At 34.8% G+C, this 128,699-nt stretch overlaps 2 protein-coding genes, 1 long non-coding RNA gene and 1 pseudogene across 4 annotated transcripts; 2 read left to right on the top strand and 2 right to left on the bottom strand.

Moving 5' to 3' along the window:
* Nucleotides 1-549: 549 nt before the first annotated feature.
* On the bottom strand, nt 550-60,354 carry LOC120598089 (uncharacterized). Of its 2 annotated transcripts, XR_005651497.1 has the most exons (4): nt 60,247-60,354; nt 5,592-5,643; nt 4,641-4,803; nt 550-3,925 (listed from the first exon to the last, which is right to left on the bottom strand). It is a non-coding gene; the product is annotated as an uncharacterized LOC120598089 (long non-coding RNA). The 2 variants fall into 2 exon arrangements; XR_005651496.1 differs by lacking the exon at nt 5,592-5,643.
* Nucleotides 21,203-51,782, top strand: TRAT1 (T cell receptor associated transmembrane adaptor 1). The gene is made up of 6 exons (XM_039856844.1): nt 21,203-21,463; nt 30,466-30,576; nt 38,995-39,031; nt 44,408-44,469; nt 46,526-46,614; nt 50,890-51,782. The coding sequence occupies exons 1-6, from the start codon at nt 21,457-21,459 to the stop codon at nt 51,145-51,147; spliced, it is 564 nt and encodes a 187-aa protein (XP_039712778.1). The 5' UTR covers nt 21,203-21,456; the 3' UTR covers nt 51,148-51,782.
* On the top strand, nt 28,546-28,664 carry LOC120598244 (uncharacterized; annotated as a pseudogene).
* Nucleotides 60,355-83,126: 22,772 nt separating the features above from the next.
* On the bottom strand, nt 83,127-112,372 carry GUCA1C (guanylate cyclase activator 1C). Its single transcript, XM_039856862.1, has 4 exons — nt 112,169-112,372; nt 94,574-94,723; nt 90,409-90,536; nt 83,127-83,439 (listed from the first exon to the last, which is right to left on the bottom strand). The coding sequence occupies exons 1-4, from the start codon at nt 112,370-112,372 to the stop codon at nt 83,361-83,363; spliced, it is 561 nt and encodes a 186-aa protein (XP_039712796.1). The 3' UTR covers nt 83,127-83,360.
* Nucleotides 112,373-128,699: the final 16,327 nt, after the last annotated feature.

The following is a 128,699-nucleotide window of genomic DNA, read 5'->3' on the forward strand; positions in this document are numbered from 1 at the left end:
AATGTAATTCTCTCTATAGTGAGAACAGGCCAAAGTTGAAGGGTTTGTACCAATGTATGCAAAGCACCTCAATAAGACTAAACAAATATCAACTATATAGATAACAATTATATGCTCTTCTCTTTTCCCCTAGAAATATATATGCTTAAAAATAATCACTTTTATAATCATCATTATTTGTTAACGCTACAGAGCTTCCTTGGAAGTGATGTCTATTAAGACACAGTGGTGGGAGGAGAAGGGTTAGGGGTTTCCATCTTGCAGCTTGTAGTAAAACTGACTTCAAAGGTAGGTTAATGGGATTATAGTTTGCTAATCATCCTGAAATCTATCATTTGCCATTTCCAAACAAGATGGCAATTACCAAGCACCTTTATCTTGTAACACTAAACATCTTTAGGTCTATCTTTTAATATTGCTATTGACAATTTATCTATATATACAGTGAACAAAAAGTTTCAGAAACTAATTATATTAACCAGCTGTGGGTTTAGTAGTATGAAACACCAACTTTATTCTACTAAAAAAAAAAAAAAAAGCCAGTGTTTTTGTTGCATTTATTGCAGATGAAATCATAGGGAAAACCCCTTCTCTCAAAGTATACTTGCTCTTCAATTCAGCAAGTATTTAAGAGACTACTATGTGAAAGTTTCTGAGTTGAGCAGTTTAAGAACTACAAAGATAAGTAAGGTAAGATTCTGTAAGCCATGACCATGACCAAAAAGGAGAAATTAAATAATTTTGTCACATACACAAGGAAATTATCACATATGCAAGGTAGGGAAATTGTGTTCTTGCTCTTTTCTTCCCTATCCTTAGCTGTCAGATGACATTTTATCTAAGTCCATAAGTACCCAGGGACCACATTATCCAAAGCCCTCTATTGGAGAGCCACACCCACGCCCAATATCACTGAGCTCCAAAAAAAGTCCTCTATCCTAAACTGCTACTTCCTCTTCATAGCTGACCAGACTCACTAGAAGAAAACCCAGTTACTTTCTCCCTGCTTATAAAGTGCTATCTAAACATGCTTAGTTCCATAGAGCAGTTTCCACTGGAGCTTGTAAGACAAATACTGACTATTCTAGTCCTGGAGTTAACAGTAAAATCCTTGCCAAGTCTTTGAGGTAGTAGTTCTGGGTGAGTAGAATAAGTAAGATAGTAGGTTGGGAAAATCTCAGTCAAAATCTTTGACTTTTGAAATCTCTTAGTTACATTTAGACAATGATAGTCACATTTCTGTCCAATGGACAAACTTACTATATCATGTCTTGCTCCATGCTTCACATAGATGGTAGTTATTAAATATTCGTTAATGTATAAATGCACAAATAAATGAATACAAAGAGCAACTTGACTACCTCTGCAATTACAATGTTTATTGTTATTCTCTCACACACTCTAGGCTGTTTTGAAGGGAGAGAAAGAGCACTGTTTTTCCTGTGGGGAATTTATATTGGATGTGAAATAAATGATTGATTATCATTTAGGAAAATTGTTCAGAATAGCTATTTCATTAAATCAACAAATATTTCTTAGCATGTACTATGTTCAGTCACTTTCTAGGTATTGGGGAAGTGATGCTGGAGAAGATTGACACAGGACCTGACTTCTTGGGGCTCAGAGTCTTGTGGAGGAAAGTAGTCCATAAACAAAAACATAAGCAAAATAACTTCTACTTTAATGTGTTATACAGGAAACAGGATATGTGCTCCTGGGGAGATGGGTGCCCTACTTTACTTAGAGTTACAAAGGAAAACTGTCCTAAATACTTAAGTTTGAGCTGAGTCATTGAGGAGAAGATGGAATAAGCTTCGTAAAAAACATTTTACCCTCTCCAAGCAGAGGAGAAGGTAAGTTTAAAGGCTAGAGGTAAAGTGTCATCTTGATCGAGGGGGAAAAGTAAGCTAGTGAGATGCTAAAGGAGTGATTGGCAAATTGTCTAATAGTAAATATTTTAGGCTTTTGGAGCTATATGTCTCTGTTGAACACAAAAACAGCCACAGATTTACAGAAAAAAAAATAAGTATGGCTGTGTTCCAATAAAACTTTATTTGTAAAAACTTATGATGGAGTGGATTTGGTCTATGGGCTGTGTAGTTTACCCTGGGGTAGACCACAGAGCAAAAGGAAGTCTTATATGTTGAAACTGGAAAACTGTGCAGTAACCAAGCCATGTGAGGCATGAGGGAGGACAAAGTAAGGAGTTGGAATTTTATTCTTAATGCAATGTTAAGACATTGAGAGTGCCCATTAGGCAAGGGAGTGACCTAGTCTACTTTAGTTTTTAAAATATTATTCTGGATGCTTTGTGGGGAAGAGATCATGAAAGCCATCAGTATAGGAGTAGAGAGGCTCTTTGCAGTGGTCTAGGCAAGAGATCATGATGCTTAGCCTACAAAGGGCAGCAGAGAAATACAGTCTTCTGAAGTCAGGGCATGAAAATGGGTTGGATGTGAGGGTGAGAGACACGCCAAGGCAGCAAGGATGAGTTCCAGGTTTCTGGCTTGAATTAGGTTTCTGGGTAATGACGATGCTGTTATCAAAATGTGAAAGATGGAGAAGGAATCAAAAGTTCAATTTCAGAAAGTTTTAGTTTGCATGTCTGTGAGACATTCCTAGTCATCTTTCAGAAGACTACCTGAATAAATAACTACAAGGAAAAATGGACCATTTTTGAAGTAGGTCAAAGAGAAAAGGAAGGCTAGTATCCAGTCATTCACACTAGAATGACTTTAGAGGGAGTGCAGCAAATTCCCTCTTTGTAGATAATGATAGATAGATAGATAGATAGATAGAGAGATAGATAGATAGATAGATAGATAGATAGATAGATAGATAGATAGAGATAGATAATAGGCGATAGATAGATAGATAGATAGATAGATAGATAGATAGATAGAGATAGATAATAGGCCATGAAGCTATGTGAGCAAATGCAACTCAAGACTTTGTTAAAGTGGCCATGACCATTACTTTCTGTGCCAAAATAGACGGAGTCCTCCTTCAGCATAGAAAACTGCATGCATCTACCTCACCTCTCTGTTTCTGCACTGTCGATAAGCAAGCCCACGCAGTAGTAAAAGGGGGCTGATTGCAGACAGATAAAAATAACTACCGTAGAGAGACACAGGATGTTAATTGTGACCAGCAAACAAAGTTTGCAGGTTAGTTGTGATCTGAAAATGTGCTGTTACACATGTTTCTCTGTTGTGCTTAGACCACATCCTAAAACACATCAATTTCTCACAGCTACTTTGCTTGCTTCAGTAATCTGGAGTAACGAGGCTTCACCATTTTTGCTTAATTCAACTTAAACTGGACGCTCCTAGGAATACTGCTGCAGAAAATAATTATAGAAACAGGGAATAAGTTAATGAATCATGGATCAGAACACATGCTAAATAATATTTCCCAATCTTTTCTACATTAGTGAGTGAAGTGTTAATAGGTATTTTTTGTCAAATATGTTTAAGAAGCTAAACTTTGTTGAAATAGGTTTATTTATGGCAGAACATCTTAAAGCTACTAACCAATATCATTTATGATAATATGCAGTATGAAATCCCAGAAGAAAGATATAGTTTTTTGTGTTTTCAAATTTATTGAAAACACTACAATTTAGTAAACCCACTCACACATACAAACATTACATGTATCAACTATATATTTTCAATAGAGTCATCATTTTATTTTATAACTTGGCTCATTTTGAATTATGCTTTGCTGCCAGTGACAAACTATCTAATTTTAGCTACTCAAACAATTAGGGGTTATTTTTCTTAAAGAGCAAGAAACCCAGAAGTAATATTGTGGCTTTAGTCAGCGGCTCACAAATGTCAGACCAAGCTCATAACAATTCTCTTGATCTTTTCCTCTTGGTTGCAAAATAACTTCTGCAGCTACAAGTACCATGGTACCATGGCTGTGTATGAAAAAAGAAAGAGGGAATTAGGAAGATGTAAGAGGGTATCAGCTTCATCTGTTCTTTATAACAACAACAACAACAACAACAACAACAACAACAAATACACGTATTTTTCAGAATTCCTGTAGCAGACATTTCCTTAGGTCTCATTATCTTATCATTGGGCTACTTAACCACATTCAACTGCTACAGAGGGCAGGAGGGCAGGTAGAGGCTTTAGGAAGCAGAGAACAGGATTCTCAAAACTGATTTAGATACTCATGTTACTTCACCTGGCCGGGGCACATCACTGCTTCAAATAAATTAGACTACCTAGAGAAGTTGGATCTTGGCCAGGCAACTAATAGTGTCTGCTATGCAGACTATATTACAAGACAAACTTACTGTAACTCATTTGCCACTTTCAAATTGTGATAAACACTGTAATGTACTGCCCACATCTCCCTTCAGGAATAAAGTCCTGATTACTCAGCTGCTGAGAGGAGCGCTACTCCAAGGAAGATAGGCCTCAAGGCATCAGCTCCTTCAGATATCACCTCGACTGAAGACATGTTCTTTTCCCAGGGCCAACCACATGCTCCCTTCCCAGGGCCAACGTCATCAATGTGGGCCTGCAAAGGCCCTACCCCTTCCTCTTCCCTTTTACTCCATTCTTCCTCGCCCCCACCAGAACAGCTCTGAAAGGTCACCCATCTTTGGAGATGGGGGTTACCTGAAGCTTCTGTTGAGACTGCATTACAACTTTACTTTTCCCCTTTGCTCAATCCTGCGTGCATTGCTTGTCTTCCACAGGGGAACTGGATTCCAACTGCCCTCTAATAAACCTCCTGCATGCTAGGAGTCCGTCTCTGAGTCTTCTTGGAGAACCCAACTTGCTATGAAAGTAGAATAGAAAATTAAATGTACTCGAAAGTGTTCCTTCCACTATTTTAGTTTCAAAGCTTATTTGGAATTTTGAAATAACTTAAAAAATAATTATTAAAGTTAAAATGTAATTTTTAAGACTGCCACATGACAATAAATTATTTGTCTTCTCAACATTGGCAAGTATGAAAATATTTACCATCTGCACCAACTATTCATTTCCCCAATTAAGCAAATATCTGATTTCATTTATAAAAATTTATTATTTTTAGAAATAGCTTTATTTTTCTGCATATAAAATTAATTATATATAGTGCTCATTGCAAAATTGCAAAACAGGTGAAAGTTTAAATAAGAAAGAAGTAATATTACCTGTAATCTTAAGACATAACATTAATCTTCGAGTGATATCTGTCTAGACTTTTAAAAAGAGTTAACAGCTGTTTCTTTGACCATTTTTTTAGTTTCAGGAAAGTCTGAGGATTTGTTCAAGCCTCCTTGCAAAATTAACTAAAAGAACTTTTAGGAATTTAGCTAGAGAAAATCCATATTAAAAGAGAATCTGGCCAAGGACTAGGCACAGGACCAAACCATACCTCCCTCATTATTGAGCCTGAGTAGTGGATAACTGGTATTTAGGAGATGCAGCTGTGCCAGAGAATTGATGCTAGTTGCATACAACTCAGAGAGCAGTGTAACTAACTTGGAAAAAAAGCTTAAGGAAATTTGTACAGCACAGGCAATGTAGTCAATAATATCATCATAACTTTGTATGGTGACAGATGGTTACTAGACTTACCGTGGTGATCAGATTGTAAGGTGTATAAATGTTGAATCACTATGTTGTATACCTGAAATTAATATAATATTGTATATCACCTATAATTTAAAGAAAGTTTAAAATTAAAACATAAAATTTTTTCAGTTAAAAAGAAGGAAATTGAGTCACTACTGATTAAAAAAAAAAAAAAAGCTTAAGGGACCATAGAGCCGATAGTTCTCTGAGCTATGATAGTCTACACATTTTCACATTTTCAGCTTCATTCCTTATGACTATGAATATTCTAGAAGCAACATGACAGGGACATTGTAAGCTGTGCCTTGGAGACTCAAGACCATGGCTATGTTGTTGTATGTGCTGGACTATTTTCTGTTTGCATCCTTAAAACTAAATGAACCCGGTGCTGGATGAAGGCTGATGTATCCTATGAATTTAATTTTTAAGCTGAACTCTAAATAATTATAGCTAGCATAAACAGACATCTTTATTATCACACAAATAATTCAGCACTATCTTCTCATTGTAAAAGATTTAAATAATGCAGAATTTCATAGAGTCTCCTTCTCTGCGATCTCCCTCTTCTCTTATTTTTAGTTACTAATTTAATTTCCTTATTTTGCAAAGGTCATTCAAGTTTTCTGTTACTTTTCAAGTCAGTTTTGGTAATTTGCATCTTTCTAGGAATTTATCCATTTTATTCGTGTTAAATTTGTAGGCATATGAAGTTGTTCATCTTTTCTTATAATTCTTGTAATTCCTATAAGGTCTGTACTTATGTTTACCAATTTTATTCATCGTTACAGGGAACCAGCTTTTGGTTTCATTGATATTTTCTATTGTTTTTATGTGTTTATTCCACTGATTCCTGCTTTGGTCTTTATTTTTTATTCTTTCTACTTTAAGTTTACCTTTGTTTTTGTTTGTCAAGGTAGAAAATAAGATTATCGATTTAGACCTTTCTTCTTTAAATATGTAAGTATTTTACAATCTATATTTCCTTCTAAATATCGCGTCAGCTGTATCCCATAATTCTGAAGTGCTTTTGTTTTCATTCAGTTTAAAGTATTTTGCAATTTCCCTTGCGGGTCTTCTTGACCATCAGTTATTTAGAAGCCTGTTGTTTATTTTCCAAAAATTTGAGAATTTCCGAAAAACCTTTCTATTGTTGATTTCTAATTTAATTCCATTATCATAAAAGTACTTGGTGTAATTTCAATCCCTTTAATTTTTGTGAGACTGGCCTTATGAAATAGCATATACTAGTCTATCTTAAAAATTGTTTCATGTGTGCTTAAAAATAATGTGCCTTTTGTTGTTGATATGTGGAGAGGCGTCTTTAAACGTCAATTAGGTCCTTTTGATGATGTTCAAGGCTTCCATATCCTTACTCATTTTCTCTCTGCTTCTATCACTGAGACAGGAGTAGCTAAATCTCCAACTGTGACTGTTGTATTTTCTATTTCTCCTTAACTTCTGTCAGTCTTTACTTCATTTGGGGGTTATGTTGTTATAAGCATATATATTTATATTATATGTTTCTGATGTATTAACTCTTTTATCATTATAAATCGTTGTCAACAAAATCATTGCTAGTAATAATCTTTGTCTCAAGGAATATTTTATCTCATATTAATATAGCCATTCTAACTCTATTATGGTTACTGTATGCATGCATTTTTTTTTCTCATTTTTTTACCCTCACCTATCTGTAGCTTCGAATTTTAGGTATTTCTTTTGTAGACAGAGAGTAAGATCTTGTTTTTTTTAACTCCATTCTACCTCTGCCTTTTGAATGGAGTATTATTGTCATATATATAAAACCTTTATATATATCACAAAACATAATAATGTAATAGAGTTATGGCTTTAAAAAATCTTCTGATTTTAAAGAAATTAAGACAGAAAAATTATACATAAATGTTATAGTCTTTTCATTTACTCATGTGTTTCTGATGACTTTCATTCCTTCCTGTGGATCTGAGTTACTATCTGTAATTTCCTTCAGCCTGTAGGATTTACCTTGTTTTTTCCTGTAAGTCAGATCTGCAGTGAAAATTCTATCAATATTTGTTCTATCAATTTTTGTTCATCTAGGAATATCTTTATTTTGCTTTTTTTAGAAAAGATAATTCCACTAGGCTATAGAATTCTTTTTCAACTGTTTTTTCTTTCAATACTTTGAATACATAATTCCTCTTTTTTGTGGCCTCCATTATTTCTTATGAGACATTAACCATCAATCACATTGTCATTTCCTTCTATGAAATGAGTTGTTTTCTCTCACTGCTTTCAAGATTTTCTCTTTCCTTTGGCTTTTATGAATTTGCATATAATGTGTCTAGTTGCATTTTTGTGCACGTTATATTTTCTTGGTGTTCATTGAACTTCTTGGGTCTGGAAATAAATGTTTCTCATCAAAATGAGAAGTTTTCAGCCATTATATTTTGAATAATTTTTTGCCTCTTTCTCTGCCCTCCTTTCATGACTCCCAGTAAATATATGCTGGAATGATTTACTTGTGCAGATCTCTGAAACTGTATTACTTTTTTTAAATTTCTTTTCTTTTTGTTCTTTGAATTAGATAATTTTTATTGATCTATTTTCTAATGCACTAAGGTTTCTACTATTTCACACCTGCTGTTGAGTTCACCTAGTGAATTTTTTATTTCAGTTATTATACTTTTCAACTCTAGAATTTCCATTTGATTCTTTCATGTGGGTTCTCAAGAGTCAATTTCTCTTGACTGCTTTTTTCCTCCTGTGTATGAGTTGCACTCTTCTGTGTCTTAGCATGTCTTATAATGGTTGTGTGAAAATAAAAACTTTGGATAACATATTGTAGCATCTGCGCATTCTGTTTTATTTTTCTAAGGCTCATTTGTATTGTGGGTTTTTGTTATTATTTTGTTGCTTTGTCATAGTAACTTCTTTAACTTAAACCACACTAGAGCCAATGATGTGTCTGCTCAGTTTTTTTTTTTTTTCCTTAGCATTCCTTTCTGGGGCTCTCCCTCTGCATAGTTAAGTGGTCAGCCAACAATTTGAGCAGATACCTTAATTCTCTAAGTCTTCCTCAGACATTGATGATTGAGATATGTGTGTGTTGAAGAATACCTTCAAAGTTGCAGCCAGTTCTGAAATCTACATTGGCTTTCATTTGTCCCAGGTACCTCTTAGGTCTCCCAGACACTTTGCATAGTTTAGCAGTTGGACAGGAATGAGCGAAGAGCTTATCTCAGTGCTGTTATGGATCTCACCGTTAAATTTGTGCCTGGCATGTCACTGGTTCTAATGCAAGGTCTGAAACCTTGGACTAACAAAATCGTGGTCTTTCTCCACTCATTCTGTAATGAGGCTGCCATTTTTAACCGGCAATATATGGGGTTTTCACACCCATCTTTCTCCTTGCTCTTCTTGACTCTCCTTTCCTCTCAAATCAAGTCGACCACCTCTGGTTTTAAAGCTATTGTTTTTTGCTGCTGTTTTCAAGCCTGTAACTAACCAAGCAACAAAGGGTCAAGGAGGAGAGGGAGATGAGAGCAGCTGAGGCCAGAAAATCATGAACTGCTGCCATTCATACCTAAAACTGTAGCAATTTCCCAAGAATAAGCATTTTTAAATTTTCAGATGGTGGTTTTAGGCATTTTCTCCCTTGCTTTGTACTTGTTTCTTTGCCAAGTAGAATTCTATAACCTCTTCACATTGCTGTTAGAAGATTTCCCTCCTTTTGACTTTTAAAACACACATTTGATTTTGATAAAAATATGATCAGATGATTCAATAACTATTAACATAATAATATACCTATATCTTTTTAAATGTCTATATTGGCTCTATAATTAAATCTATATCTAATTATATACCTTACCTCTATCTCAAGCCAAGTCAGCATAATGTTCAATATCAAAACACTACAAACATTCCCAATAGTAAAGAGTTGGCACTTTTTATGGGAGAATCCTTATTACTTTCTCAGTTCCTTGAGAATTTGCCTATTTGATGTCTGTTTTGAGGTCAGTTTTGGAAATTTATATTTTTCTAAGTAATCTTATTTTCAACTAAGTCTTCAAATATATTTTCCTGGAGTTAAACAAAATCCTCCTCATAATTTTGTCAATTTTCTCTTTATTATAAATTATTTTTCATATCTTTATTTTTTATTTTTTATTTGTACTTTCTCCATTTTAACTAGATTTGGATGGTTACTAATTTATCAATTTTAATATTAAAGTTTCAAAGAACTAGCTTTTAGATCCATTTATTAATTTCACTATTTTTTTATTTTCTAATTCATTAATTATTTCTTTTATTTTAACTGTATTCTACATTTTTTTTTTGGATTTATTTTATAGTTATATAACTAGCTTATTAAGTTGGATGTTTAATTTTTATTCCTTTTTATTAATAACTTAAAGTTATAATTTTTTTTCTGAGCTCTACTTAAACTTAGCCCGTAAGTTGATAGCATAAAGAAATATTGTATGCCATTTACTTAAATACACCAATTGTTAACATTTCCTACCTTTTGCTTTATATTTATCATTTGCTTGCTCTCTCTGCACATAGATTTATAAATTGCAGATATTATGCCTTTTTTAATCTAAATACCTTAGTGTGTATTTCCTAAAATCAAGGAATTTCTATTCCATGACCACTGTACTATTATCAAAAATCAATAAAATTAACATTGACATAATATCATTACCTAATTGGCAGTCCATATTCAAATTTTAACAATTATTCCAATAATGTTCTTTATACTTTTCCCCCAAATCCTAGGATCAAATAAAAAATCATGTGTTGCCTTTACTTGTCATGCCTCTTTAGTCTGCTGTAATCTAGAATAGTTAATCAGCATATTTTTGTCTTTGACCTTGATGTTTTTGAGGTCTATGAACCAGTTATTTTGTAGTATACTTCTCAGTTTTGGCTTGTTTGATATTCCTCATGATTGATTAAAGCTTTGCATTTATCATGAGAATTCTAGAAAAATATTACTCGGTGTACTATGGTAGGAGGTACATGATTTTAGTTTGTTCCATTATTCATAACCTTAACTTTGATACTTAGTTAAGGTTATTTCTGCTGGGTTTCTCTACCAAGAGATTTACATTTTTCCTTTTAAATTAATAAATAATATGAATTTTTTTTCAAGTTTGTAATTTTGAGGTAGGTAAATATCTCCTTTGCTTATTAATCATTCACCTACTAGTTTAACAACTATACAATTTTTTTCTGACTCGGTTATTAATTTGATAGTTTTAAAATGGTGGATTTTCTAACTCCATTTCTTCTACATTTATTAGTTTGCACTCTAAGGAACAATTTTCCCTTTTTATTTAGTCATTTATTTATTTATTTGTTTATTTATTAACATGGACACATGGATTCTTATTTTTTCTTTTTCCTATCTCCAAATTTTTAACATTAGATTTATCGAGATATATTTTATGTTCAGCAGAAACGAATCATTTTAAGTTTTTTCTCAAAAATGTTCCATCGTATCCTTTTGCAATCTCTTTCCTAACCTCTAGTCCCAAAACTTACTGATCTCATTTGTTCTGGTTTTAATTTTAATTTTTAATTTTTTGTTGCCAGTATAAAAAATACAAATAATTTTTATATATTAATATTATATTCTGAAACTCTGCAATACCTGCTAATTAGTTCTAGCTGTTTTTTTTGTAGATTCTATAGAATCATATCATCTGTGAGTAATGCAGTTTTACTTTCTTTTCAATCCAGATGTATTTAATTTATTTTTCTTATTATATTGCTTGAGCTAGAAGCTGCAGTACAATGTTGAAAAGTACTGAAATTCAATTGAATATATATATATCTTTTATTTATAAACGTATACTCTTCTTTTCCTTATACCTATATTAGGGGAAAACATTCAGTAATTGACAAGAATTATGTCTTTAATCATTGATTAAGGGTTATGTGAGTTGTAGGTTTTTTGTAAGTATTCTTATTATGTAGAGGAAGTTCCTTTCTATTCCTAGTTCCCTGAGAATTTTATTTTTTCAGTTTGGAATGCATGGTGGGACTTTGTCAAGTAGTTTTTCTGCCTTTATTGAAATGATCACATGGTTGTTTTTTGGTTTTGAGGTTTTTTTAGTCTGTTAATCTGATTACTTAGATTGATTGATTTTCTACTGTAATAGTGAATAAATCCCACTTATTCATGATATATTATCATTTTAATATATTGCTAGATTAAATTTGCTAAAATTTTGTTTAAAATTTTCCATCTAACTTTGTGAGGAACAATTTGCAAAAGAGATTGCAAAAGGATAATTTTATTGATTTTTGATTTTGTAGTTTTCTTATAATGTGTTTATCTAATTGTGTTATCCAATTAATTCTGACAGCATCAACATATAGTACTTATTGAGAATTTCATATGTAGCAGATACTGTGTTAAGTAATTTATATATATTTTTAAACCTTTATATTTGATACTATTTCAGACTTTACAAAACAATTGCAAGAATGGTACAAAGTATTCTCATATACCTTTAATTCTGATTCTTCAAATAATAACCATCTGCCACATTGCTTTTGCTCTCGCACTTGCTCGCTTGTTGTGTGTATGTGTGTGTGTGTGTTTATATGTGTCCAAGTTTTTTCACTTTAAAGATTTATATCTTGTGTAAACTCTGGAAAATTTTCAAATATAGTTTCTTCTATTATATCCTCTATTACATCATTTTAATACAATCTCTAGATAAATTTTATCTTTTGTTTTGTTTTATTATGGCAGAACCAGCTTAATATTATTTGGGACATTTCTGGTACTATGTTAGGGTCAAAAACTTTGCCCTGATGAATCTAGTTAAAAATCTCAAAATTAATTGTTCTTATTTACTCTTTTGTGGTCTGGGAATAAGTTTACTTATAAAATTATAAAGTCCATGTCTGACAGGACAGATAGTACTTTTTAAAATTAAGTTCATTCTCAGCACTCCTTACTCACATATTTATCACTCTAGATCCCCTGTCTGGTCTTCACCCCCTGTTGACCCACGGGAGGCTGACTTCTACGAACTGCATCAGGAGGGCTCCATTTCCCTCTGACTTCACTGGGCTTGGCCAATGAGGAAAATGGGCGGGAGAATGGAGGTTAGAGAACAAAATTGGGAATTTTTTCTACAACTCCCTCCTTGCTTAGTGATAACTGGCAATGACTGGGTTTTTTGTTTTTTGTTTCTTAAACTGAAGGCCATAGTTCCTGTCAGACAGTCCTTTCTTACAGCTATATATCTCATTGGGTTCTAGTAACTGATACTCCTCTAGTACTTTCAAGTCAAGGAGTTGTCATGGGTTCCCTCTGGTGTTAACATGGAAGTGCTTTATTATATCTTGTTCTTCCCATTAGTCCTGCCTGCATCTCTGGAAATAGTCCCTTCATTAAACGTATTCAATTACCTCTTTTGAATGATGTATCGGTTTCTAGCCAGGACCCTGACTGTTGCATCATTTTTCGGTGTCCCTTCTCCCACTCTATGTTCCTAGTCCCTAGGGTTCTCCAACTAGAGTTTGCCTTCTCCTAGTAATTTCCTAGCCCCAAATCTCTTAATTTGTTCAAAATTTAATCTACTGTGTAAATTATTTAATGGAGAATTCGTTAGAACTAGTATCACTGTATAAGCTATTCTGAGGATGCTAACTGTGTTACCTGTCCTGGGGCATTTGAATTTATGGGTTCATTCCTTTATAATCTCAAGCAAAATACTTCTCTAGAGATGGAAATTAATATGTAAGTGGTAAAGTTGATATTTTCTGTGCTGTTTCTCAAGTAAGCCAGGCTCCGTATATGGGAGGAGGCCAGAAGAAAAGAGCCAATTCAATAGGAACAAAAAGTTGCTCAATACAGTGTTTCCTAAACAAAAGTACTACCAAATCTGCCAAATTTATGAAAAAAATGAAGGTATGTTTCTCTTGGGTAATAATTTTTGAAAATATTGCCTACTCTTGAGAAGAGAAGTTACATATTAGCTCACTAAAGCCATGAAAAGTACTATAGTATATATATTGATTTTACTTTGTTTGAGCCAGTTATATTTCAAATACAATCACAATTTCTCAGAATGCTTTGACTTTGCTAATAGCACTCATTCGAGGACATCATATAGAAATCTATGCAATGAAGCAAATTGTTTTCTTCTAGAAAATTTAGATACTTAAGCCTTTCATATGTAGGAAAATAGACTGTACCTGCTTTTAGCCATTTCTCTCTTATTTCTGAATTTTTATTATCTACTCTATTAATTTAGTGTTTGCTTTTTTAAGAATTCTGATTCTGTAAGCCTATAATAAGTGTAATAAAAAGATCTAAGAATCTTATGTCAAATTCATATATTGTTCTATTGCTTTTAACTTATTTTTTCTTTTCCATCTGAATAATTATGTTTTCTGGAGGATCTTATAGTGTAAAGACAATAAAAATATGAATCATTAATATAGTCTAATCAGATGCAATTGTAACAACATAATTAACTTTGAATAATTCCACATTTTAAAATAGCATAATTGAAAGTACAGAGCCCTTCCTCTTCTGTCTTTCATAAAGTTGTTTATTTTGTACTAGCTTCAGTCTTACTAAAGAATGATTCACAAAAAAGAATCACAGATTTTTAAAAATAAAACAAAAGTATTATAAAGAGCTTTTAAAATAAGGAAACATCTTTTATTCCAACTATAAAAGTTGTGCATGTTATTGTAATTAATTTAAACAATAAATAAATATATAAAATGTAAAGTCAAAATCTCCGGAAATCCCTTGCTAACAACTACTCTTTACAGTTTGGAGCCCTTTGAATTAAATAAAAAAAAAAAGAAATAAAATGTATGTATGTGTGTATAATATATATATTTGTGTGTATATATATGTGTGTTTATGTACATTGAGAGATAAATACACTATAGTGATAAATATTAATTATAAAATAATAGATGACTGAAATACTCCCATTTGTGACAACATGGATGGAACTCGAGATAATCATGCTAAGTGAAATAAGATGATATCACTTATATGTGGGATATTAACCTAAAAGCAACAAATGAGCAGGACAAACAGAGACTCATGGACATGGACTATAGACTAGTAACCACCAGAGGACTATAGAGTAGTGGTTACTAGTAGGGTAGGGGAGGACGGGGGAAGTAGATGGGGTAAAGGGGATCAAATATAGAGGGGTAAGGAGAGGGTGAAGTGGGTAAAGGGGATCAAATATATGGTAACAAGGAAATTGGACTTTGGGTGGTAAACACACAATAGAATATACAGATGCCAAATGATAATGTACACCTGAAAATTATATGATTGTATTAACCAATGTTACCCCGATAAACTTAATTTAAAAAAATAAATAAATTGAGCTCAAAGAAAAAATAATAGATGACTGAGCTTCTAGTCAAAATGGCAAAGTATGTAAACACTATGCTTGCCGCCTCTCACAACCACATCAAAATTACAACTAAACTATGGAACAATCATTATTGGGAGTAGCCTGAAGTCTAGCTGAAAAGAAGTCCTACAACTGGAGACATACAGAAGAAGCCATTTTCAGACTGGTGGGAAGGGCAGAAATGCAGAATGGGTTGGTTTCGCACCCATCTATGGCAGTTGAGGATGGGGAGGGATATCTCGGCTGTGTAGGTCCCCCTGGAGGAGCAACAGGTCCCATCCATATTCCAGGTTCCCCAGCCCAGGGTTCCAGTGCCAGGAAGAGAAGTCTCCACAACTTCTGGCTGTGAAAACTAGCAGAGATTACTGCTGAGTGAGATAGAGGATGCCTGAAGTCGCAGACATTTCTTTAAAAGGGCCTGTGCTTGCTCACTGACAAACTCACTTTCTCTGAGCTCCAGCACTTGGGCAGCAGCTTGAAGGGCTCCAGGGACATACAGAGAGGAACTGAGTTGTCCAGCTTCTGAACAAGTCTTGGAGGGGCAGCTTTCTTCCAGAGAGAAGCCATTTTTCCTTTGTTGAGCTCTTCTCCGATCCAGCATGCAGACCCAGGTGGCTGCCATATTTGAGTCTCCATCAACTTGGCTAACACTGGTCACTCTGCCCTGGAGATTCCCTGAGACCTTGCCTCGTCCAACTTGCAGGCCCACTGAAGCTACCTCCAGTGGCTATTCCATACAAATAGCCTGATTTAGCCCATGCTGCAAACATTTCTAAAATCTCTCAAAGGTTTGCAATACCTAAACGAACAGCATTTGGCCTCCATGTGCCCATATATCTTGCTGAGCAGCCCCAAGTCCAGCACTAACAGCAGCCAGCCTCCATTTGTGACTCAGCATCTTGTGGCACTTCCAAGCCCAGCATAGATGGTGGCCATCTGCAGATTGCTTGGTGATTCTTGCCAGGTGGCCTTGGGCAGGGTACAGGTTACAGCTGAATTTGGCCTGTGGCTAGGACCCTCCCAGAAGGCCCAGGGACCAGCAACACCAAGTGACCAGCTCCAGACAAGCTGGAACACCACCAGGGCTGCATCCTAGGACGACACACCCAAAGGGCATATTTGTCAGGCACCAGAGCTCTGCTGAAGTGAATTGTGCTCCATAGGATCAGCTCCTCACAGGCCGGTACTCACAACCAATCAGTCCGAGGGTCAATCCCTCCAATTAATGTGCAAACAGTAACTAAAACTCAACTACAATAGGAGGGCACACACAACACATTCAAGGGACATACCTGGAGAACCCCACTCAGGTGACCAGGGAGAACTGCCACTGAACCCCACAGGACAGGACACCTGTATGTAGTAATAAAACCACTCTACTAAAACCAGGAGACATAGCAGCCCTCTCTAATATATAGAAACAAACACAGGGAGGCAACTAAAATGGGGTGGCAAAGAAACATGTCTGGAATGAAAAAGCAAAACAAAACTCCAGAAAAAGAACTAAACAAAATGGAGACAAGCAGCAGTCTTCCAGATGCAGAGTTCAAAACACTGATCATAAAGATGCTCAATGAACTTAGGAGATGAACTCAGTGATAACTTTAACAAAGGTATAGAAAACATAAAAATATAGGCAGAAAACATAAGAAGGAACCAGTCAGAAATTAAGAATACATTGGAGGGAATCAACGGTAGATAAGATAAAGCAGAAAACTGAATCAGTGATTTAGAAGGTAAGGTAGTAGAAAGCACCCAATCAGAACAGCAACAAGAAAAAAGAATTAAAAAAAAAAAAGTGAGGATAGTTTAAGGAGACTCTAGGACAACATCAAATATATCAACATTCACATCATAGGGGTGCCAGAAGGAGAAGAGAGAGAGCAAGAAATTGAAAACCTGTTTGCAGAAAGAATGATGGAAAATTTCTCTAACCTGGTGAAGGAAATAGTCATACAAGCCCAGGAAGTGCAGAGTCCCAAATAAGAGGAACTCAAAGAGGCCCACACCAAAGATTAAAGACAAAGGGAGAATGTCAAAAACAGCAAGAGAAAAACAGTTACCTAAAAGGGAGCTCCCATAAGACTGTCAGCTGATTTCTCGGTAGCAAATTTGCAGGGCAGAAGGGATTGACAGGTAATAGTCAAAGTGATGAAATGCAAGCACCTACAACCAAGACTGCTCTACCCAGCAAAGCTATCATTTAGAATCAAAAGACAGATAAAGAGCTTCCTAGACAAGAAAAAGTTAAAGGAGTTCATCAACATTAAGCCACTATACCAGAAATGTTAAAGGGACTTCTTTAAGAAGAAGAAAAAGAAAAAAGATTAAAAATACAACTAATAAAATGGTAATAACTATACATCTATCAACAACTACTTTAAGTATAAATTGATTAAATGTTCCAATCAAAAGATAGGGTGTTTAAATGGATACGAAAACAAGACTGCTACATAGCTGCCTACAAGAGACTCACTTCAGATCGAAAGATGCATAGACTGAAAGTAAAGGGATGGAAAAATATATATTATAAAAATGTTAACAAACAATCAAAAGCTAAGGAGCAATAATTATACTAGACAAAATAAACTAAAACAAAGGCTATAAAACAAGAGACAAAGAAGGACCCAGTAATCCAACTTCTAGATATTTATTCGAACAAACCCAAAACACTACTTAAAAGGGACATGTGAATTCATATGTTCATTGGAGCATTATTTACAATAACAAGATACAGAGGCAACCTGGGTGTCCATCAATAGATGAATGGATAAAGAAGAGGTAGTACATATATCAAATGGAATAGTTCTCAGTCATGAAAAAAAAGAATGAAATCTTGCCACCTTCAACAACATGGGTAGAGGGTATTGTGCTGAGAGGAGTATGTCAGACAGAGAAAGGCAAATGTCATCTCTATGGGGTCTAAAGAACAAAATAAAGAAAAGAGAAACAAACTCATAGCTACAGAGAATATTTTGATGGTTGCCAAATGGGAGAGAGGTTGAGGGATGGGTAAAAAGGAGGAAGGCATTGAGAAGTACAAATTTGTAGTTATAGAATAGCCATGGGGATATAAAGTATAACATGAGGAACATAATCAATAATATTGTAATAACTATGTATGATATCAGATGGATACTAGATTTATTGGGGTGTCCACATTGTAAATTATATAAATGTCTAATCACCATGTTGTACACTTGAAACTAATATAATATTATATGCCAACTGTAATTAAAAAAATTAAAAAATATTTTAAAAAGTAATAGAGTGAAGAAAATTGTGAAATAAATAAATAAATAAATAATAGATGACATTAAAAAGAAGGATTTGAAAACTGGGCCTCTTTTTGTACTCTATGACCCATTTTTCTGACTGTGAAAGCTCTGAATGGCCATTTTGATATGTTTTTCATTTTCTTTTTGGCAACAAGACCTTAATTTTGTTGGCCTTAAAATTCTCATTTCTTGACAGGTGCCCATCAAACTCACATACTTTCTCCTAAAGTTTCCTACATTTTTAACTGCTTCAAGTTTGTCAGGACAGTTCTGCTTAGTCTAGCTATCTTCTAAACTTCATTTGGATAACCCATCTCATTAAAAAAGTACTACAGAACCTCATGTTTATTTATCATTTGACCATGGTTCATGAAGCTATTATTTAAATCTCTGAATGTGCTTTCTAATGTATTTCATAACAAACTTGTAGGCTTTTTTATATTCTGATAATGTCTCCATGTGCTCATCCGTCTATATTTAATGAAAAGGAATCATTTTTTTTCCTAGCAAATTTCAAACATCTGTGGAGCTATCTAATGCACAAATATGGACTTTCTGGGTGACCTTGGAAATCTTGCTCTATCTCCTGAATATATAAATCTCTTGAACAGGGAACACTGTAATGTTGATCACTTTTCAAAAATATCATAATAATTGGAAATTGTGAAGTAGTTCGGATTTACCAGCCTAAGCTTTACTGTTTTGAAAACACCAAGCATCATGTTCATTAACTCTTTTATGCCATTAGATAATTACTCAACGTGTACCACAGCCTGTTTTATTGATCTGAAGAGGAAAGGTATGTTATTTCTCGGTCTCTGCATGTCTCCTATGCTCTTGCCTTCCCCAGATCTCTGCAGTCTTGTATGTATAAGGTTACAGACTTGAGGCAGGGAAACCCTTCAGGCACTTTCAACTGGTGGGTTTAGTTTGAGTCTCTCCTTTGTTGAGTTGTCTGGGGAGGTACACCTCCCTCCTGGGATAACCACAGAATTTCTGCATTTTTACCTGAATCATTCTTATTGCGTCTGAACTTCTCCATATCCAAAGCAAAATAATGAACACCCTTATTGTTTTTGGATTTGTGATTTATGGAACCACTGAATGGAGATATCCTTGTTCCTTCTATTTTTTTTTTCATCCTATGCGCTGTTCTTGTTCAAACAAGGGGATGCATACACCTAAATTTCCAATCCTGAGACCCCCTTCTTTCTCCCATGTCCTCTGTATGTCTCAGTGACATAAATAGGCATCTACTTTGCCCATGTTCCAAGGTTCTGCTTATCTAATCTATGTAGTTCACTTTTGAGCCTGAGGCTCCTAACCTCTTTGCCAGTTATCCTATTTCCAGACCAAAGCTCAACCCCTCAAGGCTGCTCCACAGCTGAACCCTCTCCTCTTGAACTGATTGATGTTCAAGCTTAGAAATAAATTTAGAAAATAAGTTTAGAAATAAACTCTGTTAAAATGATTTTTAGATTTATTTTTTGTAGGACTTACCTAAGCCTTTAATGTACTTGCATTCACAAAGATGAAAATAACAGTATTTCTAAATATATTTGTTGAAGGAACATTTGTTTTCCAATAGTTCCTTAAAGGCCCGGGGTTCTATAGAAGGTACTTTTTTTTAGAAGATTAGACTAGGAAATCTCCATGGTCCCTTTCAGTTTTACAGTTTCTGATTCAATGATTCACAAGAAATATTTTTGGGGAAAGTGAGTGAAGTAGAAAAATCTGTTAGTATTTAGGTAACTCTGTCAAGTGTAAGAAAGTACAGCATTTTGGTTACTAGGGAGCTGTTTCTGTAACGAAGCAAAGAGAAAGCAGACTAACTTTTTAAAATTTATTCAATCATTGTGAGAATATTTATTGAGATCTACAGTGTGCCAGGCATTTTTCTAGAGGTTGGAATTTTAATGATGGATAAGATCAATACTCTCCCTGCGATTAAGAATCTTAGAGAAATCAGCTAGAGTAAAATAGCCTGTAAGCCATCTAATATCTTTGTGCTGAGTCTGTGCATCAAAAGTCTCATTTTAAAGTTTCCCTTCAAGTTTAAGTTCTTAAAGTTTAATTACTACTTTTGTAATAGTCTGGATTCTATTTTTTCATCCTTCTAATTAAATTAAATTAATTAAGAAAATTGGTGGACTACAGAAGCAAATATGCATAGGCACACAATATGCAGTAGATATTTATACACAGAAATACATGTGAATCATAAATATAGATAGTACCAAGACTACCTTTACTTGACTAATATTAAAAATAAAAGACTACAATTGATATATATGTGTATATGTATACATATATGATTTTCTCACAGTGTTGTCCAGAAAAACTGTATTAAAATAACCAGGGCTCCACTCAAAATATCCTCATTCAGAAGGGCTTGGAAATATGTTAAATATTCAATTACTACCAAATAATGTACTTATGCACACTAACATCTTAAATCTTCTGATTATTGAGATTCTGGGGCCGGGGTGAGAGCTGGAGCTTGTTGCCAAGTAGGCCTAGATTGATCAGAGTTACTCACATTGGCCGAGGTGAGGGTTGCTAAGAAGGAAGGCAGGCACCCAATCTCTCAGTGGGATAATGTAAAGAAGGTAGCTGATACATAACGATGTTCAAAAAGTGTTAATTCCCTTTCTTCTGTCACACCTCAAAGAAAACAGTCAACAGCTGAGAACACCTGGGGTCTTCTCACTGTTTCCTCCCTGGTTTAGCATATTTTATTCTGTTTTCATATGAACTCACTTATGAAGAGATGCCTGGGTTCTCTCTAGAAAGATTGGAGAGCCCTCCTAGTCTGATACATACCTTGATTTCATGATTTATTTTTAAATTGATTCAGGTATTGAGAAAAATTCAAATACCCCAGTACAGAGGATTATGGGATTTTCCTTCTCACGTTACACAGAAATTTAAGAGCCTACTGGTTTCAGATCAAGACTCTAGAAGCCTCCATCACCACATTTCCTGTTTGTAACTGAACAAAGTACACACAAAAGATTTTAAGAAACAGAAGAGAGAAAAAAAACCGAAGTACAGATAAAGGCAAGTTTTACTGCCACACTGCTTCTAACATAACAGAACAACATTACTTAGAAACAGAAGTTTGTGAGAGTATTTTTAATCCATGTATTTGCTTTATGGCGACATAAGGATTTTTCTGAGAAAGCAAGCATGTCAGGTAAGTCACATTTTTAATTCTTTTGTTCCATTCCTATGTCTGAAATTTCACTTAACAATTTCTAAGTCTCTAACAAAAACACTTAAGATTTAGAAAAGTAAATTAGTTTACATACTATTTTTTAAAAGTGAGATAACCTTTAGTATAATTATAACAGATTTTGAAGTGCATTAACGAGTATAAATGATTATATTCTCTTAAAAGAAAAAAGTTGGAAAGTGTTTTATAATATAAAGCTAGTTGTAGCTGTTCAGTGTTTTTTGATGATTATGCCATTTAAAGTATTTGTTTTATTTAAGAAACTTTTGTTGACCACAAATATTCCTCTTTAGTTTACTTTAGTTATAAAACAGGTTAGGAATAACCACTTTCTAATTCTTCAGAGTTTAAAAACTATATTATCCTCCCAGAAATCAATCCAATTGTCAACATTTAGAGGTGACAATTTTGCAAAGGCCAGAGAAATGCCACCACTCGAGGAATGGATTGTGAAGGTCGAATACACATTGATTAGCCATGACTGTTCTACATTTATGGTTCATTCCTCTTTCATTCTATGTACTTTTATTTCTTTAATAAGCATCTTGTTGTGGTAAGAGAAAACATGCATTTTTATTAAGGAAGAGAACAGTGAAATATATATGAAAAAGAAAAAGATTTGTGTAGTTCCCATTGCCTTAGAAAACGCAAGATATTATGTTGTATTTCCTTCCATTTTTTATTTCTATACACTCTACATGGTTTGCTTTTCATAACTGAATAATAATGTATGTAAAATTATAATCCAACTCTTTTCACAAGCATTATAACATACGCATTTCCTTTTTATAATGATTTCTGCTTAAATATTTTAAGTAAAATAAAAATGACATCTATTGGGTTAATTATACTTTACCTAATTACTTGTTTATTGTTGGATATTTATGTTGGACATTCAGTTTTTTTATATTTTAAATGACAGAAAAGTGAAATTTATGTAGCTTTTCCTATATTAAGGGTTATTTTCTTAGATTTCTAGAATTGGAATTACTGAGTAAGAGTAATTTGTCTGATTACATCTTTTGCTTATTATTGCACTTATAGTACTTTTAATATCAATTTGTATGAGCCATTTATAAAGATATTATATATTATAATTCCTGTGAATTTGGTTCCCAGTGTTTTATTTGTTGGATTTTAAAACCAGTTGAATGGATTAATCACACAGGGAGCATAAGCTGACATATGGTTTCCATATCTCTCCATATCTTTTTCAGGATTCATAGATTAGCAAAGAACAAAAACTATTATTCCAGTTTTGTTAGTGTCCTGCAAGAAGTGGACATAGCAATACTATAAACAATTGCCATGAGCTGAGGGTGATGGGAAATTCAGGAAGGCTAAAGGCAGTGAATATGACATCCAACTATTTCCAGTATTAATTCTAATTTTATACGGAATATGGTAAAATTTCCTCTATAGCATTTTATAGTTTAGATTTTCCCTCCAGCTGTAATACAGGATTTCTGCCATTGACAATTAAGACCTTTTGCAATTCCACAGAAGTAATAAAAATGTATTTGCCATGAAAGCTCCACAAGTCTTAAAAAAAAAAAAAAAACTTAATGTGAAATAAGATGATAATATGTTTTACCTTTAGATGGGTAAAGTAAGAAAGAAAATATGTGAATAAAACAAAAAAGTGAAATTTGTCCTAGTTATTTAAAGCAATATGTGAAAAGGAAAACTCAAATCTTTCCTTTTCTCCTACTTACATGACTTATAGTCACTACGTCAATAAATGTGCTGGTATTATAATTTCTATTATGTTTCTGCATTTATGTAAAATTAATATTAACTGAATCAAGTGGTGAAAACAATTCATTTGGCTACCATTAATTTTTTTTTAACCAATGATTCTCAATAGTTACATGCTGTTTTTCTAAAAAAGAATTTTCATTGTCTTTTCTTTGTTTTCCCTTGAACCTCAGTCACCTTTTTGAGAACAATGAAAGCCTTCTTTTTTTTTTTTTTTTAGAAAGTAGGTAGGTAAGACTAATTTATGAATCATCTCTTAAACTCACATGTTCTTTAAATTAAAGATAGATTAGAAACAATGTTTCATTATTTAACTTAGATGATGTTTGGCTGTGATTTTAAGGAAAGTCAGTCCAGGAAAGATTGTCACTTAATGGTCATAGCTCAGAAATAAATGTCCACAAATTGTCAGTTAATAATAAATATTATTGATTACTTTTTTAGACATTTTTTATTTTATTTAGTTTTCTCAGCATTCCTGAATTAAAAAGAGAAAAAAATTAACAAGACTTCCTAAGACATTAAAGAAATATAGTGGTTAAAATATTTTGTTGGATGAAAATTTCTACATACTCATGCCATCTTCAGAGGGTTTTACCAAGATGTTTCTCCAATAGGAAACAATAATATATATAACGAAGTAGCTAAATACAGATGAAAAGAGATTCATCTACAGCAGAAATTTGGATATCACTTCAATCCCAATAGGATTTCTGAAGTTTACCACTTCCAATTAAAGTTTAATTGTAAAAGTGACATGGAGTCTAGTAATGGAGGAATCATAACATACTATCATGACATACCTTGCACCTCACTCCCAAATATACGCTTTCCTCAATTAAATTTAATAAATATTAATTAAGAGCAATCATGATGTACTAGAAAAAGAGAACCTAGATGTCACACAAATGGGTATCTGAACTCCAATTTTATAAGTGGCTTAAGTGAGTTTCAGTGATTTGCTCAAAGTCACACAGCTAGTGACACTCATTCTCTCTCTCCACAGTGTTTGAAACAGATATTCCGGTGAACCATATTGTTGTTGTCCCTCTCCTCATCTCGGCCCCTCCCAGACATACACCATTCATTTCTCAAATAATGCACTATTTATAATAGACACCCATTTAAGATTGACAGATTCAAATTTTGCATTAAAACAATATCTTATTTACTTGAAAGCCTGGGACTGGGTACGAGAATCACTTGCAGTATGCCTGTGACTCGAGTGCGTTCTAGGGATGGTGTAATAGAATGGATAGTTGTGGGAGAGCTGTGTGGACAGCAGCAACGTGCTACATTCCAAAAGTCAAGAATGTGCCTAGTTCGGCACCAAACTCTCACCACAGTGAGAGTAAGTCATGAGTAGAATCCATGGAGATTGATATACCAGAATTTTTTCTTTGAATTTTTTGGGTTGCCTAAAATAAATATACACATTCATGGAATGCAAAAGAGAGGTAGTCACTGCTCTGACAGAGTTTATAAGCCAAGGAAGAGAAACCATCAAGAAAAGCCATATCCTTTATACTATAAACTCATACACTTGTCTCAATTACAGACTCCTCGAAGGAGAAAGAATTAAAGCATTATATTTATTGCTTTTCTATTGTAAATTATTTAAGTCAGACTTCTGTAAGAATCAAACCTGCCAGCAGAAAGACATAGCATTTGCTTTGCTGGGTTTCCTTCCAGAGTACATATAATTGTGAATTTTAAATACAATGCCTGCCAAATACTGTTGGCTTTAAGGGAGTCAGAGGTCTTATAATTAAACCTACTACTATTAGCCCTTGGCAGTTGAAAACTAGATAGAAAAGGTTGAATTGTGATTTTCCTAGCTGTCTTTACCTCACTAATAACTTCTTAAAGCCTTTGGCTTTTTAACAGTGTAAATAGCTAAATTCAAATTGTGTGGGAGTTCTTTTTAAATTGATGAAAGCTATACAAATGAAAATAACTACAGTTAATGAATAATAATACTAAAGATTGCATTTTCTGGGCAAGAACTTTTGAGTACTTTGTGCATTCAATGTTACAAGAAGCACTTTATCTACTGAATAGATACCCACATGGATCTGGTGATATTAATATTGCATATGGAAAATAACTATGTGAGGAAGGTGTAAAGTGTGTGTGTGTGTGTGTGTGTGTGTGTGTGTGTGTGAACATTTATACAGATCTGCCATTCAAGCTGAAAATCTTCACCATTTATATACTCAATAATCTCATCTGTGTGCATTTTATTTTTCAAAGTGGGGATGTTTATTGTTGTCAATCAAAGGTTATGAATGATATCAGGAAAGTCATGAAATACTTCTAACATCAGAGGAAAACTAGAGACCATACTAAACCAACATCACATATTAGAATTTACCCTGTGTTTTAAAAGGTTATGTGAAGTGAATTTACTGTTACAGTAAATGACGACAGCCAGCCCTAGAGGAACGTACAGTGTGGTCCAAGTTTTTGTCTTAGTGTTGCTGACATATTTCATGACAAGTATTAGGTCTTTCCTTAAAGCTTTACATAAAATGTAGGCTTGTGATTTTGATTTAGCTGTTTCTTTGTAGCTGAGAGGAAAACTATCTTCTTTTAGCAATTAAAAGACTACTACAAATTTGCAATGCTTCCTTTAATTAAAAAGACGAAAGAGAAACTTCTAACTGAAACATAATTTTGTGCAAGTGATAGGATAATTTATAGCTAAAAATCAGTGTATTTTAAAAATGAGATAGGGCTTTCTACGTACTGTATTAAAGTATGCTTTCGAATACTGTGCTATATTTTATTTATCCAAACCACAACTATTTATTGAGTATATACTAAATACTAGATACTGTTATAAATGAAAAGGAAAAAATATTAAATAGGAAGGAGTATAATTTTATTAGTTCTCTCAAGAATGATAAATTCTAGAGATGTTATTATTTTCTATGTATTTACTTAATTTTTTACCCCTCCCTCAGAAAGAGAAGTATTAGAAATATACAGAACGATATAAAAGATAACCAAACAAATCAAAATAAAGGGAAAATAAGGACCAAGGGATACTATTAGTTCACAAAAATGAGTATCATATAATTCTAGAGATTTAAGTTAGATTGTGTGTCAAATAATGCACAAATATAGACAGATGACCAATGACAATATTCACATGGATTATAAGGCTAAAAATGTGCCAGTTCTTGAGGAGATCCCTAGCTTCTTATACTTGAGATCAAAATAATATATTAAACAATATCTTCTACTCCATAGCATCACTATAATTAATTAATTCAATGGCAAGTTATATACGGTTGGATTTTTTTTTTCTTAAAATGAGATTGATTTAGCCCTGATAATGAAGATAGAAAATAGAAGAGAACAAAAAGAGCAAAAAAGAATTTTAATTTTAATTTTCCAACTACAACTTGAAATTCAGTTTTCTGTTAGGATAGATCAACAGCTGAAATGGAAGCAAGTTTAATATTCTCTTAAGAAATCTTAGGAACATAACTAAGACATGTCCCAGTCATTGAAGCCCATTCTGCCTCTATTCGGGGATAGATCCAGGGAGAACCTATAGGCAGGGTCAAAATTTCCTTCTAAAATCAGTTTTGCATCCTTTCAGCATGTGTGTCTGTGAATGATCAAGGTCTCAAAGAATATATCATAGCAATTTGATGCAGTAGTTCTATCTAGATTTGACTATTTCTAAAGCAAAGTTACAAGTCACTCAATTTGGCCAAAGGTAAACTATTAATACATCAATTAAATGCTTAATGTTAACCAACTTTCTGGTCATCTATAGTAATAAATGAGCTGTGAAATGTGTTTTTGGGTAAGTTATATTGATTCAGAGGGGAAGGGATTAAGAAGTACAAATTGATAGTTACAAAATAGTCATGGGGATGTAAAGAAAAACATGAGGAGTATAGTTAATATTATTGTAATAACTATGTATGGACTAGCTTTATTGGGGTGATCACTTCATAAGTTATATAAATATCTAATCACTATGTTATACACCTGAAACTAATATAATATTGTATGGCAACTATAATTGAAAAATAAATATGTATGTATATATAGTTTTGGGGCAGAGAGAATTAGAATGTTGTTGATGAGTACTTTCACCAAAATCACAGTGGCCTAATGAGTTACCCTTCTCTCACAAGATCTATTTCTCAGCTCATGGAACGTAGGTCCTTTCTCACTACTACGAGAGACAAATGTAATAGAATCTTCAAACTGTTTTTCCTGAGTTGTGGGTATTTCTAGACCTTACACTTGATCGGAACATTTTTGTTGGCCCTGGTCATTCCATTATTCTCTTCACTCATTTTTTATTTATTTAGTCAGTTAACACATGTTTAGTGAGCACCTACTTTGTGCTAAATAGGTTGCAGAAATAATGTTAGGAGTCTTAGTAGTAGGAAGATAATAATAATAAGAAGAATAAGAATGGCTAATATGTATTGAGCTTTTTATTAGTGAGAGACATCATTCTATAAATCTTATTACAAGTCTTAATTCATTCAATCCCCATAACAATAGGTACAATGATGAAATGAGGCATGGAACAAATATAAATATAATGTTCTTTTTGTCCTTTGGGAAGCTGACAGTCTGTTGGGGAGAGATTTATATATATAAATGATTATGTCAATATTTGTTGAAATATAGAGTGAGATATAAGATGTCACTTGCTGGGGAGACAGGTACATTGAATGAATGTTTCAAAGAGAAGACAGTCTTGAAGGATGTCTAGGAATTCGTCAGATGGGTAAGGGGAAAGGCATTTCAGGCAAAGGGGCAAATATATAGAAACAAAAAGAAAAGAAATGGTAAGTATGATATCTACTAAAAATTACAAGTGCTTCAGAATGATTGGAGCATGGTGTACTACTGGGTGGGTATAGCAGATAAATTCTAAAAAAGGAAGAAAACCTAAAGTAACATTTTGGGAAATAGTTCATGGTAAGGAAAAAAGAGTGTGATGTCCTCTGTAGTCAGGACAGAAATAGGAACAGACACCTTTTCTTAAAAGACTATGTCACATGCACCAGAAAGAAGACAACAAGACAACTTTCTTCAGTAATCACAGAGTAAGGGAATATATGGGAACAATGTGTGGAAGGATAGCTAGATCATGAGTGGTAGAGTTGATGTAATGTGGATTAAGTGAAAGAGCCATAAATATAATGTCAAGGTCAATCAAACTAACAGGAAAGAGGCCAGACTGACCTGAGAAGGGTCTGCTTAATATTATGTTTTAAAACCTTGGCATCAAGATACCAATATCTATCTATGGCCATGCCACCCTGAACATGCCCGATCCCATCTGATCTCAGAAGCTAAGCAGGGTTGGGCCTGGTTAATACTTGGATGGGAAATCACCTAGGAAGACCAGGTGCTGTAGGTGTTAAAAAAAAAGAAAAAAAGAGAAAAAAAAAAGATACCAAGATCCTTTAAAATGTGTGTATCCTTCAATCCAGCAATTCATCTGCAAGATATTTTACCTAAAAAAAATTAAGATGGTATATAGTTTTAGCTAAAGATAGTCATCACAACATTGCTTATATAACTAAAAATTAAAACAACTTAAATATCTTACAATAAAGGATTTTAATAAACTATGGAAAACATATGCAATGGAATATAAGGCAGCTAAAAGAAATGGAAGCACATTTTGTTTATGGGAAAAGAAGCACCCCTAGTTATTGAGGGGAACATAGATAACAGTGTAGGCAATTTAATGGAATCCTATGTCTCCGTCTGTAACAATTTCTACACAGAATAATAACTGGAAGTATATTAACCAAGGTGTTCACAGTGATTGTCTCTTCATAATAGGATTGTGGTTGATTCTTATCTTTTTGTTTTTGTTTATTTAAGTTTACTGTTCTTTAACATTGAACATGGATGATGCGTATAATATGTCTGGCTTCTTTGTAGCACTTAAAGTTCATTTATTTAAATGTCGCCAAATACAGTGACTGTAGAGTCTACATTTGGCTGACTGAATAACTTGAAATGATTGTTGTGATATGCTTCAGTAGAAAATATAGTGTATGCCCTCAAATTGCTTTAAAATGTGGAAGGACTTAGAACTATACCTAGAATATGGGTCATTCAGTGACATACACAAAAAGAAAAGCCTTTAATAATAGAAATCATTAATTTAATAACAGTAATCAGAAATTAATAATGATACTGATTGAATACATAAATATACAGTATTGTAGAATCACAATTTACTTTCTTGGAGTCAGCATTCACATGAGTATATGTCTACTAAGATAATTAGCTTAATTATATATGTATGTATATATAATATGTATATTATAATATGCATTGCATAAGCTAATTATAATAATTAGGCTAGTATATATTGTATTCAAATATTTGTATATTATATATAAAATAAATTATTTTATATAAAATAAATTATTTAACTTATATATTATGTATGATATTATTATTTATAACACATTATACATTAATAAATATATTACATATATAAAATCAAGCTAATTATCATAGTAGTCTCACATATAGGTATAAAGACTGCCATAAAAATCATGAGCAACTGATAGGCAATAATATCCACAAAACCCCCTTTATGGCTCAGGAATGAAAAAAGAGGACTTCACAGAGAACAAGAAACATAATCAACTCTCCACTATCCATTCATGGGGCTCTAAATAGTATGAGAAAAGCTCCTTATGGCCAGTCTTAACAAAACTGAGTTACTATGATTCCGGAATTGTTTTATTCCAATGCACAGTATCCTATACTACTTGGATTAATAGAAAGAAAAAGTGATTTTCAGTAAATAATGAAAGCAAGTTTGATTATAGTCTGAGGATTAAAGAAAAGGGAAAATCACAGCAAATTATGATCCTGGATAATTTGGATAGCCTTGATTTTGGATAGCCAGCAGTTGTCAAATTTTAGTAGCTAGACTAAAACTGCCTTCCATGTCATTAACACTAAGAATGTGGAAAATTGCTTCCTTTGCTCGTGCTGAATGCAGGGACTTCACCAATACCCATCTAAAATCTGTTAAGAAGCCTTTGGCTTTCAATGTTAATCAATTTCTTGCAAAAGATTTGTCCTTCGTTGTGAATAAATACAGTGGTTTTAATTGTGAGAATACCTAGTTCAAAACAAATAGGTAAGCAGCTACTATATATTAAGAGTATGTGTGCTTTTGTTTGCAGGAAACTCTGAATGCCAGTTTTACGTCTGGGCAATTCTAGCCTTCTTGGTTTTAGCTTTGGCTCTATCCCTGATCTTCAATATTTCCCACTATGTGGAAAAAAAGCGACAAGGTAAGACATTTTGAGAAATAACCATATGGCACCTGCTTGAATGGAGGAGACTGAGTCACTGGAAAATCTACAGAAGAAGACAATTTTATAAAATGTTATCCAGCTGGATATTCTTATCTGTAGAAAATCTGTTTGCTATGTTTTTTCACCCTAAAGACTCTCTTAATTTAAGAATGCAGGTTACAGCTCTCCTGGCTAGAAACCTGCCTCTCCCTTTGGAGTGTACTATCTTGTCTTGTCTTGTCACCTCCTTAATTCCACAAAGCTGCAACCTTCCTTAGCGTGGCTCTCCTTCTAAAATGTACTTTCAGTAAATCTTATTTTTTTAAAAAATAAAAAATAAAAATAAATAAATAAATAATTAGTTAATTAAAAAAAGGAATGCAATCATATTAGCAATGTAAACAGACTCCCAATCTATTTCATCTCTGCCTTAAGGTGAAAAGTAGGAAGGGATTATCCTAGTAAAATGTATTTAACCTCCACCAATTGAATAACCTATGAAACTAGTCTATTCTGGAGCAGCCATAAAGGTTCTCTGTGATGCGTGATGAGAAAATCGAAGACTAGCTCTTTAAGGTTCCACTCAAGCCTATTCAAGCTTCTCAGTGTCCATCAGTGCAGTAGGCTCAGTAGGAATCAGAAGGGAACTTGATTCTCTTAGGAGTGTCTTCTTAAATTTGATGATACTAATGTAAAATATGAAGGAGAAGACACATCTATTAACAGCAAAATCGAAGATGAGTGTTCAGTTTCTCTAATTCTCTGACCAAAATGATTTCAACCAGCAGATGTTGCTTTTGCATTGTTGACCAAATGTCCTCAGCCAAAATTCAACACACTTTTAGAATCTCTATTAGATCATTTCTACACCTAAGACGAAATTGCAGGCAAGCAACACTTTTTCATTAGCAATGATTTCAGTAAATACTTTTAAAATCAAATATTTTTCAAAGTTTATGTCAGATGCACAAATGACCCATCAACATCTTCTAAAAAAAACTTCCTTTCTTTATAGAAAAATAAATTAAGACTAGCACTTTTCTTGATACAATAGCTTAAAGTAAATATATTTAAAATTTTTATTAAAATATTTTATGAATGCAGATAATATTTTCACCTAAAATAGAAAAGGTGAATTAAGAGCCATACAGGTGAATAACTGAAGGTACAATCCAGCACAAGAATAAGCATCTGAACTAGTACTCAACTCTTCCATTGATTCCGGTGGTAATCCTTTGGAGATGTGTATAGGTTTTCCAGCTGTCATTTTGGTAGTTCGTGCTTTGGAGTTTATGTACCCATTACATACCATTTTGCCACCATATAAACTCCTTTGGGGACTTGTTTGCTCATAATGGGTAGTTGATCATTGTTAAAAGATAGTAGCCTAACTAAAATAAGCAAGCTTTAAATTTTCTTAAAGATAGATTTTTTTGTTTGTTTTTCTTCTTTCAATTGTATTAACCCTTACTGCCTCAGGCATGTCAGAAATGACTCCTTGCCTAAAAGTAGTATAATTGGAAATAACATTTAAAAAAAATAGGAAAAAATAAATTGCATTTATTGATGTATTTTTGAAAATCAACTTCAGTTCCCTCATTTGTTTTTAACATCATGACTTTAGAAGCCAACTTGACATTGAATTAGAACTATGCTTTCAATATATACCTGGGAGATCTTATACAAGGAGTATTAGTTCTGATTTTTCAGTTTCCTTACCTACAAAATGTGAAAAATATCATCAAGACTTTAGGGTTCTTGTGAGAATTATATAGAAACAGTATTCCTCCTTATCCATAGGGAATGCATGCCAAGACCCTCAGTAAATACCTGAAACTATGGATAGGATCAAACCTTATAGATACTATATTTTTTTCCTATACATCCACACCTATGATCAACTTTAATTTATATATTAGGTATAGTAAAAGATTAACAACAAAAACTAATAATAAAATAGGACAAGAACAATAAAATAAGGGTTACTTGAATATAAGCACTGTGATACCACGACAGAGGATCTGATAACCGAGATGGCTGCTAAGTGACTAACCAAGGGGGTGGGGATTGTATACAGTGTGGATGTATTGAACAAAGATGATTCACATCCCAGGTGGGACATAGCAGGACAGCTCAAGATTTCATCACGCTACTTAGAATAGAGTGCAATTTAAAACTTATAAATTGTTTGTTTCTGTAATTTTCTATTTAATATTACTGAACCACAGTTGATTGTGGGTAACTGAAATCACGGAAAGCAAAACCGCGGATAAGGGGGACTACTGCACCTCAGCACAGTGCTAGGGACTTAGTAGGTTGTTCCTGGACAGGGTACAGCCCATGTCACCATTCTTGGTGGCCCTGGTGCTTCTTTTTTTTCATTCTACAAACACATTTTTAAAGACTTGCTGTGGCTACATGTTATCCGATTTAATTGTAATGTCATTTCAGTAAATGTTAGTTTACTAGCTTCTCCGCCGCTCCCACCGTCCCTGTACTCTCTAGGCCCTCTCTAGCTCCTATCTCACTTCCTGCCCCCATCTCTATATTATTTAACACATCCATACAATCATCTGAGTTTTAGCAATAACTGTTATGTTCATTTAAGTCACATACAGGCTCATTGTAGAGATTTCTGTGAGCTTTCATGGAATTGGTTCTAAATATTAGTCTATTGCAAATTATTTTATTCGAGTAGTAATGAGTCCTCTTTAGGTGGAGCACACAGCGCTGTGTCTTGTACTTTATTAGCATGCAAAACTGAGATTAGCCTTGGAGCAAGGTTTGTTGATGCCAATAGAATGCCTTTTGTTCTCATCCCACGTCCTCTTTTTTTTTTTTTTAATTTTTTTTGAGGGGGGTGACATTGGTTAATGAAATCCAGTAAGTTTCAGGTGTACAATTTAACACTAAGGCATATATATATATTGCATTGTGTGTTCCCCTCCCATAGTTAGATTTCTTTCTATCATCACATATTTGACCCCCTTACCACACTCCAATACACCAACCCAGGTTAAGATTCAGGCTTGTCTGCCACTTATCAGTTGTATCAACTTTTTTTTAAAATCATATGTGCATTTATTTATTTATTTATCTATTTATTTATTTATTTATTTATGTTTTTTATGGTGACATTGGTTAATGAAATCCAGTAAGTTTCGGATGTACAACTTGGCAGTAAGGTATATATATGTTGCAGTGTGTGTTCACCTCCCATAGTTAGATTTCTTTCTGTTACCACATATTTGACCCCTTTGACTCCATCTACCTTCCTCCTCCTAGTCTATTGTCCATGTCCATGAATCTCTGTTTGTTTTTCCTGTTCGTTTGTTGCCTTTAGGTTTATATCCCACATATAAGTGATATCATGTGATTTTCAACTGTTTCGGTCTGGCTTATTTCACTTAGCATGATTATCTCGAGGTCCATTCATTTTGTCACAAATGGCAGTATTTCATCCCTTCTTGTGGCTGAATAATATTCCATTGTATATATGTACCACAGCTTCTTTATCCAGTCATCTATCGTAGGACACTTTGGTTGTTTCTATGTCCTGGCCACCATGAATAATGCTGCTATGAACATCTGTGTGCAACTATCTTTTCGGATATGAGTTTTCAAGTCTTTGGGGTAAATACTCAGTAAGGGATTGCTGGATCATATGGTAGATCAATTATTAGTTTTGTGAGGAACCTCCATACTGTTTTCCATTTGTCTGTACAAATTTGCAGTCCCACCAGCAGTGTATGAGGGTTCTTTTTTCTCCGTATCCTCTACAACATTTGTTATTACTAGTCCTGTTGATAACAGCTATTCTAATAGGTGTGAGATGGTATCTCATTGTGGTTTTGATTTTCATTTCCCTAATAGCTAGCGATGTTGAGCTCCTTTTCATATGCTTGTTGGCCAATTTATGTCCTCTAGGGAGAAGTGTCTGTTCAGCTCCTCTGCCCATTTTTTGATTGGATTGTTTGTTTGTTTTTTGTTGAGTTGTATGAGTTCCTTGTATATTTTGGATATTAGGCACTTATTGGAGATGTTGCTTGCAAATATATTTTCCCATTCAGATGGTTGTCTCTTTATTTTGTTGACCGCTTCTTTTGCTCTGCAGACACTTTTTAGTTCAATATAGTCCCATTCATTTATTTTTTGCTTTTACTTTCCTTGCCTTTGAGGTCAAATTCATAAAATCCTCTTTAAATCCAAACCCACCTTCTCTTTTTATTTCTGCAGTTCTTTCCCAACCACTGCAACTTCTCCCAACATCTATGCCCAAGTATTAGTAATAACTGCCTTCCTTTCTATCACACATGAGCGAATAGCACTATCTTTCTCAACCAGAGATTCTGGGTGGTTTGGGATTAGTTTTGCAAACCGACTCCTTTCCAGTCTTCTTGAAAATTACTCCCTGCTTTATTTTTCCTAGACAGACAGACTAGAAGAGATTCCAATCATATTAGCTAGCGTTTTTGCCATTTGGTCTGAGAATGCAATGCCTGGTCTCGCGTAACTTTTTATTTTTGCATCTTTATTCTTTGTGGCTAAGAAACTTGCAAGATATGACTCCACCTTGGCAAATAGTCAGTGAGTAAGTTTTGTTGGTATATTAAATAGCATACAAAAGACAATCTCTATCCCAGCAACAATACAATATCTACACATTCAATCAGATAGACATGATAAGCCTCTCCTTGATGTTTTTTGTAGCCGTGCTAGGTAGAAGCTTTGAAATGGAGTTCTTCCTTCCCCAGGAAATAAATCTTTCATTTTTATGTGAATTGTTGTCCAAATATGTTCTCTAGGAGGATTATATTTATTTATTTTTTCTGATACGATTGCATTAGCTTTTTCCTCATTTAAAAAAAAAAAAAATCTTTATCCAGCCTTTCTTCTCTGTTTTGAGAAGGAAAAACAAGTATATGGTTTTCATACATCATAAGACTTTCGTACATCAAAGTCTTATCAGTTTATCTCCTATTCACTAGAATATGACGGTACATTTTTTCACATTTTCACATTAAAAATGTATCAATTTTTTTTTTTTTTATTATGGAGTTTCAGCCACCTGCTATTGTTTCTTGTTGTTATGCATTGGGCCTGGAAGGGTTAATATTATAAAGGAGAAAACACAAAAGCAAATGTTTGCTCACACCCTCTCAACCTTGAACCTGACCACAAGTGTTTGTATCTGAATCATAGAGGATTATGAAATCTCAGCTCTTCTTGCACAGAATCTTGCAAATGTAACTCCTTTACGGCAAAATAAAAACTGCTTTTTGTTTTGCTGAGTATCATTGAAATAACTAGGTAGCTTTTAAATCATTCCATTTATTTTTAAATAGACTTATAAGCTCTCACGGCAGAGCAAACTTTTTTCAGGAGCTTGAGTTTGCTGATCTTTCTCTTTAGTTGTAGCCTCTAAACGTTTTTAACTATTATTCCTCTTAGTAAGGTCATATCCTATATATTAAGAATAGGAGGTCATATTCTATCACACTTCTTATAGTAAGTATTGTAAAACTAAAACCACACAAGTACTGAGAGTCCATCTCCATATTACACATTTAAAGTGTAGGAGTAGCACGGAGTGTGGTGGTATCCTCGAACTTTTCTTTTAGTTTCCTTTCAGGATAATTCTTCAATATAGTTGATCTTGCCATATAATACTTTTTACCTGTTACTTATTTTCTTCTTCACATTGTTTTATTCCTCTTTCCTCCCACTCAATCATCACGTTATTATATAGTATCCCTTGTCTAATTGTTTCTACTTCCTTTTTCCCACAAAGATTTTTGGTCTAAAACTTTTTTTGCTTTTCTTTGGTGATAATACATCCAATTACATTTCCTTTCTATAGAGCTATCCTTTTACTCATTACATTAGTATACTTTCCAGGCAGAAACATTCATACTCCAAGCACCTCCAACTGGAAAATCCACACTATCTTTTAAAACTATTAATCTGTTTGTGAAAATATTTTTACTCCATACCTTTTTTTTCTTATTCTATTTAAGTAATGTCACTCCTTACTTTTGTTTTCAAATTCTTTATTTTTTATTTTTACTTTCAATTTAACACTCAGTTGGTGATCATTCTCTTGCTAAAAGTGAGATTCGGTTATTTCATTCCAAATCAAGCTTTACTTCTAAATCTTTTTACCTTTAAAATAGTATCTTAATTATATCAGCTTGCTCTCAACGAATCTATTTATGAAAGAACTTTCCAAATCAAATCAGCACAATGAAATTGTGACTTGTTATATATATGGATTTAGAATGTATAATATCGAAAATCAACTGTCATTTTCTAAAATGTTTTTACAGAAATTATTTCATTTATCTTCCATATCTACTTGCACAATACAGGCATTATTATCCTTACATTATGGATAAACAGAATCAGATTCTAAAGTGATTTTCATGTTGTCACATGGCAAGTGCATTGAACAGCTGTTACCTAATACAATGTCTTCTGATTTCTCACTCTGAATTTGTTCTATGATACCTCAGGCTATGGTTTGACAAAATTCTTGTACATGCACTTTCATTCTAGGCAAATATGAAGAACAATTAATGACCTAAGTATAAATATTTCTGTCACATAAAAAGAAATCAACATATACTTTCTATTTTTTAGTTTACAATTTTCTGGTCTATATTAACTACTTTTTATTCTTATGCTCATTGATATTGTTTATGTTTCTCAAGCTTTCTGATTTTGCTGGGTTTCTATTAATTTGTGGCTATGTGCAATAGTAGACTTCTCCAGGCTTCCCCCAATATCCATGTGCATTCGTACTCATATGTAATCTGAAGATAGTTGAAAATAACTGCAACTTTCATATGCAGCTCTTGGTAGGGCATTTCCTGTGGGCTAGAAGAAGAGTATTTTGGATATATCAGCAGTGAATTATATAATCGTTTTTAGTTCCATAACTGCTTGATGTGTATGGTCTGCAAAAACTTCCCCCTTTTGGTCCTTCTCAGAATTATTCCAAACACATTGACAGGTGACATGTCCAGTTCATCCTCCAATGTAATGACTTTAAAAACTTGTTTCAATAATGTTTTTCTAACAATTAATGACCTCTCTGGAGAATAACTTAACTTTGTCTCATAGAAATCTACCTAAAAATAATCTTTGCAGCTGTTTGGTGATTTATTCAATTATTTGGAAAGGTTTTTGCTGTTCCTTACAAAATACTTGCACACTATTTTTCATATGTTAGAGCTGAAAGATCACTGTTTGGTTACCATTATGTCTGAGTCATCGTCAGAGACTTAGATAATACTGGGCTTCATTTTATAGAAATAACTTTTGCAAGGTTTTGGCTTTTATTTAATGCCAGGTTAAATAATATACAATCAAAATATAATAAACATCACACTATATACATCCATCCAGTTCAACATCAAAGAAAATATATTGATAAACAGACAATATACAGTCTTTCATAATGTTGATCATAATTATTTAAATCATATTCTGAATTTCTCTTAATAATTCATTATAAATCTATTGCTTTTACTAAAAAAATGAATTTATTTTTCCAATTTTGAATACATACATTTAATTTGAAGTAAAAATATTTTCTTTTATTTGTCTTTGAACCACCACCTTCACGATTCAACAATAGGTTACTTTGAGATTTGGTACACAAGTTTTTCATGGTTTTACAATCCTACATCAGATCTCTGGTCAGTCTTCTTACTATAGATCAGCATGTTATTTCTTTTAAAAGACATTCTACTGTTTTGATTAAATTTAGAGACAGTGTTCCCAACTTTTTCCAGCTCTCCCTAGAGTCCTCATCTCTCCTTACTTCTATTTGTACCATGTGGATGAAATGGAATCATGACCAGAGCAACTTCCTGAACATCATTTTTATGTTGTTGTTCACATGCTAAGAAATATAAACAGACACATTAAAAATAGATAATAGATAAATAGATAGTGTCTTCTAGGGATTTAGGGGATGGGGGAGGGAGGGCACAGAAGCAAAGCCTATTCAAATCAGGAAGGGCAAAGATTGAAATTTGTCAGGAGAAGGCAGAAGAAGTCCTTCATGGAATCCAATAGCAGAAAGTACAACCATGCCTCACAATGGACTGGAAGTCAGAGACAGAGGTCAGCATTCTTAGCTTGGTTCCTTCATAAAATGGCTACACATTCGAGTTCTACATCACTTCCAAGCTGCATTGTGTTTCCATCCCAAGTTATCAAGAAAGAATATGGAATACGATTGGCCCAAATTAGAAATCTTTATCTCTAGTTCAAGCTATGGTGGCCGAGTAGCTTTATTGAAGGTGTTAACGGACATTGAGGCTAAGCCTCCCTCATAAGACTCTTTAGAAGATTTAACAAATGTATGACAAAATTTCTATTAATTTGTCTGTTTTGAATATCTTTCAGATAAAATATACAGATACCACGATGACTACATTCTCAGGTACGTGGAAAATAAGTTATGTATTGTGATTCTCAAGTAATAAGGGAAAGTAACAAATGCTATATTGTTTTAGATTTGGCTCAGGGACATAATATTTGGGTAAAAATAAAATGAGAAGTGAGTTTTGATTACTTTTACTCTCATGTGAAAATTAAAAACTATAGCATTATTATCTGCCTTAGTCATGTACTCATCCTGAGTCAATGAGAGTGCTAGGTGAAGGATGGAATGAGATTCAGATCAGATTGTAAGAATACAGTCTAATTGTGTATAGAATTTGTGACCCTTAAGAACTCAGGCAATACCTAATAAAGTTTAAGATATGTTTACACACATACATAAGGCAAAGATGCTTCGTGGTGTGCTGTTTTTAAGGGTCATGACAATCACTAGGGAAATAAGATAAATCAACACTAAAATAATGTGTGGTTATAAATATAACTTATTCTCTTTAATACTTACTGAGTGAGTTGCAGAAGAATTATATAGTGTGGTTCTTTTTTAAAAAAACAAGATTCATGGTATAAGTCATAGTAAAGAAGTTTCATTTTCTTAGACAGTACATTTTGACCCAAATGTGTCATTAGATTGTAGAGTTCTCTTTAGGGATAAAAAAAAAAAAAAAAGACTCTAAATATAGAGAATTTCCTAGAGGACTCTAGGAAACAGTAGACTGAAAGACTGCAAGGTCTTTAAAAAACACAGAACTTCCTCACTGGGTGGGATAAGATTATAAGCTTTTGTTGGCCTCTAGAAGGTCTTTCTCTTTTTTCTTTTCCATGGGGAAATGCCTCTGGCAAATTCAGGATCTGGGCTGCAGGCAAAGCCACACACAAAAAAAGTCTTTATTTTTAGAACTACTCTTAATATTGGATTTTATAAAATGATAATTTTCACATCATTAGCTCAAATCAAGAGTAATTTGATGATTTGGTTACAATAAACAATGTGACAAAATCCTACATTACCATGTAGAAGTTAATCTGATGACTGATTTGATACTTGTCATTTGAAAGGAATATGACAGAAAATCTTGTGATTTGATCATTCTGCTAAAGACTGGGATGGTAGTTTTTGGATGAGGTTGGTAAAAGTCAGAAGAGAAAATTGGTAAAATACCCATTTCAAAGCAAGCAGGCTCTTAACTGTAGGCCAAGTACAGAAAAGAAGCTGGTTCTTTTATAATAGTCATTCATTCAATAAATATTCATTCAGGAAATTAAGAACTGTATTAGAAAATAGAGGTAAAAAGATGGAAAGATTCAGATCCTTCCTTTAAAGATTTAATAATCTATTATAATAAATCCCCATCTAGACAAAATTTGAATATACAATGCAGATTTTATCTATAAAAAGTGGTTGGCATGTTAATTAACACATTTATGTATGTACTTCACAGCTTGTCTATTTTATTATACAGTTTGGGAGTTGAAGTCACCTTTGTAGGAGGGCATGGAGGCCCCAGGAAAAACAAACATTAAACTATGTCCAACTATTAATATTTAAACATTAAAACAGAAAGTGGAAATAAGAACTTTTCTTAAGTCCAGCTAGAATTACTATGTTTCTTCAGTTCTTAGATGGTTTGAGACTAGGGTTCCCCATTAAACCCTCTCCCTGCCCCTACTCAACATTGGTTTAGGTGGGAAGCTATGCTGGCGGGGTAGGGGGCGGGGGAGGGGAAGAAATGTGCTCCTCTGATCTTCTCTTTCTGCTTCCTCAACTCCCTGTCCTTCCAGTACTAGTAAGTCAGAAACAAGCTTTAAGGACAGTGTAGCATCCATATTTAACAGAAAGTCAGACACACACTTCTTGGTGTTGTTCCTTGTGTCACTTTATTTTTCCTTTAAAACACAATTTTATACAATTCTTGTCTTCTGGTGTGTGTTAGACAGATGATTTAGTGTGAATAGCATGAATTTGAGATCCATACAATTTTGGATTTTAATCAAACTCATAATTACTAGATTTATAGTCTCAAGAAAATGAGCATTGTTAAACTTCATCTGAAAAATACAAATAGTAATATAATACTTTCCTTACAAAGTGTATTCAATAAAAAAGATACTGCCTTATTGGGTGAAAATTTCTACCCATTTAAGGTATATTCAGCCTCAAATTTAGAAAAGCAATTCAGGTTGACAATTTCTTTAATTTTATCATGACCCATCAGTTTCAGAATCTCTTTCAAACACTTAGGAAAAATTCCCAGCGGTTTTTTTCTGGTCTGCAACTAAGTGGCGTTGAAAAGTGCTTTTATCACAAAACACATCTCATCTTAGCTATTCTTCTACCTTAAGATAATTTATTGAATTTCTGGAGCTTGCAGGCTGGGGATCCCCTATAACTTCCCCTCTTTGCTAAATAAACTTTCCTAACACCCTGGAGCAGATCTTTAGTCTACATTGTACTCTGCTTGTTCTCAGAGTTGAGGATCCTTATGGCACAGAACTCCTGGGTAGCCTTCCTTGACATCTCAGATTTCCGAGTAGATATGCAGTTGAGGCCCTCACTGTGATCACTGTCACACTTGTAACCAAAGTATCTCCAAGTTGCCAGCATTCTGTTTCTTTGTCTTAATGTGCGAATAAACCATAACCCGAGCTCCAACCCTGTGTGACTGCAAGAAGTTTTGGAATCCCTGAGAAGTGCATATAAGTTCCCAAAATCTTATTTTCAGTTGCCCTTTTGTTACTCTCTGTCATAGGTCTGGGATTCTTTCCCCATCTCTTTAGACTTCTTTATTCTGACAGATCTTTCCAGTCTTCTTTCCTCCGCACTTTGGCAAAAGGTCCTTCTTTTTAAGTGCTCCAAAGTCTGTGTTTAATAGACTCTACAAAGAGTGGGCATATTAGAAGGGAATCTGAACACAGATCAAGAGCATAAAAATTTCGTGTTAGATGTTATTGCTCTGAAAGCCCAGACATATATCTGCCTTTTCAAAGAAATATCTATTAAGCAAGTCAACACCAGAACCAACTTCTTATAGGCCCCTAAACTTGTTCTTTCCTCAATCTGACAACTTTTCAGTCCTTCAAAATAGCTTTACTTAGTTTTGTGAAATATCTTTCATCTTTATTTGGATATTGGAACCTTACATTTATATCATAGAATTTGGGAGTTTAAAAAAAATAGGCATTAAATAGATTTAATATCCTTGATTTATAAATAAGGAAATTGAAACTCAGAGAATTTATATCCAAAGTCACCCTGGCAGAAGTAATGCTTTTTTCATAAACTGAATTGAATTATTTAATCTACTTAGATAATAAAGTATTAAGGCATTTTTCTAAAAATAACTTCACAATAAAATAATAATAAAATATAAATAAAAATCTTAAAAAATGGAAGCGATAAAATATATATATATGAAAATAGAAAAATTGGACCCTAGTAAAAGAAAATATTATTTTAAATTTTGCAGTGTCTTTGAATATTTATTGGTTAGAGGACCATTTCAGACATGTTCAGACCAACGGGGAATCTGATCTGTCCCTAAACTCAGAGATGCACTGGCCTCTGGGATATGGGCTTATTTATTAGTTTATTTTTAATAGTAATTAATCTTCTACATAAAATACTGCCAAGCATTTATGCTTGAATTTTGTTAGATATTTGCAATATGCTGGAGCTATTTGGCATTGATAAGTAATATATATATATATTAATTTATTGGTTAGGCAACTACCCCTGAATAATGGTTTATTTGAGATGATTAATCATTTGAGACCTGTCTGTAGACACAGGGCACTGCATTATAAATCACATCTTATTTTCATTCATAAAGAATGAAATGATGTTCATTTTTTGGACATGATTTATCATTTGCAGGTCATATCTGCTATCTATGTGGGCTAGGAAAATGAATGGATTATCTTATTAAAAATTCTTCACTTTTGCTATTAAATCCTCTGCATAGCCAGAGAAAAACCATGAACAGAGACCCCTCAGTATCCCAATATTAAGATGTATTGAATTACCTATGAAAAGAAAGGTCATGGATAAGTTCCTTTGTTATAAGATAAGGGAAATACATGTCAGCATCTGGACTTTAGAAACCATTTAATACAGGTATCATTTGAGCCACAATTTTTTTAGGGACAGATACTTATTATTTACATATATTGTGTCTTCTTTCAGAAGCATGGAGAATAATATAGTGTCATGCTTTGAGATAAGAGTTCTTTTTTCTTTTGATGCAGTTCCTTCCAGCTCTCAGTGATATGTAATCGCAAAGTTAAAGCAGTTGCTACTATTTTATGAAATGCCACTCTCAGTGCCTGATATGTTTCTCTGTTCTCAGACTTGCTTTTGTGAAAGCTGGTCACCAGGGCTATCTTTACTGTTTGGAGACAATAGTGAGATGTCTGCAGTAATCCTAACAGGATTACTCAGATGGGTCTGTGAGGAAACTTAATAAAACATCGAGAGCAAATGGCATTCAGGGCTTTAAGACCAGGGTTGCATTACAGTCCTAGCACTGCCAGTTCCTGTCTGTGTGTCTTTGGACAATTTACCGCTAGGAGCTGCAAATTCCTATACACACAGGAAGTATAAACACAAAATTCAATCTGAAGCTTGAATGAGCACTGGCATAAGAAAAACTTTCATGATTGGTAGTTATTGCTGATATTACTGATAAAGTTAGGAAAACTATGTTAATCTCTAGAAACCTCAGGCTTCTCATCTGTAAAGTGGGGAATAATAATAGTATTTCGGCAGAATTTCTCTCGTTCTTTGATGTATCTGTAAAACAACTCAGCATCTGGAAGTGATAGGTGATCAATCATTTTATTGCATCTGCCAATCTGAGTCTTCAATACTTCTTTGGCCTTTTATTTTTAACATCCCTGTCAATGAATATTTACTTAGCTCACATAGTTTTAGGGGATATTCTGGGCAAATAAACTGGTAATACAATGTACAGTTAAGAGCACAGATAACCTAGATTCTAATCCCAGCTCTGCAACTTACTACTATTGTGACTTTCAGCAAATATCTGACTTCTCTGTGCCTCAGATTCCTTGCCTTTAAAATAGGGATGCTAGAGCGTCTATCTGGTCAAATTATTGTAAGAATTAAATGAATAAATATATAAAATGCACTTTAATTAGCCTCTGACTAACAGTAAGTACTTTGTATCATTATTCCCTTGAAAGGATGACCAAAAAACAACTTTTCAAACTTATATACATGCATGCATGCAGACATGATGATACACTTGCATTCACTCACTCAGACATAAACATATCCACCTTGGTTGGCCAAGGCTGAAAAAAAAACAAAACAAAACAGTAATTCACTAAATATTGAAATTAGTTAAAAATTAATTGTAAAATGAATTCTAATAAAGCAAATTATTTTTCATTATTATAGGGAGGATGAGTATTATGTTGAAGACACACCAATTTACGGCAATTTAGATAATCTGGTCCCAGGTAAGTTTTATTTTTCCAGAAATTATTTACCTATAAATAAATATCCCTTACTTAATTCCACAAGAATTTAAGGTGGCCTATTTTTTGTCACAATAATATTTAAATATCCCAAATGATAATCATAAATTTAGGTATGATTAGCATATTCTTTAGCATATATTACCAAAGCCGCATGTTGTAAATTATATTGCAACATTCAGTGTAAATTAATATCCTGTTTTCTACAATCTCTTTATTTTACTGTATAGTAATGGGAATACAGGAAGGTTCTATTACCATGAATTTTGACACACTCACAATTCTATGAAATAAAGCTATTTCTTGAACAGAAAATGGCCCAAGGAAACAGTGTTTTATGTGCTTTATATAAAAGCAAATCTATAGTGAAATATCTGGAACACGAAACACATTTTCTGGTTTCCCTTTTTAAACTCGTTCTTTGTAAGTAGAGAACCTAGGGCTAAATTGATGGCAAATGGGGAAAGAGAAGAGCTAAATTATCACTGAGTGGGTTGGACATTTTTGTTCTTATATAACAGGTCTCTTCAATTCCCAGCATCTCTTATTACTTGAAATATCCCAAACACCCAAAAATAAAACACCCCAAATTCTTCAAAACAGACAACTGTGATCTGATCCCAGAGCTCTGATGAGAGAAGACATGAGGGTAATGCTAACATTTAATCCCTTGTCCGACAAGCATTCCTCTTAATTCATGACAGAAGAATTGAGGGTTGACTCCTGTCGATCTCTGAGTCTCAAACACAAGATTTCTAGGAATAGACTAAATTAATCTGAATCTTTATATATTAAAACAGTGTGGAATTCTTCTAATCCTAAAGTTAGAGATGTGAGAGTTTTATAGGATCCAAGAATTTGTTTAATTTTTGTCTTTTCTCCACTGTAAGTCATCCTCTGATCTCTGTACTTTAAAGAATCAGAAACTGTTTTTTCAGGAATAAACTATTAAAATTAAGTTTCCCTCCTGTTTCACCTTGCATTATCACGGTGCCCAACAATAATACCTGAGGACTTAATTTCTTATGTGTTCTGGTGGCCGGAAGCTCACTATTTCTATAATTTTCATATTTAAGTGAGTGCAGGAGTCACTCCCATGACTTCTGATTTAGTAAGTCCAGGATAAGGCCTAGGAATCTGTTATATAACAAACCTCCCAGGTGATTCTGATGCATGTTTTCTATGGCTGATGCTTTGAGACACGTCACTCTATGGACCCTTTCTTTTGTATTGCTTTTTGGAAAGGGTCAGATAATTATGAGGTACTTTATAGTAGATTTATCTTTTTTTCTATGGAGGCAAATTGGTGCAATCCACATTTCTGCCAGGTTATTGGCCATCCTTATCAGTCATTAACTGTCTTTCCTCTCCTTTTTAATTAGACCTACATGGGGAAGAAAGGTATGAATGATTCATCCCCACAGGATGAAATGAGTGCAGGTCTGTTGGCTGTTGGATGTTGCACACAAACTGCAAGTAATTAAGGCCAGCATAATATAGTTTCAGATCCTTAGAACAACCTGGCCAAACTGTCCTATCACTGATTTATGGGACAAAAATTATAATCCAAATTCTTTTCTTTAACAATAGGATGCAGGGTTCAAAATGCTTCTGAGTAAAACTTCTTACTCATAGAAAAAAATTCCCAAATTGTAATCATCAATGTATGTGCACTGTGCTTTATGTTACCATGCACCGTTTGCAATCGAACTTAAATAGAAGTAAACACAAGCAACCCTTTAACTCATGGGATCTCTACAACATCTAAATAATAGTTTAAATTGAAGTTATCATGTCTTGCAGTGATATAAAAAAATAAATATTATCTAGTCTTTATCCCTCTGTCTTAAGGTTAATGCTGTGAGACTTCCCCACTATCTGATATGCAGGGAACACTTAGTGCTTTCTTACCTCTTTGCATTGCCATGAAAAAGACTAGTCAAATGATCCTTGGAGATTTCACATTTGTAGCTAAACGCTGTTCAAGTCATGTATTTTTCTTTTTCCATTGTGAATCATGATCTTTTTGACTCCCAAGAACCAGTGGATGAAAATTGCTATGAACAAATGAAAGCCCGACCAGAGAGATCTGTGAATGAACCACAAGAAGCCACCCCACCTGCACGGGTGAGTTTTGTTTTCTGTGTAAGGGTCAAGTTCTGCCTAGGTCACAGCACAGCTGCAGGTTTCAAGATCATGAAAGCAGCACATTCTGATGTGCATCTAAAGCAGCCTGTTAGAAATTTTGCAGCCTGAATCAGTGTCAAGTTCTGGGACCTGAGCTCTAAAGAGAAACTCAAAGGCAAGTAAACAGTGCTCAGAACCACACTGGAAGAGCCAAAACTGTGTACAAGTCAATAAATTTAAAGGAAAAAGTGGATTATCTTCTTAAATAACCAGTTAAGCCTTTTCTTTCAGATTGAAAAATTATGCGTGACAGAGAGATAAATACAAAGGTAGACATATGTTCAGCCTCCTCAGATATAGCACTGTCTTTATTAAAAGCCCTTCATAATTCTTAGCTTACATACTGCTGAAGTGCTATAAATTTCATTTAAAGTAGTTTTCGTCCTTTTCCTCCCAGGTCTTGTGCCTTCAATTATGTGCTCTCTTGCTACTACCTAGAGACAGTCATAGAACCAGCATTTCCAATGCAATTGTCATGTGTCAGGCCTTGTATTATGTGCTTCATATGCATTATCTTCTTAGATTCCTATGAGGAAAGCAGTATTGCTATTCCCATCTGACAGTCTTGCAAAGGATGAAAAACTTGCCTTAAAGCACTTAAGTACTAGATGGCAGGAAGACGGAATCTAAACTTAGTCCTGTCTAACAGAAAATATTTTTCCCCCTAAGATGGGTCACATCTTAGAAACTTCCTATTAGGGTAGAATTTTTCTATTTTTCTTTATATGAATCCCCTACAAAATCAAGATTCTTGACATTTTTATTAAGAAACCAAGATGTACTGAAGTTTCAGCAAATATAAAGTCGCCCTCTGATGGGCAAATCTGTCATCTGATGTTCCATTAATTGTAAAATACATTTTTAGATAAAAGGTGTGAAAAACTACATAATATGATCTGCTAAATTCATGATAATAAAAAGAAAACTTCTAAAAGAAGGTGAAAATATAGCCACATGATCTGAAATGTAGAGATTCATATCACCTTAGCTGTAAAAGAACAGAATTTGGAACAGAAGTTGCTATTTAATACATGTGAATTGAATAGGCCAACTTTATTTGAGCTGCATCAGGTTTTTACTAATGTGGAAATTGTACAAAGCTTTAAAATGTCTTTAAAACTCTGCTTTTTAATAAATTATATAATTAAAGATACTCTAAGGAGATTAGTCTTTATTCTATTGCACCTTTCTCACAAATTTAGTATCACAAATTAGAAGTAATCTTTTTATATTTGCCCAATTCCATTTTATTAGAATGATCATTATCATCAAAAACGCTACCCAGTCTGCTTCTACAGTACTCACTTTGTTACTACTGTCAATGACAAAACATAAGGAACCTATAATATTATGCATAAAGCTTGTGGATAAAGTCTTTGTTGGAAAAATAGAAATAACTTCCTTGCCCTTTGAAGATGATGTGTACAGTTCAGAACTTGTAATTCCAGCCTCTCGAACTACTATTAACTAGTAAGAATTCATCAAGAAACCCAATGAAATGAGTCCACCAGCATTTCCAAGTTCTAAAAAAATTTGAGAGACACAAGTATGAGCTTGCTCTTCTCTTATCTTCATGTCAAAATCTCTCACCAATCTCTCCTTTCCCTTCTATGTCAGAAGCACTCTCTCTCTTTTCCAAAGCCCATACTTCTATTTATGCTCTTGACCATTTCTCCTATTTCTTTCAAGCTCTTGAACATTACTATTCGTTTTACAAATATGCACAAATCACCTCAATATTTAAAACCAAAAACAAGTAAAACAACAAAACTTTACTTCAACCTGTTTATCTAATTCCTGAAGTGATTCTTACTTTCTTCTACTGTTTCTATTTCTTCCATTAACACACATTCTTCTACCCTTGGCAATTTATTTTCCACCCATCCTGAAACAATGCTCTGGAGGTCACGCATGACTATTACATGTACAATTTGCATTTCTTTCTCAGAATCACATTTCTTGAACTCTGCAGTACTTGATAAAGTTGACTAATTGTTGACCAGGCATATATCATTTGGAATACTTTCTGTTATAAGTTCAGAAACCCAATTCAAATCACTTTAGCATAAGAGGTACATTACTGGCTCATATGACAGGGAACTGTAAGAGTATATTTTGCTTTTGAGATGACTGACTATGAGAACTCTCTTCATTTCTCCTTCCTGCTTCTCTCTGTAACTGACTTCATTCTCTTCTATTACCAAAAGACTCTTCTACTGAGGCTGGGCAAGCCACTAGTAGACCCAGATTTTCTTCCTTCCAGATCCAAGAAAAAACACCTTTTCTATTCTTGCACCTGTACATCAATCCCAAAGATGCCATATAATCGGCTTTGCTGAAATCACATGTCCATTCTTGGGCCAGCTTCTGTTTTGAGGGGAATGGATGGTATGATGGTTCCAGTGTAGGTCACAGACTTAGTCCTGTGCTGAGCTTGGGGTATAGCACTGTAATTGGGGTACAGCATTGTAACCCAACACCAGATAAAGGAAAAGAATTTCCCAAAGGAAAATGAAGAAGTTGTTTAAAAAAAAAAAAAAAGAACAAAGTGCTGGACAAAAAAAGATATCTATCCTTTTGTATTCCTGAGTGCTTTCTGGTTATTTTGGAACTTCACTGACATCTCCTTTATCTGTGTGGGCAAAGCAGGTAAAAGCAGGCACTGTGTGCAGGGAGCAGTGGATTGTCCAGTTGGCTTGGAATACAGAGTTTATATAGGAGAGTAGTCGGAGTCAAAATAAAAAAGGTAGAGTAGTATCGAGCATACAAAACCATGAATGTCAGGATATGAAATTCAGACTTTAGTCTATAGGCTATAATTTCGGAGAGAGGATGGTAAAAATATGAAAGTTGAGCCTTAGGAAGATAATTTGAAGACAATATACAAGTTAAGCAAAGAGGAAAGAGACTAGAGCAAAGACATCAGTTAGGCAGCTATTGCAATTTTCCAGAAATAATTATTTTAGGATTAAAAAGTCAGACAAAAATGCCAGTGAGTTGTAAACAGAACCATCTTTTCTTCCTTGCAGAGAATATAACACACTTAACACTTAGCATAAAAATGAGTGCAACAGGGATATTCTTACTAATGCATTAGGGGTTTTGTTAATCCAAGTGTTGCTTCCTTACCCTATCCCCACAAATTGATAAAATTTTGTCCTGCTCTTAAATGGAAATAATTAATACAGAAATTTTTGGTTTATTCGATTGCTGTCCTAAAGTTCTAGCCTACTAATTTGAATAATTATAATCCCACACCTTACTTTACTTTTGTACAGTGTTTAGAGCCTCTCTATATATTATCTTTATTTACTTATAACATTGTGATATAAGTACTTTCATTTTATGAGCAAGAAAATTGAGACTCCAAATAGTTTTGAAAAACTGCCCAAGGTCCCATGATTAGTATATCATAGAGCCAGAATTTCAATCCTAGGCTTTCTACCACCAAATTTAAGGTCTTGCCTTCAAGCTTATTGCTTCCTCCAAGTTTTCTTACTCTCCTGTTCTTCCTATTCTATTATTTACCCAGCTCTAGGCCAGAGAGGACTACCAGATCCTCTTAGATGCAAATAATATCTCTGAGACCAACCAACCCAAAATGAACTCAAAGGAGATCTGGGGACAGTTAAGCAAGGAATAAATAATAAAGATGGAAAATGTAATTTTTGCCAGATACCAGTCACATAACTGGACACTGTTATTTTTATACTTCTGAATCACAAAAATGTAGAAAAAATGGGGATTTTAGTAAGTATCATTAAATGACTAATTATTAAACATACATAAATTAGATCTTGTGATTTGTTAAATTCCTTTTTATTATGCTTGTTCCCAGTTTAACACATTGGAGTATTGTTACTTGGGAAGAGCAATATAGGGCAAGCATTCTCTGAGATAAAGGCAGGGAAGGGACAGGTAAGAGTTCATCTAAAATGTTTCTGTATATTTTGAGTATAAGAAAGAAATAAAACTACACACAAAAAGTCCATCTAAGCACTCTATTCCACTTGAAAATCTTGAATTGACTATTGTTTTTTGTTATCATTTAAACTGACAAATTTGGCAAAACCAGGTAGCTGAAGCTCAGAAAACAAGCAGCTTGTTTTTCTTTTTCTTTTTTCTTTTTTTTTTTGTGGGCCTTAGAAATTCCCAGAAGCCATCAAAGTGAAAGAATGAGTTAATAATGAAAAATTAACATGCTTTTCTTTTTAGGCTCCTGATGAAACACAGATGTTTTACGCCTCACTAAATCACAGCAATGAGGGGAAGCGCAGAAAGCCCAAGAAACAGAATACCTACTTGTCAGACAAGGATAAAGATGAGCAGTTACACGGAATGAATGCCAGCCTTTCTAAGACCACTCTGGCAGACAGTTTCCCACCTGAGAAGCAGGCAGTAGAAGAAAACATTCATGATGATCCCATTAGACTGTTTGGATTGATTCGTGCAAAGAAAGAACCTGTAAACTAGCTGGATTGTGCTCTAGCTCAGTGATTCGGCTCTTATTGAAAAAGGTTGTTAAAGAAAACAAGATTCCCATATGACATAGCATGCTTTGGCAGGGTGGGACTGATCATTTGTTGGGATGGTGGTTTACCTCTCATCCAGAGCTTATGTTCTTGCATACTGAATGTAATGTCATAAAAATTAGTTATTCAAAGTCATTATTTAAATCCACTTAAAAAATATCTAATAGTAAAATGTAAAATAACATCGAGTTTGCAAATTGATCTTGATGGCAGTGTCACAACTTCACCAACAACATCTAATACTCAGTGAAATAAAACCAAAAATCTCTGAAGAGGAAATTTTTATTCTGAGAACTGAAGAATGAGGAGTCTTCTGTGTGAGAGAAAGAAAGGAAGAGCATATTGTTGTGTAAGAATTCTGTTTGGAATCACCTAATTCTGTCAATAATTATTTTCTGTTATGAATTTGTGTAAAATTAAATGTCAGTGCCAAAGTGAAATATTCGAAGTTATTTACAATGTCATAGGACATACACACAGAAACAGTAATATCTAAAGTCAGAAGGAATTGGGCTTCTGATTCCAAAGAAGAGCTAAAACACCACAAGAAATAAAATTAATAACAATTAATAATTACAGCTTGACTTTAAGTTTTTATTTTCAAATTAAAATAAAATCTTGGCTATCATACATGTTTATATTATGTTATATTTTATATATACTATGGTTTAGTAAAAATAAATTTTGATTTTACTTTTGGCAGTTATTTTTTTCTATAACTGTTCCATATCATTCATTTACATTACTTACCTAGCCTCCAGAGATAAATTTTTTGCTTCTGTTTCATATAATTTGAATTCTACTCAATAACATTTTGAGTTTTATGCATCAATTATATCTGATGTCTGGTCATAGGGAAGGGTTTTAACTACAAATTCAAATTCTTTAGTAGCTCTTATTCAAATGATCTATTTCCTGTAAAGTGAACTTCAGTAGTTTGTGTCTTTCAAGAAAAATTTCCCTCTCATCTAAGTTGTTAAATTTATTGGCATAATGTTGTTCAAAAAATTCCCATATTATACTTTGAGACTCTGTAAAATCTTTAGCGATTTCACCTCTCTTTGATACTAAAAATTTACTTTCATTTTTCTTGATTCAAAGAACCAGTTACTGTACAAATAATTTTTCTATTGTTTTTATATTTTCATTGATTTTCCCTGCTTCATCAATTTGCTCTCTGATCTATATTATCTTTTTCTTCTGTTTATTGTGTTATTTCATTTGTCCTTTTTTTTAGCTTCTTAGGTGGAAGCTGAGATCATTAAGACTTTTCTTCTTGTCTAAAATATAGGCATTTAGTTTCATAAATTGCCTTTGTTTAAAATATTGTTTTGCTTTGGCTGTATCCCACAAATTTTGATATATTTTGTTCTCATTTTATTTATCTCAAATGCTTCCAATTTCCCTTTTGATTTTTTCTTTGACTCATGGGCTATTTAGAAGTGTGTTTCCAAATATTTGAGAATTTTTCAGATCTCTTTTTGTTATTGATTTCTAATTTATTTCTAATTTAATTCCATTGTGGTCAGAAAACAAATGGCTTACCCTTTTAAATTTATTGAGCTTTCCCTTATTGTGCAGAATATAGTCAATCTTGGTGCATGATGGTGTGCACTTGAGATTAATGTACATTTTATTGTTGTTAGGTAAAATGTTCTATAAATGTCAATTATGTCAATTTGGTTGATAAAGTTTTTCAAGTCTTCTACATCTTCACTGATTTCGTTGACGGGTTCTATCAATTATTAAGAGGGGAATGTTGACATCCCTGACTATAATTGGTGCATTTATCTATTTCTTCATGACATTCTATCAGTTTTTGCTTCATGTATTTTGAAGATCTATTATTAGGTGCCTAAGTGTTTGGAAGCGTATGTTTTCTTGATGGGTTGATCCCTTTATCATTACGAAGTGACTCTATATTGTTGGCAGTATTTTCTCTGAAACCTACTTTGTCTAATATTAATATTGTCATTCCAGCTCTCTTTTGATTAATGTTACCATGGTATATCTTTTTATATCTTTTTAAAATGTATTTATGTCTTTATATTTAAAATGCATTTTGTTGTTGTCGTTACTGGCAGCATATGTTTGGACACAATTTGATCTTTTAGAGTCTTGCTTTTAAACTTTGTTGGACAAGACTAGAGCAGGGTCTTGCTTCAGTAGTAGGCTAAGTTTACTTCAGATTAAAGGCTGCTCTGGCCCTCATGAATTATGAGGTTTTTCCACTCTGGTTGCTGAAAACGATCACTAATTCTAGTTTTGCATGTGCCATAGGCACTGTTTTCTCTAATATTTTCAGATAGGTCCTTCTCTAAGCTTTAGTAGTTTTCCCACATGTATGCGCTGATCAGTATTCAGTGACTATCTCAAGGGAGTACTCTACAAAGATCTCCAGGTTTCCTCTCTATGCAGCTCTCTCCTCTCTAATATTTTGCAGTATGGGCTTATCTTGATTTGCAGCTTCATCTTCTCAGTTCAGGAGGTCAGTGGGCAATATCTACACTCCCTTTACCTGCTCTAGGACCTGAAAACTTTCTCCATGCAATAGTAGGATTCACCTCATTTATTTCCCACATTTCAAGGATCATTGTCCTTAACTGCCTGATGTTAAATGTCTTGGGTACTATTGTCTCATATATTTTGTTTGGATTTTAGTTGTTTAAGGTAGAGGTATATATATCCAAGTGAGAGGTTAAATCCAAGATGTTATTTCATCTTGACCTGAAGCAGAACTCCAACTTATACAACTTAGTGTAATTATACAGTCTATTTTTTAGTATAATTTAGTGTAATTCTGTAAGCTAACCAATACTTTTGAAGCGTTAATTAATCAGCTATTTATTACTGACCATCATGCAATTACTAAGGGAATATATATACTTCACTTACGTCAGTTTTTAGGACTTATGTTCCAGAAAGGGTGTCATTATACATTTTACATTTTACTGAAGAAAATGTACAGAGAAAAATAAAGAAGAAATTTTAACTAGAAAACAAATGAATTCCAGAGTCTTGAGATTTTCACTGAGAATGTCTTAAGGTCCCAAAAAGTTTAATTCAAATCTCAAGAATAGGAGCAATAACTCATTTCCCTTTGGTATTAAAGAGCTTATTTCTGGCAGAGTAAAGGCAGAGTGATTAGTTTAAAATACACTTTAAATCTCTCAGAGGTTTCGCCTTCACTTGATGAACAGAACAGACGATTTATATGAAGACACTAAAAGCAGGAAACATCAAGATTTAGAGAAGCGAACAAGAAAAAATACAAGTTCAACAGAGGTGCACTCCTAATACTGCTTGTCATTCCTTTAATCTTTTCTGAGGGAAAACAGCTTACCCACTTGCAGCTCCTACTACCTAAGGAGTCATGGCTGGTTGGATCAGAATTGAGTACCTGAATCATAACAGTCGATTCATCTTCTGAACCAATCTATATACAGGAGATTAAACAGTGATCGATGGGGACAGAGTCAGAAGGTTGTCATAAGACAGAGGCCTTAGGAAGCAAGACACAATTACAAGGGGCAGAAACTAAGAGTAAGCACAAAAAGATAGTTGGTGGAGAATGGAGCTCAAGACTCCATAATTAATCAGTCTAATCAGATAACTATCATAACAATAACAACTAAGGACTTGCTGAGTGCAAGACTGAACTAAGTGCTTACCTGCATACCTAATTTAATTACATAAAACCCTAAAAGATGGATACTATTATAACCCTAACCTTATGGATGAGAAAACCAAGACTGATAAAATAACTTGCTTGTTATCACACAGATAAATTGCAAATTCAGGACTGAGTACAAGCAGTCTAAATCCAGAGCTGGTTCTGTAGCTTAGCTAATTCCCTCAGTTGATTCCAAGCACATTGGAATCAACTATTATATTTTTTAATTATTCTCACGCACTACTATTTAATCATAATAATCTCTGTCTACTTTAAGTGCTGTGGCTGAGTTTCTAGTATGTAAAATCCAAAGAAGCTAACTAAAATAAATCGAAAAAAGTATTCCTTAGAGATGTTGGAAAATAATATAAATTTATGGTAGCTTTCACATACTAAGAGCTCCTCAAGTTTAGGAAGAATTTAAATATAGTTCCACTTAAATGAAAGTCTTTTGTTTTCACTGAACACTAAAACTTACATCTGCCACAAAATGCTTATGTTAAAGTGTTTTTACAGGCAAGTATTTTATTAATGCCACTTGCTTTAAAATGTCTCAGTTTTTCTTTATAAGTCTTTCATCTCAATTTTAGGGGAAAAATAGAGGTCATCAATTCAGTGGCTTTAAATGCTAAAGTCATATTCATTCCTCACAAAAGACAAAACCCAAAACTAACTTAGAAAGGAAAAAAAAAAATCCAATATTAAAGCTAGAAACTAATTTTGTGCCCGAATTTGAGGCCTTAAATATTCTCAGCTTGACAAACTTTGGACAGATTTCTTTCTGACTATAGGCTTCTGATCTCTCTTTTTCTTGAGTATTTACTTAAAATACATGTAATTGCAAATTATTTATCTGCCCCTTTTGAAATGTATATAAATTTCCTTAAAAGCCTCTTCACAGTTTGATGACCCAGGAATGTCTTTTGTAAGGACCTGGGTACTATTTCTTTGAAATGCAAACATGAAAGAAAGATAGTGCTACTATTTCCCAGTCTGCGTGGGAGATGAGAAGACTAACGTTAGTGGGTACCTTGTTCCAAACGGTATAACTACCTTTGTCAGGGAGATGAGAGAAAGTTTGCTTTTCCTTTGGATAAAGCCAACTAACAAACACAAGTGGCCTACGATTACCCCAACCCCATCTCTAGAAAATGTTTTAGTTTTTTGTTTCCATAGAGTTAAGTTCATTTTCCTTCCTCTATTGCAAAAATCTTGAATAAAGTCTTCCTTGCCTATTTAACTTTGTCCAATGCAATTGACACCAGATGTATAGCTGCTAAAACAATGTTTTCCCTGAAGTTTGGTGTGGCCTTCTTTGGCCCCATCTTCTCCAGCTGGAATCAAAAAGTGGTATCTGAATTTGAGCAATCATATTAATATAGGTGACAAGATGAAGCCATGGGCTGTAGATACTAGAGAAATGAAATAAGAAGTGTCTAAGTCCCTAACACATGCAACATCATTCCAACCTTGTCCTATCTCCAACTTTTTTAACGTGAAATTTCTGTTTTAATTACACCATCATTAGTTTGAGCTGTCCATTACTTTCAGGTGGACTTAATCTAGCTAATATATTCATAAATATTGGTTTCTTTTGTTAACTTTTCTTTAAGAGGTAATAAGGAGAGCTAAAATAGTGTCATATAGGGTGAGGTGGAGTTGGCCAAGAGAGATATATTGATATTTTTATGTACTGAATCTGCTCCATAATATTCAGAATATTCTTAAAGATTAAAAGAAGCCAGTTTTCAGAAGTATAAATATTGAAATTTCTCACAAATGTGTAAACTTGTTTTTTTCTCCATTAAAAATTAGAATATTTTATATATGATTATGAAAACTAAATTTGCATAGTTATTGGTTATATTCACATGTACTGAGGAAATACAATCAAAAGAATAAAATCGTACCTTAAAGAGCACTTAAAAGAAAATATTTGGTGAGACATTTACCGATATTTTAAATAAATATTAAATAGCCTGTTTTTAAAAGACCAATAATTACTCTCTTGGTTATTTACACTTCATCAACTCTCTAAATCCTATTATCAAATAGTCAAGAAAAATATTACTTGTTACATTTTTAATTACCAAGCTGGTATCAGTCTGATCTAATTCAGACAACCTAGCCAACCTTGGAAGACAGGGTTCCAGCAAAGGTGAAAATCAAACGATCTGCACAGTCAACTTGGATACAGGAAAGAAATGGAGAAGAGCAGTGGTCAGATTTTAACCCGGGGGCAGGTCTGCAACCTCTTGTAAGGGACTTAGGAGAGCAAGGAAACTTGCTCCTCTTGCCAGGAGTGCCCCAGTGTCCCCCGCTCTGTAAGTTTTTAAATCTTTGATCACTTTAAGAAAGGAATACCTTTGCCTGTGTTAGTTGACATCTTTTGTCAATTTTGTCATTCTTACATTCTTTACATTCAATGAAGTATAGCATATTCCTCATTTGCAAAATCAGAATGTGGGAGATTAATGCTACATGCACCTTCTTTCACTGTTAATAATTAAATCCCATTCATCCCTTATTCCATTTCTGCATATAAAAATGAGGTCTTAGGCCTGCTTTTTACTTTTTATGTTAAGTAATCAAGTTAACAGAGCCTCACCTTAAAAAAAAAAAAGTACAGTCTTCTAACGAAGGGAGTCAAAGAGATGAAGAGATGTTGCCTTCTTTCCTAAAGTTAGGTATTTGTTTAATACCTTAACAAATCAGACTGTTTGAATGTGTTTTATAATGCTTTCTGCTGCTTTCTCTGTTATAAAACATATTCAAACAGTCTGATTTGTTAAGGTATTAAACTGAGAACATTCTCAAGCATATCAATCTTGTTTCCTCTGCAACAAGGAGACCTGTGTGAATATTCATAACTGTTACCAACTTGTAGTCTTCTATTAATATAAATTTGTCCTTGATAGTATGAGTTGAAGAAAAGTTTAGACTATTGCCATTCCCAGCAACAATAACCAAAAAAAAAAAAAATTGAAATTCTGATTGGTTAAGTTACTTGGCCTGATAATATGATTGTAACTCATATCTCAGTGTTTTTAAACAATATGAATACTTGTAAGATTTGTAGGTCATATCACAAAAGACATTTTTCTCTTCTCTAATAAGCATAACGGAAAAAAATGAAAACCTATGACTATAATTTCTCTTGTTTTAACAAAGAGATCGAGTTTACTAACTTATCAGAAATAATATTTCACAAATATTATAGAAATGGAGGAATAATTCACCCATATGAGCCTCCAAGTAATATATTTAAAACATAAGGATATAAATATTGACAGTAAAAAGATAAAAATATATATGATAAACAAATAACAAAAGAAAGCTGACATAGTTGTATTAATGTTGGGCAAAATAAACATGAAAACAAAAAGCAATACTAGAGATAATTGCAGTTTATTAACTATAATAAATAAAATGAACATTTATTAGAAATATATAACAATTCTAATTTGTATGTACCTAATACCATATACAAAACCAAAATTTACATAACTACAAAGAAAAAGTATAAAAATAGGAAATTTAAAACACAACTTTCTCTGTACTTAAGAGATTAATAATTTAATGAGAATTTAGAAGATTTGGAACACTATATTAACACTAGTTAATTTGGAACTCTACATTAACAATGTAGGCCCAAACAAGATGGAGTCAGAGAGACCGGGCATTTTACTTGTTACAGGTTGTGGGTCATGAGCCTTACAGATCAATCTCATCTGACCTCAGGCAATCTCATTCATTTACCCCAGTGAGACATGATATGAAAATGTTTGAGAACTGGGATAATGGACTTGTATAGAAGACTATATTAGGTAACCAGACAGTATTTCCAAGAACATATGAAACATGAAAATTATTGACCACATTCTAAAACATAAATAAGTCTCATTGTATGTCAAAAGATCAAAACTACACAGACATATTACTTGCCAATTAAGTAAAATTGGAAATCAACTTTTAAAAAATAAATTGAAAAACCCATGAATTTAGAAATTATAAAAACATTTTAAAATAATCTATGGTTAAAAGAAGAGATAATTAAAGTTAAAATTGAAAGTTAAAACCTGACTATAATTTCATCTACTTGTGAATTGTAGTTAAGTGATACTTAGAAGGAAATGTATAGTCTTAAATGCTTAAATTTAAAAAAATAAAATAAGGTGAAAACTGAAGCATTCACTATCAACCATAAAAAGTTGGAAAATAAACATTAATAAGTCTAAACAGAGAAAGAAAACAAAGGAGCAATTAATTAAGTAGAAAAATAAAAAATAGAATTAACAAAGCCAAAGTTCATTCTTCAAAAAGGCCTGTCTGATCCTTGCCAAAATTCAACTGAGAGCAATTTTGCTCCTCTGGCCCCAGCCTTTCCTAGGGGACACTTGGCAATATCTAGAGACATACTGTGATTGGAAACACAGACTGAAGTGGGGAGTAATACTGGCATGCAGTGGACAGAGGCCAGAGATGCTGCTAAACATCCTGCAGTGCACAGAACAGCTCCCCACAAGAAACCATCTGACCCCAAATGTCAAGGCATTGGATGCCAAAATGTACACATATTTAGACAAATGCAAAAATTCCTAGAAAAGTACAAATTACAAGAACTAACTCAAGGAAAAAAAAAAAAAAAAAAAAAAAAAAAAAAACCAAATGGCACATAACCCTTAAAGAAACTGACTCAATAGTTTACAATCTTCCCATCAAAAAGAGGCACTCCATTGCTGGTAAATAGTGTGATATAGTTTGCTCTTTGACACAGGACTCCCATAGATACATTAGAATATAAGAAATGAAGTGTCTATACAACTTATATTGCAGCATTTTTATTGCAATAGCAAAAGTTGGAGAACAATAAAAATCTTGTTAAATGAAGTCTGGTACAGCCACTAAATAGAATAATATGAGACTGTAAAAAAGAATGAGAGCATGCTCTGCACATTGATGTGGAAAGGTTTCAGGAGATATGTTAAGATTTTTTTTTTTAAAGTGTGGTGTATAACAGTTTATAATGTATGCTGCTTTTTGAGTAAGAAAGTCAGGAGTGGAGAAATAAGAACTGACATATATTTATATAGATATGAATATAAAAGACTCCCTCTAAGGATGTAGAGGAGCCTCCAAAAACATAGAATAGAATTTCACATAACCCTGACAGATGAAGGCATGAAGCCAGAATTAATTTGATTTACACTAATAAAGCAATGTACCTTCTGTTGTCCCAGACTGTCATAGTACACATTTATACCTTCTATACTATGTTGGAACAATAACATTTTCAATAACTGATTGATCTTACATGAGCTTATTTAAAGACCAACTCTCCTCTAGATCGTACAATAAGAAATTTACCAGTTGTTGTGGAGACGGTTTGGAAGAAGAGTCAGAGACTGGAAATGTGTTATTTACATGGATAAGAGAGAAGAGGAATGGCCATGCTAGCATCCCCCACCCCTGTCTCCATGGCTATTTATTAAGTTTCCCTACAATGCTGGCTTCGTAATTTCTTAATAGTTACTATCAGGTTAGTAAATACAAGCTACAGCCAACTCCCAGATTCAGCCTCAAAGCCACCACCGTGTTCTCAGCTATTTCTTCTCAAGTATCTTTTTCTTATCCTCTAAAGTATCCTTTTCTAGTGCCTAGAGCAAGAAGTCTCGGAATCAGTCGGGCGTGTGCGCTCTCCCTGCAATGTGTCCTTGTGTGGAAGTCCACATCTGCTTCTGATGTCCTTGCTGCTCCAAGCATCAGACATTCTGCTAGGAAAATTCTGAACCGCAGGCGTTTCTTACAACACCAGTGAGAGAGGTTTATATTTTATTCAGGATCATGTAGCTGTCACCAGTTATTGCCTGCAAAGACCATCTGATGTACTCAAAAACATCAGTCCAAATGAGTAGGACTTATCTTGCAGAATGTACTTTCTTACCATTGGCCTATTGTCCAGCCCTCTAATTTTATACTAAAGAAATGATATGAAGTAAGCCTCTTTTGATGGAGGAAAGATGTCAGAGAGACAACTGAGTATTACAATGTGGAATGAGAAATAGAATTCATTTCTACATGTATTCACTTTTGCCAGAACTTAGTTGTTTGACTGCACTGTGACAGGCACAGTCTAGGTGCCGGAGTTATGATGAGGATGAATCACACATTCTTCACCCTCAAGAAGCTCTGGATTCAGAATAGTACCATCTACTCTTCATCACTGAATTATGTCTAAGAAGCCTATGGTTCTTCATTAGCAGAGGTTGGCAGAGCTGCACTCTTATCTCATTCTGTCTGCTGGACAACTTGGTGTTTCATTTCTGAGGAATTTATAGCCTCTTGGTGTTGTTAGAACCAGAGGGAAGGGGGAAAAGCAAACATATGGAGCATGACCTCTCTCAGGGCTTTTGTTTAATAATTACCCCAGATTCACCATGCCTCAGATGGCTCTGACAGTAAGTGCACTAAATATTAACAAAGCAATATAATAAAACTGACTTTTTAAATGTTGACATCATTGTATCCTGGTTATTTTATTTAGCTGCTGTTTATCAATATAAGTTGTACTAAATTGATACAAAATTTTGTCTTGAAAATTTTATTGGCCTCATGTTCTATCCAAGATAATTAAACAAGTAAGGATAATTAGGCAAATTATAGATGAAAAAAAGCATGGTAATTGCTTGTTATTCTACTCTCATCAGCAGATAATTCATCAGCTCGGACATACTACAATTTAATCTATCTCCTCTCAATTTGTAGTGTTGCATTCTCATCAAGGGAATTAAAAGCTTACTCAATTATAAAGGAAAATTTCATAAGGTAAGAGAACAGAAAAAGCTGAGCTACTTGTGTGTGCATTTTGCTTAATAGCACCTGTTTATGTGTCACCAACAAAAGGCAAACTCTGGCTCTATTTTTGGAGGTGTTCAATGAAGAGTAAATATATGTTTGCTTAGTAATCAATATCTTGTGTTCACTAAGGATAGGGAAATGATTTTAAAGAAAAGTGAAAACAAAAGGCTCTGTTAAAATTTCAAATTGGTTCCATTTCTCCAAAATTAAATGTACTCATATTAAATCATTCCACTGGTTCTTTGAGCTTTGGTAATGTTACCATGATTTATTCACAATAGCTTTTTCCTTTCATCTCTAAGTATGGGAGAAAAAGTCGACCAAACAACATAATAACAAACAGCTATTTGATGTGATAGACATTTTCTAGAGAAGAAAATATGCTTAATATTATTTTTCTCACTTTTTTGTTATGTTTTGAAAGCTGCTTGTCATGGGACAGTTTGTTTATAATGTATTTATCATGTTACATAAAAAGTGAGAGATTAAATAATAGATTTAATTAGGCTCTGTTTGTTAGAAACAGTTTTTCCTTGAGTAGGGCCAAAAAAACATTTCTACCCAAAACCCAGAATCCAAAATCCATACCGATTCCAAACTGCTGTCCCTTACCTGTCATTCTGGGCAGCAGTTGGTACTAACGTTTCTCCTTTGTTTTTGTATACTCCTGAGAGGGCTCAGGAAAGCACTGTAGTGGAGCCATAAGATCGGAGACACAGGACCTCTCCTACTCTCAAGAACTCTCAAAGGTTTTGTGAGGCCCTTCCAGGATATGCTGCAAAGCAAAGGATTTTGTCACTCTTCTGACAATACATAAACCTAAGAGGAAAGTCTTTCTGCTTGTTCTGCATTGAAATTCCATTTTATTTCAAAAATAAAAGTTCAGTTAAACCAAACTTTTGCTATTTATTGCATGGATGAAGGAGCTAAATCCTCTATTGGACAGAATGTCAAAAAAGTCAGCGATCTCTTTGATAAATACTGACTCATCATTTTGTTCCCATTTTTCTAAGGTGTGGGCTAAGTAGCTTGTTTGCCTATGCAACAGTCAAAGGTAGGATCTGAGGATTTTATTTTTAAATCTGTAAAATTTTTCATGAATCTACAAAGTTGCCTAGCATATTAGAGAAGAATCTACTCCTCTCTGGGCCTCTGTCTTGTCCAATTCTCACTTCTGAGAGAACTGCCCTGAGCAATTTGTCCAAAAGAGGTAGTCCCATATTATACCATTTGACCCATGGCTGACCGAAGGGTGCTCCATGGCTGCAAACCCATCATGTGATCTGTTATAAAAATTTTTCCAAGCTAAGGCATGGTGACAGTTCACTGGACCAATCAGATTCAATCTTGTTATTTTTTTTTTAGCTTAGAGATTATTGAGAAAATCTTATAATTGGTAGTGGGGTTAGAATGAGAAAGGAAGGAAGAAGCAGGAAGAGAAAGAATCTATAAGAAATAAAATGGTGTAACACTAGAACAGGGATCCCTGTGTAAATGCATCTAAAGGAATATCTACTAGAGTTCATCTGTATCATCAGAGCTGCTGTCAATCAGAGCTCTTGCTGTGTCATGAAAGTATTTCTGTCTCAATGAAACCTAGATATGTATAAGTCATTTATTCATTCAACAGATATTTACTGAGCACTTAGTATTTGCTGGGCACTGTTCTTGATGTTGACAACACAGCAGTGAAATAGCAGACAAAACACCATGTCTCTCATGATGCTTATATTTCAATGGGAGAGGCAGAAAATGAACAAAACTAGACAAATTAGTAAGCTATATCTTATATTAGAAGTGAAATTGCTATGGGGAAAAAAAGCAAGAAGGGGGACCTGGAGTGAGGGTAGAGAGTGTGATGTATAGCTGCAGCTTTAAATATGGTAGCAAAGATCTGCAGGAGGTGAAAGAGCTATCCATGAGGATATCTGGGGCAAAAATATTCCAGACGAAGGAAAGAGCAGGTAGGAATGTGCCAACATGTGTGAAGAACAGCATGGAGGTCACTTATGGCTGCATCAGTATGAGTGAGGGAAGAATAGGAGGAAATAAGGTCAAAAAAGATAAGAGAGTACAGGATGTGTGGAGCCTTGTAGGGCATTGTATGAATTCTGGCTTTGGTAGTGAGAAGCCCTTGAAAGATATTAGGCAATAATCAAACTAATGTTTTAATAGAGTCTCTCTGGCTATTGTATTAAATATAGAGAGTAGGAAACCAAGGGGAAGGAGTCATAAGGTTATTGTAGTAATTCAGATGGGAAATGGGGGTGGTATGGACCACAGTGGTAGCAGTAATGAAGGCAAAAAGTGTTTGAATTCTGGGTACATAGTTTGAATGGGTCCATGATCTTTTCTGAGTTATTTAGATTCTTATCTACAGAACACAAAAAGAGAGTATTTGTTGAATAAAAAATGCAGTAATCAAAAAAAATTATTGACTGGCTTCTGCTTTCAGGAAGGTGGAATAGATATACTTTTTCTTACTCTCTCACTAAGCACAACTAAAATTCCCGGACATTATATATAAGACAAATATAAGATGACTTGAAAGCTGGAGAGAAGAAGCAGACCAGCTAGGGATATAGGGTCCCAAGAAACAAAAAAATAGTGAGTTTCTTCTTACCTCATATGTCCCATACTTGGAAGTAAAAAAGCCAGCAACCCAAAAACATCAGTAAGTGCAGACAAAACAAAACAAACAAAAACCTGCTCTTCTAGCCAAAAGACCAGGAAAAGGACAACCTAGCAAGACAGAAAACTTTTGGACAATAACTGGTCAACTCCAGTCAAATACCATAGAAAAAACTGTGGCTCCACCTTCGCTTAAGCAAACAAGGGCTGAGTGAGAAGGCTAGACTTCCACACTCAGGAGACTGTAAGAAGCACCATAAAACTCCTGCCAGAGTGGTGTCAAAGGCCAAGTAGGGAGCCAAGATTTTTACCTCCCTACTACCCCATCTGGTAATAAGGTCCTCCCCTCCATCCCATGGTGTCAGTGGAGATCACATAGGGAACCTGGGCTTCCACCTCTCACCTAGTCATAAGAGGCACTGCTTCTGCTCACCACTGGTGGTGTCAGAGGAGGCCTAGAAGAGTCAGGACATTTGGCGTTTCTCATCTGTAATGAGACCATTCTCACCCTAGAGTCAGTGGTGACCCTCTGGAGAACCAAAACTCATCCAACTCAGCACTAACAAGGACTTCCCACCTACCTGCATGTGTCAGTGGAGGCTGAGTGGAGAACCTCAATGTCTACCTGCACGTAGTAATCACCAAGCAGTGGCCCCCCATCCCCCGCACCCCATTGCCAGGGCGCTGAGAGAGAAAAACAAAACAGAAAGTTGAAATAAGATCCAGAATCTCATAACATAATACTGAAATGTCCAGGTTTGAATAAAAATCACCATCAGATCAAGAACCAGGATGATCTGAAGCTAATGAAATAAGATTGTCAATAGATGCCAACAACAATGATCTGAAAAAGATTTTAAAGGAGCCATGATAAGTGTCAATAAACAATTATTAATGGGCTTAAAACAAATTAAAAAATAGAAACAGAAGATATGAGGAAAAAAACAAAGAAATTTTAGAACTCAAAATGAACCCTCCATGAATGGGCTCAATAGCAGAATGGAGAGGATAGGAGAAAGAATAGGAGAGTGAACTAGAAGATTGAACAAGAGAAATTACCCAGTACTTTTTGAACAAAAGAGAGAAAATAGACTGAAAAAAAGATGAACAGGTGTCAGGAATCTGTAAGATTACTACAGAAAATCAAAAATTAATGTCATTGTTATCTCCAAAGGAGATAATCTCCAGAGAATTCTGCAGCATTTAAAAAGCCGGTTCCAAATGGACATGTACTGTATGATTCTATTTATATAATATTCTTGAAATGACAAAATTATGCAACTGGAAACAGGTTAGTAGTTGCCAGGAGTTAGGGAGAGGATGCATGCAAGTGGGAAGTGGGAGGAGGCTCTCAAAGGGCGAGGTGGTGCAAATATTCTGTAGCTTGACTGTCACAGTCAATGTCTGGTTGTGATATTGTATGATAGTTATGAAAAATGATACCACTGGGTAAAGGGTACCCAGAATCTCTTTGTATTTTTCTTACAACTGCATGTGAATCTATAATTATCTCAAAATAAAAGTTTACCCAAAAGCAAGTACTACATGAAAATCGATGTGCCTGGCTTTGTTAACTTTGTCTCCTTAGTGTCTATCTCAGTTTGGCAGATAACAGGTCCACGATAGATATTTTATAAATGAAAGAATAAATTAATGAATGACTCTGTCTCTGCTCACTTTATCAAGTCTACTGTCCTAGCAGCATAAGCCTCATGGACTTATCTTTCTGCCTAGATATTTATTTTACTGTGCAGTTGGCTCGATGGGGGCTATGGCTACATAAACATGGATGTATATTTTCCACTTCATTTCATTTCATAAGATTAAGGTATCTAGCTCTACCTGGGGTGGTGGCTGTTGCTACTGCCTCCTATGGTTTAAAAAATGAAAACAAATTAAAGTTTTTTTAAAAACTTGGTATCCACTCAGTTGGAAATAATGCAATTGTGCAAAATAACTTTGTATCCTACTTAGTATAATTTAGATTCAGTTAGAAACTTTCTTTTATTTGAACTACAAGGCCATTAGTCTGTTTTAGCATATGACTTCTTCAGCCAAAAGGTTAGCCTAACAAATCATAGAGAAAATAATTGATTTTCTATTATAGCACCTGTATTTTAATGTTTTATGATTTAAAACAAGCCACACATTCTATTTTTCTCACTTGCTATGACCTTAGCATTTTAAATTGCTATTCAGCCAGTATACAATGTCTACTAGTTATGACCACACTAACTTTGTTGAAATGCATTTCTGCCTAAAAGAATGTAGTTGAAAATACTGAATAATTTTCAAAATAGAAAACAAGCAGCGTGTGTGTGTGTGTGTGTGTGTGTGTGTGTGTGTTAATGGATGATCTTGCCCTGTGCTGAAAAGTAATACATTTTCTAACTTTAATCGGGACAGAGGGCAGTGTAGAGAGCTACTTATTTTCATTTGTATAGACACCAATTATTTTACACAGAGAGGTCATTGAACTATCTGTAATATGTTAATCATGTTGGGCATTCACTGCTCATGCACAAATTTTGCATTTTTTTTTCCAAAAAGAATCTGGGAGAAAACAAGAGGGCGAAACCACAGCAATTTAATATTTTTATGTAGGAATTGCATTTCTTACACAATTACCTTGATTGTCCCCTGCCTACAAGACACATTCTCCTACATCTGGTCTTACCTTGCTTAATCACCTGTCCTAACCCACCTCATAATAATTTGGAGAATAGATTTAAAAAAAAAGCGCAAATATTTAGGCCCTCGAAAATTGTGGTTAGATTACAAACTACCTTTACAGGAAAAATCCAATTAACAGAAATAAAATTCCAAAGTCAAACTGTTTTGCTTTCAACAATGTCTTTCTTAAATTACTACTGAACAAATTACTATATCTTCTTTATATAATGTTTTATACATTTCTTGCTTATCAAAAATGTAAGCCACTCAAACAATCTTTTCTCCAATGAGCAGTATCGAAAAAAGATTAAAGTGACTAGTTCTTCAGGTGGTGACTTTATACTTTTGCAGCTCACTTTGTGTAATTAAATTATACACAGACAATTTTTCCATATCCATACTTATATGGGGATTTTTGGTAACACAGATTATGTTATAAACAAAATGTCTGCATCATAAATAAAACATCTGCCTCATTTATTTTTTGTTCAGTTTCAAATCAGCTTTTTTTAAAATTTTTCTACAAATGTATATGTTACTTCTTAGCTTTATCAACTGTAATTATATCTGTGGGAAATTAAGTTTGATATGGCTAGGTAGTAAACTGTTCATATTCAAATCACCATCATTTTTCAGGCTTAATGTTTTTTTTGTCTTGTTTTGTTACTAATACAATAATATTATTATTTAAAATTGTACCAAACAGAAGGTCTAATAATATCTTTCTAAAGAGGTGATGGACGAGAATAAATATTCCCTGAATATTAGCTCTTAGTAAGGTTTTTAAATGTGGTCAAAAAGAAATTATACTGAGTAAAAATCACCAATCATAAAAACTTAATCAAGAATTTATTTAAGACTGTTAGGTGATTAAATTAACATATTTGATTTTTAGAAAGAATGCAGATATATTTCAGTAATGTTTTCTGTAGTCTAGAGGGCTACATCTGAAAGGAATTTGTAAGGTAAAGGATTTGTAATAATATCTATGATGAAGATGTGTTACACTTTAGAAAATATAAAAAAAGCAGAGTTTGTTATTATAAATTTTTTGAGACTATTCTGCCTTTACCTCCATTAACTGGTGGAATTAATGTCAACATATACTATAAATATTATAAAGCGGTATAAATGACATTTGAAAAAAATGTTATGGGTGTTTTTGGGGGGGCAGGGGAGGGGAGGGGAGGGAGTGGCTATTGGTAACCTCTCATTGCAGTCTTTGACTCAAACCCTGGACAACAATATTTCCCTGCAGATTCATGTTGCTCATTAAGTGAGGTCTGGGTGACTCCATATGATAATCATCACCACAGCCTGTAATTGGCCTTCAGGAAAGAAAGAAGAAAAAAACTATGCACATTAATCTATCTATTCTATTGCTTGCTGGAAGCAGGCACTGCAATTAAAAAAGAAAAGGAAACACAGGAGAGAGTGAAGAAAGGCATGCTGAGTAAGTGGCCTCAGATCTAGCTTTACATAGAGGTAGGATCTTTTCATTCATTCATTCAAAAACTATTAAGCAGTACCTGCTACTTGCCAGCTCGATGATAAACCGTGGGATAGAATGGGTGAAATAAATAATCATACAAAGAATTGTAAATCAGTGACTATAAAAAAAGAGAAATAAAGAATCTTATTAGGGAACTTGGGGACATTTCCCAAAGACAAGTCATTTGAGTTAAAATTTGAAGGAGGGGGATACTGCATGAATAGGAGAAGAAAATTTTTTTCTTAGCTTGGGTACAGCAGAACAAAGGCCCTATGTCAAAAAGAAGCATGGTGAAGGGAAACTGAAAGAAGGACAAATGTCCAGTGCGGAGAAAGCACAAGATATCTGAAGGGAATCCTGGAGATAAGTGATAATACAGGAGTGACTGGTGTTTTTTCTTCATTTTCATATTCTAAGGAATGTTATACAGAGATGGATCTAAGACCGTTATCACAAATAACTTCCTAACAGAGTGACCTAAAGACTGGATGTGCTTTCAAGGAAGAATATTATTCTTTTGCTTGAGATGTTCATGTATAAACTTGACAAATGGGTCAGCTGCCTGAAGCAGATGTGGTGGATTAATGTTTAATTATACAGTAGCTGATAAGTTTGCCATTCTTGATATTCTTTATTATGCTGTGAACATTCTCCTGTTTAATGGGCACCATTTGTTGCCTCAGTAGGTATGAAACAAAACAGTAGAAGAATGATTCTTGGTTCTCAAAAGCCAAGGCAAAGAGCCTTGAAGATCTCAGACCATACAAATTTTGTCCTAAACAACATTTGGAGACTACTTGGGAATATATATGAAGAACTAGGCTATAGTGTCCCAAATTAAGTAAAGATTCTTTAGCTTCTTTAGAAGGAGAGAGTTTACTATAAAATAATAAAGTTAGAAGTTGAGATTTCTGAAAATTATCTATGCTCTGACCATTTCGGATACCTGGTCCCTACCTCTAACCTGGTCCAAACCCAAGCTAAACTTTGATAAGGAAGGGGAAATCAAGAGCAGGGTAACCCAGTGATACCAATACCCCACCCCCAATTCTTGAGTATAATCCAGGACAATGAAAGGCCTTTAATTTCTCCCATGTCTTAAAGCAGCAGTAGAGAAGACGCAGTTTCCATGGCCCCAAGTGGGTCAGGAATAATGTAATCTATTTAATGCTCTGGGAAGCACTTGGATATAGCACGGCAACTTGAAGAGGTTTTTCGATGGGAACAAAAACATGTATCTATAGCTTGGGAGAACCAGAAGGGCAAGGTCATCAGAATGTACTGTTCACTGTACTAATTAGTTGCTACAGACATCTAATTTGAATATCTGTGCCTATGCCATTTTGATTTTTAGATATTAAATATATTTTGATGATTAGCCCAAATTACTACAGAAGTCAACTGGATATATGGCAACACACACCAGATCTCATCCTCTCATATTTTACTCTATAAATTCCCTACACAGGTAAAAGAAAGAATGGAAAAGAGTTCTTAAATTGAGATTACATATTCATTACCTACAAGAATGGTAATCACAATATAGAATTTAAGTTCAGTTATAGAAAAGTAACATTACACTACCACGCACCTGACTATGTAGACTGAGTCATATATATAAATCGGTATATATAGATATAGACATACACACAAACACACACTCCCCAGAGTTTGTAGCAACATGTAGTAGCTTTTCATGTAGATTTTCTTTTTGTGACACTTATTAATATGAGACAGGTAATACTGAATCAGTACTTTGTTTATAATCTAAAACAAAATTCTCTTCCCCTTAGGAGAGATAAAATAACTTATCTGAGAGCAAAATAAATTCAAAATATAAATATAGAGAAGTAAGTGACAACAAAACCACTGAGCGCAATCAACTTGAAAATTCTAGAATTCTCCTGGTAAATATTATGTAGGTGTCAAGACTCCACAAGGATGTTGTTTGTTTTATACAAAGTTTCCACCAAAGTCATAGCCCTATTCTCAGAAGCATCTCAAACCTAATGAACTGCTCACTAGAGTAGAACTGCCTAAATATGATCTACTTAAAAATCAGCCATAATTAGTTTAAGTCAGAGAACATTGGCAAGCTGTCCACTGCCTCCGAGCTTGGCTGTCAGAACCATTTCAACTGAAACACATCACCAAAACAGGTACATATATCTCTTTGTCTACATCTGGTTGGTCCCTGATGCATACTTCTACTGTTTTTAATTTATTTTCTTACAGTTAAGCATTAGGGAAAGAAGTATAGGAACAAGCTGTAAAAGTTAAAATAGGAAAATATTTGGTGAGGTCGACATTTCAGGAGTACAGGCTGGTCAGGGGGCCATAGAAAGTTGCATTCATCAAACTTTCTAATTTCAAATTTGTTATTTACTTTACCCCAGAGGCCATACTGTAGGGCGCAGAGCTAGGAATACAATTTGTCTTTTGACTTTAAACCGAGGTTATTTCTACTGCACCAAACATCCTTTAATTATATTCTATAACATGGTATCCCGGAATGATTTGAGAAGCTCGATAGAATGGTGTCCTCACTCTGCCTGGTACACAGTTTTTCACCAAATGAACTGAGAATATGAGAACAGTGGGTAAGACTAACTCAGCTGAATGGCAGATCAGTAAACCTACAAATAACAATAAATGGACAGAGAAGAATAATTCGAATTATAGGAATTGAGAATCAAATACCACTCATACCTAGTTTCCCTTTCCATAGTATTCTTCCTTCATATAGATACATTTTCATATTTTTAATAGAGATGGTATATCAAGAGTCTTTTTCAAGATCTGACACACTTATCTCCTTCCAATCTTGTAATGAAAATCAGGGATTGATGTCAGTAGAGCACAGAAGCCACACTGATTTATACATATTATACATAAGATGATTTGTCCATCTTATTAATATTTTGAAGTGATCAGGACAAGATTTCTTACAAATAAGAAGAAAACCATAGCAATACATGAAGACCTTAACCAAAAAAAAAAAAAAAAATTCTGAAAATCTTGCAGGAGTGCCTTCCTTTAGTTCAAATGATGACGGAACTGCCTTAATTTCCACACCTTTAAGCTACCTGATGAAGTTGTGAGTGCAGATAAAGAAGCTGTGAAGGATATATTTTCCCCCTGGTTAAAAAAAAAAAGCGACTGATCAAAAAGGCTACCCTTTCTTTTTAATTTTGAAGAAGATTGCCTCTACTGGAAGCAAATGCTCTCAAGGTTGCACATTGAGTCAGGGTTTAAGGCTGCAGGGATCAACTGATTGCAGTTGGAGATTTAACTGATTAGTATTTTTATTACAATTGTTGTTGGTTTTATTGGTGCTCTACTTACTGGCATTGGTTTTGAATAGTTCCCCTTAATTCTATTTTTTTCATAAGCCTAGTTATTTTTCATGTACAATTTTGCAGAACATGTAGCTTTTCAGGAATACACATATCACAATAAAACAGAAAGACTAATGCCACAGTCGGGTTCTTGGAAAAGCAGACAATGAAACAGAGTATTTAGTGTACAGAATGTTTAGTGGAGAAGACCTTTAACAGTAACACTTGTGGAAGGAGAGCGAGAGAGAAGCTGGGCAGAGAGAGAAATCAGCTGTGATGTAGGCTGAACTGCCTCAGCGCATTATTGGACTGAAATGGCTGGGGCTTTATATACCACCTCTGATCAGTTATTGAATGTGGGTCACTCACTCTTATCACCATGAGTGTGACCTTGAATGAGGCAGTTCTCAGCAGCTGAAGCAATTCAAGAAAGTGCTGACAATTGGGGATTGTCTGCTGCTAATACCCTGAACTGCTAGGGCAAACAATTTTCATGTCCTTGAAGAAGAATCTGGATAACATCTTCATGTCCTCTATGTCTAGAATTATAAATAAAACTAGAGACTCTCAACCCCCAACCCTGTAATTAATCATTCTTAGGGTTTTGGTGTATATTCTTCCAGGTCTTTTTCTACGCATCAGTTTACTGTTTTCTCTGTGTCTGGTACAGGTATGTGAGAGTATTTATGGCATTATACCGTAGGTTTTGTTTGATAACTTTTTCATTCACCAATACGACTTAGAGGTCTATCTTCTGTGACTCTATTGGACTTAGCATCTCCCTAACAATAATCCATTTATGTGAGTATTGTTGAAGGAAATGCTATTTGCTAACCTATTAGAATAGTTACCTATTCTACCCTTCTTCCTTCCTCCTTATTTTATTTCCAGAGACAATGTGCTCAGATAAAATGATACATTTTCCAGGCCCTTGGAGCTAGGGTGACATGTGACACAGTGCTAGCCAACATAAAGAAGGTCACTATGTGTTGCTTCCAGTAAAGTTCTTCAACTGCTAGGGACTCAGTATTTTGCATATTCCCTTCTCATATCCCTTCCTTGCAGAACAAAGTCATGACACCCAAGGAGATGTGTCAGGAACCTCCTTGAGAACAGGTAAATGGAAGCAAGACTTAGGACAACAGAACAGAAAGATAGAAAGAGCCCAGGACGCTGATGATATTGTGTGTCTGCTGCGCCGGCCCTGAACAAACTACCTCCCAATTCTGCAGTGCGAGAAAAAAATAATCTACATTGGGCAAGACATTCTAAGTTGAGTTACCTATTATGTGCACCAGAAACCAACCCCTAACTAATGTAAGTATACCGTAGTTTACTTACCTATTCCAAATAGATAGACAATTGTTTTCAACTTTTCCTCTTCCAAACAAAGCTGCAATAAGCATCTGAGTATACGGCTCCTTGGCCATATGTGTGAATGTTTCTCTAGAGTAGATTCAGAATAGAGGCATTCCTGGCATGAACATGTTGTTTTACCCAGAGTGACTCTAGAGATAATAATATGTCCTCCTCGAGAAGTGATGAGAGCTTCTCTTTGCTTTCATCTTCCCTCAGTATTGATCTTGATATTATTATTTTGTATTTTTCCTAATCTGATGGCATTATTATTTTATTTTGCTTTTTTTCTGACTACTAGTGTGGCTAAACATCATTTCATGTGTTCGGTGGATAATTATGTTTTTGAACTTTGCACATTTTTTCATTTGATTGCTTTTCTTTTTCTTACAGATTTTTAGAATTTTTTTATTTGACATTTAACTTTCTCTTTAATATCACATTTAAATTTATGATATAAAATTAAATTTTGGAATTTTATCAATTATTTCCTTGAGTTTAACATTGGTTAATAATGCTTTAGAATTTGGTTTCTATGATAATTATAATTATGAAAGTAATTTCTTCAATAAAATTTTACTGCCTTGGACCAGTTGAAACAAACCAGATTGAATTAGGAGGAAAATTCAATTTATAAACAAATATAAACTGGTGACTATCAAATTGTATTAATAAACAAATGTTCGTTATGGTCCTTCACAATTAAAAAGACATTCAAAATTAACACTCTAATTGCTTAACTTCTAATAGATATTCTTGCATTGTTTTGAAAATATTTTATATTTTCTATATTCCAGAATTTCTCAAAATTTCTACAGGGCATTTTTGGGGAATTTTGCCTGAAAATTTATAATATTATTCAGTTTAGTTCAATGTAACAAAAAACATTTATTGAATGTATACTAAGTGAAATAGGTCATGACAAGATTTGCAACAATATGGATGGAACATGGGGGCATTATGCTGAGTGAAATAAATCAGACATAGAAAGACAAGTACCCTGTGATCTCACTATATGTGGAATCTAAAAAAGTCAAACTCATGGAAACAGAATAGAATGATAATTGCCAGGGGCAGGGGATTGGGGAAAATTGGACATGTTCAAAGGGTAAAAACCTCTTGCTATAAGATGAATAAATTCTGGGGATAATATATAGAATGGTGACTATAGTTAGTGTAACTTAACTATATGGTGACTATATTATATACTTGAAAGTCTTTAAGAGAGCAGATCTTAAATGTTCTCACCATATACCCACCCCACCTCCACACACAGAAATTGTAATTATGTGAACTGATAAAGGTGTTAATTCACTTTATTATGGTAATCACTTCACAATGTGTGTCGTTTTTACCTTGTATACCTTAAAATTACACAATGTTATATGTCCAAGACAATAAAACTGGGGAAAAGAAACCGTGGCAATGACACATAAAATAAAAAGTCAATTGCAAAAATATTGAAAGGATGCTTGTAATAATTATAATAGCGTTTATTGTGTACTTACAATATATACCCAAGCACAATGCTAAATTATTTACTTTCAGTAAGGAGAAAGTAGTTGTAAATCAGAAATTGTCAATCAAGATATATATTTATCTTTGACATAGAGTTGATCTTGAAATCCTCTGTATGAAATTCATGAATCAAATAATCAGAATATTTTATCAATTTCCTCTCTAAATCCCCAGAAAATTTCATTTTACTATATGCTTAGTAAATAATATTGGGTCATATAAGTTTGAAAGTGAACTTCGATTTAGCAAGGATTAAATCTTTCATAAATTTTGCAATTTTTAAGATTCTCTAGAGTACAGATTAATGTTCATTGTATCTAGGTCAATCATTTGGGCCTGCCAAATTAATCTTGAACTTGAGGTTCTGCTTTGTGGAGGCCAGGCAGTTGCAAGTGATCTCAGTTACTGCTGGGTATGGTTTGAGAGGGTCTTAGCCATAAATCTGCACCCATAAGATCCTTGAGTTTTCCAGCTCCATTAACCATCACAACCTTTCAACATGACTCTTAACTGTAACTTTCTTTTGGAGAGTACAGTGTGTTATGATCCAGAAGTATGAGATTTAGGATGAAAAGCATATACTGAAGGTTTGGTTTGGAGACTTAATGACCTAAGGTCTCAAAATTATCTGAGCTTTAATTTCTTAATCTATAAAGTAGAAATTGTAATAAAACCTTCCTCACATAGTTTCTATGAGGTTTAACTAGAGAACAGTGTGAAAGTTCTATATTAATTGGAACATTCTATACAAATGCTGTTATTTGTTGTTGCTGAATTAAATTGAGTTGAATCAATTCCCTTTCAAAGTATTTATTTTGCCTTGGTGGCAAAGAGAAGCATTGAGGTCTGTGTGTGCCTCTTTTATGGTGGCCCTTTGACAGTCATGAGAAGTCTTGTTAAAAGTATGATTATATCTATATCTACATTTACAAGTATATATTCATCAATGTATCTCTATATCTATATGGACACTAGCATATCTATGACCTATGCTGACACAGTAACTCAGAGAGATTTCTGTCCAGGGGAAAAGGTCAGGATAATGAACAATCCTTGGTACTGTGAGAACTTTGTCCCAAAGAGAAACTCAGTTTGATGAATGAGGACATATTATATAGAGAATTCCTTTTGCTAGGTTACAGGAAGGCTTAGCCCCTAGAAGTGGCTATAAACTCAAATGCCCAGGGTTAGGCAGATCATTTTGATTAGTGAAATTGCCTAGGCATATTAATAGAGAGTGGTGGAAGCTGTGACAAACTGAGAAGCACAATTTTTTGTCTAAAGGGGGCAGTTGCTGTCAATAGCTGCCCAATATTTCCACGGTCTTCTTACTTTTCGAGAGAAGATAAAAATCTAGAATTTATGAGATTTTTCCCCTCCAATTTTGAAATATACCATGGATATCATATATGATTGTATCTGGCTCATGAACTTCTTATTTGGGATTCATGGATTACAACCAATACAGGCAGAGAATTACTTCCTTGTCTTTTGCCTCTAGGGTCACAATTAAATCTTAGTCCTTTGGATTTTCACATCCCAATAGTGAAGCAAGGACTGTCTAGTAGGAGTCAGTAAATGGGCTGCCCATCAGCTGGATCAGTGGTAGCAATCTTGGCTGCACATTGAAATCATCTGAAGAGCTTTAAAAAATACTGTTGTCTGGGTCCCAGTGCCAGAGGTTCTGATTAACCTGTCCTGGGTTGCAACTTGGGCATGGAGTTTTTTAAAAAACTCCCAAGGAGATTCTAATACGTAGTTGTGATCATGGAAGTGATGAAGGGAAATTGAGAGCTTGCCCAATGCCTAGACCAGTGGTTATGACAATTAAATGCAAAGAAGAAGAAAGCAGATACCAGATATCACAACTTATTATAAGTAATTAAGAGTTTGAAATTGGTGTGGGGATAGACAAATAGAGCAATAAACTATTTTTAGACTCACAGAAAAGTTGCAAAAATAGTACAAAGAATTCCCTTATATCAGTTATCCAGTTACCCCTAATATTATCATCTTGTGATTGATTTTGAAAAGAAACTTTAAATTTGACATGTAAAATTGTTTCTGTTTTCTTTTAATATGTGGTGTCATTTTTTTATCCTATGACCTTGAAAACTTTTCTTTGTGTTTGCTTATCACAAATCAGCTGTATTTTCTATTTTGCAAATTTTTGCAATTTTTTTTTATCCTAATAATTTCTCAGTCTTTGGACTCTTCGTGGGTTTTTTTTTTTTTTTAATAAACTTGTCTGAAGTTTTATATTTTTGCTGTGTTAGTTTGTTGTCACACTTATACAAATGAATTCAACTTATTTTTCATTTAAATTTTGATCCAATAGTTTAGTTTAGATTTTTAAGAATTAGTTTTTAAGTATTCAAAAATCATATTTTTAGAACCATTTTGCTTTCTATGGTGATAAAGCATTGTATTCTTTGAGAATATATTTTGAATTCTGAAAAGATCCAGAAGTAATTTGTAGTCAAGTCATGGAGCCAGAATACAGATAAACAGATATCATTTTGATGAGAAAATGGACAAACCAAAAAACAGAATTGTCATACAGCTGTGATTATAATACAATGATAACATTATGATTTTTTCGTGTGATCAAGCCAATTTCAAATGCATTTTTTAAATGGCAGCATCAGTTGGATTATATGAGCTCCCATGAAAACTAATTTGAAGAATAATAAAAGAAATTATTTCCCCATTATGACTTTTGTGACAAAATAAAGTGTTCATGGAGTAGAAGATTCTGCAAGGAGAATAAAAAGAACTCTGTAAGCTCTGTCACTATTAGAGTCTACAATCACTGGCAAGTTTTATAACTTCTTTATTTGTTCAACAAATATTTGTTGAGGATTACTATGTGCCAGGCTCTGTTGTAAGTGCTGGAGATGTAAATCGCTTTGCCTTATGTAATTTGTGTTTTAATAGGGAGAGGCAAAGAATAAAGAAAATAAGCAATAACCTGGTAGGTTAGAAGATAGCTAATATTATGGAATTATGTCAAAAAAAATACATAAGGAGTGTAGGGTGAAGAAAACGGACATTAGCAATTTTAAATAGGTAGTCAGGGAAGGCCTCACTGAGAAGGTGACAATTAAGCAAAATCTTAAAGAAGGTGAGAGAAAAATGCATATTGATGACTGGGGAGAAACATCCCAGGCAGAGAGAATAGCAGGAAGGAAGTCTCAGAAGAGGGCTATGCTTGGTGTGTTTTTGGAAGAGAAAAGTAGAGTGAATGAGGGTGAGAGTAGCAGCAGAGAAGGTGAGAAGCGGAGAGGAGAAGGGCAGATATCTAAAGGCCTGAAGGCCACTCTAACAATTTTGCTTCATCTCAAGTGAGAATAGAAGCCACATGAGAGTGACGTAAGCATCCTTATACTTTAGGTGGATCACTCTGGCTGCTCTATTGAGAATAGTTTGTGGAAGGGCAAGAGTGGAAGCAGAAAGACTATTAGGAGGTTGCTATGATAATGCAGATGAGAAATAATGGCAGCCTAAAGCAGGCTGGTAGTGTGGTAACTTGGTAGAGAAAGAGGTTATTTTCTGGTTATATTTTTACTTAATATTCTTTCATATATTTATCTAAATAAGATATATTAAATGATGATTATAATATATGAATTATCTTAATGGATCATTATTAGTTTTGGTATTACATTTCTTAATATTCTCATTAAAAGTATAAAATGTTACAGAAATGTAAAGTTTATGATCAAAAGGAGTGAATATATGTGCTGAAGCATATGACCAGGTATGCAGTCTAATTATAGGACTTTTGCCTGAAAGTAGATGAGGACTCATTGTCATTTTAAGAGCATGGGGAAAAATTTAGAGGTCTTTATAACTGATAGCTTGACCACCTGTTCTCCGTTGGCAGTTTAAAAGTTTTGCCTATTTAAAAATAATGGTTTATAGATGATGTGTTCTCAGACTTCATTAGAAGGGCCAATTAATTATAGCTTGAGAACCAAGAAATCAGAATGTCTGGGACAACTATATAGTCTTCTTATGGGCCAGAATGGGAACTATTCCCTAAGCAGTAACCTTAGCTCCATGTTTCTGAGACCTTAAAAATTCTACAAGTTAGAACAACAAACACGTATTAAGTACATAATATGCCAGGGACTCTGCTAGGTGCTTGCATATGTTTATCACATGTCAGCTTCATAACAACTCTATGATGTTTTTAAAAAATTTTTTCACTTATAGTTAACCCAATATTATATTATTTTCAGGTGTACAACATAGCGATTAGACATTTATATACCTTATGAAGCGATCACCCTGATAAGTCTAGTAGTACCCACTTGGCACCATACATAGTTATTATAAGATTATTGACTATATTCCCCCAAGCTATAATCTACATCCCCATGACTATTTTTGTAACTGGTAATTTGTACTTCTTAATCTCTTTCACCTTTTCACCCTTCCCTCTAACCTCCTTTCCCTTTGGTGACCATCAATTTGTTCTCTGTATCTATGAGTTTCTGTTTTGTTTGTTCATTTATTTTGTTTATTAGATTCTACATACAAGAAAAATTACATAGCATTTGTCTTTCTCTGTCTGATTTATTTCACTTAGTGTAATACCCTTTAGTTCCATCCACATTGTCACAAAGATTTCATTCTTTTTATGGCTGAGTAATATTCCATTGTATATACGTACCATCTCTTCATTCATTTGTATACTGATGGACACTTAGATTGCTTCCATATCTTGGCTATTGTAAATAATGTTACAATGAACATAGGGGTGCATATATATCTTTTCAATTTAGTGTTTTGGATTTCTTCAGATAAATACCCAGAAGTGAAATTGCTGGGTCACATAGTAGTTTACTTTTTAATTATTTGAGGAATCTTCAGGTGATTTTCCTCTATGAAGTATTTTTAATCTTATTTCATTGGTATGGAAACTCAGGCTTACAAAAGTAAAATGACTTATCGCAGGTAATATAGTTAGTGAGTTTTGAAGGCAGGATTTAAATTAGTCTGCACACATGCCTATCACTAGCCTATCATTCCATACATGATGAAGAATGAGGGGTAGGGACAAAACTAACAATGGGAGACATAGAGCCTATAGGTAGCAACCTGAAACCCATTGACCACGAGAGTCTTCGTGCAATTTGTGTCAAATACAATTTTTCTTAAATTTTCTCTCCAAACAAACAACCTTTTTGAGGCACTGAAGTATCATTTCCGGCATTGTGAAAGTCTTATGGAATAATAGCATACTAGAAGTGGATGGAACTTCATAGGTTTGTCCCCTCCCTTGACAGCTGAAGAGACCAAGATTCAGAGGGGTAAAGTGGCTCGTTGAAGGTCACCAGAATCCAGATCTGGGTCTCAGTTCAGTGCTCTTTCTGCCAAGCAATTCTGCATCCCTAAATGTTTATCTCAATATTATTAGACATCCTACTGACAAAAACTGTTATTCCTTGGGTTTAATTTGAATGTACAATTTTGCATACCTACAGCTATCCCCAGAAACAAACTCTGACTATTGAAAAAAACGATTCCCTGTCCATGCCATTTTAATGATTTAGATTTCTTCAACAAGCATAAGACCCTAGCTTGATTTTAAATGTCAGGACTTTCTGTATTTCATTTTCATTTTTAAAGGTTATTTTAATATAAATAGGGGGCAGGGTAGTAGGAGAAGAGCAAGCAGATTCTTTCTGGCACTCCTCTTGTTTCATTAATGCACAAACCCTTCATTTAGGCCTCTTCATTTGCCTCTCGGCCACGTATTTGAATTTAAACAAACCATATTTTCTCATTTATTTCCCCATTACATTTATGCCAACACATTTCAGAAAGAGAAATGAAGGAAATATTTGCCCCACCTAAACCATTCTCCTGCCCCCACAGACTACTCTTCTGCTTTTAACAGCAGTTTTCTGTCAGTAAACACTTTACTGGGTGGAATGTTTTTTGTGCCAGAAAGAACCGATGCTTATTGAAGGAGCAGCTGGTCACCTGCCACTGACTTGAGGATAAAGAAGAGAAATTGTATTAGAGCTCATTCTCATCCTAGAGCAGTTGCCACTAATCTCTCTTCCCATTTACCTTTTATTCTTTCTCAATATTTTGGACCAAAGAACCAGGCCATCTTCCTAGTGTATCTTCAACTCTATATACATAGATGTGAGTAATGATTTTAGTGTTTTTTAGGAGAGGGGGTCATTTTCATAAGGTAAAATTTATTAGACTCTTTAATACTTTCCCTTTCATCTCTCTTTTTAAAACAGTATCTTTCCATCAAAGCATCAAGGAATTATAGGGAAAAAAATATGTTGGAGCATCTAGGCTCTTGTTAGATAGTTATAATTCTAAGTGGACCAATGCTCTTTGGTAAATGAGAACGACAGCCTCAGAAATTAAAGTTTTTGAGGTTCTTCACACACTAGGCCTTTCTTGTCATGGAATCCCTTAATTGAAATTTAACTATGAAACTATTAGGGGGGAAACACATGGAATTCTCATTAAATACAAAAAAACTGCAAAATTTTTTTAAAAAATCACCGGGCAAGAGGCTCTGCAAAGAGCTTATCATTTGAAAGGGGAAAATTTTTACTTAAATAAACATCCAGTTCATTAAGTAACTTGACTTTATATGCAGACTGGGACTATTTCCTTTGACTAGGCTCATGATGCTAAGTTGCAGAGAAGAGCATGAAGAAGGAATGTAACTTTGGGGAGATGTGATGTTAAGAGCTGGAGACCTGAGGAAAGAAATGTGGTTCTGCTTTTCCAGCCTCTTCTTTTTTTTCTATCTCATCTAACCATAAATTAATCTAAATTCTTTTGCACCTAATGTCAGACTCATTTTCTTAGCACCACCCTCAGCAAAACCATAAAGTAGATATTATTTTATGATCTGTTTTCTTATACAAACAACTAATGTCTTCATAATTCTTTGTGCCCAACAACCCATTTTCCTAAGTCGCTGACAAGGGTGTGTCTGCTTGACTCTCTTACAGCTAAGATCAAACTATTCTTTGGACAGGGGAGGGTTCATGAGCCCTGGGGTTCACCTGGGAGGAGGTAGACTAGGAGCGGGCATTGGGTACAGTGGGGGGAACACGAAATCAATCGTCACTTCTAGTTCAGTGCTATAAACTGTACTGATGTTTTCCTTTTCACTTCTACTCAGAAGCTCAGAGTCCAATGGGTAGCTCATCTTTGGCAAATGAGTAGAACTTCATGTCATTATAGCTGCAATGATTTTTCTCATGTTACTCTACTTGTGATCATTTTATTTTAACACATTTTATATTATATGGTATATTCTTTGTGAATCTCCTCAAAATCTTTTGGAAAACCCCAGAATTATCTACCTCCATCTATATTACATCTGTATCTTCATCTATATATTCATCTACAACTTCTCTACCTCCTTTTATACTTCATTTCTAGTGCCATGTGTGTCTCATCTATACCTCTATCTATGCCTTTATCCACATCTATAATTATGAGTGAGACAGGATAGTCCAACTCTGTCTTTATAATTTCAGTTGTGTGTTTTAAACCTACATTTGAATATGAAAGGATAATTAGAAAGCTTTTAACATAAAGGCAGCTCCCATCTGCTCTTCAACCTCCACTGTGTTTCATGAGAAAGCCTCACATTGAAAGATGTACTAATAGGCCTGTGATATAGAACCCCAAACTTAAAAAGTTCTAAACCATCAAGATATCCCATTCATCATTTTATTTTTTGGAAAGGATATAAAAAATGAAATGTCAGAGCTATAATGTCAGGACCGTTTAAAATGTCAAGTGCTTGTTGTTGCATAGCCTGGCTGTCTGCTGTTCTGATCAAACCTCCAACTGGCATAATAATTGCACATGATGCATTGCATTTTCATTCACAACTGGACCCAGATTTATAACAAATCAGATAGAAGCATTCTCATTGCCCGGCCTGGAATTTTCTTCTTTTACTCCATAGCTTAAGACTTTGCCTTTGGAACAGAACATTATTACTGATTCAAGATAGCATTTGGGGAAAGAAATAAGAAAGAAAGGTAGAAGAAAAGTTTCTCAATAGACCAGAACTCAATCATTTATAATATATAGATGCAACAAGAGTCAAAATACAGTAAACACATTTACTGAATTCATGTTTCATCTAAGAATGCTAAACTGTGGGGAAAGTTGCCCAAATAATCTAATTCTATTTCAAGATGCAGACTAATTTAGGTCTGCAAGGAAACATACGTGTGAGCTCTATTTTGAACTGATAGATGTGCAGACAGTCCTTCAGTTTAATCACCATGTTCTAATCTGCACAGAGAACACTAATGCGTAAACAGAAAAGCAACAAAGCTTCTGTTTTGTATCTTTATGGAAGTCTCTGTGGAACTTAAGCTGAATGATGTATTCATAAACTGATACCAATTTTAATAAAAACCTGAAATCAATAGTGTGTACATGGGGAAAATTTAATTTCTTCTCAACTAAAAACTGGAAAAAGCATTCTCAAAGCCACTTCATTTTCACCTTCCCTAGAGCAGCCTTGTCAGGTGATTTGGAGGAAGCCGCCTCCTGTGTCTGGCTGCTTCCCATTGCGAATCAGTTTTAGTACACTGGAAAAGTCAAAGCTCTTGGAAACAATCTTCAGAAGATCCTGATCTTTTTTCGTGCCATCGATAAATTCTTCTAAAGTCAATTCTCCTAGAAAATAATAAATGAACAATTAACTGAGAGGCTTTGTTCATACCACTCACCGGCATATATAATATATTCTGATATTCTTTCATTTCAACCAGACTCTTTGAATATTCATGATTCAAATAGAAAAGCATTAAATGTTAGGGTTGCTAGTGAAAATAAAGATGATGAATACAATTTATTTTTTATGTTGAGTTGAGAATGTCAGGTAATGCACCTGGGTTCACATATACATTCACATACCTACACAGTATGGATTATTTGACTTTTGATCTTAAAGATATAACCAAATCAGAGGAGTGTAAAGATGGCCGTTTTTTTAAGATCAGGAGGAAAATGATTGCTTGCAAGGCCGTTTTTAATATTCTTCTCCCTGAGGAAAAAATTCCAGACTGTCCAAAGCTGTGAAGAAGATTAAACATTTATTCATTCCACATATAATTAATGGTCATTAGTTCTCCTCTCTTTTTCTGATTTTTGATTCCTAATTTTATCACTTTGTCTTAAGCCTTAAGACTATGCTGGCCAGTCCAGTGCTATAAAACACCTTATACCTATGTATACTGGCTGCCATGTTTTTCCACTACTTTTATCCTACAAAGCAACTTTTTAACATTGGTGGGTACAGTGGATGGAGTGGGGTTCTCTGTTGACTTAAATAATTTGTATTGTAATTATCAGTGTATTCAAGTTGAGGGGTACAGATGCAATTGCTGATCTGAAAGAGATTATACTGAATAGGGTTTGTGGCCGGGTGGAAGGCCAAAGACAAGTCAAGTACATTCAGGAACTAGAGAATGTGCACCTAGGGCAGAAACTGAAATCAAGTGTTATACTGTACTTGTACAGCATAACTTGTACTTGTACTTGTACTTTTTAATGGATAAAGACAAATGTCTAAAATGCCACCATAGTGATTCAAATATAAATAAGCATATTGTTTTCACTGGCAAAATACTAAAATACAGTTTTTAGAGTAATCTTTACTCCTTATGTTTTTGTGTTAAAGAAATCTGTGCAAAACACCCAACTAATAGCAGGTAGGAATAGAATTCCCTATGTCTCCCAGGAAAAATGCAATTCTACAACTATGGAAAAAACAAAGTGATATACAGAAAACTGAAAATGAAAAGGAGTGGTAAGCATGTGTACGGGTCACACAGACACAGATATAGTGGGGCAAGGGGACCATAAATAACAAAAAGATAATTGTTCTTTGCAAAGGGAAATCACAGCTGCTAAATTTTCAACCCAAAAGATTTTTCAAATTTCTAGGGGCTCAGAATGACTGAAAGAGAAGTAGAAGTGGAGTTGGGAGATCTGAAGTTGGTTTTGACCACTAAGTTGTAACACTTCTCCATTATCGCTGCTGGCCGTGAAAGAAGCTGTATCTGCAGGCGCTGGATATAGTTGCCATGTTGATGGAAAAGCAATGCAGTTTACTGACGTGGAAAAGAGAGAAAGGAGGGAAATATTTTTAATTGAGTTATAATTGACATATAACATTTATTATAAGTTTAAGGCGTAGAACATAATGATTTGATATATATCTATATGAAACATTACCACGATAAGTTTAGTTAACATCCATTACCTCGCAGTCAACAATTCTTCTTCTTACGATAAGATCTATGCTCTTCTCAGTTTAAAAGATGAGAATCTTCACTGTTGTTTTTTCACTTTCTTCAAAATACCTCGAACTACACATAATTTTTAATTTAATTTTTTCATAGTACCTAACCAGTTGCCATAAAATTTTTTCTCTTTTCCAAATTAAGCCAAATTTTACCTATAGTAACTTACAATGTTTATTATTTATGTCTAAAGTATTTATTTTGAAATTTTCCTCACTCTCTTCCCTGTAGCACTTAGCATTTATTCACTTATTTATCAAAGATTTATTAAACCCTAGTGTAATTGCCATTTTCTTCACCACACTGCTACCGCGGGTACAGCTGACTACAGGGCTGTGAATGTGGGAGGTGCTGAGAAAACACAGACAAGTGAATCGCTTTCCTTTATCTGATATTCTTAAACATTGCTTCCTAATTCTTTTCAATTGGCCTGTGGATTCAGGCTCAAAGAAATTAAAAAGTTGGTTTCTGAATCTCCCTACAAAGGATCACCTGCGCATATCCAAAAGTTTTCCGTGAAAAAATTCTACGAGCAAAGAGCCAGAGCCGGTGATTGAGCTGCAGATCACAGGACTCAGAGGACGTGAAATGATTTTTGGGTTTTCATTATTTTGTTTTATATTTAAAGACACATTTCGATTTTTGTAGGGCATAATTCAGAAATTACACAATTTTATTTTTTATATGTTGAAATATACAGATACACATAATTTACCAATAGTATTTAGCATTGTTTGTTGTGTTGGTAGACACGTTCTCTACTCCTGGAGGTCAGAGTTACGGGTGTTCTTCCATCACTCACCACCAATTTCAGCAGTTTCATGGACAGCTATCCATGAACTTTTTTTTAATCCTGTTTTTGCAATCTGGCTATCTTGTTGATATTCCTGAATCATGATTTCTTCTCCTTAACATCTTAAGTATCCTTTATAACAAAACGAAAAATCACCACTCCTTACTTCCCTCAAAAAAAACCAAAATGCCAAATTTTACTGTGTATGCCCACATTAGCATATTCGCTCTATAGGTTTCTTTCTTTCTTTCTTTCTTTTTTTTTTTTAAAGAAACCAGCCTGTGTAAAGAAAAAAATATTTTCCAATTTTTTCTAATTCTTTTAAATAAGAATTTTATGAAATATTGTGGCAAGACTGGGAAATTAGCAAAGATGGGAATGAGGGTCTCAGGAGACGAGAATGACCAGATTTTCAAAGGAGGATGCTGAAGAAGATTTTCAAGGAGACAAATTTGTATTCCTTAGCAAGGTGGCACTAGAGGCGTTTAGCAGCATTTTATAGCAGTTTTAGTGCAGCAGTTTCTTTTCTTATATGTGGAAACTCGATTCCTTCTTATCTCCTGATAGTTCCCAGTTTCCCAGTTTGGTTCACTGTGGCTTTTGTGGCTTTCCGGAATGTTCCAGTCTAAAATACTTCTTTCTGGTTATTCACTCAGTGTCTTCTTTTATGTTTTGTCTCTGTTTTCTTTCATTCTAAATATCTGCTCAATAAACATCCTCTTTCATTTCCCCTTTGGCCTCTTGTCTCTTTCCACTTTTGTGATTTATCGTTATGAGCCACTTAAGTCTTCTTCGTCTCCATGTTATTTGGCACTATGTTAAACTTGCCTGGGCACTTTCGGCACTTAATGTTGTGAACGGCATCTATAAATCTTCCTAAATCATGTCAAGAACGACTCCTGAGCATCTCATAGTGGAATGTGAATAGCTATTCTGTCTGTAGGAAGTCTGCAGAATTCCATGCTCAATCAATTATCCTGACTTGTCTCGCTGTCCTCTCCGTTTTCATTCTTCAATAATATTGAATGTTGAGCTTCAATTTTCTGTCTTTGTGCTTCTCTTCCAGCTCTCCTTCCTGGATGCTTTCATGCATAATATAAGAATAAAACTAACTTGTTGAATTATAACAATAATATATGCTCAGGGTATAATTCAACTATAGAAAGATGTCATGAAAAAAAGAATCCCCCTTTAATCTCTTTCTGGACTCTCAGTTTCACTTTCCATTGCTAATCAGTCCATGTTTATATTTTTATGAAATTTACAATGCATATGCATACATATGTTAGTTTCCAAAATAGCCTCCTAGATGTCTTTCTTCCTACCAGTAGTATTGAATACCGTGCTTTTTTTCTTCTTTATTTCTTCCTTTGCTTTCCATATGACATCTTATCAGACACTCATTCATTACAATTATTTATAGAGTACCTACTATGTGCCAGGAAGGATGAGAGCACAGGAAATACCAAAATACGTAAAATAGAAATAGTTCTTGTCCTCATAGAGCTTATAGCTCTTCATCTTTTTATTTTCTAATTATTAATTCTATATCTCTTTTTCTATTAATCTAACTTTGATTTGCTAGCTACCATGATAATTATGTACAGAAGACTTCATAGCAGTTGTGTATTTTTTTGCACCATTAGATTTGATGTTGGCCATTGTTTTGCAAAAAACAAAATGCAGTCAAATTGGGGTTTTCACATATGTTCCTGAAGTTTTCTTGGTTATATCTCAGTGTGTTGTGATCTTCTTTATCTTTGGTTTCAATATTCACTGGATTATCAGATACCAATGATGTGTTTGCTTTTCATTTTGAGAAATCAAAAATTATATATGTTGGCACATAGTCAACATGATTCTGGCATATTTAATTTCTACTAACACTGATGTTTTGATAACAATGATAATAAAAATTTTAAAATCATATATGAGGTCTATATACTTAGGCTTATACAAATAAGAAGAGATATTCTCCTCTGTGGTGCTTTCTCTTTATATGTGAATGAAATACTTTATTCTCCTCTGTCAAATACTGGCAAAATCCTTTTACACTTATGCAAATATCAACCTTCTACGTCTTCATTACTTTCTCTTTCTTGTCCTCTGGTGCACTGAGTTATCTTTGTCCAACAGTACAAATTTAGTATCTCCTCTTTTTAAAATTTTATTAAATTTATTGGGGTAATGTTGGTTAATAAGATTATATAAATTTCAAGTGTACAATTCTATAATACATCATTGTATTATACTGTATATTGCATTCTGCATTTACCACCCAAAGTCAGTTTCCTTCTGTCACCATATATTTGACCCCCTTTACAAATTTCTACCTTCTACCTTCTACATGGAATGACTCAACTGTCTCTTGACGAGATGGTATATCAACCTGCAATAATTTCCATATAAAAGCAAATTCTATGTTTTAGCTCTGCATATGCATTTTCCAAGAAACAGTGGTTTATTGTTATTTCAAAATGCAGCTAGTTTATTTGATATGTTCATTTTGTAAAATCAGTGAGATTTTTTATATATGTGTATATATATATATATATATCTTTAAATACAAGTTTTATCAGAGCAAATAATTTGTGTGATTAGTTCTATAAGCTATTCCAGAAAACATAATGCATTTTCTCTCTTTAGACATATTCTTCTAGGTCAAAGAGCCTATTTTCCTAACTGCAGGTCACCGCAGTGATCACCTGAGCACAACACCTCACTCCCCCAGATCTATATCCATTTTCAACCCAGCTGTTTCTATTTCTAGGCCTCTTCCAACCATATTCCCCTTTGGTTGCTTATGTTGTGTTCTTAAGGAATCTGCTTAAATAGTAAACAAAGCGTCCTGAATTATTTTCTTGCTTTCTGGGACACATTGTCTGTCCCCTTAAACTAATAGAAACTAAGCCTCTTTTTAAAGATAGCACAATCCTCATACTTCTCCATGAAAGGTCGCCTTTTTTATTCCCCTATTCTCAGCACCAGAAGCAGGATCTATAGATATTTTAAAGCATACTTGACCTGCCTGTTTGAAATTCACTGTATACTAAGTCTTAAACATTTGTGATGTCCCATCTATTTCCAGAATACTCATCTTTTGATCAATGATTTCAGCCCCCTGGCTGAATTGGTTTATTCTTTCTACTTTACTCCTGCAGCATCTCTAAGATTAAAAATTGAAACGAAGTGGAAGAAAACTTACAGCATTTTTCCTGTTTGATGATTGCCATTTTTGGTTGCATCTTGGTGTGTTGCGACCTTTATCTTTGGTTTCAACATTCACTGGATCATCAGACTCTAATTAAGGTTTCATTAGACTCATAAAACCTTCTATTCTCCATTTTTCTGGACCTTTTCTGGCTTAACTTGTCTTCCTTATCAACACTGGTTAGTCTGAACCTGTTCTTTGCAAGCTTCCACATAAACTGACTTATTTTAATTTTGATCCACATAGACCAAAACATGAGTGATTACACCAAATGGCTTTGATATTGGTAAAGTTGCTTTTCTAAAACTTATACTCTCATCCAGTTAGTTGGCTCGTTCATAATGGCGATTTAATTTGACCTCTCTCCCAGCCTCCTTGTCATCCCATCATGCCAGACTGAGCCTCCGCTTTCAACTAGTGCAAACTGCCACACTCAACTTAGGTCTCTATTGCTCTCTAGTGTTCACTATAAGAAGTGACTCATTGTAGGCAGGGAGATTCTGTGGTAAAAGTTACCGTGGAATGATGACTCCATAGTTGGAGTCCCAATGCCTCATATCCATTCTTTTTCAAAAATCTCTTATTAATATTACACAATTCCAAACTTTTTACACAATTCCAAACTTTCAATTTTTCAAGAACCATTCCTAGATATGCTGCCTCAGTCTCAAATCAATATGCTCACCTACCAGTTTACTGAGATTAAAGCCATTGGTATAAATACTCCCCCTTTTTTGAAATATCTGTGTTTTCCCTTTCCACTCCATCTTTGAAGAAGAAGCACACTTTCTTTGATCCGGAGAGGAAACCAGATTTTAGGGTAGAAAGGAAAAACAAAGAAATGAGCAGAAAGAGTAAAAATGTAGAAAAGGTAGAAAGAGCAGAAATGGAGACAAGTATGGACAACACTTTCCAGAATTGTGTAATCAAAGGGAAAGAAAAAAATCTGATAGGAGAAGATAGCATAATTGAAGGAAGGATTTCTTCACTAGGGAAAACCAACGGTTATTCATAAGTTGATGAGAAACCTCTAGTAGAAAGGAAATAATAACCATAAAATGTCCTAGAGCAAACAGCAGAGGATCCTTCATCTCAGCTTCTCTTACTTTCCTTTTTCTGTTATCTCCCTTTACTCTTCCTCATATATCTCAAAGTGCAAGCATCATGTGTTGAATATAAACACGGTCAATGAATATTTACTCAATTGCGTGGCATTAACTGGAAAACACTGAGCTGGTGAAACTATGAAGCTGAAATGATGCCACAGCTAGGGTTCAGTTGAAATTTCATGCTTTTATCTAAATGGCACTCCCCCCACCACAACTACCATCTAGTTTGTAAGAAAAGTGAGCCTGAGGAGAGTAGCTGCCTTACCATCATGGTTTATATCAATCTTATGAAACACCAAGCTGGTGAATTCTTCAGGACTCAGAGTTTGCTGGCCATTGAGAGTTTGTACAGTCTGCAAAGAGAAATTAAATCAGAGAGTTCAATTTTGCTGCAAGTAAATACATTTTTGTGACATTTCTACCCCAATGTGACAGAATTTTGTGATGTGTTCATGTCAGTTTTGCTATCCAACATGTTATAGTTGTAAAAAAATAAATAAAAAGATTGTATGTCAGTTCTGAGTAATGGGGCTTGGAAATTAAATTAACTGAATACAGTCTGAGGTTTAATCCATTCAACATATTAGGTCACAGAAGATACTAAGAGCCCGCTGGACAAACAGTGGTAGTGGTCACTGTCATAAGAATTTCAGACTCAAAACAGACAATGTTTTCAATTTTAGACCAATTATCTTTGATCTTATGGATGAATTAAAAACTACGTTCTGTAAGCAACCAATGCTTTCTCTCTGGGTTCTGACATGGGCACCTCTGGTTCTTTTTACCCTTTTGCAGAATGATCTGCTAGAAAGACAAGAATGTATGCCTCGGAAAGACATCGAACTTCTCTCACACCCTGCTGGCATCTTTTCATTGTATAAGCTGTCAGGTGACCCAGGGAAAATTACATTTTCAGATTTTCTAGAGGGAAGATTTCACTACTGTCTTCCCTCCGCCCTGTGATTAAATTAAATGACCCATATTTGACATAGAAACTTAACAATAAAATGAAAGAGACACAGAGAAAGAATTAGTCACCTGGGAATTTGAATATATCTATCTTGATTGAATATCAAAGAATCTTTAGAAAAACTGCTGGCAACATATTTCAATTAGAGGGCATGATCTTAAATATGACTATCTCTATTGCTGCTTCCCAAGCATTACTAATTCTGAATCCATTACATTTATTAGATGAAAATGTTAGAGTTTCTCAATGTCTTGGCAGAGGCCCCAAAGCCTAGAAAATTTGGCTAGGCAGCTAGTATTCTCACATTCTAAAGTGATACTAGACCGTATGTATAAGTCATAATAAACAATTATGAAATTTCTAGGATTTGTCCATTAGCCATCTCCTGGTAATATAAGTATGAGTGAAGGATTGAGTAAAAAGTTGATGAGGCTTAAAAAGGGGTAATATTTTTGGAGGACGTTGTCAGTGTGTCCTATGTCTTCCTGCTTCTTCTTATAGGAGAAGCATGGTGGGGAGATGGGCAAGGAGGTGAGGTTTATTTCCTTGTTTCCTTCCTCATTTATCATATGCTCTTTCTCCTGAATTTTGCTAAGACCTTCTCTGACCACTTTCTAAGTGGGAGCAGGAAGGGGTAGGAGAGAAAAGGGAAGCAAGAGAGCTCTGACTTGGCAGATACTGTCGTGGTTATCAAGTTTCATGGCTCTCTGGATGGCAGATGCTTAAAGTCCACTCTTTTTCTGAGGACAGCACCCCCCGCCCCATCTCCTTTTCATTATTGAGACTCTCTCTCCTGCAATTCTCTAAACATAAATCATGCATTTTGATTTCGCCTTATCCTTTGAGGCTCCATATTTGGGTTTCTCACAATTGACATTTTGGATCATACAATTCTTTCTTGTTTAGAATTATCTCGTGCACTGTTGAATGTTTAGCAGCAACCCTAGTCTCTAAACAGCAGATAGTGCTAGCACCACATCCTCCCCAACTTCCCGGACATTGTCAAGTGTCCCCAGGGGGAAGAGGAGAACAAAATTGCTCCTGGTTGAGAACCATTCTCTAGCTCCATCTTCAGCTTTCTTCTTCTAAGGTTCCTTTACTTCTCCAAGTAGTTCAGCTTGGACAAGATCCAAGATGACTCTATGACAGCTTCTTCTCACAGTGGCCCTTATGTGATCCACTGAAAAACCCAAGCTTCCTTCATCCCAACAAATTTTAGGAATGCAGATACTTCTTAAACTTTATCCCTCTACTGCTTCAGATTTCTCCCCAAACTGTGTTTCCCAAACTGTAGAGTACATCCACATCCCAGTGGTCTCCCTAAATCCCCACACTATTGACTTGAGGACTCTTACCCAAGAAATCTTTTCCTATAATCCTTCTCAAAAACCCTCCTCTTGACCATTTTATACCCTTGAAGTGAGATTAAGATATAACTACTTCCTTTCTAAATTCTGTCTATAATCTAGTACTTACTTCAGATCTCTTAATACCTGGGCTGAATTCTGTTTTAACATTCCGTTACCATGTGTTGAGAGAACTTACATTATATAATATGTGTTATTCTTTACCCTGCTGTTTCTCTTTCACTTGCCATAATATAGAAAGTATGTTTGTAGATCACTAATTTTTTTAAAATTATATATTCCATTGCATTAATTTATTTAAAATTTTCGTTTTTAGTTTGCTTTTTATTTTTACTGTCTTAAGTGAGTTTGTGATGTAAATCGTAGAATTTCTATCTTAATAACATTAATATTTGTTCTTCCTGAACTAAAATAAATAATATTGACTTTAAAATAAAGATAAAATTTTAGTTTCTTGATGCAGACTACTAAATTTCCAAGAATGTTGTATACATTTATACTTTCTCCACAGTGTGTAATGTGGCTTTCCTTAAAGTGCCCTTGCCAGAAATATCTTATTGTTCTTAATCTTTATTAATTTAATTGATGAAAAACAGCATCCAATTATCCAATAATTTCTGCTCTGCCCTTTTATTATTTCAGTTTCCTTATTTCCTTTTTATCCTCTTTCTAAACACTTTAAGGAAAAACTAAATTAGCTACTTAATATCTCTTTCCTTGACTCACTAAGTTAAACATTTTTAACTAATGAAAATCTGTGTACATTTTCCCATAATATTTAGACAAAATCACTTTTATCCTTTTGCTCTTCCTAATTCTTTTGAGAGTCTGATGAACCTCTCTCTACTCCCAAAAATGGATAACACACAGGCAAAATTTTGCCCTCAATTTCAAAGGCCTCTAGAATTCCTAAAGGCCATAGACCTACAGATCCCAGGATAAGAACCTCTGCTCTGATATTGCTTCAGAGGCATCCCTTAATATTTACATACTGTATTACACATTTGATGTTTTAAAAATAAATTTGAACATATTTATTTTAAAAGATATTTTCAAATTTACATGAGGTTAAGCACTCTCTACAGAATATTCTAGATTCCCAATTTTGTGTTGCAACCTGTAGTATGGATGCACAAATTTTGAATTTAATGCTTATAAAGTTTGACTACAAAGTGCTTCTTAGTACTTTTTTGGTGAATGATCTATGTAAGATTAAAGGGAAGCAATATTAGTATTATCATACTTTTGAATTCTTTCCATATGTTGATAACACTACATTTGCTAAATAGTTTTAATTTTAACAGTTTTGTCCATTTGTTGAGGCATTTCATTATAAGTGTGGTTCTACCCATTTATTTTTTCTTGTATTTTTGCTAATATTTCTACTATGTATTATGTTTGTAACTCAGCTTCTTCATTTCTAAGTGAAAGAATTCAGACCAGATCATTTCTAAGACATCTGATTCTAACTCTGATTCTGTTACAAGTTCAACGTATTGCATTTATAATGTTTATTTTACTTCATATCTTCATTTAGGTATAGTGTCCCACTTAATCATCTTTTACTCTGAAATTAATTTTATCTCATATAATGATAATAACTATCTCTACTCCATTGGCAGATATTAAACTTTAGAGATAGACAGATTCTGAGACCCCCGAGCTATCAGAAATACTTTAGTCAGGCTTCCAGAAAGAATAGTCATCAGGTACCTTTATTCTTAGTCCATGTCTCTTGTTATATAAACTATCCTGTATTTTCGTTGCTCACTGAGGCAGAGAAAAAAGATTTAGAACATCGTGTTTATTTCATTTTTTTTTATCACAATACCTGCTAAATTTGTAAACTTCAGAGTGGACTGCATCAACAAAAAAACGTCGATTTGCATTTGTACCCTCAGTAACCAATAAGAGTGAAATTTATATTGTTTCCACAATTCCAAATTTATGTCCCCAAAATAGTCAACCACATAGCTGTCACCAGCTCTATAAGGAAGGAGAATTGAATTAACTATATAATATCCTATAGAGGACATTTTATGACTTCACTTACCATGAAGATGTTCAGTAGTTCCTTTTCGTCTATAGAACCATTTCCATCAGCATCATACAGCTTAAAATACCACTTTAATTTTTGCTCCATTTTTCCCCGTACAACTAGATTTACAGCAGCAATAAACTCTAAAAAGTCAATAAATCCATCCTACGGAAAGCAAGGTGGAAAGAGAAATAAGTAATTAAGAAAAACAATTGTTTTACTCATTGTTTATGAGTAGAACCTTTGGTAAATTTAATACAATCCACAAGATTTTAGCATAGAACTTTTCCCTAGAGCTTCATTAAAAAAACAAACAAACACATTGGTAATATGTATAGAAACAAGTAACTTTAAATATATAGGTAAGTGCTTTTTAGAGAAAATATCTACTTACTATGGCAAAAAAAAAAAAAGTTTCTGAAATGCCATGATGGAAGGCTGAGTCCTCACCACTGAACACCCTACAGTGGTTGTCTTCTCCTCAATATTTTCAGGTTTTGCCATCCACTCATGGAGAAGACCGGGTACTAATTTTTAATAGAAGGAAAACATATCAAATAGTTTAATTCTGTACTCCTTTTGAGATAAACTGGTTGATCTTTTTGGACTGTTAAATTCCAGGATTCCTTTTAAGTGCATAATTTTCAGCATGAATCAATATTTGTGAACCTCTTCTATAAAGATTTTGTCTTATTAGTCAGTTTTAGAAAAGGGTTACATGCTTAGGTAGTTCTCATTCTGTTTTAAATCGGTAGAGCATTCTCATTTGAAACAGAAACCGTCTGTGTCATTCTTGATAATCATACACTTTAAACTGTGTTCAGCCAGATGCTCAACTATCTTAAGATAGTTGTGTGACTTTTCCCATGAGTCCAGATACCGATGGTAGCACATCCAGCCCAAGACATGCTTTCAGCTGCATTCTCTTTGGAATATTTAGGATGTCTAATCCTAATTACAAAATAAGATATGACACAAATTACCTTTTTCTTTTGGAAATAAAGGGCTTTAGACTTATTGCTCTATGAAATGACATGTGTTTGCCTTGAGTCTCAAGCATTTATGTCTAGTTCCACCAAGTCTATGAGAAAAACAACTGAGAAATCACCAGTGGTTCTGGATGTGAAACAAAGCCTGTTTGGCTGGTCAATGCCTCTTTTTTTTAAAGATGACTACAACACCTCCGATATTGAAAGCCAATGTGTTAATCACTATCTATAACTTTGTCTTCAAAATGTATTACATTTATTAATTTGCTGCGTTGTGGATGTTTCACCTCTATAGTATAGAATATATATTTAAAAATTATTTCACTTTTTAAAATTCACATTTAAAAATTAATTTGAGCATTAGAGTTTTTACATTTTATAATTTAGGCATCTCTACCCCATCAACAACTTTAATACTTCTTATGAGATAAGACTTCTGCTAACAGATGGGAGTCTGAATGAATGAGTCTTCTAAAGGAAGTTTGCTCAAGTATATAAAATGTATAGTGATTTTTACTTTTACTCCATCTGCCTTTCCCATTGCTCATTAATACCACCTTATTAATCCCTATCAGGGATAAGGGAAATATGTTATCACAGAGTTGAAATTTATTTAAGATGACATCAAGATATTATATCTCCAGATATGACAAGACATGACCACTATTTTTCAGAAACAGGACTGGCAGGTGTATAAGATATAACCTGGGTGGACAGTATCCAACCAGGGACACATCTGCTCCTAGGTCTTCCTCTTGTATCTCTAGGGCTGACCAATCAATACAACTGTTACCTGAGTAATTACTAAGCCTGTTCACTAAAAGGTCAGAGAAGCATCCTCCTGGCAAAGACTAAGCTGGCTTGTTATAAAGTTGATTCTCCAGTGTTCACATAAAAACCTGATATTTTGTGATGGTTTGTTTCACTTTATGAGTCCCGCTTCAGTGATCACAATTTTCTGTGTCACCTGCATGATAAATGACAACAGGCTAGATTGAACAATGTTTCCTTTAAAATATTTGGTACTTTACAATTAGGCACAGTGGATAGGTGATCCTAACAACTTCCAATCCAGGCTCTGAAAGCTCTGGGAAAACCCTACCTGGAGATGAGCATTAGTATTTTCATTGCGTGGTTTTAAAATGAACGGCCTGGTTAATCTATGGCCAAGTTGACTGTAGGCGAGAAAACTTTTCTACTTAGACAAGCGCAGCCTCTTCAAAAGCTCCCTTAAGCAAAATATTTTCTGTTTTCAACATTTTGTTATGTATCCAAGCAAATTACTTCTTACAATCCACGACCAACTTTTCCTTCCAATTCTCTTTCCGTTAAGATTTTGTAGAAATTTGCGTTGGTGAGCTGACCCCAGTAAATGTAATTAAATAGCTTGTGTTAGTGTCGGAGAAGGTTTTAGGCAAATGCTTATGCAGCAAATCAGAAAAACAAAAAACAAAAAACATGTCTTCAATTAATCTATAGATTTCAAGGATGGGAGTAGGGAATAAGAGTCACAGAGATGATGAGGAGATGTCCCTGAAAATATGACTAGAAAAAATGCAATAGAAAATTTCCAAAATCTTTGGGGAGAGCAGAAGGAACACCAGGTTCAGAGTTTTGTAGCTGAGCTACAGGAGTTCCTGGGCACACAGGACTGTCTGGAGATGTCAGACACCCATTGGCCTTGAACCAGGCTAGAGTTCATAAACTCCCTGCATCAGAATCATGTGGGAACAACAAAATATGCAGATTTCTAGACCCCAATCCAAAACAATAGCATCAAAACTACTTTTTAAATGCTCAGCAGGTAAGTCTTATGTATCCCAAGATTTGGGAACCACGGACTGAAGCTGTTTTTCTTCTCCATGTCTTTCTTTGTAGGCAATATAATCATCTAGCCATCTCTCCAAGTGGTCATTGAATTATGACTTATTTTTACAAGAATTTATGTACCCTTATAAGACTAATTAGAAAAATTATGACCCACATGGTTCAGTCTCAGAATAATGGCATTTTCACAGGAATACAGTCCAACAATCAAAAATTAATTTCAAAATAACAGCAAGCCTTTACTTTCATTTCTGGAATAAAGACGAGTTACACAAAATTTATGGATTTCTTTATAACATGCCCTTCCTCTCCCATCTGCTCTTTCATATACACTCTGCTGCTCAATCTTCAGCAATCTCCATTGCCAGTTTCTTCACTGCCAGCTCTAGCACGAGAACACTTCACCCTCTTACTCCACCAATTTTTCTCATAATTCTGCATCACAAAATCCTGAAATATTAATTTGGCAATAGCAGAATCCTCCTTAGAAGTTTAGGAAAGGGTGCAAATTGAGTGCACACAAAGGCATTCTAGTGAGCCTCAGGAAAGAAGAGTTTGGGAGCATGTATACGAAAATAATTTTAATCTCAACATGTTTACATCCTATTCTGAGGATAGAGTGACTTATAGGGAAGAGTTAAATGGGGGTCAAGATGTGGAATCATGATGGTTCCTTGGGCTCCTAAGAGAGTTTGGCTTCATTAATATGTTATAAATCATTTTGTAGGGAGTGTGGTTAGAACAAGAGAGAGAAAAAACAATGTATGGAGACTTCAAATTTAAGCTTTCTCATGGTCTCTAAAATGTATGAAAACTGTAAAGCATGCTTTTTACATCTATAAAGAAAATATACATATATGGGTGTTTCTCTTTCTACCACTAAAGAGAGAACCTTAGAAATCTAATATAATAAAAAAATAAGAAAAGCAAGATCCTATGTACTTCTCTCCAACAAAGAGGTGGAATATGTGGTCTCCAGGCAATAAAGCTTATATTCATATGAAAATATTTATTTTATTATTTATTACTAAGTATAAGAACTACTATTTATATATATTAAAAAAAAAAAAAAAACAACCATGTTCCAAGCACTGCACAAGTCGCTTTTCATGCATTATCTTTAATTCTAACAGTAACCTTACAGGTAGCATTATTATTATTTTACAGAGAAAAAAACGATTGTCAGAGAAGTTAAATACACTAGTTAAAGTAATAAAACTAGAATGTGGGAGAATCCAGGATTTAAACACTGTCAGCCTTACTCTAAGACCTTTATTCTTTGTACTACAAAATATTGCCCTCATAACTGATTAACAGTTGAATTCTTTTTCTGGAGGAGGTGTTGGTAGACTCGAATAGATGGAACATATTCGATGCAGTATGTTGTTCTGCATTCCTACATGTGAACTATTTGGCAACGTCACAGTTGCATAACGTAAGGTAATGAGGAGTGTCTGAGATACTGCACCTAGGAGCTTGTGCTCCCTTCATACCTGGTGCTGCTCAAATTAAGCTGGCCTGTCTGCTCTAAGCTGCTTAGCCTCAGGGAGACTTGTGAGCCCAGAGGGCTTCTGGGGCCACCACTTCCAGGCCCTCCCTCACCCTGCCCACATCGCCATCTGGCTCAGCAGGATAGAAGTTGTTCATTCTTCTTGTGCCCTCTCCTGCTCCCCGTTGTCTTTGATGAACATTTCTTCTGTCCATTTTGGAATTCTCAGTCTCTCTCTCCCTGACCATGGGTTTAGCCTCCAGCACCCCATAAACAGCAACCTTTCCCTACTTATAGTTTTCCCTGAAAACTTACTCAGTTGCCCCTCCAGGACCTGAAGAATTTATATATTGGTCCTGCCTTCATTGATCCTGTTTTTTGTCTTCATGCATGCTTCTGGCTAGGAATCTCTAGCCTTCTTTTGCTGTGCGGTTGTTCTTGCTTTGGATCAGCATTTCTTCCACTTCAGGGCTTCGCCCGACATTACAGCCCTGACAAATCCCTCTATTCTCCTCACCTTGTAAAATCCCTGGCTAAAATATCACTGTAGATATCATCCAGTATGCTCAAAATGGTCCTGCCATCACTCTCTCTCTGTTTGCCTGAGTGATCCTGAGAAACAGAGATATTTGCTTTGAGATTTTGTCCCACTAATGGAGCCACAAGTTTATAAACTGGGTAATGTCATTAGGGGAACTTGCTTTCATTTTACTGATTCAAATTATAAAATTTCAGCTCTGGAAGCAGTCCTTCATTTTAAATTAGAAGTAATAATTATAATAATAATGATGATGACAATGACAGCTGTTGGTATTGATAGAATACTTGCTACACATATAGTGTCAGGCATTGTAGTTTACACATATGAGCTCATTTAGCCCTAACAAGGCCCTACACAGTATTGACCAAGAAGCACATCATTCTGGGTTCTCATAACACCAAGATCATTGAAATAAAAATGATTATTACAATACCTCGTTATAGAACCTCATTTGTTCTAGTATACCCTCTTATTCAGGAAAACAAATAATCCAAATCCAACAAAAATCCAACAAACTATAGTCCCGGATTCAAACGATTTCCTTCCATCGAATTAACTTTCTGCTACTTTTCACAGAATCACTATCTGTGAAAAATTCAAGAATTGTCACAGCCCTTAACTCGAGGACATTTAGATGTTTTCATTTTTTTACACATGACACTTTTCGCTGACATTTTACCAACTGTGGTGGGCCAGTAGCAACATAAGAAATGAAATGTCTGCTTGAAAATCATTACTCAGATGATAAGAAGTAAGGAAAGCTGGTATCAGTACACTATAAGATTGATCAACAATTGTCAGTTAAATGTAATTTGCATTTTAAGTACTACAAAGAAAGTAGGCAATATCAGAGTCACCTCTATCATGTCAAATACATGTGAATACTTTTTAAATACTTTTGTGAATGTTCAAAATATGTGAGGAAAACGTTATATTCAGCTCACACGACCTAGCCCATTGTCACCTCCAGACACATATTAACAAAAGACACAGACAATTGGCCGTGTAATTGCTGGAACGTCCTGAGGAAACACTCCCCTCTGTCAGATGAGAAATATACAGCTGGCTTGGTAAATTGGTTCTATAATGTGATCTTTATGCAGATCAGACACGGTTGTTCTTGACTTAACCATGACTGTAGAAAATTTGAGGGTTCTGGGACATAGGGCTTCTCATAATATTTACCAGACAAGCTCTTGACTATTAATAGATTTCCTGAATATTAGAAGCCCTGACCATCTGCCCCCAGAATGCAGCCAGTTCAGTTGGAGTCCAACCCACTGAGAATTAAGAGCCAGTCTCATGTGCATTTGGGGAAGCCAGATAATTGTCTGAGCTTGACCACTTCTAAATGAGCTAACTATGGAAGATCCACCAGGGACTATGGCATTGGCAGCCTTTTGCAAGGAACTTCCTCAGGGAACCAACGTGGGTCTCCTGTTATAAGCACCTGTTTCCCTAAACGATTATTGTAAGATAAGATAAAATCCAGCCTTACTGAACTTAGTCAGCCCATCTCCAGGAGTGTTTTATTTCCTATGAAAGAGCCTGGATCCTTGTTTTAATAAATAGAAATGAATACAGGATGCCAAAACTTGCAGAATAGATGGTGGAATGTATAATACAAGTAATACAACATGTATTACTTGCTTTGAGTCCGTGTTTCTTTTCTATGACTGTAACTAAAAGAACACTCAGAGGAACTGCTTCTGAATTAATAGTATTGAACCCAGAATCCCCTTTTCATATGTATCCATGGTACACAGCTCTTCAGTGGCATAAATGAGCCTATAACGTCGTTTTCTGCCACTTTGAGGTCTCTCTGGCATAACAGTAGTGCTCATACCAGCTGCACGTTTAAACCACATAGAAGCGTAAAACAAACAAAACAAAACATTGCTGATTCAGTTGTACCGAGGTGGGGTCCCAGCCACCGGTATTTTTAATAATACCCACAGGTCTTTCTAATGTGTAGCCAGAACAGAGAAGTACAATTCCAACAGATTTTGTTAAAATATATGAGTTACAACAACTTAAGTTGAAATGTATGTCAGCAGGCACAGTTGATGTTTTTAACAGGTAAAATTCCGTCAGAGGCTCAGCAAAAGTGTTGATAATCAATGGTATATATGGAAATGCTTTGTAAATGATAAAGCGCTAAACAAATATGAGATGTTTTATTATCACCGGCAAATGCTTTCTGAGAGCTTCTATGCATGTGCTTGTGAAGTTAGGAGTCTTGGTCTTTACCCTGAAGAGTTTGCAGCCTAATGGTTTACAATCTAAGAGATGGTCATTTGTTTCCAGCACATGTGTCTGACGACTAGCAGCAGTAATTGTGGTCACCTTGTAGGCTGGACAGCCCAGTACAGTGGTATAGACTGCAGAGCAGCCAGGGGGGTTAATGAGCAGCAGCAATTATGACACGAGTTAAAAGCCAGGTTGCCTGCTCCAATTTTTAAGGGCTCTTACACAAAGGGAAGCTAAAGAACCAGATAACCAAAGGTCACTTCTGAATTTCAAGTAGAATTGAAGCTCCTATGCAGATGTCCTGATTAGATTAAAATGATAGTCAAAACTCTAAGATGATTCACATTTAAGTAATTTTATTCTGTGATGGGGAACCATTGCAAGGGGCCAATATTTTCTCAAACAGTACAAATGAATGTCTAAGGCACTCAGATCAATTAAAGATGAGAAACAGTGGGAAAGCAATTCCTGCCCCTGTAGGCACACTCTTTCATTTGGAAATATAATTTGAGCTTGGTAAAAAGTAGAGTTAATCTTTACTGTTATCAAACCTGTGGGGACAGAGGTCAGAGTCATCTGCATTTTACAGATAAACATAACATCCCTATATGGGCTGTATTGCACATTTTTTTTAACACTTTCTCCTATATTATTTTACATGAGCTCAGTGAAATGTAGGCAGGATACTTCTTGTCTCTGTTTTAGAGCTGAAGGCTTTGACACAGAAATGTTGTGAGCCTTGTCCAAGATTACACACAGCAATAGGGTCAGAGCTGGGACAGAAGCTGTGCAAATCTTACTCTTCCTGAGGTGCCTCCTCAGGAAGATCCCCATGATGGCCTGTGATTCATATTATAGAGAGATTCACTGAAGGGCTCATTTAAAAATAGCGAGTTTGGGGGTTGATACCCAGAAGGGGGATTGCTGAGTCATATGGTAATTGTATACTTGAAACCTATATAATGTTATTGGCCAATGTCACCCCAATAAATTTAATAAAAAGTAAACAAAAATAAAAATAGCAAGAACTTCTGATACATTAAAGCTAAGATTTGATTTGTGAACATATTTATAAGTAAACTAATCACATATATTGTAGCCATCACATATTAAATCCCACAGCTTACCACTTATCCTCATTTTTCTTTCTGTAACAGCTTAATCACCCATATTTCTAAGAATTCACTCCCCATTCCTTCACTCTTGATTCCCAGGATTTGTCTGAGGCTGATAATTTAAATAACCTGAGAACTTGCTTTGGCTGTTTTGCTTTATCCTAGTGTTTATATATATGTATCCTAGTTCTGACAACTGTTTTTCTGCCTTAAACCTTTTATGGTATGAGTTCCAAAGCTATAAATTCAGAGATCTAAGAGTCTTATAAGAGGCAAATCTTCTGACGAGTGTTTTAGATCCATTCTCCACTGCCCCTGACACCGCCTCCATGCCTTCTGCTCCAACAATCAGGCATTTATTACCCCATTTCTCCCCGTTAGGAATGGCCTCATCCCCACCTTCCCACATGTACATATCTGACAAATGATAATTCTTTTGCTCCAGTTTAAGAGTTGACAATGGCATTCTGTTTAGATAAAACTCAGATGCCTAGATGTGACCCCGAGGGCGATACATTTACCTTTGCACCCATTACAGGAGCAGGAACATTGACCAGGAGCCAGAGGGACTGAACACTGACTTTCTGCTCTGAGATTCCCCAGGCAAGTCACAACTAGCATCTCAGTGCTCTAAATGCCTCATTTCTCAGAATAAATGCCATCTCAACAACAGGCTGGTTATCTGTATGGAGCAAAAGATACAGGTGAGCTGCCTGGAGTGTGTGGTCTCCAGTTATGTTCTAGCAGTAACCCTCTGCCTTAGCTAAGTTCCCACATAACCTTTCTCCTATCTCATACTTTAATTTGAGCTTTTTTGTTGTTATAGTTGTTGTTGCTGAAATTCTCAACTTCTTTGCAAAAGGTGGAACACCATAGCAGTTTAGAGCGTAGTCCTTGGAGCCAGACTGCCAGCATTCCAATTCTGCTATGTAGTTTTAAGTAAGTTAGTTAACCTGTCTGTGCCTCCATTTCTTCATCTGTAAAATGGGAACGATAAAAAATAGTACCTACTCTTATGTTATTGTTGTGAGGATTCTGTGAGATAATAATCATAAAGTCCTTAAAACAATGACTAGTAAAGAGTCAGTAAATGTTAGCTTTTATTAGTAATAATTCGAGTTCTTCACTTTATTCAAGATCCCCAATGCCTCATGAATATCTCCAGAAAGCCTTTATTCACTAACTCTACAACTGGGTTGTTGTTTTATCTTCTGATCCCAGTAAATATACCTTGAACAGCACAGTCTTGCTATAGTGTGTTATATCATATAGCTTATTTTATTCTTTGGGAATTTAATCTTGACATAACTTTTATCTTCAAGCAAACTGTAAACTCTTCGGGGGTACAGAAAGTGACATCTTCTACCTACCTATTCACTCCCATCCACACACCCCTCCAAAATGTGAATGTGATTTTTCTACCAATACTCACCCTTCTGGGATGGGATTGAAGAGGTCTCCTGGCCCTTCCATCTAGCCTGTTAGGAAGAGTCTGGGCCATCAGTAACATTACTGGACAAGATTTAAAAGTATCCCTATAATATCTGAGACCTGTTTGGAACCTTGAAACTAGGGAGTTAGTACAATGCTTTGCCCTGTAATTCTTTGATTATTTATGACCTTTTATTTTTTGAGGATGCATTTGCCACCCCACTAGATCGTAAACTCCTTTGAGGACAGGGACCAATTCATTTTTGTGCCTACCTTCCTTCCACCATGCCTCTAGGTGCTCAATAAATATTTGTAAGTGCAGTGGGATAACAACATGGTGTATTAGGGATATGACTTTGCTCCTGGTAATCCCCTCTATCATCTAGCCTTTCCATATTCAATAAAGACATTCATTGCCTGAGAGATAAATCATTGTAGCAGAAAAGCAGAAATCAAATGTTCATTCTTAACACTTGAGTTTCAATAGTTTAAGACATCTAGGATTCAGAGCATAAAATTTATGCCATAAACAAAAGATTTGGGAGAATACATAATTACAGCCAGCTTCTCTAGTTTATCTTGGCTACTCTCAAACTAGATAAATATTCTACAGGCTTGGGAGATGTGGAATAGGGGAGGAAGAGAAAGTGGTAAGATACCGGGAGATAGAGAGGAGGCGGAGGGAAAGGGCTTTGTCTTGTGAGGTCAAGAGTGGCTGGAGGGGTGGGTGATAAAAACGCCAGGTAGGGCAGGCAGGTGTAAGAGCAGAAGCACTGACTTGGCAGAAACTCACCAAGTTCCCCTGAACCTAACATAGCTTGGAAGGAAAGGCTGTAAGTAGTATCAGGTCAAACAATCCTGAGCTAGCCTCTGAGTCTTCTGTGCCTAGGAGAAAAGAATCCAGACCTAGCCATGCAGAGACAGCAGCCTTCTAAGTGAAGTAGGAGATGAGGAGTGATGCTGTCTCAGCAGATACCAGTGTGAATAGATGCTTCTCTGATCTTTATTAATACCTTGAAATTTAGATGCACCCATAGGAAAGTGGAGGGAGAATGCTCCTTCATAAAATGGGGACTGGAAACAAATTAACTTCATTATGGAAAATTAAAGTTAAATTTCTTCAATGCCTAAATATGTGAACTGAAATTCTTACCAGCTACAAAAGTAAAAAAAAAAAAAAAAAGAAGAAGATAAATTTTAAAATGTCCCTTAAGATAATCACTCCAGTTGGGCACTAAGTACGAATTTAGAAAATGCAGTGGCCCTCCTTGGTATAAATATGGGAGGTGGTGGGGGAATGGAGAGAAGGAGAGAGGAATAGAAAGAAAAGTGCATACGTAAAAGTGAGGGTACTAAATTTGTCACTTCTCTCGTTATTTTATTTAATTACTCAGTAAATACTTGTTTAATATCAACTTTATGCCACTGTGTGAGGTTTCTGATCTGGAGAAGCAAGTAGAATTTGAAGGGGTTGGTGAATTCTTCATTATTTCTGCATTATTGTTTCATGAGGATGCATTCATGCACTATTTGCACTTAAAAAAAAAAAAAAGAAAGGAGGCATGAAGAAAGGCAAACTGAAAATCTAATGTGAAGAAAGCAGTGTGGCTGGAGTGCAAAGAAATAGCCATGCTAGGACTTCCTTCATCACCGGGCTTTGACTAGACTCCAGTCAGTTCAATGTCATGTACTCCATATACATAGAGCCCAGAGTACAGGTTCATGCTTCGTCCAAGAAGTAGAGTCCAGGGAAATGGGCCTTTTGCTTCAATCTCCAGGAGAAGCATTTGGATGCTTGGATGAGAAAGGTGCAATGCCTGTCCACTTTCACTGCCTTTTAGGAACCAATAGCCAGCAATTACCTAAATTTCCACAATGTTTCTTATTTTCGGAGTATGTCTAGTAGCCCAGAACCAGCTCTAATGCTCACCGGCTTTTCAGCAGCCTCATTAGGTAATGACTCACTTTCCCTAGCAAATCAATGGCATAAATGTCAATGGAGGGAGTGGTTACGGAACTATTAACATGATGATGGCACTGGTCAGTCCTTAGAACCCACCTAACTTCAAGGCCCACCATCTTATCCTATGTAGGTTTAATACTGATCACAAGAGCCACACACTTTTGTCGTGCTGTACTTTTCAATGGAGACTGCATGTTTTGATGAGATTACTTGCTACTAAGTTTGAGCTAGCTTAGGCCCTCAGCTGTCAAGTCAGTAGGATTTCCATAATGGAGGCAATGAAGTTGTAAAAACTAAGGAATCTGTGTTGTCCCTTGCACGACACAGATCTTAATTTTGAGGAGAGCAGTTTCTAACCCTGACTTCACCTACAAAGATTTGCTAATATTTTTAGTTATCATCTTTTTTCACATCTTCTTTGTGTTATAATAAAAAAAAAATTTTAATCAGTTTTCATTTATCATGTACATCCTACATGTATATAGTTGCAATTAAACTAAAGGCTTATAATTTAAAACTTTGAAATTTTTGGTTATTTTTTCTAGCCTTTATTTACATGCTTGTAATTGCAATGCTTATTTTGCTTATGTCTTTATTTATCAATTTTAGACAGTATCTATTTACTTCCTATTACAGGAAATGGCAAATATTTAGTTCTGTGACCATCATACACATCACAGTGGTGTGCTGGAGCCTATTCTACCCGCTGGTGTAAGCTGATTGTTAAATTTCCAGAAATTTTGCAAGCCAAGTATTAAATGGTTGCTAGCCTGAAATTGGCCACAGTGGGAACATTTTTACCAAGGAAATCAGCAAATGTTACCAGGGGTCCCTCCGCCCCTGCCAGAGAACTAGCACGACATTGTTCTTCCTGAATACTCCCACAGTTGTGGGTTAATCTAAAATTCAAGAGTTTTATTTTAATGACTCTGATAAATTTTGTTCTCTGCTTAGCCTATTGGTATACCAAAATCATTGACTTTCTTATTTCACATAGAATTAACAATTGCTTTGTTATCAGGCTAATGTCTCCTGAACCTAATGGACAATCTGTGAAAAATGAGACAACCAGTAATTATGTGCTTATGAAGTATTCTTGCCAAACAAATGAATCTGAGTGTATTTGAGCTTCTATACCTAAAAACCAATTTGTGGATAATATGAAGAATAGAAAGCAAGTTAATGACACAACAAGAAAGCAATCAACTAAATCTAGAGTACAGGATATTCTATAGAACCAATGATTCACTTTCCTTAGCAATCAGTGATATATAAATAGGGGGAAGAAGGTAGTTAGGAAACTATTGTAGAAATAAAACAGACTTAAGGGTCATAACCACCGATACCCATTTATGAAGCTTGTTTGAATTTAAACTTAAATCAAAACAAAACAAAAAAAGTATGCTTGAAACAACCTGGAAATTTTGCACATAGACTGACTGGGTACTACATGCCATTAGGAATTATTGTCACTTTCTGAAGTAGAATATGGTCAATAATATTGTAATAAGTTTGCACAGTGACAGATGACTACTAGACTTACTGTGGTGACCACATTGTAAGGTATATAAATGTCAAATCACTATATTGTACACCTGAAACTAATATAATATTGTGTATTAACTATACTTAAATGAGAAGAGAAATTGTACTTTGAAAATAAGAAAAAAGGTAGTTATTTTCACCTTTGTTATGTATGATAATGACATAGTAGTTATATTTCAAAGGAGTCCTTATTGTTATAGATGAATAATGAAGTATTTGCAGGTAAGATCATACAATGTTTGTTTTATTCTTTTTAAAAAACAGGAAAAAATGTAAGAAGACAGATGAAACAAAAGTAAAAAAATTTTGATAATTGTTGAGGATGGATGATGGGTCAATAAGAGTTATTATTCTCTACTTTTGTATATGTGTAAATTTTCATAATAAAAAAATTTTAAGTTGCTTCATTTTAAATTTCAATAGTTCTCCTGTACTTAGCCATCAGATTGCTTAAATATCAATTAATAGTTTTTGAAATCTTCAAATATATATCACTTCTCGGCCTTTTGGCTAAGATCAAATGAAATCCTGAAATATAGTAGATAATCCATCAGTAATCTTTTCAGGTCTTCCTCCCAAACCCCCCTTCTTCCTTTTCCATGTGGATCAGCAGCTCATGGGGCTTTCTGCATAGCTATTGGTCTGGACTTTCCTTCTCTGTGATCCTACATTGACCATATCTGTTTTCCTACATTGGACTCTCTCTGTCCCTCCTTGTTGACAGATTCCCTCTTTTTAGTGCAGCACCTGGTTGATACTTTCCTTTCAGGATTTAGGAGGCATTTCTCCATTTGCTTATACTTCTAGTCTCCTGTTAGAAGCTCAAGGTTATTTTGATTTCTATTTTGACCTTTTTTTGGAAGATTTTAGGATTTTCTCTTTATTCCTGTTGTTACAAAATTTCTTATCACATGCTGTAGATTGATATTTTTCTATTTATTGCGTTGGGCCCTTGTGGAATGTGTCTGATGGGATATTTTTCTGGTTTGTTTTGTTATAATCTTACATTTTTTTCTGGGCTATTTTTCTATGACTCTTATTCATAGACTATTAGACCTATTAATCCCAATTTAAGAATCTTACTTGGAGAGATTCTGTGTGGAAGGAAATGGAAGTCAGGGCATGTCGGGAAAGATGTCTGACTGACATGCTAGTCTGACCCAGGAGAAGAAGAGCGCGAGAGAAGATTGGACAAACATGTCCTAGACACTCCTGAAACCTATGGTTTGGAAAAGCTGCAAGGGAATCCTTGAGCCAAAATCAGCTGGCAAAGGAGGCCTCTGTCTCTTAGAAATGAACTGGCCTGGCCTTATTATTTCTGCTGCACTCAATCATCGGTAGTAATCTAAACCCAGACATGGATTCAGCACAAACACAGTGATGGATCTCAAAGTGATGGACCCAGGGCTGTGGCCAATTAACTGTCCTTCCTGGTGGCCTGAGGTGCCAACTGTAAAGTAGGTTCTATTATGTGATATTGAATGCCTTAGTTTGTGTACTGTGCCTAGAACAGTGTCAGGAACATTATAAGCTCTCAGAGAACATTAATTAAATTGTCACTGAGTGTCAAGGAGAGGCCTGAAAAGGTGTGTGGTTAGTCAAAGGAATTGTTATAAAGAGTATACTCTAAACTTTGGGATCTATTTACTTTTACTTTATGCTTTATTCTAATAAGCTTGGCTAAGGTGAGTACAAGCCAAAGCCAGGTTAGAAATGGCAGAGTAAAAAGAGATTGGAAGTTTATTAGTTTTATAACAATCATAAAGTGGGGAAAGGTGCATTTGACAGCAAGAAAAAAGACAGAAAAACAGTAAAAAGCAACACAACAAAAGCATGTATTTTCAAGATTTTTAACATTAAGAAAGTTAGCCCCAGCAATTTCAATAAGCATAGGTGCTTCAAGGTATTTCATAAATGTTACAAACAATGTTCATAATAATAAGCAATATTAAGAAAATACTGGCAACTTTGAGGAGGCCAGAAAGCATGAAATGCATTTAAAAAGATTTCCATCCGGAGTAGTTAAAACTACAGAGAAGCTCCACTAGAAAGAGTAAATCCTCTGGGATTCTAGACAGCTGATAGTTTTATTGATCTAATTAAATATATTGCTTTTTTTTCCTTGTGTATAATTGCATATTATTTTTTACTACCACTTGATAATGAAAAATCCTTGCCCTTCTCATTTTATGACCTAATTTTATGTTAAGATCCCCACACCTTTGGTGGCATTCGTCATCACTGCCTAGGTTCATTTGCTTTCTAAGCAAACACAAAATCTCTGTGATGAATCATGGATACCAATGGAACTTCGAAGTCATTTAAATTAAGCTCCTGAGATGGGCTTGACCATTCCATGATTGTCACCAAGAGGATTCTCTCTACAACAGCACACGTGCCCCAGGCTCCCTGTTTGGACATTGTTTGGCTATGCTTCCCTGGCAGCCGGATTCATTCTGACAGCATTTCCTTATTTCTAACTAGCATTCCTTTTCACATGTTCTTGCTCTTGCATATGAACCACTGACATGCACAGTGCTTTCACAAACATCGGGCTAACAACAAAATCACTGTCCTGGGATAGGACATCAACACTTTTGGAGATTACCTAAAGAACTTGATGATAGCTCATCTTCTAACCTCTCAGGAACACTGTCAGAGCCTGAGAAGCTGCTGTCTAGAACAACAGACTTCAATTGTGAAATTGGGTTGTATATAGCAGGCACAGTGGGACAGGGGCAGCTACACACAGAGTGAAACAAAGAATGATGGGGATGGGGGAGCGAGAGAGTGAGAGAGCGCAAGAGTGGGAGTGCACTGAAAGATATGTACATAGACAATAGGCAGAGAGGAGAAGAGATGATATGCAATGTGCACAGAGTCTCCTGACTTAGTTCGGGCTGCTATAACAAAAATATCATAGACTGGGTATATAAACAACAGAAATTTATTTCTCACGGTTCTTTAGTCTGGGAAGTCCAGATCAAGTCCAGATTCAGTGTCTGGTGAGTGCCCACTTCTTGGTTCATAGACAACTATCTTCTCATTGTGTCTTCGCTTGGGAGAAGGGTTGAGGAAACTATCTGGGGGTCTTTTTATAAAGGTACTAATACCATTCATGTAGGTTCTGCCCTCATGACCTGATCACATCCCAAAGACCTCACTTCCAAATACCATCACATCAGGGTTTAGATTTCAACATATGAATTTGAGGTGGCACATTCAGTCTCTAGCATATTGGAACATATTTCAGAGCTAAAAACAAAAGCAGAATCTTCAATCTTCCTCATTTCCCCATTGATTTGTAAGCTCCTTGGGGGTAGAGCTCTGTTTACTTGCAACTATGCTAAGTAAAATTTATGAGAAAATCACGGTCATGCTAAGCAGGCAGTGAGTACTTAATTCATGTTTGATAACAAAGAACAAAAAACAATAATGTCCTAAAAGAAATATGCTCCTGACATTGCTAAAAGGATTAAAATAGCCATTAATTTTGCATGGGTTTAATTTTCCCCAGTTCTTGGCTGTTGCCTTCCTTTAAGCCATCTGCTGTTTGGCTTTGGAAAAGGGTTCAGTGCGCTATGCTAGATTTCATACATCCTGATGGACAATCGATTGTTTCAATTGTGTTAATTATCTTTTTTCTCTTCTATTATGCAAACATCTAAAATCATTTGTTTTTCTATAAGTAGTATTTCCTCCTTCCCTTTTCTTCTAGATGGCATCAGCACATTTTGAAATATACAGATCTATAGGTAAAATAACTCGACTAGCCTAGTATTTCAGATTGTGACTTTTTTAATCTTCCTTTTTCTATTCCATATTTTCTTTTCTCATCTTCATATATTTTCAAGACATGAAATTAAATGTGCAGCATCTTCTCAGGAATGAGTAAATTCAAAACAATAGTTGAGTGATGATCTTTAGAAACAAAAATTTATCTGAATTTAAAACTATAAATTGTTTTATTTGTCCCTAAAATAAGTTGGTCAGATATGGAAAAAAAAGTATTATGAACTTTTGATTTGAGCACGAAAACATGTTGACTAATTTGTATTGATTTTATCTGCCAATCTAGATGCAATCACACTTTTAAAAGCAGATTCCTGTTTGCTTTTCTATAAAATGTCACCAATGCATTAAATACTTTGAAAAGTCTTTATAAATCAATCTGCACTTATTAGATTTGCTTAAACGATAGCATTAGAATTCCATGCTGAGATTTAATTTGGTTTTTAAACTAATTCCCTACATGCAGAACATTTCCAAAGGCAGAGGCTAGTTCCCAATTATTTTCATGCCGTCATTGCTAAATGTGTTTAATAACTCCCTTATCTACAAGCTAGGGTTCTCTGAAGACCTCCTCAGTCAGTGGGATGTACACATTTACCTTAGGCTATTTTATATTTTTAAATGGGAAAATGCAGAACCACAGCCAAATGAAAATTAATAGATCTTACCTTGTTCATGTCAAAGGTATTATAGACTTGATCAACGTGTTGGTTGGCTTTTTGATTCAGACCTTGCAGACCTAAGAGTGTCTTAAATTCATGCAGTGTTTGCAGGCCGGATGGATATTCCATCATAAATTTTTTGTACCACACATAGGTCTCTTTAGCAGGAATTGCTGTCTGACCACCAACCGTAGATACATTATTTCCCATCGTGACACAGTCTACAGCTTTTTTCAGGTTGTTTTCATGTAGGGTCTCTCCGTATTTAGTTCCTCACTCTTCACTAAAACTTGAAGCTAACATATGCCCTTAGAAAGCTACTCTAAACCTCTTACAACTACAGGCTAAATAAGAATAGAAAGCCAGTGAGATTAACTCATCTGTACAGTTTTAAGACTAAGTCATATATACAGGATTGTGCTTCCTTGCTATTCAAAGAATCAGTTTTCTGTGAAGGGCAGAGGCAATATTTTAGAGAAGGTAATCCTTGTTATATTGTTAGCCATAAATTCTGCCTACATTATGGAGTGACACAGTGAGGTCTAATGGTCTAGCTTTGAGTTGCAGTCAGGAAGCCTGGGTTCTAGGCTTCTTTACCACTTTTTAACTACACTGACACATGACTTACATTCTCCAGTCTCAGTTTTCCTATCTACAAAATACAAGTATTTGCCTTTTCACACTTAAACATTGTGAAGATAAATTTAGATGAAGAACATTTTTTAAATCATGGAGAAATTATACATTCTGAATACGGTTAAATTGTAAGGAAGTCTATGTACGGGAGAGATAATTGGGTAAGAGATGCTCATATTATTAGTAAAAAAAAAAAAATGTAGTAGGCAGAAAAGTGTGGTTTGCAGATAAAGGAGCATATTGGACTATGTCTTCTGGCATTGTTCTTATCTTTTTTTCGTTTTCTGCTGTTCTTTCTTTTCTGTCTCTCCAGTCTACATCTACTCATGCCCTCTATCTGCTAGTTTTATTCTACTCCAGTTCCAAAGCTAATCTTGTCCAAGCCAAACCTCAATTGTAGTGGACTTGAGAACTGAGTGAATGAGCCTAAAACTGTATCCATGCTCTAGTAATGAAAGTGAATTGCCCATGTGGTCTACAAGCCATTTTGCTACCAACTATATTTAAGAGTAACAGAATTACATTATTTCTATCTAGGGTCATCTGGTCCCAAGTATGCTTCTTCTCTCCTAAACTTACTCCATTTTTCCTCCAATTCCAACGCTGACTCAGTTCATATGTCTGGTCTCTGCCTTAGTCCCTATTCCTTAGTCCTGATTACCTGTTTAAGGTTCCCTAAGAATGGGAGCCATTGGCTTAAATGAATTGCCTTGACAGGAAGGAGGGATGGCTAGGGTGAATATGATTAATTTTGTTTCAAATGTACCAATGTAGACTTTCAATAAAAAAATTCTATTTCATATTTAGAGTGAAATATCAAGTGGTCATTAAGGTCTAGAAATTTGAAACCTATTCATTTGGAAGTATTATTTGAAATCATTAGAGTAGATGAGATTTCTTATGCAGAGTAAAAAGAAAGATGGGGTAATGGGAAATCAGACCTGGAGATTATTTCGTTAGGAAATATGAAGAATATCCCATTAGAATCTTCAAAAATCATTCTCTAGGGAAGTCCCTCTTTTGATTCTTTCTAAATGTCTGACTTCTTATCACCATTAGCATTTATTAATTGCCAATTTTTAGATTTAGAGTAAAGGATACTGATGATGGCAGAGGAAGGTAATGAAAGTTTTCCAGGGACCGAGAAAATTCCTGGTAGAAGAAAAACTTTGTGTAGGTCAAGAATACAAGAACCTGAGATCCAGAAACTGGGCTTCTTATAAAGATTATGCTTTAAAAAAATGCATAATGATTACTTGATGATACAGAAAAAAACTTAAAACTATTAGAAATAGCATAATTCTTATATTGGATATCCATGTCAGGAGTCTTTCTCTACAAAGCATTAACCAGTTATAAGATAATGGGAAAAGGGCTTCATTTATAATGGATCAAAGAATAAATCTAATTAATTACAATAAATAGAAATAGAATGTGCTAAATGTAGTTGAAGAAAAAATTTTACATGTCAATATAGGGCACCAGTGGAGATTTAAACCTGTAGAAAGGCATATTTTGTTTGGTCTTGGGTAGAAATATGTGATATTAAAAAAAAAGGCAATTCTCTTTATTTCAATGTATAATATCACCACAAACCCAGCAAAATACAAATAAAATTTGAGGGGTGACTAAAAAAGCTAAATCTAAGTTTGAATGAGAATTAAATATATGCAAGGATACACTGGAAAATTTGGAAATATAAAATTATTGACTAGCCCTACCAAAACAACATGGGTCTGACATGACAAAAGACAGAATAATAAATGAAAAATAACAGTTTTTTTTTTTAAAGAACTTGGTCTAAATATAGATAGGAATTTAACATGCAATAAAGGTGGCATTATAGATCGGTGGGTAAAAATGAATAATTTTGGAAAAATACTGTGGCTACCTGGAAACACACACAGTTGGATTTTTAACCTCCTTACACCAAAATAAATTCTAAATGAATCAAAGATTTACCAATTATTAAAATCATTATTAAAAAAAACAAAGTAGAATTTCTTTATATTTTTAGCATTGGAAAGTTCTTTCTAAATATGACTACAAAACCCTGATGCCATAAATCAAAGGAAATTAAGCCAAAAATTAAAAAAATCCTATATGGCTCAAAATACCATGAAAGTTTTTTAAATAAAAAATTATAAAATATTTGTAATATATATATTAAAAAGATAATTTCCCTAATGTGAAAGTAGTTTCTATAAATCAGTAACAAAATACCACCAAGTAGAAAAATGGACTAAGTCCAAATTTAAAAATTCAAATGAATTTTAAACAATAAAAGATGTTCAACCTTACTTATAATATAATAAATACAAAAAAAGTGGTATATCCAGCTACAGGATATACCACTTTTCATCTATTTGATCAAGATAAGTAAGTTTAATAATTCACTGGATTGGCTAAGGTACAAAGAAACAGGCACGCATACACTGCTATAGGATTATATATTAATAAAATTTTTATGATGTGCTATTAGGCAATATATGTTAATAATAAAATTCATATGTGAATATTTAAAAGGATATTTACTGTTGTGTGTATGTAATCCAAAAGAATGGGAAAAAATGTAAATATCCAATGACAAGAGAATGGTTAGGTAAATGTTGGTACATCCAATGGAATGGAATAATAAGGAGCAGTTAAAAATAATGAGAGTTCTACATATACCGATCCTGATATGGAATGATCTTGAAGGTATGTTAAGTGGAAAAAGCAACAGCATCTTTTGGAAGCTATTACATCTGTATTTACATAATGATTTATATGGTTTTATGTACATTGATTGTGTTTGAATGTATTCACGAGTAACTGGTAAAAGCACGCCTCTTAAGAGTAATTAATGGCTTAAGACAAGCACTGGGTGAAGACTTCACCATATTCCACTTCGCATGTTCTGAATTTTATACTATGTGCATGTACATGAAATTAAAAATATATAATTCCACAAGCAAATATTAAATGTTTATTGTTTTTGTCCAAAGTTATAGACATTACTAAACAAACAAACAAAATAGTTATCAAGGAAAATGTAAAAACACAATTCCTTATATATGTATAAATGTAAAAACACAATTCTTACATATGTGTAATATGTGTTCCCATTATACTTAGAATTGTTCTTCCACTATAACTTAAAATCAAAATTATCATATAAACTATACTCAAAATTTTTTTAGGATCTATATTTTCTGCTTTACTGAGTATTGCCTCTACTGGAGAAAGGGCATGGCATGTCTGTCTGTCTCTTCAACACGTTTCAAGAGGAGGTGATTTTGTAGTTCTTTACATATTGATTTTGAAAGTCACCGTTTTCCAGTTTTTACAGACTTTTAAGTGAAAACAAAATGTAAGTCTAAATGACACTTCCATCTTTCTTAGTATCTCACATGAAAATTAGAGAACTCTAGAAATAGTTTCTGAAAGAATAAGATGAGATAGAGAATAGGACTGGGAAACATGTAAATTGTAAATCACTCTGCATTTCTAAAGTATACAATAACAAGTACAAGGGGAAATATTTTTTTAACAGAATCTTCCTTTTTCTTATTAGCATTTTTAAAAAGGGAATGTCTTTTCTGACTTTCAGTTTTGAGAAGTACTTTCATTTTTTTCTAAAGGGAGACTCTGTCCTGTATCTGTAGTTCCTTTATTTAAAGTGTTCTGGAAAAGGAGATTATCTTCTTTAAGCAAAGCTTCTAAATAACTGTCAATCTGCTCCAAGTCTCCTGCTGGACCGCCCTGAAAAAGAGAAGCAACAATCGTAGCAGGGAAAGAAGCTACAGGGTTTATTCCTGTAATCGGCGTGACCTCTGAACAGTATTCCTTATAATTCATATAGCAACACAACCCATCTTGCATCTGAATAACGCTCTTAGCCTTTCAAAATGTTTTCACATTTAATCTCATTTTATGCTCGCAAGTGGTTAGAAACTTGGATCATTTTTTCTTCTTAGTGGACATTAGTTCAACTGTTTTTTTCCCCTTGTATTTAATTACTTGTCATATTCCTAAAACTCCCCCTACACCTCCGTCTCATCCTTCTCTGTTATAGGCTCTCATCTCCCATTAAAAATTCATGAATCTTTAGCCTCACAGGCAAAACAGATGAGTAGGAAAATTCTGACTCCCCTGTTTCTCCTCTTTCCTCTGAGGCAGCATCTTTTCCCACAGCCCTTGGCTTGCTGCCTCATCTGTTCCTTTTTCTCTCTTTCTGCCCCCGCACCCCCATCTGAGCTCCACACTCTCCTTCCTTGGGCTCCTAATCCATAAACAGCAGGACAAATGCTCCTTCTTTACTGACGTAGATCTCACTTCCCTCAGGCCCATGAGATCAACTCGTTCTCCAACCGAGCTGATGGATAAGAGAACTTTTAGGAAGGATCTTTCAGGAACAATCCCAATTTTCTATTATCCCTAATAAGTGTCTGGCACTACCAACCTAGTTTCTCTATCCCTTATCTGATTTCACTGAATGTGCTTTTGCTTTGCTCCCTCTGCTCTATATTTGCTCAGTCCTCTAACGAGGCTGAACTGTACTGTGTATTGAGGCCCAGCTGTGTGAGTGAGGCCCCCATCCTTTGGGCAGGTTTCTACGATATTGATAGTCACCTAAATTTCCAAATATTCACTGATCCTAAGGATTACCCTGTATGACCCTTTCTGAAGCTGACAACCCTTGATCTGTTTGGCATAGTCTAATCCTTTGGCGATTGCTCTCCCTGGTGGACTAGACTTTCTCCTAGGACTTCAGGTGGCTTCTGTCTCTAGCTTCTTTATGCAACTGTCCCTACTTCATCTGCTTCGGGTCCACCTCATCTCATGTCTCTGCTCTGTTCCACTGCAGTTGCACTGGAGACTAGAGATAGTGGAAATGGACATTTCAAGATGGGGATGAGAGTAAACATATTTGGGCAGGAGCCGTTTGAATACTTCTCCAATGATATTAGATACTCAGCAGGCTAAAATCCTTAACTCCTTACCAAACTTTGTGAATGTAGCAAATTAAATTAGTATAATTACCCTTTTGTTGGGGAGAGCCCAGGGGTTTGGCAAAGAAGGTAGAGCAAATTGTCATTCTGCCTTTTTTTTTTTTCTAGCCAAACACAGATTTGATATTCTGAGAGCCAATAATTCTTATGAACTTTTCTGAGAGGGACTGGTATTCAATTTCCATGATATAGAATTTCTTTGGTGTCTCTAGTTTTTCTTGTTAGTGAAACAACAATTATTACTAAAATTTTACCATGTGCCATAACACATAAAAATATTTCCCGTCCTTTGCAGCCCCAAGAACCAAAAGGGGCTCCACTCAAGTTCTACTCTTCCAGCAATAAATAAACTCAAATAATAGGCTTGGTTGGTACTGTTGAAAGAAGCACAAATATAATTACATTCTGTGAAAACAGCATTAACTGTCTTTTTTTATTTTAATAATGAAACATTTTAACTGTTGCCTAGACCACCTAAGATGGGGGAGGGATCTTCTCTGGGCTCTATACTTTAATTAAGCAAAAATGTTTTCTACATTTTATTTTGTATTTAATATAAGAGAAATCCCAGAGAATACCAAAAGATGTATATTTTTTTGAAAAAAGAATGGACTCTCACCTTGAAATGCTCACACCCAAGCCTGAAATGCAGGGAGTCTGGCTTCAAAGTCCATGCTCATCATGTGCTACACTGATGTGCAGAGGGTTTCCCTGTCTCTCCCCAAGCTCCTTCAGCAAGGCAGTCCTCTAGCCCTCCAGTCAGGGCTCTCTGTCGGGGCCTCAGCTCCCGCACTCGCACTTTGCATAGCCCATGAAGGCCCTATCTCCTGTTCCAGACTCAGGGCCTATTCTGAGGAAAATGCCATGTGCTTCCTAGGCTCACTGTTTACTTCTCAATTTAGTCCTGGCATCTACAGAAAGACATTTTAATGTATTTTATCTAACATTTCTATATGCTATAGTAGAAGATGGACATTTCCTCATGAGCTCCATCTGTCATAAAAATCCAATTCTTTAAACATTAAAATTTACAAACAAGATGAACAATAATCCATACTTATACAATGTTTCCTGATCTCTCTAATCTCACCTCTAAGATTAGAGGAGTCGATTTTTATTTATGTATCTTTAGGATAAAAATAAATTAACATATTTTGCTGTCTGAAAAAAGATTAGAAAAAATTTTCTACTGGAAATATACTATTGAGGAGACACTGAAGTTAGTAATCAAACCATATCAGCAGCACAAGCAGATTCTGGTTTTGCTAAGAGAAAAAAAAAATAGACCTTTAAAAATTATTCTAGTATATGCTTTCAAAGTTCAATTATTTATGATTTCAATATCCTTATAGGGAGAGTAAGGGCTAGGTTAAGTGACTTGTCCACGGTCAATAAATGGATGATGGTGTTAGCGGAAGAAGCTAGCTGAGTGCTCTTTCCACAAAGTACATTCTCACTACTCAGATAAAATTTCATCACTTACCAGCTGAAGTTTCTGCAACAATGCTGCCAGTTTTACATGAAGATTATGCAATTTATCTTCAGTAATTTTTCTTTTTTTTTCACATTGCACCAGAGATATTTCATTAATCACTCCTCTTCTATTAGCATCATCGATAATAGACTGAATCTTTCTCTTTAGTTTTTTTTCGTATTGGACCATGTAAACATTCTGGATCTGGGAATGTTTTTAGAAATAATTTTAGCATATTTTTAAATTTTACTTTCCCCTCTAATATCAGAAAATAATTTTGTATTTCAATTATGCACGTATCTACCAAGTGTCAATTACATATGAATAATTTAAATTTAAGACATGTTGATACCTTTAGGGAACTTACGATCTGATGAAAGAGGAAAAGAGAGGAGAAAAAATATACAATAGTCCAGTAACTACAAGGATGAGAGGGTTGCACTGATGCATTCCTTTGCTTTGGAATGAAGAAGGAGCCCAGTAATAGTTGAATCTGTTCTCCTACCAGTGATACCACATTATTCAAGGCACCAAGGGGGCAGGTACCTGTAACCCTCTCTCCACAGAACCAGTAACTTATAGACAAAGACAGAATAGCCAGCCATTCAGGGCATTTAATGTCATGTTATTTATATGACATGGCATTGCAGATAATGTCATGTTATTTAAAACTCAAGTCTATAGCATCTGAAAAGCACAGATGCTACAGTAAAAGGAATTCTTGTTCTGTCACTCTCTTGGATTCCTTTCCCTGATGTAAAGAATACAATCATATCCTTACACATATGACCCTCACTAATTCAAGAGCTTAATTGTTTGCCAAGAACTCATGTTGTGCTTGAGGCACTCACAAAGTAGAAAGAGGTAATAAAGAGGCCAAATGCTTTGATTTCAGAATGACATTAATTGCTTGTATCAGCATTTTGAGAGGGCCAGAGGATATTCTGAGAAAAGAGATACAGGGCAAATTCCGTTTTCATAAACATTTGAATGTTTCTGTAATAAGGAGATTTCTGTGTTCTAATATGACTGGGTTGCCAGGAAAATTGTAAGGTAGCCTCATTTGTCTTCTGGGTCCACTCTCCCTCCTTCTCCCTTCTCCAACACCTCCCTGACACACGCAGGTTCTTCCCCAGACACTGTTCACATAGCCCAAATGTAAATGTTATATCTTATGGGAGAAAGTGCATTGTGCCCCCAAGTAAGGCACAGATATCATTAGAGTTGAGAGAAGGGTGCAAATTCTCCATTAAATTAAGAGTATGAAAGTCCTTACTTAAAGTACTTGCCTTGAATTTATGTCAGTAACTCATGCCCCAATTATTGATACTTTTTATGTGCTATTAATTGAAACGAATATTTGGGAGAGGGACCTAAATAGTACTTCATGGGGCAAATACTAGTCTTAACTGTGTGTTCTTACACACACACGCATGCACACACACACAATGAAGTTAAAGGCAAGACTTACTTGTGAGGTTTGTAGATTGCCATATAAAGAAATTTTAGATTTTTAGACTCTTAAATTTCCTGGAAGCTTGTGTGAGGCACCAGGAATTACACTCTGAAAGCCTTGACCTAGCTCTGTCAATTTTTACTTTGTTTCCTGAGTTCTGAGCCTCGTTCTTCCAGAAATACACCAAGCTCATTCCTGCCACAGGCCCTTTGTCCCCGCTATTTTCTCTGGTAAGTTCAACCAGGTACACACAAGGCTCACTCCTTAACCCAGAATTGCTTAAAATATGGCTCAGCTATTCTTTGCTCACCTTCCACAACACACACCATCACTGTATCCTCCTGCAGTTGTTTTATGGCATATAGCATTATATGCTTATTTATGTGGTTAGTATCTATGATTATGTGACACTACATTATGTTTTGTTTATGTGTTTGTTATTGTTTTCTTTAGAATGTAACCTCAATGTAAAAAAAATTGCTTTTATTCACCTCTGTATTTCCAAAGCCTGCCACGTGATGAGCACTAAATAGTGGGGAATTAGGAGAGCAGATGTGTGGCAATCATAGCAATGAGATTGCAGACATGTGGGCGAATCCTGCCCTGAGTTACAGGCTATATTCCGAGATCTTGGAGGGGAATCTACTTTTGAACATTCTCAATTCAACCTACAAGAAGTTGATGACTTACAACTAGAGCAACAACTACCTACTCTGGAAGCTTCACAGGTACTTCCTGTGGAGGCTTCGGTCAAACCCAGGGACAGCTCCCATGGCCTATAGGTGAAGTAGGGTAAATAATTCAAGTCAGGTGTAAGGAGGACAGGGTCATAGATAGTCCCGATGTCACCAGCCACTTATAGTTCTTAGTTTTTAGAACTCGAGAATTTTACATCCTGAACAATAGCCAGGAAACACTTTTTTATAAAATTAACAATTAGATAAACCAAAACAAATAAATTTAAAATACATCATTATTTAGAAAAACAATATTATTCATCAGCAACAAAAAGGAACACACACTATCGATATTATACTTGAATGGGTCAGAAGGGCATTATGCTGAATGAGTCAAGCCAATCATAAAGCGACAATACTGTATTTTTATATTTTTACAACATTCCTAAAATGACAAAACTATAGAGCTGGAGAAGAGATGAGTGGTTGCCAGGGGTTAAGGGTGTTTGTGTGTTAAGGGTGGAGGTATAACTATAAAGGGAAAGCACAGGGAGGTCTTTGTAGTAATACGGGTTCTGGATCCTGATTTTGGTAATGGTTACACAAATCTACATATGTGATAAAATGAGACACATATTTTACCAATTTCTGTGTCCTGGTTTTGATATGGTACTATAATTATATAATTTTGTAAAGTGTAAGCATTAGGGAAAATTGGGTGAAGGGTACATGGGACTTCTACTATTTTGTAAATTTCTGTGTATCTATAATCATTTCAAAATAAAAAGTTCAAAAGACATTTTCAATACAGAATGACATTAAGAATTTTTATATAACACACTACATTTAAAGTCATATTCATATTTTGTAATTAGCAAACTATATTTTCTTCAAACATTACCAGCCTGTTTCCTGATTTATTCTTCTGCCTTTCCCAAGCTAATATCTCCAGGCGATTTCCAAGAAAAGTAGTAATTTTGACAACTTTTAAAGCTCAATATAAAAGGACTTCTAGTTGTATTAACATTTTCATTAAGGTGAGTAGAGAATTGTAACAAGATGAGAGGCTTAGTTCTGCTAGATAAACTTACTCTTGCAGAGGTATTTGTGGCAGATCAAAAATGGAATTCTTCACAAACTACATTAATTCAGAACAGAATCAGGATTTGAAAGAAAAAAATATTCAAATGAGATTTTGATTTTCTGCCTTGAATTTAAAAAGTCAGAGCTCTAGCAGCTCTGGAGTTTCAGAATCCTAACAAGTTTGCATAAAGTAAAGTAGGCCTACAAGATCTATAGATTTTGTACCTTACAGGGATATACATGTGAGTGTTTATGTGGGGCAGGCTCTGCAGAAGAAACAATTAACTTTGATTCAATGCACAAATAGTAAGGTCCAGATGCATTCAAAGGTACTGATTAAATGCCACCAGGATACAGACTTTGATAAGAGAGGACTGTTAGTGTCAAAGATTCTATAATTTAGAAAACAAAATACAAGAAACTAATATGATACAAGTCAGAAAATTTAATTAATGCTAAAATCGAGTTTCAAGGTTCTCTCAGAACACAGAAAGTCAATATTAATTTCCCTTAGACTGAGGATGGTTTCATGTAGCATGGATCAGTTTCTATCTACATGGGGTAGGCAAGATTTCAACAGGCCAACTGTGGACTGAGAGAGCAAACAGGAATATTCTAGGAGACCATGTAAGGAAAGGCTCAGAGGCAGGCTGGTCTAGTGGGTTGGAGCAACACCAGTTTGGGTGGATCAGATGGCTTGGGCGAGGAAAGAATAAAATATGGTAGTTCAGGTCAGGTTGCGCAGGACCACCAATGTTGTCATGAATCACTGACTACTCCAGCAGTACTTATGAAAAGCACTGATGTGATCAGGGCGAGGTGACCAAAGAAGTCTATAAGCTGTCGAGGGTCTTCCTGTGCCTGGATGTGGCTCTCTTTGTTAAAAGTACACACTTTAAAGTGTAGATTTGCCTTCTACGTGGATTTTGAAAAATGATTTGAATGGTTTTTATAACCAGACCTATCAAAATCTACTAATCATTAATAAAGTCCTTAAGACCAAGCAGTATCATGTTAGGGGAGCCATAATTCCAACTGTTCTGTGTTTTGTTTGCAATATCTCAGTTTCAACAGGAACTCATGGTCTCCTGACTGTTTATCTTGCTTTGATTCTTTGAATCCCACTTGCCCTGAACATTAAGGAGATTCCATCACCAATGCTAACATAATTCACCTTGATTAAACACGTATTCAGTCTGGCCTCTGAGACCCAATGACCTGGCTTCATTACTAATAGTGTAGACACTGAAGAATTAACATTTAGAAAAAGACATGAAGAACATATATAAACTTGGTTAAACTGAGATGTATAATAATCTAATTCTTGGCAAATTTCCAATTTTTATAGTGCAAGTATTTAAATCAGGGTTCCCTAGCCAGTAGATGAAGATCTGTGGGAAGATCCAGGAGCCTTACTGGTAATTCTTCAAGCAGATTGCCACAGATTTCCCATTGGGACAATTCCTGTTGGAACACTAAAGAACCTGCCTACCACATGCACCCCCACTCCTGATATTTCACTGTCAATATTTCCCCCATATAAATCTCATCATGTAGTGTAAAGGTGTTTAGTAAGCAAACAATAATTATTTTATACCAACAGGCTCAAAAGCTGTAATATACTTACTGCAAGTAATACGTGCAAACTCTCACAAGGATGAAGTATTACCATCTGGATAAGAATAAGATGTAAGAAAGTAGTGTAGTGAAAACAGCTTTGGAGTAGGACAAATCTGGGTTCCAATCCCGAATTTGCTACTTACTTGCAAAGATGACACTGGAATGTTATCTTTCTGACTCTCCATTTCTTCATTACTAACATTGAGACAGTGGCACATCCCTCTCAAAGTTGTTGTGAGAGTTAAATGAGGTAACATATATAGAAGGCCTAGTTCAGTACCTGGCTCTAGTAACTCTTGATCAATCACAGTTTTACATTCATTGATGACAATATTAGCACAAAAATAGGGTCAAAAATATATTGAAAGAGAACTCTGTCTTCTACTCTAGTTTGTAAATGTTGACTTGAAGCTGAAAATGTTCAATTATTGCTTTTGCAACAGGACACTGTTCAGAAAATAAACTCGCTTTTCAGTTGAAAATGATGGCAAACTAAGAACTCTAATATTCCTTCATTTCCAGCTGCTTATCACAGTCTAACAGGCACTCAATCAGAAATATCAGAGACAAATACATCAACAGGGGTGTTAAAGTTAGACACACCCTAAAATTCTAATACTTTGTGATATAGCCATTCTAAGAAGGAATCTGGTTTCAGTTTTAATTTTCATTTCAAGTTTAACTAGTTTTATGTCTCTGGAAATTTACTTGACAATTTCAGTTCATTTATAAAACAAGATTATTCAAATATATTCAATTTCTTACAAAGGAGATGAGGCAATACCTCTGCTTATAGTTATGTTTTGCACAAATACAGGGGGCACCATTCACCACCTGGTCTTTATAGATTTGCATGTTATTATAATAGTTTTCCAGAAGATGGCGGTAAGCATTGTTAAAAAAACAAAATTTAACTGGTAAATTTAGACCAGCTTGCTTTATTAAGCAATTCGTGAATCAAGCAGCATCCCATCTAGCAACTAGAAGGGCTCTCTGAGGAGTTGAACAAAATGGATGGTTTTTATAGAAAGAAGGGTAGGGCAAGGAAGCTATTAACAAAAAAAAGAAAGGATTATTTCTAGACCAGTACATCTTTGGGTAGGTGAGGTGGGGTGGTGAAGGAAATGGCAAGGGTTTTTATCATGAAAATTACCTCTTCTTTCTATGGGGAATGAAGCAGGCATGACAGATTACCTCAGTGGTGTTGACCACAATATTCTAGATTAGTTGATTAAGAATATATTTCTGGGGAAAGGTTGAAACAGCAATTAGGTCAGGTATTAAATTTAAGTTTAGTATCATGGCCTTTAACAAAAGTGATGCTACTTTGAGCCTGCGGTTTTCTCTTTAACTGCATAAGCAAATGGGAGAAGATGCTAGTATATGTGCTAGTTATACAGCAAGTGAACCAGTTTGAGCACACACAAGTAAAAAATTTCAGTGGAGCGCGAACATCTCAATATTGATACTGGTGCCATGAAAAGTTCTAGACTTTTGTGGCCTCTATGATGAATCTGGGAACCTCAGTGGCCATCCTGACTCTAATCCTAATCCTCTATGTCTCCTTGGCCAAGTTTCACATTTTGGAGTCTCATTCCCTTTAGTATGAATTAAGGGTATTGAGAACATATGATTTTTTGAGATATTTCTCCAGTAGAACTGAAAGACTCTATTAATTCTTCCCCCTCTCCTCTTTTAGGAAATCTTTAAGAACAGATACATGGTATTATTATTTGAAGATTATAAAAAACAAAAACATCTATATGCATGGGGGAGGGGGATGGTTATAATAAAATACACGAAAATATTAATAGCAGTGATCTTAAAATGGTTTGGGACTAGGAATGATTTTTTAAAGAAATTTATTTTACCTTATTTTATTGGCATTAATTATTTTTATAATTCTTTTATAGTAAAAAACCATAAACTTTAAAAAGCGTTGATAGAATACTGAAAAAAAAAATCCAGAGTTATAAACTTGTCCAGAGTACAGCAGGTCCTCAAATAGCATTGCTTCATTTAACGTCGTTTCTTTATAACATTTTTGAGATACTTTAGCAAATTAACTATTGTTTATATCAATAGACTACGGTAAAAACTGGTTTCGTTATATGTTGTTTCACTTAAAGTCATAGAATCTATCAACAACATTAAAAGAAGACCTAGTATAATTAAACACTTACTTTAATTAAAATCTACAAATGATTTCTGGTGTCTTGAGAATTCACTGAATCTGTTTCTTGACGACTCAAAATATCATGTTTCCTATACATGTGTTCCTACTCCAAGTGTTTCATAGGCTTTATGATGTGGAAACGTGCATTTTAAAATTCAAAAAAATGTTGCTTTGTGACATCTGAAATGCTACACATTATTCTAAGTCTTGATAAGTGGACGCAAATTTGATTTCCTTCCAAATCTAACATTTGGAAATGTATATTATTTCTCCTTTGGAATACAGGATCATCTAGAATATAAATGACTACATTGAAAAAAAGCTTACCTGGTAGAAACACATTTTCAACTTTTTATTTGTCTGTTCTGGGCATTGTTCCAGCTGTTTTCATAAATAATAATAAAACAGGATATTAATTTTTAGAGAATCAGCCGTCTATACAGAGTTATAATATGCAGTATCTAGTATAAAAGAAGTATCAAAGCCTAGAACTGGCCAATGCTGATACTGTGGGTCTTTTAAGCCTGGGTCTAATTAAATTAATTAACTTAAGGTATATAATTAGGCAGTTTACATAATTAATACAGCATGGTTTAAGAAATCGTAAATAAAAAAAAATCTAGGTGAAGAAAAAGTAAACGATAAATAATAAATATTCAAAAGGATGTCAAGAGGTAGTTAGATTCAAAATTTCTTAGATAGAAACACCACAGAAATAGACTGGGAGTCACTGGCATATGGGATAACATTTGAATCTATAGACTAGTTGAGGTCACCTAGAAACAGCATTTAATAGAGAGAAGAAAGTGGTCCAGGAACGAGTCCTCAGACATGCCAACATTTAGGAACCAAATAGAGAAGGAGTTGCCAGCAAAGACGGAAGGAAGCAAGAAAATAAGAAGTGTGTTGTCATGGAAGCTACACAAGGAAAGTGCTTAAAAGATGAAAAAGTGATCGATTAAGTTGAAGGACTCTGAGAGGTCAAGTAAGTGACTACTGCATTTGTCAGCTCAGCAGTCACTGGTGACCTGACAAGACAGTCACAGTGAAGTAGTGAAGTCAGCAACCTGATGGGAGAGGGTGAGGTGAGAGTAGAAGGTGAAGAAGCAGAAATAATGACTGCAGATTAGAAAATTAAGGATTTCACACCCAGGATCAGGTTAAAGAATACTGTACCACAGACAGATTAATAATTTGGCGCTCTTTTCACTGATAGCCTTTCCATGTGTACTCATCCTTTCACAAAAAACACTGGGCATAAGGGCAGGGAAGGAGTCTTCCCACCCTCCTGTACTGACCAGGCTCTTCTCCTCCACTCCTGTGAGCAGTTCTGGGGGCCTCAGGCCTGTACACCTCACTTAGCTTCACCACAGCCTTTGCTGACTCAGCAGCTTGGGGACCACTCATTGTGAGCCAGTATGAGGCTCCTCAAGTAGCTGGCCAAAGTTTTCCTTCCAATCACATAAAGTACTGTCCCTGAGAGGAGAGTTGGTAAATTTTCTTCATCTTTCTCTGTGATGTCTTAGTGATTCTACTAAGACTAGTAACATGGCTGACCCACCCCATCCTCACCTAAGCTCCTCACAAAAGTGCCTGAAGAAATATATCTAAGAGACAGAAAGTCTATTTTTGGTGTGAGGGAGGGAAGTCAGGGATGATGTCCCACCTCTTTTTATCTCTGCTACAGACTGTTCTCAGTCTGTAAGATCTTCTCAAAGTTTATTTAACCTTTGACCACACTGGTTTTAAATACAGCTTTAATTCTGTCATCCTTTTGGTATAAAGATTCTCATCTTCGTTCACTTAAGCCATAATAGGTCCTCTTACTGGTAATACTTTACATTTTTCTTCACTGAAGATTAAATTCAGGCTCTTTTGTCATTTCCTCAGAATTCCAAAAAACCAGCTTACCTCAGAACTTGCTATAAGTTCCTCCACAGATGTGTAGCTAAACTCTGATGACAGCTGATACTCAGGAAAGAAATACAGAAGAATCTCCCTGGGAATATAAGAACAGCAGAAATGGGAATATACCAGGAAAAGAGATGCAGCACTAATCTGTCAGAACTGACTCTGACTCCTGGTGTTAAACATCTTGGCAAAGATAAACATTCATGCCCACTAAACTGTTTTTACCACTTGCATTAAGGTATTCTTCAAAAAGCACAGAATGGCTATAAAAGGGCAGCAGGAGGAATCCTTGTGATGATGGAACTGTTCTGTATCCTGACTGCATCAATGCCGATATCCTAATTGTGATATTGCTCTATAGTTTTGCAAGATGTTACCGTTGGGAGAACTCTCTCTGTATTATTTCTTAAAACTCCATGTGAATCTGTACTTATCTTAAAATTAAAAGTTCATGAAAAAAAGTAAGGAAGAAAGGAAGAAATGAAGGAAGGAAGGAAGGAAGGAAGGAAG

The sequence above is a fragment of the Pteropus medius genome, unplaced genomic scaffold (genome assembly GCF_902729225.1).
Source record: "Pteropus medius unplaced genomic scaffold, Ma_sr-lr_union100, whole genome shotgun sequence".
In the NCBI taxonomy this organism is placed as follows: domain Eukaryota; kingdom Metazoa; phylum Chordata; class Mammalia; order Chiroptera; family Pteropodidae; genus Pteropus; species Pteropus medius.

What these genes read in the sequence shown, in the direction of transcription:
- TRAT1 (XM_039856844.1), top strand. An exon ending in TGTGGAAAAAAAGCGACAAG is followed by an intron (nt 30,577 to 38,994) that starts GTAAGACATTTT and finishes AATATCTTTCAG; the next exon opens with ATAAAATATACAGATACCAC. An exon ending in TTTAGATAATCTGGTCCCAG is followed by an intron (nt 44,470 to 46,525) that starts GTAAGTTTTATT and finishes TTGACTCCCAAG; the next exon opens with AACCAGTGGATGAAAATTGC.
- GUCA1C (XM_039856862.1), bottom strand. Translation starts at nt 112,372, where the DNA reads ATGGGAAATAATGTATCTACGGTTGGTGGTCAGACAGCAATTCCTGCT. An exon ending in ATACCTTTGACATGAACAAG is followed by an intron (nt 94,724 to 112,168) that starts GTAAGATCTATT and finishes TGCTTTCCGTAG; the next exon opens with GATGGATTTATTGACTTTTT. An exon ending in AGGCTCACTTTTCTTACAAA is followed by an intron (nt 83,440 to 90,408) that starts CTAGATGGTAGT and finishes ATTATTTTCTAG; the next exon opens with GAGAATTGACTTTAGAAGAA.